This window comes from Phacochoerus africanus, chromosome 2 (genome assembly GCF_016906955.1).
Source record: "Phacochoerus africanus isolate WHEZ1 chromosome 2, ROS_Pafr_v1, whole genome shotgun sequence".
Classification (NCBI taxonomy): Eukaryota; Metazoa; Chordata; class Mammalia; order Artiodactyla; family Suidae; genus Phacochoerus; species Phacochoerus africanus.
This window is the reverse complement of record NC_062545.1, coordinates 274707973-274852151: the sequence shown is the minus strand read 5'-3', so window position 1 is coordinate 274852151 and position 144179 is coordinate 274707973. Positions and strand designations below refer to the sequence as shown.

General features: G+C 48.2%; 2 protein-coding genes across 5 annotated transcripts in view; both read right to left on the bottom strand.

The window, feature by feature from the left end:
* Window positions 1-29684: 29684 nt before the first annotated feature.
* On the bottom strand, window positions 29685-136404 carry NUP214 (nucleoporin 214). 3 transcript variants are annotated; one of them, XM_047768718.1, is made up of 36 exons: window positions 136242-136402; window positions 133172-133367; window positions 132147-132298; window positions 131169-131367; window positions 129620-129690; window positions 128258-128321; window positions 127702-127805; window positions 126108-126214; window positions 125135-125201; window positions 120677-120803; window positions 119435-119596; window positions 110432-110909; window positions 107952-108127; window positions 105599-105693; window positions 101245-101331; window positions 100891-101040; window positions 99397-99555; window positions 96009-96112; window positions 93074-93256; window positions 92495-92580; window positions 92310-92393; window positions 82585-82845; window positions 81685-81846; window positions 78676-78775; window positions 68097-68172; window positions 66452-66530; window positions 64689-64779; window positions 62352-62413; window positions 58068-59834; window positions 57156-57226; window positions 45480-45636; window positions 38039-38191; window positions 33880-34051; window positions 31864-32003; window positions 30456-30480; window positions 29685-29955 (listed from the first exon to the last, which is right to left on the bottom strand). In XM_047768718.1, exons 1-36 carry the CDS (start codon window positions 136284-136286, stop codon window positions 29922-29924), a joined length of 6246 nt encoding a protein of 2081 aa, XP_047624674.1. In that variant the 5' UTR covers window positions 136287-136402; the 3' UTR covers window positions 29685-29921. The 3 variants fall into 3 exon arrangements, with proteins under 3 accessions (XP_047624674.1, XP_047624676.1, XP_047624675.1); XM_047768719.1 differs by lacking the exons at window positions 29685-29955; window positions 30456-30480; window positions 31864-32003; window positions 33880-34051; window positions 38039-38191 and adding an exon at window positions 43768-45192 and having other exon boundaries at window positions 136242-136404; XM_047768720.1 differs by lacking the exons at window positions 81685-81846; window positions 82585-82845; window positions 92310-92393; ... (18 more) ...; window positions 133172-133367; window positions 136242-136402 and adding an exon at window positions 80148-80166.
* Window positions 136405-139500: 3096 nt separating this feature from the next.
* The window catches only part of AIF1L (allograft inflammatory factor 1 like), a 24434-nt gene continuing 19755 nt past the window's right edge, over window positions 139501-144179 (bottom strand). For both annotated transcript variants that reach the window (XM_047768715.1, XM_047768716.1), the window contains one exon: window positions 139501-140588. In XM_047768715.1, the coding sequence (XP_047624671.1) occupies window positions 140501-140588 (88 nt within the window). In that variant the 3' untranslated portion in view covers window positions 139501-140500. The remainder of the gene's footprint in view (window positions 140589-144179) is intronic.

Sequence of the window (144179 nt, the reverse complement as noted above, 5' to 3'; positions counted from 1 at the left end):
CCCGGGGGTCGTACTTGATGGTCCCTTTAAAAATCCTGTGTGTGGGGTCCCCCCCCCCGCCCCCCGCCATGGTCTCAGATGGGGGGTGGGGGCCGGGGCGCGGCTGGCTGTTTACGGCAAAGGAGGCGCCGTCAGGAGCCCTGCGCTATTCTTGGCTGCCACTTGTCTTGCTGAGCGAGGGTGGCGGTCGCCTGACCTCGCGCCTGCCTGCGTTTCCTAGTCTGCAAGCGGGGACGCACCACACCCGAGCGAGCGAGTCCTCTCCTGCGGGGACCCAGCCAAGGGGGAGGGGGCTGGGCTCAGTGTTAAACGTGCATGGGGGGCTGCCTGAGACCGACCCCTCTGGGTTGGGTTTATGCTAGAGATCAGAGACTTCTCTTTCCATGTGGCTAAAAGTCGCTGCAACACCCAGACCGTGGGTCTTGTTACGTAGGGTTCTGCGCATCCTCGGCAAACACACGTCGCGTTTCGGCCCGTCAGCCAGACAAGCCTGCTAGAAATTTTTTTCACAGCTTTATTGAGACGTGCTTAACAGACCGCCGTCCACCCGTTTAGTGTTCAGTTCCCTGGTTTTGGTGGGGCGACGGACTGCGCTGCCATCGCCAGTCATTTCAGGGATCGTCTCATCTCAAAAAGAAACCCTCCACCTGTTAGCTATCACCCCCACCCAACACGCCAGCCCTCTGCAGCCACGAAGCTAATTTCTGTCTCTACAGCTGTCCCTGCTCTGGTCCTTTGGTGCGAATGGATGCAGGGGTCGCAGGGCCTGGCGGGTCTGGGTCCTCAGGGAGCGCGTTTCTGGACGCGCCAGCCTTCCTTCCGCACAGACCTACCCTGCCTGCCTGCCGTGTCCCAGCCACCAGGTGCCTCAGAAGCAGCAGCAGGGGCACAGAGCCCTGAGGAGAAGACGTGGGGTGGAACCTGGGCGACGGTGACGGTCCGCGGGGCTGGGGTGGGGGTGGGGGGGCTTCCCGGAGGAGGCGGCCTTTTCCTGGTGATGAGACCAGGGAGTCTGAGCCCGTGAGGGAGGGGGTCTGGGGCGGATCCGAGCGGCTGGAGGAGCTGAGGGTCTTTGAGGAGAAGGATGGAGGGGGTGTGGGGGCCGCGCGGTGGCGCGTCACGTGTGAATGACCGAGGGACGATTCCGGGATGGCCGCACGCAGGGGCCCCTGCCTGGCAGTAGGAGCTCTCGGGCCTCCAAGACGGCAGTGCCCGTTACTTCTGACACAACTGGCCGCAGAGGCAGGAGAGGGTCGGGGTGAGCTCACCCAGGGCTGCAGGCCCGCGCCCCCCCACCCCTTGCTGGCTGTGCCACCTTGCGTTGCGCAGGGTGCGGGGACACGGGTCTGGAGAATGGGGCTAGGAACGGTTGCTTACGGAGATTCTGGCCCAGGGGGATGACGATGGACAGCTCTGAGCTCACCTCCTCCCACGGGCACCCCAATGTTCCAACTAGTAGCAGATCAACCATGGATGAGAAAGACTGGAATCCAGCAGAGGAGGTCGGCACTAAAGATAAGAGGGACTCTGAGAAGGAGAGGCAGGGCCACGGAACAGGCAAGACCCATCCCCACCCCGGAGGGGGCGACTCACAAATGGGAGAATGATTACAATTGCAGAGGTTCCCCCCAAGGAGCGAGGTGTCTGGGCCCCACACCAGGCTCTGCAGCCCGGGGTCCCGCAATGGGAACATGAGCCCCCAGAAGATCTATCTTTGAAGGCCAGAGGTGCTTATGTTCGGGAGACCCAGAGGGCTGTGGGGAATAGGAACGCCGCCCTTAAAAGATGCACACACTCTGAGACCCAGGGTAGAAGCCACAGTTTGAAAGGAGCCTGGGTCAGATCCACCTGCTGATCTTGGAGAGTCTCCCAGGAAGGCAGGAGGCAACTGGAGCTCACCCTGGGGACACGCACAACGGCAGCAGCTGTTTTGGCTGCTCCTTCTACCACGTGGACCCTGGTGCTGGCAAGCGCCATTTAGGCATCCTCCCTTGAGCTCATGAGGCCAGGACCTGCCCCCACCCGCCAGCCTGCCGGCGCCAGTCCTGGGACACCTCAGGCCAAGCAACCAGCTGGGCGGGGACGCGGCTCCACCCACCAGTGGACAGGCTGCCTTACGGCCCCCTGAGCCTACAGCTATCCCTGGACATGGCCCTCTCCATCAGAAGGCCCAGGACGTGGCCCCACACACCAGTGGACAGGCACTAGACTTAGGACTTCTAGGGCCCTGCAGCCAGAGATTCCTGGGACCCAGGTCCACCCACCAGAATCCCTTGGGCCCTGGGCCTTCCCATAAGTGTGTCGGATCTAGTCTCGGGACCAGCTTCATAGGTAAGTGGGCAAGCACTAGCTCAGGAAACCCTGAGTCCTGGTGTGCCTACCGGGAGGAGGACCCCAGCCTGAAGACAAACAACCCACAACCCGCCATAGAAGGATGCAGCCTACCTACTGGCAGGCCAGCACCCCCACCAGCAGGTCAATACCAGCTCCGAGACACCTTGGCCGCTCAGCCAGCTGCCCTGGGATTCAGACCCACTCAGCAGTAGACTGATACAAGCTCTGGGACCCCTGGGTCCTGCAGCCAGAGATCCCGGGACCTGGCTTTGCCTACCAGGAGCTTGGCACTATCCCTTGGATCTCCTGGACACCAACCCCACCTGCTAACAGGTGGTCACCAGCTCCGGGACCACTGCAGCCCTGAAGCCTGCCTTGTCAGGACCCAGTCAACACACCAGCAGCCTTGGACCCTCCAGGCCTGGGCCCCACCCACCCGCATGCCAACACCACTTCTGAGACACCATGGACTCCTCAGCAAGCCACCCTGGGAACCAGCCCCACTCACCAGTGGGCCTGTACCAGCTTTGAGACTCCCCAGAACTTGCAGCCAGTCATGTCTGGAACTGGCCCTACCCATCAGGAGAGTGACAATAGATCCAGGAACCCTGGCCCTACAACTACCCACCTCAGAACCTGGCTCTGCCCACCAGTGAGCAGCACTAGCTCCAGGAGCCCTAGGGTTCTGCAGCCAGCTGCTTTGTGACCAACCAGTGGCTGGCAGCCTCCACACAAGGCAGAGGTTGGATACCAACTGGATCTGGGGCCAGCCAGACCTACAAGACCACTCCAAGTAGTCAGCCCACCATAACAGAAGAACCCATGCAGCCCACGTGGGGGACATCCCTGGAACATGCAGCCCTGGTGACCAGAGGGGAATGCAGTGCTGGGACGTCAGAGGACATTTTCTGCAAGAGGCTATTTCTCCAAGGTTGGGACATGTAACCAAGCTATCAGATATACAGAAATAGGAGTTCCTGTCGTGGCGCAGTGGTTAACGAATCCGACTAGGAACGATGAGATTGCGGGTTGGATCCCCGGCCTTGCTCAGTGGGTTAAGGATCCGGCATTGCTGTGGCTCTGGCGTAGGCCAGTGGCTACAGCTCCAATTGGACCCCTAGCCTGGGAACCTCCATATGCCGTGGGTGCAGCCCTAGAAAAGGAAACAAAGAAAGAAAGAAAATTAGGAAAAATTAGGCAATAGAGGAACATGTTCCAAACGAACAAGATAAAACCCCAGAAGAAAAACTAAGTGAAGGGGAGACAGGCAAAACAGACCCTACGGAGAGCCAGCAAAGATGATCAAAGAACTCGGGAAAAGAACATCCGCACTGCAGGGGTCCCAGAAAGAGGAGAGAGAAAGGGCAGAGAATATTTGAAGACCTGACAGCTGAAAACTTACCTAACCCTAGGAAAGGAAACAGACCTCTAGGTCCAAGAGCCAGAGAGAATCCCAAAAAGGACCAGTCCAAAGAGGACTACGCCAAGACACTGCAGTTCAAATGGCAAAAAATAAAGAGAGGCTACTGAAAGCAGCAGGGGAAAAGCTTCCAGTCATGTACCAAAGAACTCCCATAAGGCCAACAGCTAACTTTTCAGCTGAAAATCTGCAGGTCAGAATGGAGTGGCGTGCTATATTTAAAGTGATGAAAGTGATGAAAATCTAAAACCTAAAACCCCCAAATACTCTATATAGCAAGGTTTTCATTCAGGTATCTTAGAGAAATCAAAAGCTTTACAGACAAAGCAAAAGCTAAAAGAGTTTAGCATCACCAAACCAGCTTTACAAGAAATGTTGAAGGGACTTTTCTAAGCAAAAAAGAAAAGGCCACAACTAGAAATACAAACATTATGAAATGGAAAAGCTCACTGGTAAAGGCAAGTAAACAGTAAAGGTAGTAAACCAGCCAGGTACAAAACTAGTAGGAAGGTTAAAAGTCAAGAAAAGTGATAAAGTCATCTATGGCTGCAATAAGTAGTAAAAGGATACACACAAAACATTTGTAAAATAGGATGCCAAAATTAGTAATCATGGGGAGAGGACTGCAAACGCAAGGTTGTTAAGAGACATTTGTAATTAAGAGAGCAGCAACTTGGAGTTCCCGTTGTGGCTCAGTGGTTAATGAATCCGACTAGGAACCATGAGGTTGCGGGTTCGATCCCTGGCCTTGCTCAGTGGGTTAAAGATCCGGCATTGCTGTGAGCTGTGGTGTAGGTCGCAGACGTGGTTCGGATCCCACACGGCTGTGGCTGTGGTGTAGGCCAGCGGCTACAGCTCTGATTAGACCCCTAGCCTTGGAACCTCCACATGCCACTGGAGCAGCCCTAGAAAAGGCAAAAAGACAAAAAAAAAAAAAAAAGAGAGAGAGATCAGCAACTTAAGGTAATCATATTATATATTATTAAGAAAAATCACATACACACACACACACACACACACACACACACGTCCTGGTAACCACAAAGCAAAAACCTAAAATAGGTACACACACAAAAAGAGAAGGAATAAAAACATAACACTAAAGATAGTCATCAAATCACAAAGGAAGAAAACAAAAGAAGAAGAAAGGAATTAAAAAGAAGTGTGAAAATAACCCCCAAACAATGAACAAAACAGCAATAAGTACATACCTATCAATAATTACTTTAAATGCAGATGGACTAAATGTTCCAATCAGAAGACGGAGTGGCTGAATGGATACAAAAACAACACACACACACATATATATATATGTATATATATATGTATATATATATGCTGCCTACAGAGACTTACTTCAGATCTAAAGACACATACAGACGGAAAGTGAAGGGATAGAAAAAAGTATTCCATGCAAATGGGAATCAAAAGAAAGCTGGGGGTTAGCAATACTTATATTAGACAAAATAGACTTTAAAACAAAGATTGTAACAAGAGACACGGACATTGCATAATGACCAAGGGATCAACCCAAGAAGAAATAACAATGATAAACACATGTGCCCCCAACAAAGGAGCACCTAAAGACAAAGCAAATATTTACAGACATAAAGGGAGAAACCGATGGTAACACACTAGCCGTAGGGAACCTTAACTCCCCACTTACACCAACGGACAGGTCATTCGGACAGAAAATCAATAAGGAAACACTGGCCTTAAACGACACGTTAGCCCAGATGGACTTAATAGATACATGTATATAGAACATTCCATCCCAAAGCAGCAGAATACACATTCTTTTCAAGTGCACGTGAAATATTTTCCAGGATAGGTCACGTGCTGGGCCACAAAACAAGAAGAAATTCCACAAATTTAAGAAGACTGAAATCCTACCAAACATCTTTTCTGACCATAACACTCTGAGACTATAAGAAAAAAAAAAAAACTGCAAAAAACACAAACACATGGAGGTTAAACAATATGCTACTGAACAACCAATGGATTACTGAAGAAATCGAAGAAGAAATAAAAAAGATATCTGGAGACAAATGAAAATGAAAACACAGTGATCCAAAATCTGTGGGAGGAGTTCCCGTCGTGGCGCAGTGGAAACGAATCTGACCAGGAACCATGAGGTTGCGGGTTCAATCCCTGGCCTTGCTCAGTGGGTTAAGGATCTGGTGTTGCCGTGAGCTGTGGTGTAGGTCGCAGAGGCAGCTTGAATCTGGCATTGCTGTCGCTGTGGTGCAGGCCAGCTGCTATAGCTCTGATTTGACCCCTAGCCTGGGAACTTCCATATGCCACAGGAGTAGCCTAAAAAGAAAAAAAAAAGAAAAAAAAAAAACACACCAAAATCTATAGGACACGGCAAAAGCAATTTTACAAGGGAAGTTTATTGCAATAAAGGCCTACATCAGGAAACAAGAAAAATCTCAAATAAATCTAACTTTAACCTAACCTGAAGGAACTAGGAATAAAAGGAGCAAAGAAAACCCAGGGTTATTAGAGGGAATGATAGTATAAGATCAGAGCAGAAATAAATGAAATACCCTTGCTGTACAGTGGGAAAAAAATTAATTAGTATTAAAAAAATTTATTAATAAAAAAAAGTTCCTTGCAAAAAAAAAATTCAAAGGATATAGATGAAAGTATGATTCTATGAAACCAGTAACTGTTTCAACTTTCAAACACAATTTGATGCATGGATAACTACCATTACTTGCAAATAAAATATGTAGGAATTTTTTTTTTTAAAAAAGAAGCTATTAATAGGTTGTAAGTTTAGGAGTGGAAGAGTGTGATTTATATTTCTTTTTTAATTTTTTTTTTGTCTTGTTGCTATTTCTTTGGGCCGCTCCCGAGGCATATGGAGGTTCCCAAGCTAGGGGTCGAATCGGAGCTGTAGCCACCAGCCTACACCAGAGCCACAGCAACTCGGGATCCGAGCCGCATCTGCAACCTACACCACAGCTCACGGCAATACCGGGTCCTTAACCCACTGAGCAAGGGCAGGGACCGAACCCACAACCTCATGGTTCCTAGTCGGATTCATTAACCACTGCGCCACGAAGGGAACTCCTCTTTTTTAATTTTTTTAATGATTTTTTTTCCATTATAGCTGGTTTACAGTGTCCTGCCAAATTTCTACTGTACAGTAAGATGACCCAGTCAGAATTTTGTTGTTGTTGTTGCTGTTGTTGTTGTTGTTGTTGCTATTTCTTGGGCCGCTCCCTCGGCATATGGAGGTTCCCAGGCTAGGGGTTGAATCGGAGCTGTAACCTACGCCAGAGCCACAGCAATGCGGGATCTGAGCCGCGTCTGCAACCTACACCACAGCTCACGGCAACACCAGATCGTTAACCCACTGAGCAAGGGCAGGGACCGAACCCGCAACCTCATGGTTCCTAGTCGGATTCGTTAACCACTGCGCCACGATGGGAACTCCCCCAGTCAGAATTTTTAATTAGGCTTTGAAGTTCTTCAAATCACAGAATGTTTTCTCATAGTTGGTGATTATATTATCGTATGTCCTGTTGTGGCAATTTGAAAATACCTGGTTTTAAAATAAACAGTGGGTAACATAACACCATTAAAAAAATTATGGTATTTAAATAATGTTTTGAAATAGGCCACATGTAATTCAGGTTTGGTATCCATATTTTATACTTTGTAGGATTTTCATACTACACAAAAATAAATTTAATGTATTCTAAAAAAAAAAAGAAAACATGAAATAGAGATTTTTGAAAAGCAATAAAAAAATCAATGGGAGTTCCCATTGTGGTGCAGCAGCAACAAATCTGACCAGGAACCATAAGGTTGCAGGTTCAATCCCTACCCTTGCTGAGTAGGTCAAGGATCTGGCATTGCTGTGAGCTGTGGTGTAGGTCGCAGGTGCAGCTCGGATCCTGTGTTGCTGTGGCTGTGGTGTAGGCCAGCAGCTGTAGCCCTGATTCGATTCCTAGCCCGGGAACCTCCATATGCCTCGAGTGCAGACCTAAAAAGCAAAAGTAAAATAAAATAAATACACACACACATACATATATCAATGACACACAGAGCTGGATCTTTGAAAAGATAAACAAAAGTTGATAAACTTTCAGCCAGATACATCAAGAATAAGAGAGGGCCCAAATCAATTAATATCAGAAATGAAAAAGAAGTTACAACTGACACCATGGAAATACAAAGGATCATAAAAGACTATTACAAATGACGATCTGCCAATGAAATGGCCAATCTAAAAGAAATGGACAAATTCTTAGAAATGTACCATCTCTCAGACTGAACCAAGAAGAAATGGAAAATACGAACAGAACAATTATCAGTAAAGAAATTAAATCAGTTCATTTTTGGGGGGCCACGCCCATGGCCTGTGGAAGTTCCTGGGCCAGGAACCAAACCCATGCCATAGCAGTGACCCAAGCTGCTGCAGTGACAATGCTGAATCTTTAACCCCCTGCACCACAGAAGAACTTCACATCAGTTAATTTTTAAGTGCAACTAAAAAAATTCCAGCAAACACAAGTCCAGGACCGGATGGCTTCCCAGGTGAATTCTATCAAACATTTAGAGAAGAGTTGACACCTATTCTTCTCACAGTATTCCAAAAAAAACTGCAGAGGAAGGAAATTCCAAAATCACTGACAAAATGAAAACAGAACCCACTGAGTAAGAGAAAACATCTGCAAATGATGTGACTGATAAGGGATTAATATCCAACATACATAAACCGTTCATACAACTCATTATAAAAAAACAAACAACTTGATTAAAACATGGGCAGAAGAAGTGAATAGGAAATTTCAAAAGCGGAAATACGGATGGACAACTGGCACATGAAAAGATGCTCCACATCACTAGTCATCAGAGAAAGGCAAATCAAAACCACAAAGAGGTATCCCCTCACACCTGTCAGAATGGCATCATCGAAAAGACCACGAATAATAAATGCTGGCGAGGATGGGGAGAACAGGGAACCCTATACACTGCTGGTAGGAATGTAGATTGGTACAGCCACCAGGGAAAGCGGTATGGAGGTTCCTCAAAAAACTGAAAATGGAACTACCATATGACCCAGCAAGTCCACTCCTGAATATATATATATTCCAAGAAAACAAAAACAGAAATTCTCAAAGATAATGTGTAAGCAAGCAGGACCTATGGCCTTTCCTGGGACAGACACCAGCACCCCTCGCCATGTCCTCCACCTGCCTCTTTGTTTTCCTTTTGGCCGCCTTGCAGAATATGGAGCTCCTGGGCCAGGGATCAGATCCAAGCTGCAGTTGCAACTTATGCCTCAGCTGTGGCAGTGCTGGATTCCTAACCCACTGTGCTGGGCCAGGGATGGAACCTGCATCCCAGGGCTTCAGAGAGGCCACTGATCCCATTGTGCCACAGCAGGAACACCCACCTGCCTCTTGTCTATAGAGAAACTCTAGCCTCCTGAGCCCTTCTCAAGTTCCAAAAGACAAATGCAATCAGACAAGTGAGAAAATGCAGAAACAAAGGAAACATTCAAACAAGATAATAAAAGTTTCGCCATTAAACAAAGTCAAGGATCTTTAGTTCCTCCTCAAAGGCTATCGATAATATTCTGACCCACGTCCTTTGAGCTGTTTTGCAGATACTGAAACCCCCACAGGGCGCTGCCGACAAGCACACAGACCCTAGACTGATTGGAACCAGAAGGTTGAAGATGCCGACTTCTGATTATCTCCACACCAACCAATCAGAAGCATGTCCGTGAGCTGATTATGTACCTGCAACCTCCTGCCTCACCGCTTAAAAAAATCTTTTCCTGAAAGCCACTGGTGAGTTGCGGTCTTCTGAGCATCAGCTGCCCAGACTCTTTGTTTGGTGCATGCAATCAACAGCGTGCTTTCCTTCCCCACAATCTGGTCTCAATAGGTTGGCTTTGTTGTGCATGGGCACACAGACCCAAGTTTGGTTTGAACATTGCACCTCAATGTTCACAGCAGCATTATTTATAACTGTCAAGATATGGAAGCAACTTACGTGTCCATCAACAGACGAATGGATAAAGAGGATGTGGGGTGTGTGTGTATGTGTGTGTATATATATGTATAATGGAATACTAGTCAGCCATAAAAATAATCACATTTTGCCATTTGCAACAACATGGATGGATCTGGAAGGTACTATTCTTAGCGGAATGAGTCAGAGAAAGAAATACTATATGTTCTCACTTATATGTAGGATCGAAAAAATAAAATGAATGAATATGACAAAACAGAAACAGACTCACTGATACAGAGAACTAGTGGTTACCAGTAGAGGAGAGGGAAGAAGGAAGGGTCAGGACAGAGGTAGAGGATTAAGAGGTACAAATTACTACGTGTAAAATAAATAAGCTACAAGGATGTGTTACACAGCACAAGGAATATAGCTAATATTTTATAATAACTTGAAATGGAGTATAAGGTATAAAATACTTGAATCACTGTTTCGCACATCTGAAATCAACATGTTACAAATCAACTATACCTCAATAAAAATATCATTAAAAAATACACAAACCTGTAATTTCCATTGTGGCTCAGCGGGTTAAGAACCTGACATAGCATCTGTGAGGATGTGGGTTCCATCCCTGGCCTCACTCAGTGGGTTAAGGATCTAGCATTGCTGTGTGATGTGGCGTGGGTCACAGACTCAGCTCGGATCTTGTGTTGCTGTGGCTGTGGCACAGGCCGGCTGCTGCAGCTCTGATTCAGCCTCTGGGGCCTGGCAACTTCCATATGCTGCAGATGCAGTCCTAAAAAGGAAAAAAAATATGCACAAACCTAAGTAAGTATAGAAGAAATGTAAATACTTAAACATTCAAATGAATTTTTTATAAGTTGGTAAAAGTTATGGTTCTGAAATTATTAAAACTTAAAATTTCATAGAGGGGGGAAAAAAAGGCCGCTTACCTCAGGACTGTGTTGGGTGTTCACAGGTCAATTGACACAGTACCTGGTACATAGCAAGTGCTCGGGGCATTTGAACTATTAATACCGGCAAGCCCCGGGCCTCAATTTCCTCATCTGCAAGATGGGGCCACCGTGCTCTCCTCTTAGGGAAGGACTCCGTGGGATCAGCAGGCACAGCCTTTTAACACAGGGGCTCACACATAGCCACATGCCCGAGTGGCATTAGCAGACTCTGACCTTGGGACCCAGATGTTAAAATGGTTTTCTTTCCTACCCAAGTTTAGCTGAGACGTGGAAAACAACACAGGCAGTGTCGCTCCCTATTGCCAGCTGCCTCCCAGGTCTCTGCGCTGGACGTGCTGAGGTCGCAAGGGGCACTCTGGCCAGCCTGTGTCCGATCCCACTCGGGTGTAAACCGGGCAGAAGAAAGGCTGCTCTAGAGAGAGCTGTTGGTGGACCGCGGGTTCCTCGGGGTGGGGGGGGGGGCTCACCCCAGCACCCCTCCTCGTGGTGGCCGCCCTGCAGCCATGCCAGCCCCTGTCTGAGGGCATTGCCTTGCGCCTACCGGGTGCTTGAGGCTCAGGGAATGTTCACCGCTGTTCTGCGCTCAGATGTGCGTGGTCCTCAGGTCAGCACCCTGGCTGTGCTGCCAGCCTCCTCGGCGTGTGGACAACGTCCTTAGCGGAGAAATGTGCAGAAATGTGCGTGGTATCTTGTTTATGTAAAAAAACCTTTTTATTACGGCTGATTTCCATTGTTCTGTCAATTTCTGCTGTGCAGCACAGTGACCCAGCCAAACATCTGCACGCACGCTCTTCCTCACAGTCTGGCATCACGTCCCATGACGAGTGACTGGACATAGTCCCCGTGCTGTACAGCGGGACCTCGTTCTCTAACCATCCTTATAGATACAGTTTGCATCTATAAACCCCGACGCCCAGTCCCTCCCCCGCCCTCTTGTCTTGTTTATTATTAATTGTGGCAACACACATGTACAATTTACCCCCTTGACCATTTTTTAGGTGTACAGTTCCGTGCCGTTCACACCGCACGGCATCCACGTCGTTGGGCAACCGTCACTGCCACCTATCTCTGGAACTTTCTCATCTTGCACAACAGAAACTCCATATGCGTGAAGAAACCACAATTCCCCATTCCCCTCTCCGCAGACCCCTGCCCACCCCCAGCAACAACCACTCTTACTTTTGGTCTCTATGCCTCTGACTAGTCCAGGGAACCTCATACAAGTGGCATCATACAGTGTTTGTCTTTTTTTGGGTCTGGCTTATTATACTTTGCATCCTGAACTCAAGGCGCATCCATGTGGCACAGGCGGCAGCATTTCCTTCCTTTTGAAGGCATTTCTCCCCATTCTTTCCTGGTCCTTCCACCCAGAGGTGTCCCAGAATTACAGCCCAGTCAGGGCTGCCCACAGCGTCATCCACACACAGGGAAATCCTGCAAGGAGGTCGTGTGTGGTCCATTTTGGAGGATTTCTCTTCAACTGCCTAAAATAGTATGATTCCAAGTGCTTAAAGAGAGAAAGGTTTTTCATCTGGACCAAGGCCGTTTTCCAGGAAATGAAGTATTTCCACGCACGAAGAAGGTAAGAGTATGAGGAGCTTTCTCAAGTGTCAGAGTGAACCTGGACTTCAAAGTGACCTTCGAGAAGGTCCTTTACTATGTCTTCAGGGGCAAGTGTTTACAGGTATAACCTTGGGCTTTTCTGATTCCTTTAATCTGGGTATGGCCCATCACAAGATGCGGTGGGGACAAGAGGGGGACTCAGAGGCTGTGGCCAGGGTGCTTCCACTTGACCACTAGCTGATGTCCTCATCATGGGTTAGTGGCAGGGGCACATGCCCTGATTTTCAGTGATCGCTTGGTTTTGACTGCGGATCTGGCTGTGAGCAATGGAAAATGAGCTCCCACTGGAACCTCTTCTGGTGCCTCTGATCACTGAGGACCTCTCACTGCGGGGCCTCAGAGAATAAGACTGGCAAGCCGGCCAGGTGGATTGAGTGATCAACACAGCCCTTAGGATGTTGTTATGTGCAAAGTGAAGGGATTTTCCTGTAAACAGCCTGACATTTCCTGTAAAAGCTAAGGAAGGGGAGGCTAGCTTGGCTTCCGAAGCTGTCCTGACTCACGGCTCTGCGCCACAGGAAGTCTGCCACATGGGCACGTTCCCTCACCCCCTGATGGTGATGGAGGAGGAGAGTCCAACTCCCCCAACCCCCTGACATGAAGCCGATGATCCTACAGGAACTACGGGTGTGAGAAACGGTCGTAGGGTTGGCGGAATTGATGGTCTTGGTGGCCGAGGAACCCAGAGAGGCCTGAGTCCTGGCCACAATCCATCTTCCTTCCCTGGGGGACCTGAGGGAGACGGACATCCTAGGAAGAAGCGCCTTCCTTGTTCACGGGACAGGGGTCCTGAAAATCCAGCCTGAGGATCCAGAAAGCTGGGTCCTACAGAGAGTCCCTTTGGGCACCAGTTTCACCCCACCTCACCCTCTCCACCGCCAAGGTCCAGCCACACGGCACATCACTGTGGCTGCTTGGAGGGCAGGGAGAAGAAGGAAGACAAAGATGCCCGCTCTTACCACTTCTATTCAACCTTGTGCACAGAGCAAAAAAAAAAATAAAAATGTGTAAAAACTTGTTAATGAAAAAACTGTTTGCAGTGAAATGATAAACATTTGCTGGGTTAAAAAAATACACATACACCAACAGAATAAGCAAATTTAGCACCATTACAGATCACATGGTCAATTACTATAAATCACTTATATTTCTATATACCATCAGTTGTTCCAGCACCACTTGCTGAAGACACTGAATTGCCTCTTCGCCTTTGTCAAAAATCAATTAATCATATGTGTGTGCTTCTATTTCTGGACTTTCCAGTCTATACAGTTGATCTATTTGCTTGACACCAGTATCACGTGGTTTTAAATACTATCGTTTACAATAAGTTCTGAGATCAAACAGCTTCGGTTCTCCTTTTTGTCTTTTTTGCCTTGTCTAGGGCTGCGCCTGCGGCAGATGGAGGTTCCCAGGCTAGGGGTCGAATCGCAGCTATAGCCACCAGCCAGCCTATGCCAGAGCCACAGCAACACGGGATACAAGCTGCACCTGTGACCCTCACCACTGCTCACGGCAAAGCCGGATCCTTAACCCACTGAGCGAGGCCACGGATTGAACCTGCGTCCTCATGAATACTGGTTGGGTTAGTAACCTGCTGAGCCACAACAGGAACACCTAACTTTTTCCTTTTTAATGCTATTTTGGCTATTATAGGTTCTTTGCATTTCCTTATGAACTTTAGAATCAGCTACAAAAAAATAGCCTACTGCGATTTTCATGTGATTGTACTGAATTTATAGATGAATTTGGAGAAGAGTGACAGCCTAACAGTATATGTTTCTGATTCATGAATGTATTTCTCCTTTTATTTAGAAGTTCATTAAATTCAGTCAATGATATTTTGTAGTTTTCAGTGTACAGGTCTAACATATATCTGATGCTATTGTAAATGGTATTTGCTTTTTTTTTTTTTGTCTTTTTGCCATTTCTAGGGCCACGACAGTGGCATATGGAGGTTCCCAGGCTAGGGGTCTTAGTGGAGCTGTAGCCACCAGCCTACACCAGAGCCACAGCAACGCGGGATCCAAGCTGCGTCTGCGACCTACACCACAGCTCACGGCAACACTGGATCCCTAACCCACTGAGCAAGGCCAGGGACCGAACCTGCAACCTCATGGTTCCTAGTCGGATTAGTTAACCACTGCGCCACAACGGGAACTCCGGTATTTGCTTTTTATATTTCAATTTTTTTTTCTTTTTGCTTTTTAGGGCCACACCTGTGGCACATGGAAATTCCTAGGCTAGAAGTCAAATTGGAGCTGCAGCTGCCAACCTACGCTACAGCCATAGCAATGTGGGATCCAAGATGTGAGCCATGTCTGCGACCTACACCGCCGCTCACGGCAAAGCCGGATCCTTAACCCACTGAGCGGGTCAGGGATGGAAGCCGCATCCTCATGAATACTAGGCAGGTTCATAACCTGCTGAGCCACCACGTGAAATCCCTATACTTCAACTTTTGATTATACATTGCTACTATGTGGAAAAAATGGATATTTGTATATTGATCTTATATCCTGCAACCTTGCTAAAGTCACTTACTAGTTTTACAGATTTTACAGATTTCATAGAATTCTCTATGTAGATGACGTTATCGGCAAAATCAAAGCTTAACTTCTTCCTTTCTAATCTAGGTTCCTTAATTTTTGCCTCAGTGCACTGGCTACATCTTCAAAAAGAAAAAAAAATTGAAATATAAAAATACAGAACAGAAGTGGTCAGAGTGGACTTTCTTCCCTTGTTCCTGACCTAGCGTAAACTCATTCTTTCACTGTTAAGTAGGATGTTAACAGTAGGTTTTCCCAGATGCCCTTTAACAGGTTAAGGAAGTTCCTTTTATTTCTATTTCACTGAGAGTTTTTGTCAGGAATGGACATTGGATTTTATCAAATTTTTTCCCCTGTATCTATTGATATTTTTTTTCTTTTTATTCTGTTAATATATTGATTTTCAAATGTTAAACCCACCATTAATTGCTAGAATAAATCCCACTTGGTCATTATGCATTTAAAATATATATTATTGGATCTGATGCCTAAATCTTTGATAAAAATTCTTACACCTTGATGATATTTGTAGTTTTCATTTACATTACATATTTTTGTTGACTTTTGGTATCTGAATAATGTCAGCCTCATAGAAAAAATTGGGACATATTCCCTTCAGTTTTTCAGAAGTCTTTGTATACATAATTGTCATTTTTTCTTTCTTAACTCACCAGGAAAGCCATTTGGACTTGGAATTTTCTTTGTGAGAAAATTCTGGATGATAAATCCATTTTCTTTAATAGCTGTAAGGCTATTCAGATAATCTACTTCTTCTTGAGTAAGCTTTGATAGTTTGTGTTTCTCTTTTTCTCCTTTTTCTTTTTTAAATCTTTTTAGGGCTGCACACTCGGCACACGGAGGTTCCCAGGCTAGGGGAATCAGAGCTGTAGCCACTAGCCTATACCACAGCCACAGCAATGCGGGATCTGAGCCACGTCTGTGACCTACACCACAGCTCATGGCAATGCTGGATCCTTTAACCCACTGAGTGAGGCCAGGGTTCAAATCTGCGTCCTCATGGATGCTAGTCAGATTTGTTTCCACTAAGCCATGACACGAACTCCAGTTTGTTTTTTTAAGGAATGTCTATTTCATCTATGTTGAATTTATTATCAAATAAAAATATTTGTAACATTCCCTGTTCTTTAAATAGCTTTAGAATCTGTAGTGATGTCACCTTTTTCATTCCTGACATTGGTAATTTTTTTTTTCTTGATCAATCTTCCTAGAGGTTTATCAATTTAAGATCAAGAATGAATTTTTGGCTTCACTGATTTTTCTTTTTGCCTTGTTTTCTATTTCATTCATTTTTGCTCTGATCTTCACTTCTCTCTTCAGCCTATCTTGGGTCTCATTTACTTTTCTTTTTCTAGTTTCTTAGTTATCTTCTTTTTAAGATATAGTCACTTAGTGCTACAAATGTCCCTCTAAGTACTGCTTTAGCACCACAAATTGTGATCGGTTGCTTTCATTTTTCATTCAAAAATATTTTCTAGTTTAAAATTTCTCTTGAATCATGTGTTATTTAGCTTCCAAATATTTAGGGATTTTTCCAGATGGCTGTTATTTCTTTTTTTGTTTGTTTTGTTTTTGTTTTTTTGCTATTTCTTGGGCCGCTCCCACGGCATATGGAGGTTCCCAGGCTAGGGGTCCAATCGGAGCTGTAGCCACTGGCCTACTCCCACTGAGACTTGTTTCATAACTTGGATGTGGTCTGTCTTGATACACTGGAGAAGAACACTCTCTACTGCTGTGGAGTCGAGTGTCCTCTGAGTGTCCATTAGCTTGAGAGCATTGTCCAAGTTTTCTGAAGACTTTACTGATTCTCTGTTCACTTCCGTCAAGGCTGTTAAATCCTTTGACGAGAACTGTGGATTTATCTGTATCTCCTTGCAGGTCTAATGGCTTTGCTTCAATGCGGGATCTGAGCCGCATCTGCAACCTACACCACAGCTCGCGGCAATACCGGGTCCTTAACCCACTGAGCAAGGGCAGGGACCGAACCCGCAACCTCATGGTTCCTAGTCGGATTCGTTAACCACTGCGCCACGAAGGGAACTCCAGATGGCTGTTATTTCTAATTTAACTTCATATATAAGAGAACATATATGACTTGACTCCTTTTTAATCACTGAGACTCATTTTATTATTTACTTTTACAGCTGCACCTCCACGCATAGGGAAGTTCCCAAGACTAGGGCTTGAACTGGAGCTACAGCTGCTGGCCGACGCTACAGCCACAGCCACGCCAGATCTGAGCCATGTCTGTGACCTACGTTGCAGCTCGCCACAACGCTGGATCCTTAACCCACTGAGTGCTGCCAGGGATTGAACCTGCATCCTCGTGGATACTAGTCAGGTTCATGTCTGCTGAGCCACAAGGGGAACTCCCACTGAGACTTGTTTCATAACTTGGATGTGGTCTGTCTTGATACACTGGAGAAGAACACTCTCTACTGCTGTGGAGTCGAGTGTCCTCTGAGTGTCCATTAGGCTGAGAGCATTGTCCAAGTTTTCTGAAGGCTTTACTGATTCTCTGTTCACTTCTGTCAATTACTGGGGAGGCTGTTAAATCCTTTGACGAGAACTGTGGATTTATCTGTATCTCCTTGCAGGTCTAATGGCTTTGCCTCATGAATCATAAGGCACAGAAACATTTAGAATTCATGAACTGATGCTTTACAGAATGACCATGTTTATTCCTGATACTATTCTTTGCTCTGAAATCTACTTTGAGCAAAGACTGCTGGCAAAGACTGCTGGCATTTCCTGCCTGTCCTCCGCCACACACGGTGGGGTGTTGCTCTAGGACCTTCCCTCAGACTTACAAGATCTACCCCTCCTCCACCCGTTAGACTTTTGATGTCTCTGTTGGTGGGAAAAAAAACAACAACCCTACTTTATCTGATACAGATGCAGCTATTCCAGCTTCTTAAAAAACTTTGTTGGCATGATAGCTTCTTTCTTTTTAACTTACTTGTGTCTTAATATTTAAAGTTGGTTTTGGAGTTCCCGCTGTGCCTCAGAGGTTAGTGAACCTGACTAGCATCCACGGGGACACAGATTTGATCCCTGGCCACGCTCGGCAGGTTAAGGATCCAGCATTGCTGCGAGCTGTGGTGTAGGTCGCAGACGTGACTTGGATCCTGCATTGTTGTGGCTCTGGTGTAGGCTGGCGGCTGGAGCTTCAATTGGACCCCTAGCCTGGCAACCTCCACATGCTATGGGTGTGGCCCTAAAAGACAAAAAGATCAAAAAAAAAAAAAAGTTGGTCTCATATAATTGGATTTTATTTTTATCTGATAATCTTAAGATTTTAATTGGGGAATTAGACCATTTACACTTAATGTGATTGCTGATAGGGTTGGGTTTACCTCAACCATCTTGCTCTTTGTGTTGTTACTTTTCCCTCTCTTTTTTTGGCTACTTTTAGATTAGTTTCAATGATTCCATAATATCCCTTTTGTTGGTTTATGAATACATCTTTTTTTTTTTTTTTCGTCTTTTCTAGGGCTGCTCCCACGGCAGATGGAGATTCCCAGGCTAGGGGCTAATCGGAGCCGTATCCACCAGCCTACACCAGAGCCACAGCAACTCAGGATCCGAGCCGCGTCTGCAACCTACACCACAGCTCATGGCAATGCCGGGTCCTTAACCCACTTAGCAAGGCCAGGGATGGAACCTGCAACCTCATGGTTCCTAGTCGGATTCGTTAACCACTGCGCCACGACGGAACTCCATGAATGCATCTTTAACCTACCATATCTGTCTTCAATAGACGTTAGAGCACTCCAGGGGTAGTTGATGAACCTGCAACAGTACACTTTCACTTCTTCTCTCTCAGCCTTGTTGTTGTTGTCATACAGTTTTTTCCTACATGTTCTAAAGCCCATACACATTGTTATTATTTTTGCTTTAAATAGTTCTTTTAAGGATACTTGAAAAATACCATTTAAATATTTACTCGTGTAGTTACCATTTCTGATGTCTTTCATCTCTCCTCATTTCAGGGACTCCCATTACACATACGTTAGGCTGCAGGAAGTTGTTTTTCAGTTCACTGATGCTCTATTCCAGTGTTTTCTCAGGCTTCTCTATTTGCGCCGTTCATCTTGGGTCATTTCTATTGCTTTGTCTTCAAGTTTACAAATCTTCCTCTGAAGGATATGATATTGGGTTAATTCCATCCTGGAAATTCTCATTTTAGACATTACAGGTTTCATCTCCAGTTTGATCTGGGGCTTTTCCATGCCTTTACTTAACATGTCCAGTCTTTTTTCTAGCTTCTGAAACATATACAGTTTTAATAATGATTTTAAAACTATCTTTTTTTACGGCTGCAACTGTGGCATATGGAAGTTCCTGTGCTGGGGTCAAATCGGAGCTGAAGCTGCCGACAGAGCCATGGCAACACTGGATCTGAGCCACATCCATGACCTATGCTTCAGCTTTTGCAGCAACACTGGATCCTTAACCCACTGAGCGAGGCCAGGGATCAGGCCTGCACCCCCACAGATACCACGTCAGGTTCTTAACCTGCTGAGCCGCAAAGGACGCTTCCAAAAATTCTTGACTGCTAATTTTATCATCTGGCTCATTCCTCGATTAGTTTTTATTTTTCTCCTTCCTGTTTCTTTTATTTCTCTTTTTGCATCTTTGGTAATTTTTGAATGGATGCTGGAAAGTGTGAAATTTACCTTGCTGAGCACTGGGTTATTTCGTGTTCTGGTAAGTTTCTTGATCTTGCTGCTGGGATCTTACTTGGAAACCATCTTGTTCATTTGTCTTGCTTCTAAGCTTTGTTAGATGAGACCAGAGTGGCATTTTGTTAGGAGTGATTTCCCCTACGACTCAAGCAAAACCCTTCTGAGCACTCTATCTGATATTAAGCGAATAATGAGATCTTCCACTTTGGTTGATACAAACCAGCAGTAGTTTCTGCCCGAGAGTTCTCAAGATTTTGCTTCTAATCCTTTCATGCTGCTTTTCCTCCAGGCATGGGTCTTTCTCACCTGCATGTGCAGATCAGCACTGAGTACTTGAGAGCATCCCTGTCCCTCGCAGAGTCCAGAGCTCTCTGTGCAGCCCTGTCCTCTCGGATACTTTGCCTTATGAAGTCAGGAAGACCACTCAACTCTCCCTGGGTGCTCCTTTCCCAGGTTGTGACCTGGCAATGCTCTCTGGGCAGGAAACGGGGGAAACTGGGGGCTCACCTCATTTGTTTCTTGCATCTCGGGGGTCCCTGTCGTTTGCTGCTTGATGTCGATTGTCTTGAAAACTGACTGGATTTTCAATCATTTCAGAAGAGGGAAATCTGACACCTACTAATTCATCTTGCTGGAAACGGAAAAACTCAGCTTATGTGGAAGTAAAAGAACCTGCAGGTCAGTGTCACCCATTTCCACAATTTCTAGAGGAAAAGAACTCTGAAAGAACCAAGAATAAAAGGAATCAATAGATTTTCTTTAAGCTATTACTGTAGCAATCTCACAAGAACACAATGATCTACTAATGAGAAAAAACAAAAAACAAAAACAAAAACCCAGTAATTCTAAAATTTATGAATTTGTCCATAAACAGGAACTGAAAACCAAAACCAACTCAGGGCAAAGCTGATGCTGAGAAAATGTGGCCCTCCCCCAACGTGCAAGAATCTCCACCCTCTTGACAGGTACTCATGCAGCAGAAAGTTGCATAAAAGCTAAGTATTTTAACTGGGACTTAGTGCGTTCTCCGTAGACCTTCCCCGTGCTTTTAACTTTTGAATACCTCACACGGTTAACTTTTTAAAAATCGCTGTCCTTGCATGTGAAGGAAATCTAAGAACTCTGTGTTGAAGAAAAGACTTTCCTTTTTCGATCCACAGACGCTTCTCGAAAATGTTGCCTAGAGGCGGGGGCACGTGGTCCTCACTCTGACATCCGCAGGTGAGATGCAGATTGAAAGCGTTCTGCCCTCCTCTCTAGCCCTCTGCCCTCTCCTACTTCTCCAAGCTGGTCTTCGTGCCAGGAAATAAACAGCAGTGCCTATTCAGCAGTATTAACACACTTACAGATGGCAACAGATACCACAACACAGGTCCCTGGGGTCCCGCTTCCTGCCACTAGGCACCGAGCCAAGTTTACTTTGACTATTCCACTTGTTCCTGCCAGTTTAGCTGGAAGACAAAATAGACATCTTGGATTAAGGATCCAACTGGAAATTAAATTGACTTTTGGACAGAACACATCTACTCAAGCAAGGTGCTTTCGTGTCCTGAGCAGCATTAAATGATGAGTAGAGCTGGGACACTTTTCCATTCCTGATTCTCCAATCCAGTCACCTCGGGACAAAATTCCCACTATAGGCAAGACAAGCCACTGGAAAGAAAAATGGGTTTGAGAGAAGCCCAAGACACATTCTGATTTTACAGCCAAGGGGCAATGCATAGACATCATCACGACCAGCCTCATCTCTACAGAAAAAACCCGACTATAAGCGGGTTCCAACTTCAGCCCTTTTACATTTTGAGAGACCTCACTCGAACATGGATCACTGGAAAGTGAAATGTCACCTCCGTGGGTGCCATTCCCTTGGGGAAGCTCATTAGGGACAGATCTGGGTGCAGAGCCAAAAGGGGGAGGCAGGGCCCATTTGAGCTACAGGCACCTGTGGACAAGCACAAGTCTCAAAGGGACCATGTGTCACTGCCACCCCTTAGTCCTTCAGAGCCCACAGGGACCCATTTATAGGTAGACTCCCCCCCCCCCAATGAGGCAACTTTCAGTAACTGATTTTTACGGCATGGCTGATTACGTGAATGTAAAACATTCACGAGTTCGTGGATGGATATTTTTTCTTATCCAGTCAACATTTATTGCACAAGCTGACCCATCACGCGTACCCTTTTAAGCTGCAGTGCTCTGAGAAGGATTTTCACCTCTGGGCAGCCAAGCTCATCTGTTTTGCAGAATAAACAGCTAACAGAGCAAGCAGCTCAGATCTTGCAACAGACTCATTTTAACTCTTCCATTATTGCCATATACTGAGTGCAAGGGTCATTATGTGCAACAAAGGAGAAGCGGGCCAGGAACAGAGAACTTGGCATCCCCCTGTCCCTCTAGGATGGCGATGATGGTAACACCTTACTCTCGGCTTTACAGCCAATGTCTCATTTGATCCTGCACAAATCTAGACAACTGCTCGATCACGCCCCTCCTCACGGAGAATGAAACTAGGGCTCAGGGAGGTGGTGACGCCTGAACTCACACACCTAAGATGGGACTGGAGCCCAGACATTCACAGGAGCTTAACCAGTAAACTCTACCTGCTGGATCGAGTCGCTTTCTTCTCTCCTTTGGATCTGGATTCCCTTCGGCACTGAGGGTGGAAGTGGACAGGATCTTCTTCAGCTCTCTAATGCTGGGCTGCTGCTGCTGCTTTTTTTTTTGTCTTTTTTTTTGCCATTTCTAGGGCCGCTTCCTGCGGCCTATGGAGGTTCCCAGGCTAGGGGTCGAATCGGAGCTGTAGCCGCCAGCCTACGCCAGAGTCACAGCAACGCCGGATCCGAGCTGCGTTTGCAACCTACACCACAGCTCACGGCAACGCCGGATCCTTAACCCACTGAGCAAGGCCAGGGATTGAACCCGCAACCTCATGGTTCTTAGTCGGATTCGTTAACCACTGAGTCACGACGGGAACTCCACTAATGCTGGGCTTCTTTGATTTCCACCTGGGCCAGCCTTGCTGTGTGCCAGGCATCCCCCCCGCCCAGCCCCCAAACACACATCCCACAGCCAGTAACATACAGGGCCTGGGTGATAAATTCATGGCTGGAATAGCCAGACCCACTGCCCACTGGGAGAAAGCAGGACGCATGTGCCGTGCTGGCGGTGGATTGGCAGGGGAGCTGCACACGGGAAATCTGACACGTCAACCAATGCTTTGGGATGTTGAACCCCGGTCCCACTGCCTGTGACACAATCACACAGCAGGGTCTAGTCTGGGCACCACTTGGCTGGAATGTCTCAGAGATGGTGCTTATTCCTGTTTCCGGAGTGTCTCACAGTGAAAAGAGATGCAGCTACAGACAAGTCAGGAGTCAGCCTGATCAGAAGCCTGAAGCCCCCATGTGGGGAAGAGGATCCAGGCCTGGACTCGGCTCAGAGCAACTGCTGCGACTTGATTAAACAGAGGAGCACGGCTCTCTTGGGCCCCGGGCAGGAGGGCTGCTGGGAGGGATTCAGGCTGCACTGTCAAGTCACCTGCATGTAGAAACTTGTAATTGTAACTTTCATTTCCCTATACTGGGGTAAATCTTTGCCCTCTAAAACGGAGAAAATGAAAGCGATTTAAAAGCTAACATCTCAAGACTTGAGAATTCTAGATGCTTCTGAAAACGTTGGCTGTTGACAACCCAACTGTTTTATCAGCTCATACAGCTCCTTCTGTCAGCTGCGGCCAGGGATTCAGCATTTGGCATGCTAGCCCTTCCTGCTCCTGCAGTCCCCTGGACAGCCAGAGGGCCCTGGGATGGGAAGATTAGCAAGGAGTGGGGCCACAGAGGCCCTCTGGTGGGGCGTGAGCCATGTATCTGACGGTTCATGTATCTGACGGTTCTCATGGCAGGGGTGGGAGGCAGAAACCTATAGACTAGAGGAGGATGGAGCCTCCCAGGCCAGGGCGGAGCTGAGGCGGGTAGGCAAGGCAGCTTTCAGCCTGAGCCCTGACCCTCCCTAGGGAACCATTAGATGAAAGCGCTGCAGGCACATGTCCAGGTCAGGGGCAGGGGCACTGGGGCTCATCTGCTCAGTTCAGGCTGCTGCAGCTCCTGGGTCTTCCCCTCAAAGCCAGGGAAGCCGCCTGTGAGATGCCCGCTGACTGTGCCAGGCACGGCCTTGTGCATACCTGCTGTGTGAGGTGTGTGGCATCTGCCCCACTTTCGCCTGGGCCAGAGGACACGACTAGTTCCAGATGGGAAATCAGAGGAGAGCCTTGTACCCAGGCCTCTCCACGTCCAGCCTGTGCTCCCATCACCAGCTGTGTCCCCAGACAGCTGCTCCGGCCCCAGGCTAGCACCCTCCTGGGATGCTGAGAATAGAGGGCTACTGGGCAGGGTGCTCTGGTGATGCCGGTCGGGGTCAGGCCTCAGGCTGGATCTGACAGTGGCCTTGCTGTGTGGCCCGTGTGATCAGCTGGCCCTGTGCTCCTGAACAGCAGCCTGGCCCACACCCCCTGGTCCTCTCCTGCTGGGGTCTGGCTTTGGAGCAAGTTCTAGCTTCTTCCTGGGAAGTTGCTCTGGGTAGCTTTTATCCCAGTTCCCGCTGTCTTGGCGCTGTCAGGACTGAGGACAGACAAGGCTGACACAGCCCCCGCCCCAGGCCCCCCCCCCCCCACCCTGTTGAGCTGACAGTTTGCGGCGGGGGGGCCGGGAACGGGGACGTGACTAAACAAACAAGTCGGCCAATTACACAAACGACCCTAACTTTGATGTGAGCCTCAAAAACGTCTGCGTGCTATGACGCGGAAGGCGGGGGAGCGGCTGAATCTGAGCAGGGCAGGCGGCCGGGAGGTGCTGGGGGGAAAGGAAGCGATGTGAGACCTCAGGGTGAGTGGGGAGGAGGACGGCGGGCCAGCTGGGGGACAGAGAAGGCGCAGAGGGGCCTTGAGAGGAAGGAGGAGGCACGGCGGCGGGGAGGGGGGCAGCTGCGGCCAGGGGGACTAGACCGCGACCTGACCTGCAGGCCCCAGCAGGGATCCTCTCCTGGGCTTCCCGGCCGGAGGCCAGGCCTGGGCGGGCTGTGAAAACCAAGGAGGGCTGGAAAGCAGTGCCTTTTCTGCATCCTCACGGCCAAGGCCAGCCGGGCGGCAAAGGACAGGCAGCCGGGTGGGAGCAGAGCTGGAGGGTCGCTGAGAGGAGGGACCAGCCTGACTCCCCGCGAGGACATGCTGGTGCGGGCCCCTGGCTCCTGCCTGCTGCCCTCCCACCCCCGCCTCCCGCCCGCACAGGCTCTCCCTGCAGCTGCCAATCTAGGGCCACAAACAATGCGGAGAATCTCCGGCCAGGGCTGTGGAATGGACGGGCTTCTATTTATAAGCAGAGAGAGGCTGAACAATGGAGCGACTGCCGCCTTGGTGGGTCTGCGGCTGACCTCCTGTGGGACTCTGGAGAGCCTCAAAGCCAGACCCCGGCAGAGGGCAGAGGGAGAGATCAGAGCCAAAGGGCGCGGAGCCAGCTGCTTCCTCTAGGGGCTGATCACCTTCATCAGAAAGCGGCTAGCAAGCTTCCGTCTGTGTACCGTGTGTGCCAACACGGGCTTGACAGACTCGGGCTCTGCCCCACCTCCCAGCCCCCGCCCCGGGCTGTGGTTTAGGCAATCGCGTACACGGTTGGAGCCAGCAGAACGGGGCGAGCGACCACACAACAGGCAGAACGGTGACCGCAGGGTCCATCTCCAACGCCACTCACGTCCATGGGGTAGACAGGACAGGTGTGTGAGGGGCTCGGCGCTGTTCTGGGGCGACCCGGGCCTAGCAGGGGGCAGGGCTCCACCACTACCTGGCTGAAGACTCAAACTGCTTACTCTTGGCCTCATTCTCATCTGGAATATGTGAGTTCAACGTGGAAATGTGGAGAGACAGTACCTGGCCCAAAGCACTCATTCAACAAACTCTCACGACCACCGCTGAACACGAGAGGGGCGTGTGTGGGAGGCACGACCTGCAGGAAGGAAGCTGTGCCTCTGCGCAGCGGCACCGAAGATGGAGCAGTTCCTGGGAGAGGTTCAAGGAGGCGCTCCAGCAGAAATGGTCCTTGGTAAAGATTTGGGAAATGGCTCTCTCATCACACTGATTTACGAAGCCAAGCAAGTTTGCACATTAAAGGCTCCAAAGAATCCCTGAATAAAAAAGATCTGAAGTTTGGTTCTGTTTATTTTCTTTATTCTTTCCCCCCACTCATCTGACCATGGAACCCTCTTTGTCTTGGCTGAACATAAAACCTCCCATTGGAGGAGTTCCCCCTGTGGCTCAGTAGTTAACAAATCTGACCAGTGTCCATGAGGATGCAGGTTCAATTCCTGGCCTCGCTCAGTGGGCTAAGCATCCAGCGTTGCCGTTGAGCTGTGGTGTAGGTCACAGATGCAGCTCGGATACTGTGTTGCTGTGGCTGTGGTGTAGGCCGGCAGCTACTACAGCTCTGTTTTGACTCCTAGCCTGGGAATCTCCATATGCCTCGGGTGCAGCCCTAAAAAGCAAAAATTTCCTGTAGGAAACATTCTGAGGACAGCGGAGGTTTGGGCGCTAAAATGACCTTAGTCCAATTGTTTCTCCTCGTTTGAAGAAGAGACAAGTCAGGGAGAATTGGAGGAGGAAGAGAAGAGACTGACCCTGGGCAGCCTGGGGCTGGCAGGGACACCCACCCTGAGCGGGCCAGCCAAGGTCTGGAAGCGCCGGTCAGGTGCCCTCTCCGTGAGAAAGCGAGGTGATGAAACTGGAAAGAAAAGGAAAGGAAGCAGAGCCAAGCAAGCACACTGCTTTGGCTACAGGACGGTCTAGCGACCAGAGTCTGGAGGAGTGAGCCCTGTCAGGAGACAGGATGCGGCCGGGGAGGCGGGGGCTCATGGAGGCGGCTTCAGAAGCTGTCCGAGCAGGAAGGAGGTGACAGCCCACCTGTGCTTTCCCGTTTCCCTTCTGAGCAGGTGCCCCAAATGCAGCTGAAACTTAAACTCGCGCTCACCAACAGTTTCAGAAAGATCCCTTTCCCTGGACTAACGGCAAAACAAACAGGTGCACGGGAGCGAGGGCCTCTTTCGGAGGCTCCCCTGGGAGAAAACATTTGTGAGTGTTGCCGTTCAAGAATTCTCTATACGCAGACCACGGAGCATCTGCGTGGAAGCCACCTGTGAAGCCCGTTGAAAACTCAGATTCCAGGAACCAACTCAGCTCTGCTGACAGAATTTGACTTGAATCTCGAATGAGGATGCGGCACTCGTGCGTTGGAGCTTCGTTAAGGGAGGGGAGGCCTCTTCACCCAACGTGGCCCCGCGTTTGCTACACTTAGGGCCCGAGAGCCGGGGGGAAGACGCCCCCCCACCGCAAGCCAGGAGGCTGAAGTGGGCATCCATTTAGGATGGTTTGCCCTGCACGTAGGGCAGGGTCTGCAGGGCGAACACCACCCTGAGTGAGAGCCTACTTGTGCCAGGTGCTCTGTGGGGAGCATGTCATAAACACCTCCCGACCGCTCTGCACTTTACCACCCAGGGAGAAGCCCTTGTGACACTCGGAGGCGGGTCCCCGAGCTGGTGAGGTTTAGGGCCAGGGTCAGCCTGCAAGGTCCACACCCCCTCTGTCCTGCCGCAGACCTGAGCCGGAAACGTCTCTGGAAGTTGCCAGAAACAGAAAGCAAAACTGAAGGCTGCCCCAGGACGCATGTGGGGATGAGGGGCCACCAGCTCGGGTACTGACGGCTTCACAACACCCGAGGGGACTTGTTCGCCAGCCCACTTTGTTCGCTGGGCTTTTCCTGCCCCCGAGAAACCTGATTCGTGGCCTCTGTCACTGCACAGCCCTCTGAAGCGCCATGATGAGCACCGACACGTGGGAAAGCCCAGCGACATGACCCAGCTCACTCAAAGGCCTGCCCTGTTTCCTTCCTGCCCGTCCACAGTTACATAGGTGGAAACACACACTGAGCCAGTGGTGACTGCCCCACTGCACCTGGGGTCCCCTTTACCGGGACCGATCCCCACACCCCAGCTCTCGGTGCTTCTCCGTCTGCCCCTATTTGGGCAAGGCTGGTGCCCGCCGTCTTCCCCAGACAGGCGGGAAGCCTGATATCCTGGGAGCTTGGGTTTCAGGGGGTGTGCGCTGGCTGTGCTCAGAGATGACCCCTGCCACCTACCAGTGAACCGACCCCAAAAAAGGAGCTCAGAGGGGCTCCTGGGCCAGCAGCACATTCCCTGTGCCGCTGCCTGACAGCGACGTGGGGGTTATCTGGCCAAGCACAGCTGATATGGCCTTATAGAGAGATGCCACGTGCCACCTCAATGCAGGATTAAGGCAGAGAATTTGAGGTCAAGGGTTTAGGCCAAACCAGCTTCTATTTATAAAAAAGAGCCTCTGGGGGGAACACAGGACAGGAGTTGGCCCTTGTCTGGGCGCTGGTCAGCAGGACATGCCGAGGCAGGTCAGCTCTTACTGGCAGTCAGAGCTCCCCTAAAGCAAGGCCTCTGCCGGGAGCCTTCCCATCAAAACCTGAGTGTCTCTGTCTCAAGCTGGCCCCGGTGCAAACCAGGGAGAGCGCACGCGGGCGGAACGAGCCCTGCGCCTGGCCGGGTGACGTCTGGGGGCTGGCTCCAGGGCCAAGGGGGCCTCAGGAAGTGGACACAGGCTCTCAATTCTGCAAGGACGGAAAAGGGGACCTGTTAAGTTATCAGAGTCCAAGCTCCTTGAAGGCCACGGATGCCTTAATGGAAGATCTGGACAGAATCTGACCAACAGCACAGAAAACAGGCTCAGTCACCCAGGGACCTCATTCCGGTTTGGGGTTCCTGAAACCCGGTGAGCTGCACTCTGAGACGCCCTCTTCTGCTGAGCCAGAGAAACCACTGAATTCTGTGCCCTAGGGTGCCCAGGCCCAGCCTCAGTCCTACTGAATCAGGACGTGCAGGTGTGGGCCTTGGGGGTCTCAGGACCCCCAGGGAGTGGGAGGCACCAGCAGAGCAGGCCCAGCAGAGCCGGTAGTGGCCCGGGGTCCCGGCCGAGGTGTACCCTCTCGAAGGCCAGCAGAACCAGCAAGGCCGCACTGGCTGCTGTGAGGTGACAAACTAAACCACGGGGAACACCTTTATCACAGCCCCTAAAACATGACTTGCCAGCATGAAAAATCTGAACAGCTGCCCCTTTCCAAGCCTCTCCTGCGGATGACTCAGACCACGGCGTCGTCGTATTCTGGACCCAGAAGATAACAAGGTTTTATGCCTACGCTTGGTGTGAGGCAGTCCTGGTTGGTCAGCAACTGTCTAGGACATCGCAGGCCTAAGAACTAAAACACGCCCAGACGTGGGCATCGCCGCACCACAAGCAGGCGACACTAAGATGGAAGTCGCCACCTCCGGGCCGTCCTCGGGGACACTCCTGCAGTGACGCTGGGCGGCGGCAGCGTCTCCTCAACTCCCGGCTCCACCCAAGGGTTACGTGCCCTGTGGTTCATGGACAAGGAGCCGGGAGTGGCCCCCACCGTCACTGTCACCTACTGGACATGAAAGCTGTCTTCGCAATCAACTGCCCAGCGCTCCTCAGAGCACAAAACCTCAGCGGCGGACACATGGCATCGAGGGCCAAATGGAGCAGACAGACGGACGTGCTCCAAGGACAGCACACCTGTCACCAGATCACACCCCGTCTTCCACACCTGCCTCACAGCCACCTGGCCCGCGAGGCGCGAACACCCCTTCCGAAACTCAGCCGATGCCGGCCGAAGTGAGTCTCTTTGCCTCCACCCAGTCGTGAAGCTGGCACATTAAGGGGCCCGATACCCAAGAGCAAAGACCCCGGAGAAAGAGACGAAGCTCTGGCCTCGAGAAGGCGGCTGGCCAGCACGCGGCCTCTTCCCGGGGGGGAGGCCTCGGCCCGGGGAGACCAGGGGAGGGCGTCTGGGACAAGCCCCTGCCTGTCCACGTCCTGCGCTGGACTGGATCCTGCTGGCCCTCTGGGAGGACACACACGGCTGGTGGGCGGAAGGCCGTGCAGGTTCCTCAGAGCCACAGGAACGAGGAGAGGCCTCTCCTCGGCTGCGGCCTGATAGCGGGCCCACGCGTTCTGTGCAGAAACAGATGAAACGGTTTAATAGCAGGGGCGGGGCAGCGGACAACCAACACAAAACACAACCAAACGGGCACGCCGGCAGCTCCGGAGTTCGGCGTCTGCTGCTTCTTTCTGGCTGTGTGTTTCAACGAGGATGCCCACTTCAAAGGACTGCTCCGGGGCTTCTCAGCGATGAGGTGCTGAGACGCGGCTGGCTGGTCGCAGGAACGGAAGGGAGGGCGCGCCGACAGGCGCTCAGCTTCTCCAGCCACCGAAGCCCTGGACGGACCTGCAAGGAAGTGCCGGGGAGGCTGATCAGCGCCTGCTCAGAGGAGCGGCTTCCAGACTCACTCGGCTGCCCGCGGGCTCTGAGTTCTTAATGTCCTGCAGCTCCACACAGAAGCACAGGGTGAGAGCCGGAGAGCAAATCCGGTAATGGGCTTGGAGCCCAGGAGGCAGCGTGAGGCTTCGGAGACCCGCACAGGGACATCAGGAAAAGCATCTCGAGTCCCGCCTCCCAGGCTCTGCCCCTCAGAAGGCACGCTCTCTCCCTCCGGGGCGCGGCCCTGAGAGCAGCACCCTGTCGTCAGCACCTCCTGCCCTCTGCCCGCCGAGTTCTGCACGTCCGCAGAACCCAAGAGCTGCTGCGACCCGCCAAGCTTCCAGGACAAGATTTTGCAGCAGGAAAAATGGCCGCAAGCTACACACGCAGAGCAAAACCCAGCATTTTCACATATCACACACTCTTGCATCCTTATTTAATGACGCAAAACTGGGAAAGATACTTACGAGCTAGACGATCCAAAGCTGAAACCTGAAAAAGAGGGAGAGGGTGCCGTTAAGCCACACATACGTTTGAAAGACAAAGGTGGTCTCCAGGCCACGTTCTTCCCCGTGCGTTTCCCCACGGAAAGCCCTGCTCCGCCCGGCCGCGCGGGAAGGGCCGTGGCCTTCTGGGTATTGCAGGGTCCTCCCCTGCTCCCCGACGGGCGTGGGCAGAGGGCCTTCGGCACGGCCCCCCTCCCTGCTGCACCCACCACACAGGTCCCCCGCATTAAGAAAACGTGGTTGCTCCTCCCCTACTTTCCCATCCACCCGCCTCCTCTTCGTCTGAGGCCAGAGCAGCAAGACACTCGGGTTCTATTTTTCGTCTTTTGTCTTTTTAGGGCCGCACCTGAGGCACGTAGAAGTTCCCAGGCTGGGGGTCGAATCAGAGCTACAGCTGCTGGCCTAACCACAGCCACAGCAACATGGGATGCGAGCCACGTCTGTGACCCACAGCACAGCTCACGGCAACGCCGGATCCTCAACCCACTGAGCGAGGCCAGGGGTGGAACCCAAGTGCTCACGGGCACCAGTCGGATTCGTTTCCGCTGTGCCATGGCGGGAAGTCCCAAGACACTTGGGTTTTAGACCTCGCTCTGCTGCTCACTGTCTGTCGCCCTGGAGTTTCTGGATCTTTGTTTGTAAAGCAGTAACGATGCCTATGACTTCTGTGCCTCGCATGTATTGTAAGGAAAAAAGCAGACCGTATATATCCTACTGTGTGCAGTGGAGTGTCAAACAGATGAATGACGTTTGGTAAAGTATGTGTTGTTTTTATTTTTCTGTATCTTATTTCTTGAGTCTGCTGCTTAGATTTTTGTTGTTGCTGTTGTTGTTGTTGCTATTTCTTGGGCCGCTCCCACAGCACATGGAGGTTCCCAGGCTAGGGGTCCAATCGGAGCTGCAGCCACTGACCTACGCCAGAGCCACAGCAACGCGGGATCCGAGCCGCGTCTTCGACCTACACCACAGCTCACGGCAACGCCGGATCGTTAACCCACTGAGCAAGGCCAGGGATCGAACCCGCAACCTCATGGTTCCTAGTCGGATTCGTTAACCACTGCGCCACGTCGGGAACTCCCTGGCTTAGATTTTTACATCAAGATCTAGTAGGATGGTTACTTTTTGGGAATCCTCAAATCCTGAAAGAAACATCAAGTGAGCCATTTCATTATTCGATAAGAAACAGCATGTTCCAAGTCTAATCAAAACCTTAAAAGAACACGCTGTCTTCCAAGCACCTTCAGCCTTTCACATACTGGACTGAATGGCCAGGGAAGGCCCCTCTTCTTTGGGAAGAATTGGGGGCCAGGCGGGCATTTACCGAGGAAACCAGGAGGGCCCTTGTGCGGGAAGCTGTCTGGCCGCCTACCTCCTCCGCCTGATCCAAAGCCGGAGAATCCCCCGCTCTGGGTCCCAAACCCAGAAGACTGTTGGGACAGGGAGCCAAAAGTTGGAGCGTTCTGACTCGCCAGGGTGCCGAAGGACGTGGTGTTGCCGCCGCTCCCAAACCTGGGTTGGGGTGAGAAAGCAGACCGTGTCAGCGAGGCCACGGGGCCCCCCGCTGCCCAATGGCCTCAGTCCGTCCTCCTGAGTCCTGAGAGGCACGACACACACGATCCGAGGTGACGGGCTCGGCTTAATCTGGCAGCCTCTCAGGGAAAACAGGCTAGAGCCCGGCGCAAACCTTCCCCTCCGCTTTGGGGGAAAATGACAGGAATACAGTCTGAGGACCCCTGGTCCAGTGTTTCAGTCTCCATCTGACTGTCTGGAAATTCCAGGTCACTGGTCCTGCTCCAATCCCACTCCTGCCTCGGGCCTCTCACATCCAACCGTGGGGACTCCTCAGATGCCAGCTGGGGTCAGTGACGGCGTCACAGCCCGGGACCTGAAGAAAGGTGATGGCTCTTTTGGGGATTCCGACCAAAGCTGGCGCCCAGCTCTGCTGGACTAGAGGGAACCAGCCAGTCAGGATGTACACGGGAGAGGAGCCTCCCTGGTCAAGGCACAACATGATCCTTTCTTACCAGCGAAGAAAACAGCTGGTTTCAAATAAACAAGCAAAAGCCTCGAGATTCCCAGCCAGCTGCAGCATCACGGGCTGGGCGGTCACTGGCGAGACGAGTGTCCGTCACAACTGCCAAGAATACTGGCTTAAAGGGATCCCAACCCTCCCTTGAAAGCGTTCCTTAAGTCTTGGGGTTTCCTGACTTCCTGGGAGCAACTCAAAAGACCCGTCAGTCTCCATGCAAAATCCAAAAAGCAGGACTTGCTCGCGTTCCTCGAACCTCTCCAGCGCTTCTGAGCCAGCATCTTCCACAGGGGGAATGGCCATGAATAAGGACCACCTAAGGTTTTTTTTGGCTGTGCCCGTGGCACGGAGAAATTCCACAGCAGTGACTACACAGGATCCTTAACCCGGCGAGCCACTGGGGAGCTCCGGGACCACTTAAGTTTATTTTCAAGACAAAGATGCTATCGCCTCACCAACACGCAACCCAAGCACCCTGCCAGGTCTCCCAAACGCTTCCCCGTTCCCGCTCCCCAACGCTTCAGCTTTACACGTCCTGGGCCAGTGCGGAGGCCGCCGGAGGCCCCTCTGACGTGGATTTCAGACGTTACTTCCTCCTCTGAACAGGCCTCTTTGAGGCCATCAGCACATATGTTTTAGTGGGGCTCTGCGCTGTGGGGAGGGCTATGTTCTTCTTGGGGTTTTGGTAAGCAGACAATTGCTAGGGCCCTTAACAGCAAATCTCTAGAATGGCATTTTCAAGTGAGGCCGTGCACAGGCAGTCTGAGCAGCTTCAAAGGCTGAGCAGTCCTGAGACTGTGAAACGCGTGCGGGGTCTCGGTGCCGCCTGCTGTGGAAGCTGGCCCAGGGGCTGAGCCCCCAATCCCCGCCCTGCGCGTCTGCAGTGGCGCAGGGGACACAAGGCCTGGTTGGCTCAAGGACAGAGGGCCTTCTGCACAACAACCCCGAGAGGAAAGAATCTGGTCAAAACGATTCATTCGGAATTTCCTAACAGAAGTCATCACACAAGGGGCAGTCCGGGCTGGAGCCAGCCACGGTGAGACGGATTTTCTTCCTGCAACCAATCCTCCGGCTCCACGCGGAGACCAGGCATCCACCAACCAGCACCCTCTGTGCCGAGGGACGGCCACACAGCTGATGGTATCATGTACTCGACAGAGCCTGGCTTGGCAGAAACGGGCCTGCCGCTAGGAAGAACAGGAATCCCAGAGCGCCTGGTTGGCTGATTTGGACGGAGGGGCTTTCAGCTCAGTCAAAAGTAGGGAAAGCAGAACTTTCCAAAACAGGAGCACTGGGCCCTGGTGCTTTGCTGACCTGAGCTTGTGGGCTTCCCCAGGCCTCTCCCGGGGGGCTTACCCGAATCCTCCCGCGCTGGCGGCCGCTGTACCCTCTCCGAACACTTTGCCTCCCGTCGAGCCCAGAGGGCTTGTAAAGGCTGGGGCTGAACCGAATGCTGGCACCCCTCCAAACCCAGGGGATCCCCCAAAAGTAGGAGGGCTGCCAAACACTGGAGCAGCACCGAAGCCACCTGAGCAAAACAGAGGCAAACAGAAATAGGGAGAAAGAAAGAAGACAGGAAGAGAAGACAGTGAGCAGTGAGAAACCAAAAGAGGAAGGGAAAAAAGGGAAAAAAACGTTAGAAAGTCAAATACAAAAAAGTATAGCAAAGGACAATACCCCTTCTCCAGCAAAATAATAAAACCACACCGGATGCCAAACCATGAGCACCCCTCCACAGCCCCCAGAGGGGTCTGGGGTCCACTTAGGAGAGCTCCTTGGAATTCTGAGAATCTAGCAGACCCTAGACGTCTGTGAGACCTCCGGTCCCTCCCAGAGGCAAGCTGGACACGTCAGCGCCACGGTCTCCCTGGAGAATCTGAATGCCACCAAGAATCACCTTGGTGCATGTCAGACCCCTGCCTGGCCCCTCTGCATATTCTAGGCTCCTCAGTGAAAACCCTCAAAACTCCAATCCCCACCCAGCTGTCAGAGGCCGCACCTCATTACTTAGCACCGTGCAGGCTGGGCGCCTGCTCCAGGGAGACACAGACTATGAAACTGGAGGCTGAGACCCCACTTCAGGGAGAATCTGGGAGCTGCGTTAGTGGAGAGGCACGGCCCTGGCGCCCGGCCAGGTGCTTTTGACTAATTTAGAGCCGGCTGGCTCTCGCATCTCTCCCTGGAGTCTCTCTCCCATACAGAAGAATTTTTTTAAACGCTCTCTCTGCGCAGTCAGGGACGACTCCTCAATCAAGAGGCACATGGTGCTTCTCGTCTGGAGGAGAGCTGCTGCAGGAACGCGAGGAAGCGATCCATCACCCGCGAGGGGAGCCCCACATCCAAGACCCCCCCCCCTCCACCGGGCGGGCTCTGGGGCCCCCGGGCGCAGGAAGGGTCAGGCCTGCGCGGGGTGGCCTCCCTGACTGGTGGAGGCCCACGAGGCAGGAAGAGCAGCTCCGTCTTCTGCTCCGGAAAGCGGGTCCCCAGGCCCCGAGCTGCTGCTCACATCATTCCCGGCCATTAGTACAGACAATCTATCACATTCTAGAATCTCCCTACATATTACACAGAGCAAGTGTCAACTGAAGCACGGGGCAGAATGGACCAAGAAATGTGCTCTCAAGGACTATGCTGCTGACAATGACGACTGGCCTAGGAGCTCTGGGGGCGATGGTGGCCTGGGCACAGGCATGAGGGGACTCGCCCAGGGACAGGGGACCTCATTCAGGCCCCTTTCAGAAAGCGAATCCTACTGTTAGAGGGCCACTCAGGCCTTCTTACTCTAGGTATAACCACACCCTGAGCTTCTGCCTCTGAATCGGAAAGATCAAATACTGGATATGAAAGGCTGTCCGTGGGATCCCTTCGCTCGCTGCTACTTGAGGTTCAGTCGTTTGCCCATTTGCCTTTAGCAGCAGCAGCACAGACGAGATGGTACCTCCTGTGAGGCTCCTGTCTGGGTTTACACTCTGCGCTTTAAACCCTGAGTGAAATTCCAAGCCGTGGCGACGGAGGCCGCTGGGTTACGACTGTAACAGACTGGAAAAAAGAAAGTGCTAAAAACCCTTGCCGTTGAATTATTTAAGACGGACGATAGATCTGGTTGCACTTTCTTCCTGGACCCACAGGCTTTACCTAGTGCCCGGTACTCAATATTGCTCCGAGTTCTCGGCAGAAGGTGAGTGAAAAGTGAGAAGTCGCAATGATACAGACCGTAAACCGGACAGGGGAGGGGAGGGGACACACGCGCGCACACAACACACACCACAGCTGCCTTATTCTCATGATTTCCTTCTCCAGAAGAAACAGGAATTTAGGAGTCATCAATGATGGTAACACTTCTGAGGTCTGGCTTACTGAGGGCCCTCCAGGGGCCAGCGGCCAGGGGCTGGACAGCAGTTTGCCTAAGGAACCCTGCATCCCTGTGTCTCAGGTGAGGAAAAGGAGGCTCACAGAACATGCCCCTTGTCGCAGCTGGGCCAGCTCGTAGGTGGCAGAGCAGGGACTGGGACAGGGTCTCTGTGACTCAAAAGGCCGCCCATCATCTACCCACTACGTGCCAGGCTGCCTCCCTGCACTGCCAGCAATGCCCGAGACAGAGCGATGCGGTGACCCGGGGGCGGCAGTAGGGTTGTCTGGAGGCTGTCCCGCCTGCGGGCCTCTCCTCCAATAATGCCAGGAGGATCATCTAATGCAACTGTGCTCAAGGGACCAAGGAAGCTATTGGAGTTTTTTCAGAGACCAATGCAAACCATCAACCTAAAATCCCTTGAGTCTTCAATCGAGGTGATTTCATGGGGCAAGTATCAAACAGGACAAGAAAATTCTCAAAGGTGAAAGGCCTGAAAAAATAAGAGGGGCAAGTTCTCCATTCAATCGGAACATGAGCCCAGGATAAGGAACAATGTAAAAGAAGAACACAAGAATCAGAGAAAACATTACCAGTTTCCTCAAAAAATAAATTCAGGAGTTCCCGTCAGGCTCAGCGGTTCACAAACCTGACCAGTATCCATGAGGATGTGGGTTTGACCCCTGGCCTCACTTAGTGGGTTAAGGACCCGGAGCGGCCGTGAGCTGTGGGGTGTAGGTCGCAGACACGGCCTGGATCTGGCGTGGCTGTGACGGAGGCTGGCAGCTGTAGCTCTGATTCAACCCCTGGCCTGAGAACCTCCACATGCCTCGGGTACGGCCCTAAAAAAGACAAAAAATTAATTAAATTAAAAATTATTAAATAAATAAAAAAGTCTCGATGATTAATACGCTGCAACTTCTTAGTCAAATAATATTGCCTTGTTAACTAGAACCAAAAGGTTCGTGGCCCTTTCATTCGAAAATCATTCACTGCAGAAAGGGTGGGGTCGAAGTAAAGGTGTACTGTTCATGTCTAGTTCATTTCCAATTCTAGGAGAGCGTATCAAAAACCAGCACCCAAAGACGAAGCCACCCCGGGTTAGGGTCCGAGTGAAGGTCACAGTGCATTTGGAAACCACAGCGATTCAGGTTCTAAAAGGTGGGATTCCAGGTACGAATTTAGGGCAGCCCTGCTCCTCAGTCACAGCCACCTGGACACCTGCTCCTAGGGTGGGAGCCTTGCTCTGGAATCGTCAGACTCAGAGTCGCCCCCACACACAGGGGAGAAGCATCCTGCCCACTTACCTGTGGGCGTGTGCTTTAGAGAACTACTTTCTCAGCAAACCTCCTCCCCCTCTGCCTTAACAAAACCTTGTCATGCAATTTTCCACACAACCAAGGCAGGCATGCAGACCCTGTGTAGGTCCCAGAGACAGAGATAGGATGGACGGGCAGTGGACAGAAATGAAGGATGTTTTTGCTGCGTAAACATGTTTGTTCTTTAACATTTTTAACTATAAGTGTAATAACACATGCTTATAAAAGGCCACACAGTTTATAAATGTATGCTTTCGAAGAAGCACTGGGATAAAAAGGGCTTCTGTAACATCCTTTATTCTGGACCATATGGGTATGTGTCAAGTGTGAAAATTCACTGAGCTGTGAGTTACTCTGTGTGGCTACTATCTACGTACAGGAACATGTAATGTATTTATGTATCTTACACTCAATGAAAAGGTTAGTAAAAAGGGGGATTGGGGAAAGAGGACAAAATGACAGAGACACGAGAAATTAAACAGCCAGCCTGTCCTGCCCATCACAGGTCATGGGTGCCTGTGCACCCATGGGTGCACATCAGACTCGGGATGCCCTCTCGTTTCTATCGTAGTTATCACTCTCTTACAGGTGCCCTCACTTTGCTTATTACGTAATGTTTTCTTCCCTAAAAACACACCAAGTTCTCTTAAGGGTTGCATGACTTCATGGTGCCAGAAACACGACAGAAGCTCAGGAAACAGCAGCTGAACTGTGGGCAAAGTCTCGTCCTCCATTCTCCAGTCCTGCTCCCTTGAGAACCACCCCAGAGAGCCCTCCACGTGTCCACGTGTCCCTGTGTATTAAAGGGACATACAAAAATGACTGCGGCGAGGAGGAACAGCAGTACCTGTTTTATTTGGAGTGGAAAACCCAAAGCCTTGGGAGGCCACGCTTCCTCCTCCAGAGCTGAAAGTGCCAGTAGGTTTCTGGTCTCCGAACGAGGAGCTGGCAAATCCACCAAACGTCTTGGCTCCACTGTTTCCAAACAGGTTGGAGGTATCTGAAGAGAAGAAGAACGCAGGTGAGCAGATCAGAGGGAGAAAGATGTCCTTACCGACCTCTCAGAACACAGAAGGAAGAGACCTCACGAGGCGTTTGGGGAGAAGGGGGTGCCGCCCAGTCCAGGATCCAGGGAGCAGAGTGGCAGCGAGGGAGAAGCCGTCTCTGATGGGCACGTATCCTGACGAAAAGGTTTTTTTTTTTCTTTTTAGGGCCGCCTCTGTGGCACATGGAAGGACCCAGGAGGCTAGGGATCAAATCGAAGCTGCAGTCACTGGCCTACACCACAGCCACAGCCACGCGGGATCCAAGCTGCATTTGCGACCTATGCTGCAGCTTGTGGCAACACTGGAGTCTTAATCCACCGAGCGAGGCCAGGGTTTGAACCTGCATCCTCACGGATCCTAGTCAGGTTCTTAACCTGCTGAGCCACAATGGGAACTCCCTGATGTCACGTTTTTTATCATTCCGGGGCCCAGGCTCAGGGTTTCCTGGCACGAGTCTACGGGCAGAAAACAAAGGGGCGGCAGTGGGTCTTGGTAAAGAGGCTCTTGTGCAGAACGGCATCTGCGCCCACGGGCATCAGGTCTGTCCAACTGCGGACCGACCCTGCGGCCGCACGAGACCGTTGCTGCTGAAGACCCGAACTTGTTTTCCTGGAGCTCCTCAGGTGAGGACCAGCCTCACCGTCTGGCAAACCAGGGGAAACGGTCAGAGCAAATCCAACCCAGGCGTAACGGCTTCCGGAGTGCTGCTTTTATCGTCTAGCTGGGCCTGCTTGCCGTTGCCTGCTCTGCTCAGAGAAGGGCAGACGAGGTAAGACACACCCTGCTGCTGCTCCCGATGCACGGGAGCTGGGGATGTCCTGAAGAACCCACGGGGCCAGCAAGCCTTCCCATCGGACTTCCGCTTCCTAAGAGGTTCAACCAAGCCCCTGACCTTTTAGATGCTTATCTGGTGGGTCACTCCCCTCAGCTCCAAGAACTAAAGGAAAAAAGGAGACTAGCTACTAAAAACCAAGATGGATGAGAAGTTTTTGTTACAAGAAATGCAAATCTGACAAGGAACCTGTTAAAGTCACATACACAGAAACATCTGGATGATACAAACGGCACACTACAGAACAGGCGTTTTTAGCACTTTTCGGGGGGGGGGGGGACAACTCACATGTCCCCAGCACGTTCAGACGGGGCTTTATTATTACAATGCGTTTGAGCTCACGGTAAGGCAGCAAGACGCTATGTGGAATGGGACCAACGCCCAAAGACACAGGCATAAATAGGAAAAACGACACGCTCCGGGTGGGCGATAGAGTGCCGACTCTGTCCCCAAGCGAGGTATAAACATCCGCACCGGCCAGCCTCCCCCAAAGCCAGCCAGGGGCTCCCAGCGGGGTGACGGGAAGAAGAGCGGAACTCTCGCAGCCAGCTGTCTGAAGAGGTGGCCCGCCGCACCCATCAACCCTGGGGTCTCCCCCCTCGCTCCCCCGCCAATCTCCCCTCCCCGGTCCCAAGGGGAGATGGGACACTGCTAATATCTGCAGCTGGGATGCTCTTGATCCAGGAAGCGGGAGCCTTATCTCAGGGACACAACCTCTCAAATTTCCAGGCACCACCGCACGGTCACCTGCTCTGTAAAACGACTGCTGACAGTCTGAGAGCTTGGCCGTGAGTGCATTCAGGCACTGACGGCAGGAGTGGTTACCAAAGCCCTTTTCATCGCCTTCATGTATGGTGCCACGGGATGGTACGTCCCCTGGTGGAGTCTCAAAATGCCATCATGAGCCAGCTGAAGGTTACCTCTGATTCCTTCAATGGCAGGACATGGGACACTGAAGACAAAAGCCAGACTTCTCAGCCGTTCCTTTTATTTGGCATTTCAAGAACAGAGGACTGCAATTTTCTGATTTGTTTGTGCTAACAAGGCAAAAATTCCAAATAGAAACAAATTCAAATGCGAGATGAGAGGCTGGATCTCCTTCTGGAGAAATCAGAAGCACAGAGATGAAATGATTTTATTGGGACAATGCTGGAAAGCTTCAATTCCAGAGGAGTCAGGAATATGTACAAGTCTTTGGGCTTTTCTTTTTCTTTTTTGGCTGCACCTGTGGCACAAGGAAGTTCCTGGGCCAGGGGGCTGAATCCGAGCCGCAGCTGCAGCAATGCCAGACACTCAACCCACTGCTCTGGGCCTGGGATCGACCCGGCACCACCAGAGACAAGCTGGATCATTAACCACTGTGCCACAGGGGGAACTCCACAAGTCTTTGGGCTTCTTCACCCTTTTCTCTCTTTAAGGCTCCTTTGTCTCTAAGACGTTGACAGATATGACAGTGGAATAATGAGCCGTGCAGCCGGCCCTGGCTCAAAACACCTAATAACTACAGGGCAAGGACTTCACCTTCCCGAGTCCCTGTCTCCTCGTGCATGAAGTGGGGACGGCGACTGCCCCGCGAGGCTGCTGCGAGGACTGAAGGAGCCACTGCGTGGAAAGCACCTAAGTAGGCGGCGGGCAGCTCCTCAGCACACAGACCTTCCCCTCTCGATTCTCTAACTCTCCTCCCGCCATATCCCAGTCGTGTTCACTGCAAGAAAACAGAGCAGGTTGGCAGTGGAAGGTGAAACCCCTCTTCATTTTGCGAGGATCGATCACAAGAATCAGGTCGTTCCAGTTGTAACAGTTGTCATCTGCAGTCTCAAAAGGAGCTCTGTATGTTGAAATGTTTTAGGATTTATTTAAGACGCCCTGAAACGAAGTGGCATTAAATGGTGGGGTGTCTGCTTCTCCCCGTTTCTATGGTCAACAATGTCTCTCAGTTTTCTCCGAGCGGCCCCAAAGTAACAGTCTCCAGCTCTTGAAAGAAAAACACGGTAAGTAAGGGTGTATCTTGGTAGTTCCTGTTGCGGCACAGTGGAGACGCATCTGAGGACGCGGGTTCGATCCCTGGCCTCTCTCAGTGGGTTAATGATCCGGCGTTGCCATGAGCTGTGGTGTAGGTCGCAGGTGCGGCCTGGATCTAGCGTGGCTGTGGCTGTGGCCGGCAGGTACAGCTGATTTGACCCCTAGCCTGGGAACCTCCATATGCCACAGGAGCGGCTCTAAAAAGCAAAAAAAAAGTATCTTGTTGCTGGCACAGTGTTTCATTGAGGAGGAGTCTTCCTCACTTGTGCACAAACTAGCCAGGAGCAAGCTTGTCCCTGCAGAGCCGTCGGGTGACCTCCCCGGGGGTTCCAAGGACAGGTCACACTGCATCTGCACAGATCCTCTCCTTTGGCAGAAACACTAGCGTAATCCAGCAGCGGGGTCTGACCCAACTTAAATTACACTCCATACAAATTTGATATAAACAGTATCACAGAGACAAGGTTCCTGTCACTCTGCAGGTCTAAAGTCACAAGACAAGAATTCAACACACACTGAGAAGGGGGTTTTCAGGAAGCGCTTGTCCAGGATACTTCCCAGGACATTCTCGTAAAAGAGAGCGGTAGGAGGAGGCTTGTGGGATCCCAAGACTCACACACCTCTCTCTCTCATGCCTCCGAGCAGGAAAGCTGTGCCTGTAGGACAAGACGCTGGAGGAAGTGCGGCCTTACAGGTAACGACCCCAGGTGTTAACAGTGGGGTTTGGTAGAGTCCTGGGCCAGAAAGAGAGAAGAAGCGTTTGCCCTGGGAGCGTTTGCCCATGCCAGCTCCAAGAAACAGGGGTCCAAGCTTGTCTTTGTCGACCCCTGCGGAGTCCCAGTGACGTCTCCGGGCTAAAGAGGGCAGCTTCAGGACCAGGCAGCCCGGGGCCTAAATGTCACAAAGGGAACTGCTGGCCGCCCGATTTATGCTCAGATATCGCTCTGCAAGGAAGCGTGTTCAATGCCTGTGCAAAGAGCACAGGGCTGTCAAACAAGGCACCCGGGGCTGGGGGAGTCGCAGACCATCGCAAAGCTCGGTGATCTCAGAAGGCAACTCACTGCTTCGAAGGTGTGTACGCCTGCCTGCATCAAACCCTGGTTATGCCACTTAGGGGCTGTTACCTCCTACGTCCACACTCCCGCTCGGAACCTACCCCCTTCTTGGTCAAACGGGGGTGGCCACGCCTAAGGATGCTGCTGTAGAGGTGATCAGACCATGTACACCCCGTGACTGGCACACAGCAGGTGATCAGGAAAGATCCGCTGCCCTCTGCTGATGTCCCTGACCGTGAAGGAGGGGACCCAGGGCTGCAGAGGAGAAGAGGTCACTGTGCCCCCCGCCTTGTGACCCGGAGACCCAGCTGCAGAGAGGAAGACGTACGCTGGCCCTGAGAGGAAGAGTAGGTTCGGATGAGCGGAGCGGGGGGTGGGCAGTGTGACCGCTGGCACTCAGGCCGGGAGAAGGGACGGGTGCGTGTGAAAGACGAAGCAGAGGGACTGTGTTGAGCAAATGGAGTCACAGTCAGAAAAGCGTACTGGGGCCCTCAGAGGGCCCTGCCTTTCAGTCTAACGAGTGGACCTGGACTTTATATTCTATCGTTGGCGGGACGCTGCCCAAGGGTCCTGAGTAGGCCTCGTGGGAGAACCCAAGAGTTTTAAGACATTCAGTTTGGTACAGATTCCCAGACCGTGGTGCAGGAGACAGCAGGTGGGGACCACGAGGGTGGCCTGATGACCCTGGGGAACACACCCACAACAACAGAGAGGAGAAGAAAGCAGCGGGAGGAGCTGCTGGGGAGGCAGAAGAGGACCAGGAGTCAAGCCACACAGTCTGGGGAGCGGGGGTGGCGGAGAGGGACCAAGCGCTGCGTCACCAGGGAGAAAGGAGCCACCCCTGGTCAGCTGCAGAAAACATTCTCTGCTCTGGGGCGAGGACGCTGCCCTCCCTGAGGGCTGCCAGCTCCTACTCCGTCGTGCCTTTCTCTTATCCTGCACTTGGGCCTCAGGGCTACAGGGGCTCTTGTCCCTGTCACTAGCAAAATCACACAGTTTTAATTTATTTATTTTTGGCCGCCCTGTAGCACATGGAGCTCCTGGGCCAGAGATCAGATCCGAGCCACAGCCTCAAAGTAAGCCGCAGCTGTGGCAATGCTGGATCCTTAACCCCCTGTGCCGGGCCGGGGACGGAACCCACGTCCCAGGGCTCAGGATGCTGCCGATCCCGTTGCACCACAGCGGGGAGCTCCTCAAACACTTAAGGTTTTTTTTTTTTTTTTTTGGTCTGTTTTTTCCTATTTCTTGGGCTGCTCCCACAGCATATGGAGGTTCCCAGGTTAGGGGTCAAATCAGAGCTATAGCCGCCAGCCTACACCAGAGCCACAGCAATGCGGGATCCGAGCGGCGTCTGCAACCTACACCACAGCTCACGGCAACACCGGATCCTTAACCCATTGAGCAAGGCCAGGGCTCGAAGCCGCAACCTCATGGTTCCTAGTTGGATTCGTTAACCACTGCGCCATGACGGGAACTTCACACTTAAGTTTTTAAAAACAGAATAATGTTATGTCTCTCCTGTATCCTTTCAAAGGCACTTAAACTTCCCTTAAGCATGAAACTGCTGGTTTACAACAGTCAGTGTTTGGGAAATGAAGTATCAAAGTCTGGTATCAAAAATAGATACATGTATTTATTTTAAAAAAGAATTAAAGAATTAAAAACAATGGTGTGCCTAGGAACAGGCGGGGGCAGGGCTCCCCGATTTGCAGCCTTGACCCATTTCCATGGTGTAAATAAATACCCCTGATGTCACTGGGCAGAGAGCTGGGAAGCAGTGTGCACAGCTGGCTCCCGTGAGCAGGTGTGAGCCAGCTCCAGCCGCTGCCGAGAGAAGGCAGCTTCTGATGGGTAAGAGCCGTGGCAGTAAAGATGAATCTGACAGGAGGAAAGGAAATTTCACAAGGATCTGACAGAGCTATGTTTGAACAAAACAGGCCAGTAACACCATCGTGCAGACAATAAACTACCTATGGGATCAAGCCACGTTTCTCACTAGCATGTTTTATCAAATGTCTAATCGGTGCCAGAGGCCGTAGTGGGCACATTATGTAGGAAGGAGCGGGTGGATTTCAGGTCTGCCACGTTCTGGCCACGTTCGTGACTGAAACTCACCTACCCACTCTGGGCTGGTTTCCTTACTGGAGCATGGAGGGTGCCGCACAAGGACCGCACGTTCGGAGCGTGTGTGTGCGGAGCCCTGCAGCTCCGCGCGGAGCTGGGGAGAGGATGGGGAAACCACCAGGTGTGTGTCTGGCGCTTGGCCTCTGCCTCTGAAGAACCCATTTTTATCTGCTTTCTGTATCAGGATTCTGCTTAAGAACGTGTCTGCAAATTACTAGATTGGATTTCTGAGATCCCTTCATTCTAGGGTTCTAAGTTCCTCCTAGCAGAACCAAAATTTCTGATTCTATACTTTCACAAGTTAAGAGGTATGTGTCTTGACTATACTTTTCCTTGTGTATCACCAGATGAACGGTGATATTAAAATAACTGATCTGTGACTCCAGGAGACCCAGGATCACGTTTTGCTTTTGGCTACATGAGCCTTGACATCAAGGACGTGTCTGTCCTGTGTCCACAGGACCCTCGCTCTCCACCATTAGACCTGGTCCAGCACAGCAGAGAGACGCTTCCTGTCCGGCATATTCAGCAAGAGAGGCTAAGGTGAAGATGACAGGCTCCCGACGTCACAGCTCAGTCTCCGCCGGCGGCAGGGTATCTATTTTTCCCAAGATTTAAACAAACGCATTTCTTTCATTTCCAACCATGAAGAGACAGATCAACAAGGAATTAGCTGGAGAAGAAAGTGCCAGCAGAAAGACACAGCTTCATTTGAAAATAAGACAAAAATGTAAGAGATGAGAAATAATGAAGGCTTCAACTTTTGTGCGACATTTCTCTACAGTAGCGGAATTTTCAAGCAAATTCAAAGAGAGTCCAACACAAATGAAAATCCAGCTGCTCCTTTTCCACGCACAGCCAGCTTGTTCTGATGCTCTCTTTTATGCTTGTCTGCTTGCATTCATTCCAAGTCATTTCAATCCTAAGCAACAGAGCAATTTGGGCCTTGAGAGAGAAGACGGGAGTAGCTCAAAACCCAGATCCTCTCCCTGCAGCTCTGATGTCTTTTTATGATTATATAGGACATCTCATTAAAAAGCCAAAAATAAAAAACAAATATCCGAACAGATCACACTGCTTTGGGGTAGATATCTTAAAAGGGCCTTCTAGCCCTTTCCTTTCTACACTTGTTACTGAAGCTTGGATGACACCCTGAGGATGCTAAGGACATGAGGGGACCAAGAAATGGGGAAAGCCTTCTCCACTTACTTGGGGTGGCTGTAGATCCAAAGCCCCCGCTGGCCGAGCTGAATGGGTTTTTGTTGGCTGCGTCCTGGCTGGGTTTCCCTCCGAGGCCGCTGAAGAAACCGCCCCCTCTTCCAGTGTTTCCAGACCCGAACATACCTCCGCCAGAAGAGGACGATGGCTGAAAGACAAGAGGGGCAGGAAGCGAGACGGGATGAGAGGTCGTGGAAAAGTGGCAGGCCACACCTGCAGAGAGGCGGCCCGCACAGGTGGCCCAGACAGAAAGAGCAAATGCACGCTGGTCAGTTCTGGTCCAGAGGCCCTCACCAGCACCAAGGAGCTGAGCTCTGGACAGGAGCACGGCCTACAAATAACACGCTCTCAAGTTCTTCGACCTTCACGGTTCTCTGGAAACATGACTGATGGGAGACGGAGGCCTCAACCGTTGATCTGCCCCGCTGCCTGTGGTCTCTGCCGGACATGATGCCGGGGCAGGAAAACCATGGCCCCAAGAGCTCCCCCAAATGAAAGAGTTTAAAAACACTTCTAGGGAGCTCCCGTCGTGGCGCAGTGGTTAACGAATCCGACTAGGAACCATAAGGTTGCGGGTTCGGTCCCTGGCCTTGCTCAGTGGGTTAACGATCCGGCGTTGCCACGAGCTGTGGTGCAGGTTGCAGACGCGGCTCGGATCCCGCGTTGCTTTGGCTCTGGTGTAGGCCGGTGGCTACAGCTCTGATTGGACCCCTAGCCTGGGAACCTCCATATGCCGCGGGAGCGGCCCAAGAAATAGCAAAAAAAAAAAAAAAAAAGAAAAACAAAAACAAAAACAAACACTTCTAGGTTCTAATGAGCATCACTTATGTCAACTCATCTAGTGTTTGGCTGAACTCATCGGCAACTGACGGTAAGTGATTTCCACTGTCTTTTCTCCCAACCTGCACACGTTTATTTCATAATGACTCTCCCAGTACTGCAGAAATAAGCTCAAATTAGCGCCACTGTTGAAATGATGACCATGGCTGAATTCGGTCCAAGTCTGCAAATCTTATGCTCGGAGGATGCTGCTGGTTCAGTGCACGTGCCGACAAAGAGCTGCATCAGGCACCACACGCTCAATTTCTGTTTAGAACCTGGTCCTTTAAGGAAGACCAGCGCTAGGTTTGAGGGAGTGTTCGTATGAAGCGTGCTGTCTCCCGGCTGATGATGCAGAATGAGATGGGCCATCAGAACTGGGTTGCTTTGCCCAGGAATTTTACAGCAGCCCCCTTCGAAAGGGGATGGAGAGTGTAGAAGGCCCTCTCCTGTACAATGTGGAACATGCTGCTTTATGAATTAAAGCATAATGAATTAAATGTGCTAAGAAATGTAGTGCCTTTTAGAAACAGGCCTGAAACGTAATCACAAACTCAAAACATGATTGCTCTTCAGTATTCTAAGACAACAAACCAGGAACTGAGCACTTTTTCATGCCAGGCAACTTATTTTTTTCTTTTTTCGTGATAATTGAGGCACATGGAAGTTTCCAGCTAGAGCTGTGACCTACACCACAGCTGCGGCAACACCAGATCCCTAGCCCACTGTGCCGGGCCAGGGAGCAAACTGGCGCCTCCACAGAGACAAGCCAGATCATTTACCCACTGCGCCCAGCCAGGCACTTTTTAAGGCACTTTACGAGCAATTTTTGTTTGTTTTTGCAGGGCTGCACCCACGGCATATGGAAGTGCCCACAAAAATCACTCTAGCGGCCACCCCAGCACATCCCTCCCCTGCAGGTGCTCAGCCGCCACCCCTGCCCTGGGCCTCCTAAGGGTAACCCTCTGGTCTATGTGACAGCCTGACTTCTGCTTCCCCACAATCCAAGCTCACACAGCAGCTAGAACACTTAAAAAGGACAGTCAGATCGTTTCACTTTTGTTGAGAAGTCCTAAACGACAGGACACGATCTGGCCCCTGCCCGGCCCTCGGCATCATCTTTTGTCGCCTCCCCTTCACTTGGTGCAGGAGCAGGGTCTTTCGCATCTTGAACCCAAGCTAATTTTTACCTGAGGGCAACATACGTGATGCCCTTGTCTCTCTTTCTCCCCGCCCCTCCCCCCGCCCCCCGCATATGTCTCTAAAGACGACAATGACTGTTTGCGACAGCCACTTAAGGATGAGGAACAGCTTTTTCAAACTTGCTCTGAGATCCAATCATTAGAGCACAGGCTTTGATAACCAGGAGAATGACCATCAAAGGAGGAAGATGTGGCAACTACGCGGGCACACGAAGAACGGAAAACGGCAGGTTTCTCAGCTGCCTTCCATGCATCAGGCTGAAACATGGGAAACGGCCAATATACGGACACTTTGTCCTACAAAATCAAACAAAAATTGGCAATTTCAGATGGTTCGGCCTATTTTAAAAATATGATGTGAAAAGTAACGGATATGTGTAGAAATGAATTGAAGTGGCTGAGACTTCACTGCGGTGAATGTGAACTGACAGTTACTGCATCCTCATCAGCGGGTCGGAGTAGCCCATACATTTTAATGACAATGAATAATAATAGTTTTAAAAACTTTAGGTTATGGAAAATCTCCCAAGTAGAGACAGAGGAGTCCAATGAACCCGTGTACCATCATTCGGCGTCGACGATTACCTCGCGGCCGGCTGGGCATTACCTGTATCCTCGTCCACTTCCCCCGCTCCTTTATCACAGGAAGCGAATCCCAGACATCTCATCATTTCATCCACTGCCTTTCCAGTAAAAGGCTCTAAAACATAAACCTTAATCATAATGACACTTCTGTGCCTCAGTCATGACCAATTCCTTTAAATAGGGAGGTTAGCGTTCAAGATCCAGCCTTATAAAATGACCCAAACCCCTCTGAGTCTCGTCCAGCCTCCAGACCCAAGTACCACTTCATAGGAAGTAACAGAGGACGGAGGAACAAGTTACTTGGAAGCCACAGCCCGAGGACACAGCCAGTGACCAGACCACGGGGCTCTCTACAGGACTAACAACCTGCTTCGTTCCACAGCGGAATCAGGAGGAAAAATTAAAGAGGGAGAGATATGGAAGGGTAATCTCTAGATAAAGAGCCCAAAGGGAGCCATCAACCAAGCTCAGTGAGTGAACCCGACTTGACCATAATTCAAAGAAACAGATGGAGAGAGACATTTACGTATGGGACTTCTTTTAAAAAGGCATCTCCTGACTATCTAACCTGAATCAGCTTCCCTTCCTGCTTTATTCTCCATCGTACTTCAAACTACCTGAAATCAAACTGTTTCAATAAAGACGGACCCCCTCTCCCCGTTTCAAGTGTCCGCTCTATAGACATAACCGCTGCTGTCTGCCTGCCTCACTGCTGAACTCCTGCAGGCATGAAGCTTCCTTTTCACAGTCCTGGTTCTCTGCTGCCATCTTAACAACATTAAACCTTCCAATTGGTGAACACAGGATGTCTCTCCATTTATTCAGGGCCATACCTGAGGTGCATGGAGGTTCCCAGGCTAGGGGTCCAATCAGAGCTGCAGCTGCCATTCTGCACCACAGCCACAGCAATGCTGGATCCAACCGCCCCTCTGCAACCTATACCACAGCTCAAGGCAAGGCTGGATCCTTAGCCCACAGAGTGAGGCCATGGATCGAACTCATGGATACCTGTCAGGTTCACAACCCACTGGGCCACAACAGGAACTTCCCTTAGGTCATCTTTGATTTCTTTAAACAATTCTTTAGTGTATTTTTAAGTGTATATTTGGCACTTCTGTTAAGTTTATTTCTAAGCATTTTACTCCTTTTCATGATACTGAAAACAGTATTGTTTTCTTAGTTTCATTTTCAGGTGCTTTGTTGCAAATGTATAGACATAAATTAATTTTCATATATTGATCTTGCATCCTGCAAACTTGCTGGACCTATGTGTCTGTTCTAAGACTTCACCGACAGATTTCTTTGGGATTTCTAAATACATGATCATGTTATCTGCAGATATATAGTTTTCCTTTCCAACGCGGATGCCTTTATTTCATTTGCTTGCTCAACTGACCTGGCCAGAATCAACAGACACTCCATTCACGTGGCTGCACGCCTTAGTCACCCTCTTCTGTTTACCGCTGAGTAGAATTCTGCCGTATGAACGCGCCAGGGTCTGGCATCTCCTGTTGATGAGCATCTGGATTTTTCCAGGTTTGGTTTATCATTAACAGAACTGCCGTGAACATTCTCATAGAAGCCTTTCTGTGAACACGTATTTTCAATTCTTTTGGGTAAATACCTAGGACTGCCGTGAACATTCTCATAGAAGCCTTTCTGTGAACACGTATTTTCAATTCTTTTGGGTAAATACCTAGGACTAGAACTGCTAAGCCATAAAGTTAGTGTATTTATTTAATGTATTGAGACATTGCCAAAGGGTTTTCCAAAATGTCTGCACCACTTTTCAACTCCCACCAGCAACTTTTTCTTTTTTTTTTGGTCTTTTTGCCTTTTCTAGGGTTGCACCCGCAGCATATGGAGGTTCCCAGGCTAGGAGTCGAATCGGAGCTGTAGCCACCGGCCTACGCCAGGGCCACAGCAACGCGTCTGCAACCTACACCACAGCTCCCGGCAACACCGGACCCTTAACCCATTGAGCAAGGCCAGGGATGGAACCCGCAACCTCATGGTTCCTAGTCGGATTCGTTAACCACTGCGCCATGACGGGAACTCCACCACCAGCAATGTATTAAGAGATCTGGCTGCTCTGTATCTTTTCCACATTTGGCCTTGTTAGTTCTTGGATTTCAGTAATTCTGTGGGTATGAAACAGAATCTCATGGTTTTAATCTGCACGTCTCTGATGATTAACGGCGCTCAGCAAGTTTTCATGTGTCTTACGTTTAGTGCTTTCTGTGTTCTAGGAAATCTTTGTCTTCCTGGTGGTTTCTTTGCTGTGACATTCCTGACACTTGGAGCCACATATTCCCTTGTTTTGGAAGGCTGCGGGATGTTCAGCAGCCTCCCTGCCCCTCCCACCCCATGAGGATCAAACATGTCTCCAGATGCAACTGTGAAATTCCCCTGGGGGCAAAATCAGGATCATCAGTTGAGAAGCAGGGACCAACCCCAAGGAAGCTACTCTTTCTGCCTTTTGCTACAGTTGCCATCTATTTAAAACCTTGGTATTTAACTGCACAGCACACTGTTTCTCTTTATGTCATCAGCCTCTCTTCTTCAGCTGCTTTACAATTTTTCTTTTGGTATTTGGTTTTCGGAAGCTTAGCTATGACATAGCTATGGATGGTTTTCTGGTATTTACAGTTTGAGTTCACAGAGCTTCTTGGATTCATGGATTCCCGCTTTATTTAGTTATTTATTTTTTTGTTTTTCCTCCCAACAAATCTGGACAAGCTTGGCCACTGTCTCTTCAAAAATTTTTTCCATCCCATTCTGTCTCCTCTCCCCCAGGACTCCGATCGCACATATGGTGAACGGCCTGGTCCTGCTGCACAGGTCGCTAATGTTCTGTCCAATCTCTTCTCAGTCTCTCTGAGCTTCATTTTAGGTAATTTCTATTGACATGTTTTCAAGTTCACTGTTCTTGTTCTTCTATAGTATTCACTCTGCTGTTAAACCAAATCATTTTTACTCTGGATACTAGTTTTAAACTTCACACGCAGATTGGCTTTCTGTCTGTATTTATAGTTCCCATTTCTCTGCTGAGATTCTTTCTTCAAACATTCTTTTACTTTCCTGTAAATCTTTAAGCAAAATGGTTATTATAAAGTCTCCGCATGCTACTTCCAACGCCGGGATCATCTGTACATTATTTTTTGATTTCTGAAGTGCGACTGTGGGTCCTCCTTTTGGGAGTGTCACATAGTTTTGCTAGGTACACCGACATATATATAGAACAACAGTGGCGTGGTGACTGAAGCATGCTAAGCTTCCCCAGCGAGAGAGACCCGTCTCCCATCTGCACCTCAAGCGAGGAGGGAAGTATGCAGCCTTCGCCAAGTACTCAGTTGACTGGGGACGGGTTCACAGATTTAGAATGGACTCGGCGCTGGTTAGCCTGACACTGCCTTTGCTTAGGGTTTAGGTTACCGGCTGTATACATGTCGGAGCTGGAGCCTGGAGCCAAGAGGCAGCTGGGCTGCAGTGTTACCTTTGGGATCAACAGTTCCAGGGGATCAGGAGATGGCGAGACTGCAAGTTCTTTCTGCTTTTACTCCTGCCCTTATTTCCTTCCTCTTAGCAAAAGGGGAAGAGGGGGAGGGGTGAATAGGAGATTTTTATACTGAACTTGCAAGGCTGTCAGATTCCATTAAAAAAAAAAAAAAAGCTTTATTGGGATATGATTCATACACCACACTAGTCACTGATTTAAAGTATAAAATTTGATGGGTTTTGTATATATCTTTAAGTTCCCAAAACTTTGGTAAAATATATGCCATCGAACTCATTTTAACTGTTTTTAAGTATATAATTCAATGGCATTAATTATATTCATGATGTTGTATAATTACCACCATCTATTTCCAAAAATTTTACACAACAAAAATTCTATAACCTAACAATGAACTCTCCAGTCCTGCTCCTGGTAGTCTCGCATTTCCAGCTCATATAATTGGAATCATACAATATTTGTCCTTTTATATCTGGCTTATTTTACTTAGTATAACGTATTCCCAGTCTATCCACATATAATACGACTCACAAGTCCACTCCTTTTGAAGGGTGAATAATATTCCACGGCATGGACACACCCCGTTCTGTTTATCCAGTTAGCTGTCGAGGAATACTTGGGTGGTTTCCATCTTCTGGCCACTGTGAATAACGCTGCAATGACCACTGGTTTCAAGGGCCGGAGTCCCTGCTTTCAGAGCTTTTTGGTATATACCTCCACGTGGAACTGCTGGGTCACAGGACAGTTCTACATTTGGCTTTTTAAGGATCCACTTTTCGTAATGGCCACACCATTGTACACTGCAACAGCAGTACAGGAAGGCTCCAATCTCTCTGCATCCTTGTCAATACCTGTCATTCTTTGTTTTGGGAAATTACAGTTCTCCTAGAAGACGTGGAGTGCTAGCTCACTATGGTTTTGAATTTTATTTTCCTAATATTTCTAATGCTACTGATTATCTTTTCACGTGCTTATTGGCCATCTGCTTTGTTTGTTCTCACTGGTGCCAATAACTTCTTTCCTCTGGCTCCTTCTCCAGCCAGTGAACTTCCTGCAGCCAGGCCTCTCGCCGACTTTCCCAAACGCAGACCTGACATTTGCCCCCGAAAGCTGCTGTACCATTCTGCTCACCTAGGATTAACTCCCTTCTCTGGAAATCAATCCAAAAAGGCTTGCTGCCATGTTTGACAGTCCTCGGGGGACAGAGCATAGTTTCCAAAGATGGCCGTGGTGGTATTTCTAGGCCTAAATGCTCTTCTAGAGCAGGAGGTGACGTCTCTTCCCCTTCCCTTGAAGCTGGGTGGGATTCTGGGACTGTCTTGAACAAGAAGATGCTGAATAAACGATGCTCCATGACTTCCGGGGACAGGGAAGAAAAGGTGACACAGCTTCCGCCTGGCTCCCTCTCTTTTTTGGAATGTTGCTCCTTGGAACCAAGCCACCACGCTGTAAGGAAGCCCAGCCACACAGAGACGCCACACGTAGACGTCGCAGCCAAGAGCTCCAGCTAAGGTCTGAGCTACCAGCCGAGCCAGCCACCAGAGAATGCTGCTAGGTTTGGGGGTAATACCCACAGAATCGGTGTGATTTTCACACTACCTGGATTCTTCCTGGCATTAGGATGAAAGTGGAGGTCTTCCGTATTGTGGCCGGAATCGACCTTTCTTAGATTTTTCTGAGAGTACCCCCACTACCTGAAAATTCCATCATTTTTACCCTGCCTATCCTGTGCTAGTCACAGTCCTAAGCACTGGGGATAGAGCAATAAACATAACAGGTAAGGCCCTGGCCATGACGGAAAAAATATTATGTGACCTCCTAGCCCTTGCAACGGCCAACGTAATTTCTGCGAAGGAAGACTATGAGCTGGGGGCGGGGAGGGTAACCAATGTGGAGTTTATCAGAGTAAGTTTTAAACCTCTTGGCTCAAATTATGCTTATGAGAGACAGAAAATAAATTATACCTGTGAGTCACCTATGACTCTTTCACAATGTACTATCCTACTACAGGATAATGCAAGTTCATCCACCCGATGGAATGTCCATAACCCCCTGGGCTGCTTCTGGTCTTCGGCTCTTACAACACCGTACCCTGGTACACAGGTGCACGAGTTTCTCGAAAGGGGTGCAACTGCAGGGCTTTGCTAGATCAGGCTAAACTATTTCCCAAGGGGACCGTGCCAACCTACCCCCCGCCCCAGCTAAGCGCGACTGTGGGTTCCTGTGGCTCTGCTTATGCGTGGCCCTTTGGTATTGCTGGGTTTTACCATTTCTGCTGTCTGACCGGTGTGTATCTCTCTGTGGTTTTCACTTGTGTTCCTAATTAAGTTGAGTGTGTTCATTGGTCCCCTGGCCACCCTTTTTGAAAAAATGTTTTATTTGCCTAAATTGTGGTAAAACATACCTAAGACTTGCCCATTTCAGCATCTGAGGCGTGTAGTTCAACGGCGTCAAGCACCGTCCACGCCGCCGGTGTAACCCGCATTAACCTCTCCTGTGCGGTCGCGCGGGCAGGGCCTTCACACCGCGTTTTCTGTTGAGTTCACAAACTTTCTGTGCAGCGAGCTCGATGACTTCTGACGTACGACTGTTTGTAACGCTGCACATTCAAGACATCCAAACACCGTCAGTGCTTCCGAAGGCTCCTCGCACCCCCTCTACAATGTCCTAACGGCACCACTACCGGGATTTCTATCGTGACAGCTACGTGTTGCCTCGACGCGACTCCCGAGGTAAATGCAAACCCAGAGTGTGGGCTCTCGCGCCTGCTTCCCCCACTGGCCACCGCACGTGCGGGGCGCGTGCGCTTCGTCTGCCGCGGGAGGAGCAGCTCTGTCGCACTCGGCTGCGTAAATGCCGCACCATTTCTCTGTCCGTCCTTCCGCTGGGGAGCATCCAGGTTGTCTCCTGTTTGGGGCTGTTCTGAATACACTGCTCTTCTCATCCCGGCCTTCTGGTGAACAAGAGCACTCGTTTCTGTTGGCTACACAGCGAAGGGCAGACGGGCTGGGTCAACAGGGCCTCCATCTCGTTTAGATGCCAGAGAGATTGGGCGAACTTACAGGGCCCGCCCCGTGCGAGTGCCAGCTGCTCCGCTGCCTCGCCAGTACTGAGCAGCGTCAGCGCTTCCGTTTTAGCCCTTTTGGTGGGGGTGCAGCTGTCTTTCTTCTTTTTGATTTGTATTGTTTATATACTCTGAATACACTTACTCTGCTGGCTATATATGCTACAATTTTCCTATTTCATGGCTTGCTTTACTCTAAAATTAAGAAAGCTGTCATTTTAGTGAGGTTAAATTTTCCTTCTGCCTGAACACTATCCTTTAGGATTTTCCTCAGGGCTGCCAGGCATAAACCCTCTCAGTGTCTGCCTGAAAAATGTCTTGATTTCACTTGGTCCTGTACAGATATTTTTTGCTGGGTTCAAAAATTCTAAGTAGAGAGACTATCTCTGGCTTTCATGTTCACTGCCAAGAAGTCAGCTGTCAGTCCAACTATTGCTCCTTTGAAGGTCACCTGGCTTTTCTCCTGAGTGCTTCCAGTATTTTATATTAGTAGCAGTTTCACCAGGGGAGGTCTTGGATTTAACTTCCTTTTACACATCCTGCTTGGCATTTGCTAGACTTCTGAATCTGTGGGTTACTATCTTTTGCTGGTTTTGGAAATCTGTCTCTTTCTCTTCTAGTATTACCATACTTTCTCTTCTCCCTCCGATTAAATATATGTTAGATTTCCTCTGTAAAGACTGGTTCTTTCTCTTTCGTACTTTCCACGTTCTCCACGATGAATCCCAGGTAACTTAATCTGATCCTCTAGTTCAAGGGTCAGCAAACTACAGAATCCCTGGGCCAAATCCAGCCCACCATCTGTTTTTGTAAAGAAAGCTTTATGGGAACAAAACCATGCTCATTCATTTATGTATCATCTATGGCTGCTTTTATGCTCCAATCACAGAGCTGAGTGGTTGTGACAGAAGCAGCACGCAGCTCTCAAAGTCTAAAATATTCACTATCTGACCTTTACAGAGAAAGTTCTCTGCACTCTGATCTAGTATATGACTGCTCTCTTCAGCTGGGTCTGATCTGCTGATGTAACCTGTCAGTTATCATATTTTTCTAGAAATCCTATTTGGTTCTTTTTCAAAGCTGCTGTTATTTTCAAGTTTGTCTTCTTTTAAACATGTAAAACACAACTGCTTTACAGCCTAGGAAGTCTTTGCAAATGTGTGTCTCATGTTGATTCTGGCGCTTATTCACAGTTCCTTGTTGCCTTTTGTGATGAATTTACCTGTGGGAATGTCCTCTAAGATTATCTGAGGCGGAAAGTTACTTTTCTCCAGAGGGGTCTGTGCTGTTCTGCCAGACATCTGGAGACACCAGCATGCTCGAGTTGGCTCAGGCCACATCCTCAGGCTGAGAAAGGTGGACACGGAGCTGCAGCTCATGGCGCGAGGGCCTCTCAGCCCTGCGACTCTGTGCAGACCTTGGGGAGAGGCGTCTGCCCCTTTGCCCTTTAAGGTTATTAACACAGGACAGTCAGGTGTTCTCAGAGGAAAGGATGCTCTCAGGGCAGAGCTGGCTCCTGGGCTCCTCTACAGGCTCCCGTTTCCCCTTTAATCTGGTTTGGGAAAATAGCTTGCTGGTTTATAAGTGCTTCAAAAACGACGGTCTTTACGTTTAACCTGGCCGTTTTTAGCTGTTTTTCAGGGAGGAACTTGGTTTGAATGACGTTACACATGATGATCGGAACTTGAAAAAACCCCAACTCTCGGTTTCTGTCCAGGATCAGACAAGGGCAGAGCCCACCTTCAACGAGAAAAGATGATAAAGAAAGTCCCCCGCTGAAGACCCACAAGAAACACGTGGTTTTGGCCGCCACTTTCTCCGTGACGGGCAAACACCAACTCCACCTTAGAAAGCCACCATCGCTCCAACGGGCCAGGACGCCTCGCGAGCGCACTGTGGTCTGAGAGCAGCTGGCTTTTCTAACCGTGAACTGAACCCCTCGGAGTCCTCAGCGTCTTCATCTGTCAGGTGGGGATAACAACAGCGCCTGCCTTACACAAGCACTGGTGCGTCAATTCACGTGCAGCCCCCAAAACCACACCCAACACCAAGAACCACGATCTGGACACACTGGCGTGGCTCAGGTCACCAAATAGCTTAGCACAAAGAACACATACAGTTTCTGCTGCATACTTTTTCTTCTCGCTTAAACAACCACTTAAAAAAAATAAACAAACTCAGTTCAAGAGACTTAAAAAAAAAAAAAAAGAAGGGCCAAGGAACCTAACAACAGGCAGAAGATTAATGGAAATCAAGCAGTGTGCTTTAAAGGGCCTTCCGAGAGGACTGCCGAGGATCAAAACGGCCGTGATTTTCTCAAATCAGAGGCTGAGGCTTCTGCCTCCCCGAGAGAACCCCCGAAGGCAGAGCCCGAGGACCACAGGGCTGTCTGCTGGGCTGGGCGCGCCTGCTTGTGACACACGAACAGCGCGCGTGGGTCTGAGGGGCGCGGACATGAAGAGGCAAACACACGTATTTACCTGGCCGAAGACTGTGCCCCCGGTATTGGCTGCTTGACCAAACAAAGAACCAGTATTACTAGACCCAAAACCTGTAAAGTAAAAAGAAAAGTTTATTATTATTTTTCTTTTTTAAGTGAGGAAAACAAGCGTTTATGGAGAGGAGAGAGGGAGAGTAGGTGTGGAAAGAGCACAGGCAGGCCCTGGCGGGGTGAGGGGCTGGGAGAGGGACACAGAGAGTAAGAGAGAAAAGCTGAATTTGGATGAATCTTCTACAACACTGAAGTTTTTTTTTTTTTTTAAATGGCACTCAGGTGTGCTCAAGTACCTCGTAATAAGTCAATTGATCTGTTTTCCAATCTAGGCAATGGAGAAAATAACGAGTAAATCACTTAAGAGACCTTTGATTTTGTTTCCCCTTCCTTTTTTTAGTTTTTAAAAATTTTGTCTTTTTGTCGTTTCTAGGGCTGCTCCCTCGGCATATGGAGGGTCCCAGACTAGGGTCTAATCAGAGCTATAGCCACTGGCCTACGCCAGAGCCACAACAACACGGGATCCACACCACGTCTGTGACCGACACCACAACTCACGGCAACGCTGGCTCCTCGACCCACGGAGCGAGGCCAGGGATCGAACCTACAACCTCATGGTTCCCAGGCAGATTTGTCAGCCACTGAGCCACGACGGGAACTCCTCCCCTTCCTTTCCATTTGAACAGTTTTTTCTTTTTTGGCTGCACCTGGGGCATCTGCATGTTCCTGGGCCAGGGATGGAACCTGCCCCACAGCAGTGACAAGGCCAGGTTCTTAACCCACTGAGCCACCAGAGAAATCCTTCCCTTCCTTTTTTTAAATTACAAAGTAATGCAGGTTTGTTGCAAAAGTTTCAAATAACACAGAGGACAACAAGGTAAAACCCTCCACAAGTCCTTACCTGAAGCTTGACAAAAGCTAAACCCCGAGGATGAGGCTGTCGTGGTGGCGGCCGAGGTGCCACCAAACATAGAGCCTCCCTGCCCGAAGCCAGGACTCTGACCAAAGGCAGGAAGGTTGCTCTGGCCAAAGAGCCCCCCTCCGGTGTTGGCAGAAGACTGTCCGAACGAGAAGGAGCTGGAGCTGCTGGTGCTTGAAGAGGCACCGAAGACATTCCCACTGCTGGAGGCGGGGGTGGAGGACGCAGCCTGACCAAAAGCGGGCACGGAGCTGAAGCCGGGCTGACTGAAGGAAAAGACGCTCCCGGGGCTGCTTGTCGACTGCCCGAAGGCCGGGGCCTGCCCGAAGCTCGTCTGTCCAAAGACCCCTGTGCTGGAGGCGCCAAAAGCCGGACTGCCGAACCCCGCGCTGCTGACCTGCGGCGTGGCAGCCGCCGTGCTGGCGAGGCTGCCTGTCTGCTGCCCGAACAGGCTTGGCGCCGTGCTGGCGGCCACCTGCCCGAACATGGGGGTGGCAGAGGGGGCAGTGGCTGGGTTGCCGGTGAGCTGGCTGAAAGCTGAGCTAGAACTGCTGGCAGGTGGCTGAGTAAAGACAGACGAGCCCGAAGTGACAGTCCCGAACACCGGCGTCTCCGCGGCGGGGCTCGGGCCAGCACTGGACACAACGCTGGCGGTTGCGGGGGGTCGGGATGTTTCTGGGGCCGCAGGGACCGGGCTTGCGACTGCAGGTGCGGCGATGGCGGCCTGCCCGGGCGCGGAAAGGCTGGGCGCTGGCGGCTCTGGCTGGACGTCGGGGCTCCCGGGGGCCGCTGGCGTGGGCTCCACGGGAGGCGCTGCGACAACGGACCCGGACGCCGCAGCGCTGGGGTTGCTGACGGCGGGCTGGGGCGGAGCGGGTTCTTTCTTGACAGAGTCCGAAGCCGGAAGAGGAGCCTGGGGCAGCGGGGCTGCTGGGTGCTGCCCCAGAAGGGAGGCGGCTGGTGCCGAGGCCTCGCTGCCGCCCGGCTTCTCAGGCAAAGCTGACGGCGCGGCTTCTTCGGCGCTTTTACCAGAGGCCACGGGCGGGGTGGGAGCAGACGCCGAGCTCAGGAGGCCCCCAAACGACAAGGTGAACGACGCAGGCAGCGAAGGGGCAGTGGTAGCCGACGGGGCAGAGGAGGGCGCGGCACCACTCGTCGGTGGGCCTCCAAATGAAAAGCCGGTCTTAGCGCCACTCAGCGACATCCCCCCAAAGCTGATGACCCCCGAGGAGCCGGCCGTGGTGGGCGGCAGGCTGCTGAAGACGCCGGCCGCAGAGCTGGGGGCGCTGGTGCTGGCGGCGGCCGGGGCGGCCGGGCCCGCGAAACTGAAGGGCGACGGCTTGGGGGGCTGAGCGCCGGCACCAGCGAGGCCGCCGGAGGAAGCCTTGTTGGCCGGCTTCGCAGAATCCTCCGCTTGGCCAACCCGCAGGCCCGAGAAACTTCCCAGGGTCTCTCCAGCCAGAGAGCTTGGAAAGAGGAGCTCTCCCGCCTTGGACGGCGGAGCTTCCGGCTTGCCCGCAGGGGTGGAAGGCACCGGAGCAGAGGGTCCAGAGGGTCCAGAGGGCGCCGTGGCTCTGCTGCCGGGTGCAGCGGGCTCTCCGGGGGAGGCGGCGGCAGGTCCGGGGGCAGTTGACGTCGTCCCTCCTGAGGGAGCGGGGCTCTCGGGCCCGGTCTCATAAAACGGTTTGCCTCCCCCGCCAAAGGAGAACGGGGCGAGCTGGCTTGACTCTTTACTGGGGGGCGGTGGCCCTGGCAAGAACAAGAAATGAGGAAATGGGTTGGATGTCCCAAAGCATGACCCCTCACGTGCTGGGCGCCTTGCCTAAGCCAGCCTCCCCGGGGACAGTCAGGGCTGGCTTTGCTGGGGCGGCTGCCCTGGGGCAGGCGAACCAACGCTCTCCCGCGGGAACGTGAGCCGGGTCCCCTCACTGGAGGGAAGGGAACGCTCCTCCTTCCTGGGACCACTACATACGCGCACACCCAGATCTAGAGCACGGGAAACGACGCCGGACTCCTCAGAGAAACAACAAGGCATCTTCCCGCCCCGCCCCGTGGGGTCTCCCCCGTAACACTCTTGGCGGAGTACAAGCCTCCGGACCTCCTGACAGCCCAGCACCCGAGCCCAAATGCAAGGCTTTTCTTTGGGTTTACGGGCAAAGTGTCCGCCGCAGGCCACTGTCTTTACCGACAATTCAGGGCGACTTGGAGGGCTCTCCCCCATGAGTGCTTTTACAGGGGCAGTGCAGCCTGCTGGCCAAGGACCTGGGGTGGCTCTGAGGCTCTGCCGCTTGTCAGCTGCGGGACTCTGGAGAAGTCACCTGACCTCCCTGGGCTTCGCTTTCTCCACGTGCAGGACAGAGAGGTTAACAGCATGTACCTCACAGAGTCGTCGAGAAGATTAAATGAAATATAACCGAAAGTGCTCACAAGGCCTCTCCAAAGAGTGGCCAGTAAGTAAGAGTACCTGAAATCTGATATTTATAAACTCAAATGAGTCTGTCACAAGAGCATGTTGGTATCTCTAACTCCACAGTGTTTTTAAAAAGTTTGGCTTAAAAAAGAAAGAAAAGAAAAGAAAAAAGGGGAACTCCCTGGTGGTCTAGTAATTAGGACTCGGCGCTTTCACTGGTGCGGCCCAGGTTCAATCCCCGGTTTGGGAGCTACAGTCCCACATCAGGCTGCTGTATGTCGTGACCAAAAGACCAAAAAGAACTCCGGCTGTCGCCAACTCCCGGGACCCCCACCAGAGTCCCTCCTAACAGCGATCATTTCGAGAAGCCCCTCTTTGCATCACGGTGTTACACTGAGCTGTTCAGGGTCTGGCCTGTTGTCTCTTCTATTAATGACAATGTTTATGGAACTATTACTGTGTTTTATCAAAAATTTATTCCATTGATGATTTTTGACAATTACTGTGTTCCTCTCCAATGTTTTCTATCATTGAGATGTTTTTCTTCTAGCAGTTGGGACTGAGAAGAGGGTGGGCTCCCAGGGTAGTCTGCCACAGCTAAGTGGGAAGAACAGTTTAAGAGTTGCTGTCCCAGAGACAGGAATGAAATCACGAACGCCCTAAGTGCCACACATGTTCAGGACGTCTGCTATGCTTTCAGCCCCTGACCTTCCTCTAGGAGATTGCAGGAGATCTCTTTTGCACCAAAAAACTTTTACCACTTGCACTGGCACATAGAAAGCGCTCGAAAGTATCTGTAAAATGAACATATCAAAGACGGTCACTGTCTCATTTATGACAGGGGAACCTGGAGAGAACCGAAATGTCCAACAGGTGAATGGTTAATTACGGCACATCCTTAAGAGGGAAATTAGGTGGCCATTAAAAGCGACGTTTATACAAGCTTAGCAATAATACCGGAAAACTCACAAGAAATTGTGTTAAATGCAACTGGAAGCAAAAGCCTTAGAAGGAAATACAACTACAACTCCAGGGGTCCCAGGCATAATGTTGGATTCTAGAAGAGATCACTTCTGTAAACTGAGACAATCACTCTTAGAAGTAAAAGAAATATAAGCTCAACTACTAAAACTGAGAACTAGAAGGCACATAAAAATGCATCTGGTTTCCTTACAGGCCCTCACATGCTTCTACAACATTAAAAACTTGCTGGTTGGCAGATCGCTAACAACACTCATGGGACCAGTGTGTTTTCTGAAGGGTTGTCAAGGAAAAACGATGAGCTCAACCTCCTGTTTCTATAGTAATATGTCCATCTCATCCTATAAATTGACAAAAGTTTAAATGACATATGAAAAAGGTAGAGAAAGAAATTCTAATTTATGTGTAAATATTAACATTTAAAGCACAGCCCCTCTTTTCTAGAAGCAAATCTTTTCCCTGTTCATTTAAGCTTTTTTTAAGTTAATTTTTTAAAATTGAAGTACAGTTGGATTTAGGCGTACAGTTAGTTTTAGGTACACAGCACAGTGATTCAGTTACATATAAATATATGTATATACTTTTTCAGGTGCTTTTCCCTCATAAGTCGTTACCAATACTGAGTATAGTTCCCTGTGCTATACAGGGTCTCTGCTGCTTCCTTTCCTTGTTCTTAATTATGAAGACAGAAGTCCTTCCCAACAATTTCTTAATTTCAGCCCATTTCGAATGCGCAAGACCAACATCAAATTCCCTGCAGATACTGTAAGCAAGACTCAGCACAGCAAGTAAAATGTCAACACATCAGCACCCCACCCCCCGCCCTTGTTTAGGGGGAGACGCAAAAGTAATGCTGTGCCGCGCAGACACTGTACCTTGTGCGGCAGTGAAACTAGACGATGGTGCTGGTGGGATCATCCCAAAATTGAATCCAGTCCTAGGGAGTGGAAGACGACAAGTTAAAAGGGAACAAACCTAAGGTGCACCATTGCCCTTTTAATAGTACACTTCAGAATTCGTTCACACAAGCTGCCCTCGAGGGACTTAGAGTCTGGAAGATAAACGTCAACAAAGTAAAAACACATTAGCTTCGATGCAGTAGAGCCGGCCCAAGCTCTCTAAGCAGGGAGAGGTAAGAAGGGAGTAGCAGGCGAGAAGGCCTCGAAAAAATGGCTGAGCTTTCCATGGCAGAGGCTGGGGTGGGGACCTAGTCCAAGGAAAGCAAAGGAGAGGAGAACTGCACTAGGGAGAGTTCCCTTGTGGCATAGCAGGTTAGAGATCAGGGGTGGCTGCTGGCACAGTGCAAATAAACAAAGAAATCAACAACCAGAAATGCACTAGGGGAGTTCTTGTCATGGCTCAGTGGTTAACGAATCCAACTAGGAATCATGAGGTTGTGGGTTTGATCCTTGGCCTTGCTCAATGGGTTAAGGATCCGGCGTTGCTGTGGCTCTGGTGCAGGCCGGTGGCTACAGCTCCCATTAGACCCCCTAGCCTGGGAACCTCCAAGTGCCGAAGACACGGCCCTAGAAATGGCAAAACAACAACAAAAAAAGAAATGCACTAGGAATGTGCCTGCGGGAATGAGCGGATGGTCCCAAGACCTAGGAGCACGTCAGGAGAACACAGAGCACTGGGGAAATGATGGATGGCATCAAAGAGGAGCAGCCACTGTCTCTGCTGTTTGGACAGGATGCTTAGTTTGGGACTGGGAAACTTGGTTCAGAAACTTTTCTGACTCCTTTCTCCCCTCTCCTCTCCTTCTGCACATTTTCTTTACACCACAGCCAAAGAAGAAAATTCAGCACAAATTGAACCAGAATAGACTCTTCACTGTGAGAAAAGCTCAAATAGCACACTTAAAACCATCCAGCTTTAAAATATAAGGAATCAGAGTTCCCATTGTGGCTCAGTGGTTAACAAATCCAACTAGGAACCATGAGGGTTCGATCCCTGGCCTTGCTCAGTGGGTCAAGGTTCCGGCGTTGCCATGAGCTGCGGTGTAGGTGGCAGACACGGCTCGGATCCCGCATTGCTGTGGCTCTGGCGTAGGCTGGCGGCTACAGCTCCGATTGGACCCCTAGCCTGCGAACCTCCATGTGTCGCAGGAGCAGCCCTAGAAACGGTAAAAAGACAATAAATAAATAAATAAAATATTAGGAACCAAGCATATTACCTATAGTTATATATAGATAAGTAATGTAAGGATTTAGATTTTTCCTTTACCCATCACTGGCTTCATCTAATGGACAAAGAAGATGTGTAAACATTTCATCATATTAGAAAAAAACAAGTCTCTTTGTCTCAATCTTGGTGAAGAGATTTTACCTACCAGAGGTAAACACTGACCTGAGCACCCAAACCGCTTCAAGTTATTTAAGAAGGGTTCTTAAATAATGGTTCTTCTTGGTTCACAGAAATAAAGGTTAATCTTTAGCATTTGTAAGAGATGCAATAACTCCTGGCACTGACCTACTCTTTAAAATTTGCTCCCCCCCTACCTTTGATAAGTATAAAACATAATGATTTACAGTAAAATACATGCAATTTTCCCTGTCAAATTCTATTCTATCTTCCTTTTTTCTCTTAAGGTTGAAGAAGTTCAAGGATATTTTGCTGGTTACAAACGCATAAACTGAAACAGCTTAAGAGGCTTTTCTGACGGAACTGAATGCACAACCCTTCGATGGTAAAAATTCTTCGGACACGGAGTTCCCATCGTGGCGCAATGGAAACAAATCCAACTAGGAACCATGAGATTGCGGATTCAATCCCTGGCCTCGCTCAGTGGGTTAAGGATCTGGCGTTGCTGTAAGCTGTGGTGTAGGCCGGCGATTAGACCCTTAGCCTGGGAACCTCCACATGCCGCAGGGGCGGCCCTAGAAAAGACAAAAAAAAAAAAAAAAAGAAAGTATCTGTGTGATAAACCAGATCAACCAGACCCCCACTACCAAAAGAAAATGAGGCTTATTCTAAAAAACAAACCAAATAAATATGCAATAATACACATATAAACCTGAATCAGAGGGGAAACAGACTGACATGAGACATTAAGCTACTGCCAGTATCATCAGATGCATGGCTATAGTGATGAGAACGCCACGATCCTGTGCCGTTAATACACATATGAGTCAACCTCTTACTGCAAGGTTAGCGGAAGCTGTCTGTAAGGTTGCTAGTGATCTGCCACCAAATTTAAGTTCACTACTGACCCTGACGGAGAAAAGGAGAAAGTCTTGCTGAACTGCCCAACAGCAGATGGAGTGGAAGTCACAGCTGCTTCTATCTTGGCTGCCCCTGGTCCTGAAATTAGGGGGGGAAAAAAAATTAGGAAAAGCCAGCTAGAAACACCATTCCAGTTTCGTTCTCTGTGGCACCGAACGCGTGGTGCCCCGGAGCGCACCCATGATGCGCCGGCGGCCAGAAGGAGAGCGTCGCCTGAGTCGTGCTCGAGGCCTCTGAACCTTCTTTCTGGCTCTGGCACCGTCAGTTCCAGTCCTAGACACATCCCCCTTTCCCCTTTCCAGGAAAGAGGAAAACAACAGGAGTGTCGTTCAAATTGAAGGCTTTAAAAATAGCTCTTTAATTACTGAAAAGTCATATATACCAAAGGGAGAAAATCCAAAGAGAAATAGGTAATGCTCACTAGGTACCTCTGAGTAGTGAGTGATTTCATGGCTATTTGCTTTCTCTCCACATTTCTGTATTTAAGTAATGTATCTGTATTTTTATATTAGAGAGGTGACACGCACTGGCTGTAATACAGAGAAGGGCAGTCCCTCGCCCTCTCTGCTTCTTCCTGCTGTAGCCACCTACTAATGGTGTGGGCATGAGCTACAGTCTTTTCCCTCTTGCTCTCCTTTTAAAAAGGAGGGGGGAGTGGGGGAATTACATTTAAAAAGACCAAACCAAACCGAAGAATAAGAAAAAACACCTTTTCTTTAAGTAACTAGGGGTAAATATCTGTAAAATTATTGAAAACACCACTAGGACACAAGAGGATGTGCACAAGGATGCCCAATGCCGCCCTACGTACAATCTTGAAAAATTAAAAACAATCTTGGAGGTCCTGTCGTGGCTCAGTGGTTAACGAACCTGACTAGGAACCATGAGGATGTGGGTTCGATCCCCAACCTCGCTCAGTGGGTTAAGGATCTGGCGTTGCCATGAGCTGTGGTGTAGGTTGCAGACGCGGCTTGGATCTGGCATTGCTGTGGCTCTGGCGTAGGCCAGCGGCCTCAGCTCCGATTCGACCCCTAGCCCGGGAACCTCCATATGCTACGGATGCGGCCCTAGAAAAAGACAAAAACAACAACAAAGACAACCTGAACTATTGCCTGACTACTGGTAAAACTTAACAGGGTACAACTGTCCAGTGAGGTCCCAGGCCCCCATTAAAATGAGTGAGGCCTGTCCTTCCAGGTTTGACAGGAACTCCTGATTCTTAACTTCAGGAGAGACAAATGATCTCCAAAGAATCCTTGATGGAGTTCCCATAGTGGCTCAGCGGTAATGAACCCAACTAGTACCCATGAGCACGAGGGTTTAATTCCTGGCCTCGCTCAGGAATATTGAATTAGATCTACTCTGAGATCATATCTTGTCAGATCCATTTTCCTTTCTGTATTTCCCCATCTCTGGACTTGTCGCTGGAACTCCAGAGAGAGTCTCTTTCCTGTTAGTAGAAGAAACAGAGTTATTAGCTCAATGTTCCAATTCACTCTGCTCTCAACTTCCACATCCAGCAAAGGCATCTGTGCTCCTGTTCAGGAAAAACATTCAAAGCCAGGTTTTCGCCTACTGCTCTCACAGGGCTTGTTAATTTCCCAGAGATTCTACAGCAACTGTACCTGAGGCCTTTCAAATGCATCTTTACCTGATTTCACATCAGCTGCCTTTGTGATCCAGAACAGTTACTTCCATTGTGGAGCTTAGAAAATACCTTATTTTCACTAAGACAAAAGTACAAACTGACCTGAAGCTTTATCACCAGAAGACAACTGACTGGATGCTGGGGTGGGCCCGGGTGGCTTTAGGGAATTTATCAGCGACCCCTAGAACAGAAGCAAAGCATTTATGTGAAACCACAAACCAGCTTCTGAAATAAGGAACATGTTAAATGATAATTTAAAGAAGCAAGCACAAACATTTTTACTTAGTTTTGTTTTTTAAGTTTCAACCTAGGCCCATGTTTTTAAATGCTTACCACACGTAGGATGCTATCAGAGACAGGAATATCCTGCAAGCACCAAAAAAGAAGCCACGCCTGTCTAGCTCGTGGTAATTGCCTCAGTGCCTGACACAACACTTGGCACATGAAAGGCGCTGGAACATGTGATACACAAGTGAAGGTAGAAATAAATGATAGAGGAGTTCCCGTCGTGGCTCAGTGGTTAACGAATCCGACTAGGAACCGTGAGGTTGCGGGTTCGATCCCTGGCCTCGCTCAGTGGGTTAAGGATCCAGCGTTGCCATGAGCTGTGTGGTGTAGGTCGCAGACTCAATTCGGATCTGATGTTACTATGGCTGTGGTGCAGGCTGGCGGCTACAGCTCTAATCAGACCCCTAGCCTGGGAAGCTCCATATGCCGCAGGAGCAGCCCTAGAAAAAACAAAAAAAAGAAAAATGAATAGAATAAGTTCTGGTCATCAATAGACTTATGATAAGGTTAAAAAGCAAAACTCTTCAACTTATCCATCTCCAGTCGATGTTCTTTTACTCTCGTTTGTCATGATTTACGCTTTACCATGGGTCCCCGTATCTGAACGTGAAACCTCCAGAAGAAACACTAAATGCTAATAGTTTAAATGCCATGATAAGTCATGGCAAACTAAGGAGCAGGATGCCAAGTCTGAGAACTCACTATGGCAGGTTCTGAGGTTCAATCTCAAACATGATCTAAAATCACTTTTCTAGAGACAGATATTAGAGCAGCAGAGGAACCAAGTTCTCTCGGGAAAGTTTCAGAGAAACACTGGTCTACCTTTCAGCCATCTCCTATCATTTTCTTCCGGATTTGCTCAACTGCTTATAACATAACCTAGTTTTGTAAGAGACAATGTTTACCAGGCAAAAGCCAGAAAGTAGACATAACAAAATCACTGAATATGCGAGGTCTGAAAAACCGAGGTTGCAGAAGAAAGCATGAGACCCTATTCCCCAGAGGCTGATACCGAAAGGGACAATGAACAAAGCAGAAGACAGGAAGAAGGCGGATGACTTGGGTTCCAGCTCTGGTCAGCCTGCGTCAGTCCCCTGAGCCTTCATTAATGGAACATACCCGAACACCTGTCTGGTCTACTGCATGGGGCGGCAGTCTGGGTTAACTAAGGCAGGTTAAATGAAAGTAAATTCCAACCCAGACTGTCCATACGAATACAAGGTATCAGAGCCACGACTGGAGATGACTAGATGCAGAATGTCAAACGGCCCCCAAAGACAGTGTCAGGTCCTGACCGACCTACTACATAAAGCCTGGTATAAACTACGGGGAAAGGATCACAAGCCTTTGTCAGACTTACGGGTCATTTCATCAACATCAGGACTTCAAAGAGTACTGTCTCCAGGGACAAAGGCAGTCACTGCATGTCACGTGAGCAAAGCAAAACTTGGCAAGTTACCTGCTTAGTCTGGTTAGCAGTCACGGGGCTCAGCACGGGGTGAGGAGTCTTGGCTGCAGAGTACGGCACTGAAGCGCTGAAACACACAAAGCATACACTCAAGAGAAAGGCGTGACGAGGCAAAAACCACATTCGGCCCCCAGCCAGCCTTCTGTCCAAAAAAAAATAATACCAATTTTGGGTAGAATATAGATGTCTGGGACCCTGGCCCAAGTCACCTCACATTCTTCTGACTGAAGAGTAAAATCCTTTACACGAAACTTCAGTCTTTGCATAAAAGTCAAAGCAGTGGCCCTAAAATCTATTTTCTTCCTGCCATTCTAAGGCAAAAAGTTATAAATATTCCGTAGTAGATCTTTCTCTTCCCTGGAGAGTTAGCTTTCCCCACCTCGTCCCTAACACGGCACCACTATCCCAGATCACGTGGGACATTCCCGAGTCTCTTTCCCAAACCTGAGAAAACGTTCGGCGGGATCTCTGGGCTGTACGTGATCTGCAGCCTGCGTGGCTCAAAGGAGAAACCTCGGCTGCGCACAGCAACCAGCCCCGAGAGCCCAGGGCTCATCCCATCAGCAGCCAGAGACTCCGAGGTACCACGTTCTGTTTCCAGCCTGCACGTCTGCTGTCGTATGCAAAGTGCATCTAGCATTTGTAGAAAGTTCCCACCACCTTTTGTTAACCCTGAACACAGGATGCAGGCAACTGTTATTTATCTGTCCTCAGCCCAGAGCTCCACTGACTGGTATGGAGAGCACTAGCAATTATAGGACCTGGTTTTATTTTTCAGACTCCCATTTAGGGAGGAGTAATAATTTTCCACCAAAAAAATTAACTTGGAAGAAGAAAGACAAAAATAAGCTCATGCCTCATAGAAAAAAATTATCAAAACAACTTAACAATCTTCCAAATCACCTTAGGATACTCTGCTGGAATAACATGGGAACCTTTCCCAGCAAAAACTTTATTACATTGAGAGAGTAGGAAAAATGGAGTTATTTTCAATGAAATAAAACCCTCTTTATTTTTCTACTGAAGACAGAAGAACCTATACACAACCAGCTCTCTGAAGAAACACATCCCTGTCCCCTGAGATAGTCCACCAAGCAGGTGCACAGGTCCACTGCTCCCCCTCTGCTGCAGAATCACCAAGAAAAAGAACATGCGAGTGAGGCTCCTGGGACTGAGAAATCCCTGGGCAGACAGCACGCTTGGGGGAAAAACGATGTGAGCGCATGCAAATCACAAGGGAAATGAAAATCTTTCCTGTTTTCTCAAAGATAAGCAAAAAAGAAACTGCAAATAAAAATGAAAGCAGCAATTCATCCAATTTTAAAACACTTCTGACACTCCCAATTTAGTTACGACTTGATGGTAAACTAAGCTATGCATGAAGCAGATGAGGTATAATTATTTATTGTTCTATTTACTCGTGATAATGCTATGACTCTTTTGGGTGTTCTAAATCTCCAAACACACCAAGTTAGGATTCACGATACTGACACACCGGGCCACCTGACAACCCCGCAGAGAAATGCTGTTTAGTGCCCTCAGCTGAAGAATCAACTGACCTCATCGGACCCACTATGATCCAAGAGGACGAACAGAAAAGCATAGTATGCCACCGAATAAAGGGCTTCGAAGATTCGGGGACGATCATGAACCAAAACAATGGAAATCAACAACTAGAAATGTTCGAGATGAAAACACCACACCTGGATGACTGTTTTCTACTTCCTGGCAGCGTGGCCCTGAAAAGAGATCATCAGAAATTCATTTGAGTGCTCTGTTCCATAACTGAAAACAGAAACCCAAGGACCACGGGCAGAAAACGGCGCTATAACCTGTACTTACTACCTGAGTCTACAAACCACGTCTGCATTTCCAGCCAGCTAGGGCACTGCTTCAGGAAGGAGTAATGGTGTCACAAAGGTCCCCCAGAGTAGTAAAATGAGGTTCTTGGAGAAAAACAATTCCAAGAGAGCTTAAGTTCTCTGACTCTCCATAACCCAGGCCACTCTGATAAAAAGCACTACACAAGTGGAGGTGAAAATATTAAATATGATAAACACGGGAAAATGTCACGACAAACCGCTTTCAAACCCTGCCTTGAACAGAGAGGAGTCTCTTTTTAAGAAGCTTAAAGCAGGAGTTTCCGTCGTGGCTCAGTGGTTAACAAATCCGACTAGGAACCATGAAGTTGCGGGTTCGATCCCTGGCCTTGCTCAGTGGGTTAAGGATCCGGCGTTGCCGTGAGCTGTGGTGTAGGTCGCAGACTCGGCTCAAATCCTGCGTTGCTGTGGCTCTGGTGTAGGCCGGTGGCTGCAGCTCCGATTGGACCCCTAGCCTGGGAACCTCCATGTGCCGCCGGAGCGGCCCTGGAAAAGACCAAAAAAAAAAAAAAAAAAGCAGCAGCAGCTTAAAGCAACATCACCCACTTGTCGTCTCCCAGGTCCTATGGGTCAGCACGGCTGAACTGCCTCATGGGGGAGCGAGCAGGGCTGCATTCTAGATGGAGGCTCTGCACATGAGCTCTCTCCAGGCAGACTGTTGGTGGAATCCAGCTTTTCATGCTGGAGGACTCCATATCCTTTCTGGCTCTCAACTGGGGGCTGCCCTCATCTCTCCATGGCTGACAAAGCCCTTCTCACATGCCTCCACCATATTTACAGGAGGCAGGGTTTTGTTTTGGCTACACCCCATCCACACTGCCTGCTGTCACAGGCAGGCTAATACACGCACATTCTAGGGATGTGTGTGCTATACACAATGATAAAACTGAGTTGTTAAGACTGTCAAACATTAAGATGTCGGCTAGGCCCTTTCTTAGTGGTCTCTTAAATGTTAATGAATTTTAACAAGGTAAATATTCATACTATTGTTGTGAAAGAGGCCAACCATTCTTTTACCTATTTCAACTTTTTTTTTTTTTTTTTTGCTTTTTATATCTGCAGCATATGGACGTTCCCAGGCTAGGGATCGAATCAGAGCTACAGCTGCCGGCCTACACCACAGCCACAGCAACGCAGGATCTGAGCTGCATCTGTGACCTACACCACAACTCACAGCAACGCCGGATCCCCAACCCACTAAGCGAGGCCAGGGATTGAACCTGCATCCTCATAGATACTAGTCAGTTTCGTTTCCACTGCACAACGGGAACTCCTCTATTTCAACATTTTCAAAGGGCCCCAAAGAGCCCCTTACTTTAATTTTGGTAAGTCTTAAAGTTAACTACTTAAACAACTGTAACTTTTCTGGTAGTAATTTAAAGGTAAGACAAAAAAGGAGACAGGACCACTTATCAAGAGCAACTGAAGAAACAAAAAAATCAGGAGAGAAAAAGGAAATAATAGAAGAGAGTGAAAACAAAAGCTATTGGGGTTTTTTTACCTATTAGACAGGCAGTAATCTTAAAGTCTGATAATCCTGGCAAAGATATGGGGAACCCGACTGCCATACACTGCCTGCAGGAAGGAGAAACTGGTACAAGCTCTACTGAGGAATTTGACAACAATTACAAACCTTACACCACGTACACACACTCACATATACGGCTATCTGCCTTGCCTCGGAGATCTTGCACTTGAGAGTTTATCCAACAGATAGGGCTGCAAGTGTGCAAAATGATCTAAGTGTCGAATTACTCTAGTGTTGCTGGTAACAACACGAGAAGGATGTCCCCAAATGTCAGTCAGTAGGAAAAAAGAAACAAAAAAAAAGGCTACTGGTTCCTACTCTTAGGGGTCTTTTGCGTCCGTCAGTGGAGACCGGAACTACCAGCTGCCGTCTCCTGTTGGCAAATTTTATGGCTTTAACGACTCAAGCACTTTCCAACATACCACTGAAAAGTCAGCTAAATCAAACTGGTTTTGGCATGATGTCTAAATGCCAAGAAACTTAAATAATGCAAGTTGGAATCACATTAGAGCTTTTAAAAAGATCTACATTAAATACGAAAACAGGATTCTGTTAAGAGAATTTATAATGGCACAGAAAAATGTTATTAAGTTTCATGATTACGTTGAAAAACGGGTTACAAAGCAGCACGTATTCAAACGTTATTTTAACAAACTAAATTTTCAAGGGATAAAGATGAACATGTAAACAGTGACGAAACACTTGCAGTGGGAATAAAAGTCATGTTAATTTTGTTCTTTTTAACTACCTGAGCTTTTTTATATTGTCTACAATGAACATTTTTTTTTTTCGTCTTTTTGTCATTTTCTAGGGCCACACTCGCGGCATGTGGAGGTTCCCAGGCTAGGGGTCTAATCGGAGCTGTAGCCGCTGGCCTGCACTACAGCCACGGCAATGCCAGGTGAGAGCAGCATCTGTGACCTACACCACAGCTCACCGCAACGCCGGATCCTTAACCCACTGAGCGAGGCAAGAGATCGAACCCGCAACCTCGTGGTTCCTACGATGAACATTTGTAAGAAGTAAAAGGATGAAGGTTTTTTTTTTTAAGGTTATGGTAATCACTGCAGTTATTATTCTTAAAGTGGGGCAATATCTTTACACCAGTGAAAGAAAAAACGGTCAACCTAGAATCCCTTACCCAGGGCCAAGTATCTTTCAAAAACAAAGGTGAAATAAAGATTTTGGCAGGCACACACAAGCTGAAAGAACTCAGATACCTCAAGGAATGTTAAAGGAAGTCCTTCAAGCTCAAGGAAAATCATACCAGATGGAAACCTGGGACTAAACAAGGGAAGGAAGGACACCAGAAACAACTGCATGGGAAAATAAAAGGTGTTTTTCTTCTTACTTTAGTCTGTTTAAAAGGTAATCAACTATTTATAAAAACATCCCATGGAGTTTATAATACAGGCAGAAGTAAAATATACAACAACAGCACAAAAGTGAAGAGGGGAGAATTAGAAGATTATTATAAGATTCTTACATTGGATTTTAGGAGTATAATAACAGTTAAAGATGTATCCTATAAACCCTAGTACAACTACTTAAATAATACACAACTACAGCTAAGAAGCCAACAGAAAAGATGAATTAAAATCATCAAAAAATTACTCAATCCAAAAGAAGGCAGAAAAAAAGAGGAACAAAAGAACAAAGAACAGATGGGTCAGAGAGAAGACCAACAGCAACGAGTCGGATTAAGACCCAGACATGCTAATGATCACGTTAGACATAAATGAGCCATGTACGCCAATGCAGTCAGCGATTATCGGCTGGAGGGAAAAGCAAAGACCCGACTACATGCTGCTACGAGAAACTCATTGTAGGAGTTCCCGTCATGGCACAGCAGAAATGAATCCAACTAGGAACCGTGAGGTTGCGGCTTCAATCCCTGGCCTCGCTCAGTGGGTTAGGGATCCGGCATGGCCGTGAGCTGTGGTGTGGGATGCAGACGCAGCTTGGATCTGGCATTGCTGTGGCTGTGGTGTAGGCCGGCGGCTACAGCTCCGACTGGCCCCCTAGCCTGGGAACCTCCATGTGTCGCAGGTGCGGCCCTAAAAAGCAAAAACAAAACAAAACAAAACCCAAACGTGTTTTCAATATAAAGACACAAAATAGGTCCAAAACAGAAGGAGGGAAAAAGATACACCACGCAAGCACTAAACAAAGAAAGTTGGACTGGCTACATTAACACCAGATAAAGTAGATTTCAGAGCAATTAATCTGAACAAGGGAGAAAGAAGGGCATCTTGTTTGACAAACCGGGTCATTTCATTAACAGAATGTAACAATCCTAAACATAAAATGGTGCAGCTGCTTTGGAAAACAGCCTGGACTATGTTTAGCTCAAAAAGCTAAACAGAGAATTATCATATTACCGAGCAATTCCCCTCCTCAAACATTACCTAAAATAACTGAAAGCAGGGACTCACAGAGATGCCTGTGCAACAACAGTTCACTGCACCATTACTATCATCCCAGCAGCCAAAGACAGACGAATGGGTAAGTACAACAGGATACATGCATACATGCCAAGAAAGGAATGAAATTCGGATGCATGTTACAACAAGGACAAATCTGAAAACTCAAGTGAAGCAAGCCAGACGCAAAAGGACAAATACCACATCATCCTACTTACATGAGGTACCCAGAATAGGCAATTTTTTTTTTTTTTGGTTTTTCACGGCCGCACCCATGGCATATGGAGGTTCCCAGGCAAGGGGTCCAATCGGAGCTGCAGTTGCCAGCCTACACCATAGCCACAGCAAAGCCAGATCCTTAACCCACTGAGCAAAGCCAGGGATCGAACATGCATCCTCATGGAACTGCATCCTCATGGATTCGCTTCGCTGAGCCAAGTTCTTAGAGACAGAAAGTGGAATAGAGATTCCAAGGGACCAGAGGCAAGGGGGAGTAAGAGCTACTTTTTAACGGGGTTTAATGGGATAATTAAAAAGTTCTGGAAACAGTGCTGAAGGTGACACAACATTGTAAACGTACTTAATGTTACTGAATTATACATTTTAACATGATTAAAATAATAAAATGTGCTATATATATATATATATATATACACACACACATACTTTATTGCAATAAAAAGTTTCCTACCTGTTCTCCCTATTTCTATCACTCCCCATTCCAGCCCTTTTCCTCTGTTCTCAATATAAGAACCAGAAGCTTCCCACTAAAACTATAGGTCAACCAAACCAGCTGGATTTACCAAAGCTCATGGAATTTTATACTTAAAAAAGGTGAATTTTACTGTGTGTAAATTATGCCTTGAGATATATATATATATATATATATATATATATATATATATATATATTTTTTTTTTTTTTTTCGGTTGTGCCTCTGGCATACGGAAGTTCCCCAGCCAGGAATTGAACCCACGCCACAATAGCAACCTCAGCTGCTACCGTTGGATCCTTAGCCTTCTTCTTCAGAAGGGGACTCCCCAGTATTTTAAAAAATTGCTTTAAAAAAGCAAACATAAGTTAGATCAGGTTAGTCAACATCCACTGGTCAGCCAGATCCAGACGCAGGCTTACCAGATGGTCCCTGACCTGAACCACCAGCCCCGTCCCCACTCTCCCTCTCGCCCCCGCCGCCCCGCCCGTGGCTGCCTGGCTCCTTCCTGAACCTGCCAGACACACTCTCATGGCAGGTCTAGTGCTTGGGGCTGCTTTCCTGAGGATATTCATGAGAACTGCTCTCTGGTCTTTCGGTCTTTACTCAAATGGTAAGTGCCAAAAGCCACTGCAAGGCAGAATATTACTTAAGACAGGAGAATCTGAGCTTAATGGTAAAAAAAAAATGTGGTCTAGGAGTTTCCACTGTGGCTCAGCGGGTTAAAAACCTGACAGTGTCTATGAGGATGTGGGTTCAATCCCTGGCCTCCATCAGTGGGTTAAGGATGCAGCATTGCTGCAAACTGTGGTGTAGGCTACAGATGCAGCTTGGATCCGGTGTTGCCATGACTGTGGCGCAGGCCTGCAGTGGCAGCTCCAATTCAACCCCTAGCCCAGGAACTTCCATGTGCTACAGATGTGGCCCTAAAAGGAAAAAAGAAAAAGAAAGAAATACGGCCTGGTCACTAGCCATGTATGACAAGGACCATCCTTGGCCACCCCAAATTGCCACCCAGGGAGTTCCCATCATGGTGCAGCGGAAACGAATCCGACTAGGACTCCTGGCCTGGGAACCTCCATATGCTGTGGGTGTGGCCCTGAAAAGCCAAAAAGCCAAAAATAAAAATTAAAAAAATAAAAATAAAACTGCCACCCAGACAACAGTCACTGAACCCTTTCCCTGTTTTAATTTTCTCCATCATACCTATTCCCATCTAAAATACTATATATTTTACTTATCATTTGTGTCTCCGTGACTAGGGCAGGGTCTGGGGGTTTGGAGGATCTGTTAACTGCTTTATCCCCAGTACCTGGAACAGTGCATGTTGTATAGAAAATGCACATTAGATACTTGTAAAAAGAATGAATAAATGACTGCTGAAATTCCTGAAAGGAATGATATTATCTAGTGTGGTTTTGGAAAAAAAACAACCAAAAATCCCAATGTATTCCTAACCTCATCTGGCCCTGCTTTCCTCCTACCCCACCTCCAGCCAGCTCTCTAGACATACTGGCCTTTTTTTTAATTATTTCCCCAATACCATTTTTTTCTCCTGTACAGCAGGGTGACCCAATTACACATACATGTACACATTCTATTTTCTCACATTGTCATGCTCCATCATAAGTGACCCCACAGAGTTCCCAGTGCTACACAGCAGCATCTCACTGCTCATCCATTCCAAGGGCAAGAGTTTGCCTCTGTGAACCCCAAGCTCCCCATCCACCCCACTCCCTCCCCATACTGGCCTTCTTCTACCTCCGCCCCAGCGCAGGTCTGGGCTTTCACGCATCCTTCACCCTCTGTTCGGAACACACCTCTCTCCACCCTGCCTGGCAGCTTCTGTCACTGCTCCACTTTCGGCTGAAATATTTTTTCCTCCCCAACCTCCCCTTCGGCCCGGACTCAGTCGGCCTGCCTCACTGCTGCTTCTCCTTCGTGGGACTTACTATACCGCAGTTAAAGCTTTGTTGGAGTAATGGGCAAGTCGAGGTTTAGGGCTGTCTTCTTGCTGAGCTCTAAGTGTCGTCAAAGCAGGGCCATGGCACGGCTTATTCACGGCTGTGCCCCAAATACTACCTAGGGCGTTACTATGCTCACAGACACCCCCTAGGGATCTGCTGAATCAAGTGACGGAGCACTGGAGAGGAGTCTAGACAGTTGGGGGTTTGCTCTAGATAAAAACCCTCTTCCTGAAAACAGGATGGCTAGTCCATGAATAAAAAGGATGAGGCCCATGAACAGAAGATATGCCAATGGCAGAAATATGCAAGCTCATCTTGTAATAAATCTTCAAGATGCTACTTGGAAAAAACTAAAGTTAAATACTTAAAATGCCCTTAGGAAACTACTGCTTAACAGAATCTGAAAGTAAGTTATGTTATAATGAATGTATTTCCCTCCCAAGCTTTCCTATTGGAGGAAGCGGTAGATACCAATTTCCAATTTCCACTTATCAATTATACTTGTGTTCACTTATTACTCAATGAATGGTTATTAAAAAGTCACTACCACACTGGGCATGGAAGGTAAATAACCGTCACAGAGTCCAATTCTGTGGAGAAAGGAGGAGAATTCTTTCAAGATTCCTTCTTAGCTTTTGCGTCTGTTGAGGCAGAAAAAAGGACAAACTCAGAATTGCTCCTTTAACGAAGCCCTTACCAACGATCAGCCCAGAGGAACCGTGTGAAGGAAACGAAGCCTGAGAGGAGATAAAATGAAATCACCAAGAAGTGTTTCTCATACACAGTGAAGAGCTAAGCCAGGATGTCTCAGGATGCCAGACCGAGTGTCTTTCGCCATTAGGCTGGCTTTTCCCATCTTACATAACGTCCTGCCTCGCAGTGGCTTTTCTCTGCCTACCCCACACCACGAACCTGCCTATGATTCCCATACTCGAATGCATAGTTTTTTCCCTTGAGAAGTTCACAACAACCACAAATGCCATCTTGGTCTAAACAGCATACCAAAGCTTCAAGGTCACCACAGATAGGAAAGTGAGTAGGCTTGTTTTTGGCTGTTAGTATGGCCCTGAGATAACTAAGAAATTCCTGGCAGTGCTGATAAATGGACCGATGTGGCAAGAAGAGGCCAATGGACGAGCGAAGCAGGGCTGCTCAGAGCCAAACAGAACAGTGGGCAGACCTGGGGGACGGGGGCAGGAGAGAGCTAATGTGAACTGGCAAAGACACAGGGTCTGCGGTTGCCCTGCTGCTGGACTAGTCACGGGCACCAGACGCGGACGCCCCGCGTCAGGGACGCTGGTCCCCGCGATCCTTTTGTTCAAACTGAGGAAGTGTCCCCCAGCCTTTCCCTGTGACACGGAAGAGCCTACGATCCTGGCTACAAAATACACACAGCTACAGGGCACGGGCATACTTGATGAGCCATGCTGCCCGGAGCAGGGGGAGGGAGTCGATGCCATGAATTCTAAACACAGATTCAAAATGAGAAGAGTCGGCTCTGGCAGCAAGAATTCAGCCCTCAAATAAGCACGAAGAGAGGCTGGAAGTCTCCAAACAGAGCCGCTGCCTTTTAAAAGATTGTTTTTTCCATACAAAAAGCTAAGAAACTTGAAAAAATAGGCACGCCTGGCACAGGAAGGAAGGGAGGACACTGTCAATCTCAAGACCACCGCCGGGATTTGAGACTCAATCGTCTGCATGAGAGTTCAAGTGTCAACTCTGGAGCCTCAAGGATATTTAAAAAAAAAAAATCAAAAATCAAACTCTACACCAACCCAATAACCATAATGTGTAGCACATGCAGACTTCCACAAGGCAAACAGCACACTGAGTGACTCGACAGGTTTATGAGGCAACTGTTACTGCAAGTTGAAGAGGACAATTTCCTGAAAACCCAACTGTGTACCCGAGATGAGCTGTCCACTCCCTCCCTCTTAGAACCCAACATCCTGCAGGAACATAGGCAGCCCGAGACAACAGCAGCGCTGCTCCCTGCAGGCTGCTCATCGGCGTCACAGAGTAATTCACTGTCCTAACCATGCTGCCAAGTAGCCACTTACCCCATGGCTGCAGAGGGGGTGGTAGGATTGTTCTTCAATTCCTGCACATTCACCACCTGAGGGACATTCTTCAAAGTTGACTCAGTCAAAGTACTTACAGCTATTTAAACAGAGAAGAGAGGTGACAATTGTAGTAAAGGATCAAAAGACCCAGCTATGCATGAGAAATTGGGACACAGACTCAAGCAGAATGCAAACTTATTCTATAAGGGACACTTAGATGCCTCTGCAGCACTGTGTGCAACGGAACACCTGGCCTACTACATTCGTAAAGATTATTCAGGAGTTCCCTAGTAGTGCGGAGGTTTAAGGATCTGGTGCTGTCACGGCTGTGGCATGGGTTTGATCCCTGGCCCAGGAACTTTTGCATGCCACAGGCACGGCCAAAGGGAAAAAAAAAAGATATTATTTGATGAAACTTTGTGCAATTTCATCAAACGTACTAGTTCAGAAAAAAGGAATTTTCTAGCCAGCTTTTACAGGGTGGAGCTGAGATACCTGCCTCATTGCTGGCTCGTCCTGGAACAGAGCAGGTGGAAAGAGCTAGCGGATTAGCCATGTTCAGACGAAGGGTTTCTGCCACCCAGCATGCATTCGCCCATTCGACCACTTCTTCACACGAGATCATCATTGCCAACAAGGCTGTTATGTGCCAGGAATACGAAAAATGTGTGTAATAAAGTTCCTTTTCTGAAGGAGCTCATGCCTCAGTGAGACAGACACAATGAGCAAAACGTGAAAAGCGGAGCTTGGGCAGCAATGGAGGACGAGACCAAGAGGCCCGAACTAAGGAGCGCCAACAGGGCTTGGGTTGACACCCAGCTACCTATCTCAGGCTTATGGTCTTTCATGTCTTTTTTGTGTCTTATAATTTAAAACTGTATCTTAATGACATTTCTTTTTTTTTTTTTTCCATTTTTTGGCTGCCTCGAAGCACACGGAGCTCGCGGACCAGGGATCAGATCCGAGCCACAGTCAGGACCTGAGCCAGCTGCAGCTGCGGCAACGCCGGATCGTTCACCCACCCCACTGGGCTGGAGACTGAACCCGTGTCCCAGGGCTCCCAAGACGCTGCTGATCTCACTGTACCACAGCGGAGCTCTTTAATGGCATTTTATAGTTCACTAGAAGGCCTAAGCAAGACTCTTGTTTCTCTTCCGACAAAATTTTGGGCAAAGTTGGAAGCTGTGGCCCAGGTACAATGGTGGGCCCGTGGCAGCTCCCCTGACTCCCTCCTCCGGAGAAGCAACCAGGGGCACTGGCACGTATTTCATCCTTCATGTTCAAAGGTGCCCACACCTTATAAATGTTTGCTTCCCAAATGATAATAGAGGTGACACCACCTCCTGTTTATAAACAAACAACTCAATCAGCTTGAGTTTGGGCCTGTTCAGTACAACACCAAGATTCTGATTGGTCCAAGTGATATTTAAAACATCAGGAGTTCTCTTCATGGTTCCGTGGTAACAAACCTGAATAGTATCCGTGAGGATGCGGGTTCGATCCCTGGCCTCGCTTGGTGGGTTAAGGATCCAGCGTTGCCGTGAGCTGTGTGTGGTGTAGGCTGCAGAAGTGGCCCGGATTCCTAGTTGCTGTGGTGCAGACTGGCGGCAGCAGCTTTGATTCGACCCCTAGCCTGGGAACTTCCATATGCTGCAGGTGCGGCCCTAAAGAGTAAAACATCAAAGCCTTCTTATTTTTTCGGAAGGCTCAACGGAACCTTAAAAAGCTACCTTGTTTTTGCTCTTTCATATCTATTTGAGATGCCTTGATAAGGGTTTTAATATTTGAACTTTTCTGAGAAATCCTTTATTACTAGAGAAATGTAATTCTTTTTTAATCAAAATCAAACCACCGTGACTTTTCAGACTTTAAACTGATACGTGCTCTAAGCAGTGAGAAAACTAAAAAACAATCTTATTCGGCTAAAACAAAACGAGCTGATTTACAGCAGTTTCCCAACCTTGGCACTGCTGACATCTCGGGGCTGGATAATCCTCTGTTGTGGGGTTGTCTTGCACATTTAGGATTTTTCTGCAGCATTCTTGGCCTCTACCCACTAAATGCCAGTAACACTGCCAACAGTTGGAGTGGGGTGGGGCCAGGGTGGCGCTAGTTGAGAACCACTGGCTGGCAAAGATGGCTAGGTGGTGATAACTGAAGTCCCAAGGCTAACCGCCTAGAAATTTTAATGCAGAAACTTACGCACAGCCCCAAGCCCTGACAGACTACAGAGGCTGACCAGCGCATCCGTTTCCATCCTACATCTGCAGTCTTAAGAAAGAGCTGTACTGCAACACGAACACCACAGGGTGGGAGGCCGGGCTTTGCTGCTCACCGGCCAGGTGGCCTTCACCTCTCCGAACCTCACAGCACTCAAAAGCAAAACGGGAGTTCCCGTCGTGGCGCAGCAGAAACAATCCAATGAGGAACCATGAGGTTGCAGGTTCGATCCCTGGCCTCACTCAGGGTTAAGGATCCGGCGTTGCCGTGAGCTACAGTGTAGGTCGCAGATGCAGCTCGGATCTGGCGTTGCTGTGGTTGTGGTGCAGGCCAGTGGCTGCAGCTCCGATTTGACCCCTAGCCTGGGAACCTCCATATGCCGGGGGGGGGGGGTGGCCCTAAAAAGACAAAAACAAAACAAAACAAAACAAAGCAAAAGAGGCACACACGCACCCACTGCAAAGGATGGCCGGGATCCTTAAAATACTAAGGGACAATCCTAAGGTTATTAGGTGATCTAATTACGAAGATTAATTTGGAGCTTTGAAGCAGGGACTAAAATCTCCATCAAAAAAACCCCACTGATTCCCCTTAACTGAATTGGCGTCTGATACCCCCCTTAAAAACTTCGGTCGGGAAGTTTCCGACCGAATCTCTGCCTTCTCGGAACTCTCTCCCTCAGAGGAGGGGAGAGCTGTCACATGGGTCTTCTCTTCCGACAGGCAGCCAGGGAGCCGGCCCGGGCCCCGCACAGCTCACCATCGGCCTCTGCACAGGGGATCTCACCTGGTGCCTGGCTGGCCATCTGCCGTCTCAGGGCGGCAGCGGCGGCCGCCTGGGGAGCGGAGATGGGGTGGGAAGGCCCAGGGGCACCATGCTTCACGGTCTTGGTTGCGAGCATCGTGCTATCAGCCCCTTGAGGAATCACCTTGCTCGGAGATGTAGACACTGAAGGAAAAAGAAAGGCTGAGTGAGAGCGTGAGTCATAGAAGAATACACGAAAGGTGAAACGGCAAACTCTCCAGGTTAGGTTGCGGGCAGAACGCTGCGGTTAACACCCGAAGCCCTGACACGGAAAACACTGGCACCCGGACAGGCGGGCACCTTGATCTTTCAAAGACGCCGTGTGGGACCTGCCTGCCCACTTCTGTTGGCTAAAATACCTCACATGAGCATCGCCTCTGACCCTGAACAAGACAGAATTTTTAAGCCAAGTGAAAACGACGTCTTGCTCTCCTCTCACAAAACCTCTCCATTCTAGCACCTGGCATCCAGGATGCCACTGGCAGAAGTCACCCTAATACCAAGTCTTGGCGCTCTGAGCTGAAGGCGTGGCAGCTCTACACAGGTCACATCAGGTGAGCCACTGCAGACAACAAGCACTGCGGCCGGTGAGCTCCGAGGCCGAGTACGGCTCCGAGGAAGGAGCTGAAGCGACTGAGGACCTGAAAGGCACCAGCTGTTCTCAGTGTGAACCCTGTCATCTCCTCCTCCTCCTCCTCCTCCTCACAGTGGCCTATGGACCACACCTCTCCAACCTGTCTTGCCGTTTCTACACTTGCTAGCAGAAACGGGTGGGAGCCCACGACTTACAAGTGTGATAGTAAAAAGCCCAGTTAAAGCTCCCTCCTGAGTCAGAAACCTCTGAGGGAAAAGAGATGGTTTCCTGTCTCGCTGTGTACTTACCTGAAGTTCCCACCCCAGCAGGCGAACCATGACTCAGGGGAGACTTAGCAAAAGGCGTCGCCTGGGGCAAGAGACTGGGCTGGATGGAGGGCGTTCGAGCCACAGGAGCGTGCCGGGGGACCTGGACCGCTGCCTCCTCCTCTTTCCCGGAGGCCCGCGCATCCTCACTCTCCAAAGACTGGGAGATGGACGACGTTGAACTCACTTCATCCAAGTCTTCGTAGTATCTCTGAGACAGGAAGGCCGACCGAGACAGGCTGGCTGCAAAGCCCAAAGCAAAACACAAAGTCAACAACCCAAGGCAAGTCAAAGCCATGTGATTTTCACATATTTCATAGAGAAACATCCAATTTGTAAAACGACGTAAGTATTACTTATTGTAAGTGGAAGCAGCTGCTGCTGAGTGTGAACAAAGACGGTTTTTGCTCATATGGGCTGCACAGGACAAGGACGTTTTGACTGTTCAACAACAAAAAAAAACGTGAGGTGAGAGACGGGTTGAATGCTGATTTAAAAGCAGATCTGGAGTCCTCCCCAGGGGTCCACAGGCAGAATAACACCATCTTAGAAAAGCGACGGATGGCGTTCCCATGGTGACTCGGAGTTAACAAACCCAACTGGCATCCAGGAGGACGCAGGTTTGATCCCTGGCCTTGCTCAGTGGGTTAAGGATTCAGCATTGCCATGAGCTGTGGTGTAGGTCGCAGATGTGGTTTGGATCCTGCATTGCTGTGGCTGTGGTGTAGGCCGGTAGCTACAGCTCTGATTGTACCCTTAGCCTGAGAACCTCCATATGCCATGGGTACAGCCCCAAAAGACAAACCCGAAAAGCAACAAACAAGCTTCCACAGGGGAGTGAACAGTCACTTTCTGCTTTCTGACGATACGCTTCTGAGAACAGGCCTAATGCAAACGAGAAAAACATATGGCGTCCTCAGTCAGAGGGTCCCAAACACTGCCAGGTAAATCTAGCCATTCTTCTCAATCAGACAGCTAGGTTAAAAAAAAAAAAAAAAAAAAATCACCGAACTTAATCTTGACCTTCCCCGTTTTCTTCGTTAGAGTGTAATTTTTTTCTTTTTTTTTTTTTTTGGTCTTTTTGCCATTTCTTGGGCCGATCCCGTGGCATATGGAGGTTCCCAGGCTAGGGGTTGAATCGGAGCTGCAGCCACTGGCCTACGCCAGAGCCACAGCAACGCAGGATCCGAGCCGCGTCTGCAACCCACACCACAGCTCACGGCAGCGCCCGATCGTTAACCCACTGAGCAACGGCAGGGACCGAACCCGCAACCTCATGGTTCCTAGTCGGATTCGTTAGCCACTGCGCCACGAGGGGAACTCCTAGAGTGTAACTCTTTACACCGTGTTATTTCCTACCATGAATTTCACACGTCAGGGTACTGTCTGTATCCTGGAAAAAACCAGAACCCAACAAAAAACACACAGCCCTTTCCCTCAATTGTTTAAAAGTACCGCTAATATTTACTGACTTTTTTCCCCTACAGGCACATTAATCTGTAAGACTTTATTTGTCAGAGTGTAAATGCAGCATAAATAAGTGCAAGTGAAAATCAACGTGCGGTGCTAGGCTACACCATCTATTTGGTAGCCACCGTTCACGTGTCACTATTTAGAGTAAAAATAAAAAGTAAATACGTGATGATGAAAACTCTCGCCAAAGTGGGTAGAGAGGGAACATTCCTGAACATAATCAAAGCCATTTATGACAAACCCACAGCAAATATAGTACTCAATGGAGAAAAACTGAAAGCCTTCTCACTCAATCTGGTACAAGACAGGGATGCCCACTCTCACCAGTGCTATTCAACATAGTTTTGGAAATCCTAGCCACAGCAATTAGACAAACAAAAGAAATAAAAGGCATTCAAATAGGAAGAGAAAAGATAAAACTGTCCCTGTATGCAGATGACATGATACTATACACAGAAAACCCTAAGGACTCAACCCAAAAACTACCTGAACTGATTAATAAATTCAGCAAAGTAGCAGGATATAAGATTAAACATTCAGAAGTCAGTTGCATTTCTGTATACCAACAATGAAATATTAGAAAAGGAATACAAAAATACAATACCTTTTAAAATTGCACCTCAAAAAAATCAAATACCTTGGAATACACCTGACCAAGGAGGTAAAGGACTTACATGCTGAGAACTATAAAACAATAATCAAAGAAATTAAAGAAGTTGTAAAGAAATGGAACGATATTCCATGTTCATGGATTGAAAAAAATCAATATTGTAAAAATGGCCATACTACCCAGAGCAATCTACAGATGCAATGCAAACCCTATCGAATTACCCATGACATTTTTTTTACAGGACTAGAACAAACAATTCAAAATTTTATATGGAACCACAAAACACCCAGAATCGCCAAAGCAATCCTGAGAAACAAAAACCAAGCAGGAGGCGTAACTCTTCCGGACTTCAAACAATATTACAAAGCCACAGTCATCAAAACAGTGTGGTACTGGTATCAAAACAGACAGACAGACCAATGGAACAGAATAGAGAACCCAGAAATAAACCCTGACACCTATGGTCAATTAATCTTTGACAAAGGAGGCAAGAGCATAATATGGGAAAAAGAAAGCCTACTCAGCAAGTATTGCTGGAAAACCTGGACGGCTGCATGCAAAGCAATGAAATTAGAACACACCCTCACATCATGCACCAAAATAAACTCAAAATGGCTGAAATACTTAAATATAAGACAAGACACCATCAAACTCCTAGAAGAGAACATAGGCAAACCACTCTCTGACATCAACCTCATGAGTATTTTCTCAGGTCAGTCTTCCAAGGAAATAGAAATAAGAGCAAAAATAAACCAATGAGACCTAATCAAACTGACAAGCTTTTGCAGAGCAAAGGAAACCAAAAAGAAAACAAAAGGACAACTTACAGAATGGGAGAAAACAGTTTCAAATGATGCAATGGACAAGGGCTTAAATCTCTAGAATATACCAGCAATTTATACAACTCAACAGCAAAAAAGCCAATCAACCAATGGAAAAATGGGCAAAAGACTTGAATAGACCATTCTCCAAGGAAGCAAACACATGAAAAAATGCTCAACATCCCTGATTATAAGAGAAATGCAAATCAAAACTACTATGAGATACCACCTCACACCAGTCAGAATGGCCATCATTAATGAGTCCACAAATAACAAGTGCTGGAGGGGCTGTGGAGAAAAGGGAACCCTCCTCCACTGTTGACGGGAATGGAAGCTGGTACAGCCACTATGGAGAACAGTTTGGAGATACCTTAGAAATCTATACTTAGAACTACCATACAACCCCGCAATCCTACTCTTGGGCATCTATCCGCACAAAAGCTTCCTTGAAAAAGACACATGCACCCTCATGTTCACTGCAGCACTATTCACAATAGCCAAGACATGGAAACAACCCAGATGTCCATCGACAGAGGATTGGATTCGGAAGATGTGGTATATATACACAATGGAACACTACTCAGCCATAAGAATGAATGACATAATGCCATTTGCAGCAACATGGATGGAACTAGAGACTCTCATTCTGAGTGAAATGAGTCAGAAAGACAAAGACAAATACTGTATGATATCACTTATAACTGGAATCTAATATACAGCACAAATGAACATTTCCACAGAAAAGAAAATCATGGACTTGGTTATAAAAATAAAAAAAATAATAAAAAAGTAAATACGTGAAAAATTCAAATCCTAAGCTATACCAGCCTCCTGTGAAGTGCTCAACGGCCACATGTGAACTACTGTACTGGACAGTATAATACCATGTATAAGAGTATGTCATTCCCTTTGGGATCAAGGCAAGGATGCCTACTCACCACTCTTACTGGACTCGGCACTGCAGGTCTTAGCCAGTGAAAGAAGGTAAGAAAATTAATTCAAAGGCAGAAATAAAAGTGTTCATATCCATGGAAGATATCACCGTTTCCACAGAAAGTCCAAGACATTTTATCTGAATAAATGAGGTTAGCCAGGATGCTGGATACGGTCAACAAATAAAAAAAAATTCGGTTTATCTCTATATACTACAGCTAACATAAAGTGAAATATAAGGGGAAAAAAACCCCATCACTAGAAGAGCATCACAAATATCAAACTCTTAGGAATAAATCTAACAAAAGACCTGCACATCCTCCATGCAGAAAACAGAAAGAAAAATCAAAGACCCAAACAAACATATATACCACGTCTAAGAGAGAAATATCAAAACTGTACAAATGGCAATTCTTTTAAGTCAATTTAGAGACTCAATACAATCCCAATCAAAATCTCAACTTTTGAGGGCTGAGGGTGGTAGAATTTAATAAGAAAATCCTAATATTAACACGTTAATGGAAAGAACCGAGACGAGGCAAAACCTTCTAGACCATGGGTCAGCAAACCACAACCCTGAGCCAGCCGCCTGCTTTACTAAGACAGTTTTACTGAAGCGCAGGCATGCCCCTTGGCTTACAGATGGTCTGCGGCTGCTTTCTCAGTACAAAGGCAGAAGAGAACAGGTACCATGGAAACCACAGGGTTCATGCCTGAAATACTTACCATTCAGCCCTTGAAGCAAAAGTTTGCCAACCCCTACTCTAGACTGTAAAACTTTCTGCAATGATGAAATGTGCCCTATCTGTGTTTCCCACCACAGCAGCCCTAGTCAAATGCGCCTACTGGGCACTTGAAATGTGGCTGCTGGTACGGAGTAACTGAATTTTTAACTTTAATTTTTACTAATTTAAATTTCAATAGGGTACCATAGTGAACAGCATGGCTTTAGGATCTAGGAAAGACCAGTACTGGGACTTATTTTAGCACTAGTTCATTGGGGCAGTGTGGTGGTGGTGGTTTCCAATCAGCGTACAGATCAAAAGACCTACACCTATAAGGCAAACTAATTTACCACAAAGGTGGTCACTAAGCAGGAAGGAAGAGCCTCCATGAAACAGTGCTGGGACAATCAAATACCTAAACACAAGGAGTGACACGTGAGCCATGCCTTACATTATACACAAAAATCAGTTCCGGGTGGTATGAGCCAAGTCTGATCCACCCACACAGTGGAACACCACTCAGCATCCTCAAAGAAGACTGAGCTGCTGGGCTACGATGCGCATCATGGGTGAACCTCGAAAAAGTGCTAAGCGAAACGAGCCAAACCCAAAAACGCTACGTGACTCTGACTACATGCAATTTCTTAAAAAGGCAGTTCCACAGAGAAAGAACACAGATCATTGGTTCCTGGGGCAGAACAGGAACTGATTACAAATAGTCTGAAGAAACTTCTTAAATGACGGAAATGTCCTAAAATTGGAATGTGGTGATGGTCATACAACTCTGTAGATAAAGTTCTTAAAAAAAAAAAAAAAAATCGATTCCAGGTAAATAGCAGACCTAACTTGAAAAGCCTAACATCAAAATTTCTAGGTAATAGTTAAAGGTACACACATACTTTTGTTATCTAGAGATAGCATCCTTTAACAGAACAAGAACTGTGAAAGAAAAGGCTGAAAAAAAACTTTTAAAATTAAGAACTTCTGGAGTTCCCACTGTGGTGCAGCAGAAATGAGGCTGGCCAGTATCCGTGAGGATTCGGGTATGATCCCTGGCCTCGCTCAGTGGGTCGGGGATCTGGCACTGCCGTGAGCTGTGTGTAGGTCACAGATGCAGCTCAGATCCCGAGTGGCTGTGGTGCAGGCCGGCAGCTGTAGCTCCGATTCAACCCCTAGCCTGGGAATTTCCATATGCTGAAGGTACGGCCCTAAAAAGCAAAAAAAAAAAACCTTAAAAAAATAAATAAATAAAATTAAGAACTTCTATTTGCCAAAAGATATCGAGGTTAAAGACAACAAAGTGAGTATCTACGACTCATACAGCCAACAAAAGGCTGCGATCAAAAACTTCTAGGAACTTCTTACCAAGAGGTAAGACGGATTCTCCAACAGACAGATGTGCGTAGGATCTCATCAGGCACATCACCAAAGAAGATGTTCAAATGGTTATTAAACACACGAGAAGGCTAACGTCAGCACAGTCAAAGGAAAAAGACATGCCGTCAAGCCTGGCAAGGCTCTGCAGCAGCTGGGACACTCATACTCTGATGGTGAAAGTGCGACTCGGTATAACCACTTCGGAGAGCTATATTCAGAGCCTACTGAGGCTGGAACCACAGGACCACACAAAAGAGGTGCGTATGTGCCCCAAGGACAAGCACAAGGATGTTCAGAGAACATTCCACTACGTCACGCTAAAAAGGAGAAACGGCAAGTGTCCAGCAAGAGAACAATGGGTAAACCAACGAAGTGCACGCATTCACTACGGCAGCAAAAACCAATACACACCTACATGCAGCAACACGGACGACTCTTAGAAACCTGATGTGGAACAAGAGAAACCCGCCCAAAGAACAAATAAAAAGGACTCATACAGTCGGCAAAGCCCCAAAACAGGCAAAACCAAATTACACTGTGGGAGACAAGCTTAAGTAGTAAAACTGTCAAAAGAGGAAACATAAAGGTGATAATAGCTTAATGCAATGTATAATCCTGGATTGGACCTTAGATTTTCTAAAAGGCATGACTACGCAGAACACAAGAGGGACAACTGGCAAATCCCAAGTATGAACTACATTCAGATAGCAGTATTCTATCAAATTTCCTAAATCTGATCACTGTATTAGGTTGTTTAAGAGAATGTCCCCATTCTTAAAGAACGCAAGCCAAAAAATTTAGCAGTAACGGACTCCTCTGACAACTTATTTTCAAACAGCTCATCAAAACTAACAATGACAGGGGTTCCCTTCTGGTGCAGCAAGTTAAGGATCTGGCATTGTCACTGCAGAGGCCTAGATCACTGTGTGGAGTGAGTTCGATCCCTGGCCGGGGAACTACCACATGCGTGGCCAAAAAACCAAACCAAACCAAACCAAACTCAAAGTTTCGTGTGGTTGGAGACCATGTGTCTCTAATTTCCACCATATGGGACAAATCATATTTGTTGAATGAATGATCATGTAAATTACATAAATCTCACTGTAAGGAATCTATCATAAAGATATAATCAGAGATGTGGTTAAAGATTTGTGAACAAGGATGTTTTCAATGAAACCTTGGCCCTAAGATGAACCCTTAACAAGGACTGTGTATGTACATTATGGCCTTCTAATACAAGGAAGCACCATGGCCATTGTAAGGTGTATATTCAAGGAATATTTAAAAACAGAAGGTAAAGGAAAGACTCATGAAGGTTACTTTTCACTTAAAAATTTTCCCGCCGATTATTTTACTGTGGTAAAATAATACAGTGTAAAATTTACCATCTTAACCATTTTTAAGGGTACATTTCACTGGTGTAAGCACACTGTCATGTAATCATCACTACCAGGCATCTCGCAATGCATCTTGTAAAACCAAAACTTTGTTCCCATTTAACCAGTCTCCATTTGCTTCCCCTTGGCCCCTGGCAACCACTGTCCACTTCCGTCTATGACTGTGACTTCTCTAGGTCCCTCGTGTAGGAAACAATCAGTATGTGTCTTTTCTGACTGACTGAAGCTCCCTCACGAGGCATAACATTCCCGAGGTTCACCCACTGAGCAGCAGGTTTCAGACCGTCCTTGCTCTCAAGGGACGCACACACCCGCTGCTCTCCGTGCATCTCTGCCAGTGGGCGGGCGCGGCCTCCTTCTACCTCTTGGCTGCTGTGAATGCGGATGTACACGTAGCTATTTGAGTCCATTTGCAAATTCTTTTGGGTGTACACCCAGAGGCGAACTGCTGGGTCGTATGGGAATTCCCTCTAATTGTGTGAGGAACCACCAAACTGGTGTCCACAGAGGCTGCACCATTCTACCTTCCTACCAATAGTGCACAAGGGTTCCTATTAGCCCACATCCTCATCAACACTTGCTATTTTGTTTCATGGTAATGGCTCATGAATTCTCAATTTTAAAAAAATGAGGGGAGTTCCCGTCTCAATGCAGCGGAAACGAAATCTGACTAGGAACCATGAGGTTGCGGGTTCGGTCCCTGGCCTTGCTCAGTGGGTTAAGGATCCAGTGTTGCCATGAGCTGTGGTGTAGCTTGCAGACACAGCTCGGATCCTGCGTTGCTGTGGCTGTGGTGTAGGTCAGCAGCTGTAGCTCTGATTCCACCCCTAGTCTGTGAACCTCCACATGCCGAGGGTGCAGCCCTAAAAAGCAAAAAAAGAGAACACAGGAGTTCCCACTGTGGTGCAAGTGGGTTAAGAACCCAGCGTTACTGTAGCTGTGGCATAGGTCACAGCTGTGGCTTGGATTCAATTCCTGGCCAGGGAAATTCCATACGCCTTGGGTGCACCCAAAAAAGAAAAAAAATGACACAAAACTATAACCGTTACAGTTCCAATCTTATTTTTTTTTAAATCAAATCTATATATGAAAAGAAAAAAGTCTGAGAGTAAACTGAAATGACATAACTGATGATATACATGGGTTGGGGGATAAAACTAGTTTTTCTTTATATTTTTCTATATTTTTCCAATTCTCTACCCAAGAAAACATATTCTTTTGGTAAGGAAGAAGGGAATTAAAAAAATTCACTTGTCTGTGACTACTGCTTACTTAATTCAGCCTTAAATGATTACAGAAAAATTAATAAATCATGGTACAATGAGATGAAATTTCCTAGAGTTCCTGCTGTGGCGGTGTCTCTGCAGCTCAGGGATGCAGGTTCAATCCCTGACCCAACACAGTAGGTTTAAGGATCCAGCTATGGTATAAGCTGCGACTGCAGCCTAGATCTGATCCGTAGCTGGGGAACACCACATGCCACAGGGAGGTCAAAAAAAAAAGGTAAAATTTCCTTCCAAAACACTTGCGTAGCTGGTATAAAAATTTTCAGCTTAAAACATAATTTCAAAGAAAAAAGCAGTTACAGGGACTAAGGCAAAGCATGGTTAGGCCTGAAGTTGTATCTGACAAATATTTTTTTAAAAAGAAAATTTGGAGTTCCCGTCCTGGCTCAGTGGTTAACAAATCCAACTAGGAACCATGAGGTTGCAGGTTCGATCCCTGGCCTTGCTCAGTGGGTTAAGGATCTGGCACTGCCGTGAGCTGTGGTGTAGGCTGCAGATGCAGCTCGGATCTGGCATTGCTGTGGCTCTGGCGTAGGCTAGCGGCTACAGCTCCAATTAGACCCCTAGCTTGGGAACCTCCATATGCCACAGGTGCGGCTCTAGAAAAGACAAAAAAAAAATTCAGATAATTACATAGATAACTTAATGATAAAAATTTTTCATCAGTTATATGACTTTTCAACAAGTGATTTCAGCCATCATTTCCTAATCCACAGATTTTTTTTCTTCTTTCTTAGAAAGTCTTTTTTCAAATGCTGACATTTTCAAAACCCCATGCACATCAGAAAAGTAAAGTTTCTCTAGCTAAAGCAGAGGCTAGGATCCCCAGAGCCAGCTCAGCTTCCCCTAAACTCTTGGGACTCATTGACACCTAACCTGAGGACACCGACAGCACAGTGTGAAAGCCAAAATAACTACCTGGAGCTGCCTCGCTGACTACGCATAACTGCCTGTTAACAGATTCTGGGGACATTTTCCGTATCTCCTACTAAAAACCAAAGCAACACACACACACACACCCCACCCTACTCCCACACCAGGTAGTATACGGTATATCCCAAAAATTCAGGGCCAGTTTCCTCTACCTGGAGCAGTGGATCTCACTGGTGGGGTCTTCCGCTTGGCTAAGAAGTTTCTCAGCTGTGCCTGTTTCACCGGGGATAGTTTAGCTGCAAGAAATTCATGAACCCGTAAGTGCTCCAGACTCGGTTTTGTAGCTGTCAGTCGATGGGAGGGACAGAGAGAGTGACAGACAGGGAAGAATACTTACCTGGTACCTTGGGCAAGGGTTTGGAGTGAGACTCTAGGGTCGTCTTCAACAGAGCGTTGCGCAGGCTCTCAAGGTCACTGTCAAAACTGAAGTAGGACATGTTACATATGAACCGACTATTACTGAGAAATCCGGCGGGATGGGCAAGGCACGACCCTCCTAAATCTAAAGATTTCCACACTCTTGCAAAATGACAAATCTGAGCTTCAAGATACGTTAGCCCACCTCATCCTGACAGCTAGCTTGCGATTACACAATAATACCACGACGAGCATCTGCCAGCATCTACTGGGCATCTGTTTCATCAGGCACACGACGAGGTGCTTTAAAGACTTCGCTGAACTCTCCGATAACCCCTTGAGACGAATATTGTTAGCCTCACTTTTTGAGCAAAGAAACAAAAGATCAGAGAGGGTGAGGAGCCTGACCAGGATCACACAGGGGGAAGACAGCAGAGTGACTTCAAACCCACATCTGACCCACTCCAGAACTCCCCCGCTGTCCTCTCAACACCTAATGGCTCGTTCAAGCACGTTTACTGAGTGCCAGTGGCATTAAGAGGCCGGTTCTCCTGCACACCTCTGAGTGCTGCACTGGGAGGGGGCATCCAAGCCTCGGCTCCACGGGGAGGTCTGCTTATAAAGACGGAGCTGCTGGAGACTATCCACCAGGTGATTCAGCCGCTTCCTCTGCTGGTTGATGATTTCCCGGTTGTTGGCAAGCGTGTTAAACAGTGTCTCTCGCTCTGGTACAAGCAGGCGCCTGGTGGCAGCAAGGAGAAAAGAATAAAATGTGAATGGTTCAAGAAAAGGAACTTTATACTGAAGAAAAAAAAAAAAAGACTACAACTGTAACAGTGAAAAGAGTAAAAATGGAGACCCACTAATGGAAAGAAGCATCAAGAAATCACTAGAGCATAAAAAGGGGATGAAAGCCTACTGAGAATAACACGGAAGACAGCAGCTTAGGATGCGGAGCAGCGGGCCTGCCACAGAGGAAAGCATGGCAGGCAGGGCCTTGGACAGTCCGGGAAAGAAATGGGGAAGCCGGCCAGCCGTGCACTTAGGATATGTGTACTTTTCCGCATGTAAACTACATGAAAGAAAAAGCCCAAGCGCTCAGGAAAATCTAGGGAGTCAGTCAGCCATTTCTCCAGAGTGCTTCCAAGAAGCAGAGGGACAGCACACAACTGAACAGCAGGGAGGTCACCCACTCGAAAGAACTGGTGAAAATGTAGTCAGGTCAACATAAATTTTTTAAAGGCATTTCAGGAGTTGCCTTGTAGCACAGTGGGTTAAGGATCTGGCATTGTCACTGCAGTGGCCTGGGTTGCTGCTACAGGTCAGGTTTGATGCCTGGCCCGGGAACTTCCACATGCTGCGGGTGCAGACAAAAAAAAGAGGGGGTGGGGTAGTTCCTGCTGTGGCATAGTGGATGAAGGATCCAGCTGCAGTGGCTCGAGTCACTGTGGAAGTGCAAGTTTGATTTTCTGGCCTAGCCCAGGGCCTGTAGCAGCAGCTTGGATTCAATCCCTGGCCTAGGAACTTCCGCATGCATGCTTACAGCACAAGGTAACAGAGAAAGGCCTAAAACAGAAATGCTAGAAAACTCTACGGATTTAAGAACTGGAACTCTGCACAAAGTTCAGAGGTTTTTTTGTTTTTGTTTTGGTTTTTTTTTTGTCTTTTCTAGGGCCACACCGGCGGCACATGGAAGTTCAGAGGCTAGGGTCCAGCTGGAGCTGGAGCTGCTGGCCTACACCAGAGCCACAGCTACATGGAATCTGAGCAGAGCCTGTGACCTACACCACAGCTCGTGGCAATGCCAGATCCTTAACCCACTGAGCTCGGCCAGGGATCGAACCCACAACCCCATGGTTCCTAATCCAATTCGTTAACCACTGAGCCATGACAGGAACTCCAGGAAACTTTTTTTTAAAAAGCACGTCAAGTAGGAAATCCCTGGGGTTGTTATTAAGAAGACAGCCTGGCTTCTCTGTTAGCATCATGCACTTTTTGAAAAGCCAACTTATTAATGAGCAAAGAGAAATCCACCAGTCAAGCAGAGCAGAAAGTTCCTGCTGTCAGGTCAAGCCACTCTCTCACATCAGGAAGAACATGAACTCAGAACCAGGCGAGCGAGGCATGAAACTGCAAAAGGGGCCCAACTGTCCATGGGGACAAGTGTTCCAGGTCACAGGATGCCCCCCAACCCCAACAGTGTCTGGAGGACCAACGCTCGAGACGATCCCGTCCCAGATCTCCGCTCCAAACTCCAGTTCCTCGGGTTGGGCACCAAGCCTTTCTCCATGTCATTCACCACAACGTATGCAATTCTGTTTGCTGAATTTAAACACATTCCTGCAGCCCTGACAACACCCAGGTGGCCCCACTTAAAAGTCTGCTCCCACAGCCTCGTAAGCAAGCAAACAGATCGTTTCCTGGCTTGTTTCCTCACCAGGCCGATCGCATTAGCCAAGTGTAGGGATTTCAGAGATCTAGCATTTTGAGGGCTGACCTGCTTTTCGAGTTATGCGCTTTACCGCTTTCACAATGTACTAATGCATTCTAGTCCTTCTAGAAAACACACGGCATAAAACTGAGTACCCAGGGAGGGCAGACCAGGCCGGAAGGTTTTCCTGTAACCTTTCTCACCACTCCCCTCATCCTTTCAGCTGTCCACACCAACCAGCAAAGTTTCCTCCAAAGGAAAATTTGGAATGTACAGAAAAGGATAGGAAAACTCCTCTTAAGCCCATCTTGCAGCTATCAGTGTAAATACTCTGAGAGATTTATTTCTAGCCTCTTTTCTACATTAGACCTCCAGTGAGCTCATCCACTATGATTGTCTTGCCTTTCTCATATTTTATATATTATACCTAATAATTATACATTTTTTTGTATTTCACATTACACAGGAAACTTAATGTGATTTTTCTGAGGAAATGCGATTCAATACACTGTATTCTATATTATGAAAAAAAATGTGACTGCATTTATTTAGCCACTCACCTAACTTCTGGACAACTAGTTGACTCCGATTTTTCACTATCATAAACTGCCCTGCAGGAGTTCCCGTCATGGCGCAATGGAAACAAATCCAACCAGGAACCATGAGGTTGCGGATTCAATCCCTGGCCTCGCTCAGTGGGTTAAGGATCTGGTGTTTCCATGAGCTGTGGTGTAGGTCGCAGACGTGGCTCGGATCTGGCGTGGCTGTGACTGTGGTGTAGGCTGGCAGTTGTAGCTCTGATTCAACCCCTAGCCTGGGAACCTCCATATGCCGTGGGTGGGGCCCTAAAAAGCAAAAATAAATAAATAAAATAAAATAAATTGCCCTGTAATTAAATTCTTCGGTATAAATTATTGTGAACAATGCTATTGTGTCTACAGAACAAACTTCTAGACTGGGCCAAAGAGAATGGTCTTTCGTAGGATTTTTTCACAAATCCTCCTAAGTGGTCTTTTACAAAGGCTACAGCAACGTCTACGTGGTGGAGGGAGACCTCGCTCACTTTTGTTTTCTCTTCTGCTCCAGATGCCGATCCCACTCCAAGTCTAGAACGTCATTCACGTCCTGGACAGCAAACTTCACGTACTGATGAAGCCGCCGAATTTCCTACAAGGAGAAAAACACAACGGCAAAAAGGACTCCGTCTCCCAGGAGCTTGGAAGAAGGCTTTTCCAAACAGTTCCAATGATGCTGAGAAGCATTTTTACCCCGAGAAGCATGATGAACAAGAAGAACCTAACAGGCTTTTCTTTAATACAATCATTGAAAAGTTACAATTTAAATGAAAAGGGAAACGCAGCCTCCAAGAGGGCGCGGCAGAGAAGCAGTGGGGAGAAAGGGGAACAGGGAAGGGGTGCTGGCCGTGGGCCTCCAGGGAGCCAGTGGGCTGCTCCGTTCTCACTGTGCGGCTCCTGGAGCATCGCCACATGGTCTAGGGGCTTTCCACTGCACCCGGGTCCCCCGACTTGGGGCCCGTCGGGCTTCTGCCCTCCCACCCATAACATGAGCTGTAATACAGACGAAATCATCTTACAAAACAGAGCTGAAAACAACTCTGCACTATCTCTTCAGAGCAGAGAACACCTAAGTCAGCTCATCAGTGGAGAGCAACTCACTTCTCAAAAACAAAGAGCAGTATCAGCCCTAGAAATTGAATTTACCATTATTCAAATTCTTACCTATTCATTTATTTTAGGCCGGCAATAATTTCCTTTACCTTTTGGTCCTGTGTTAGCTTTCATGGCTATACAACTTGACTCTCAAAAATTAAACGTACAGGAAGGAGTTCCCATCATGGCTCAGTGGTTAACAATCTGACTAGGAACCAAGAGGTTGCGGGTTCGATCCTTGGCCTTGCTCAGTGGGTTAAGGATCCAGCGTTGCTGTGGCTGTGGGGTAGGCCAGCTCTGATTAGCTCTGATTAGACTCCTAGCCTGGGAACCTCCATATGCTGCGGGTATGGCTCTAAAGAGCACGTACACACACAAAAAGAGAGTCAGGCTGGCAGTTCCCATCATGGCTCAGCAGCTAACAAACCCAACTAATATCCATGAGGACTCAAATTCGACCCCTGGCCTCTTTCAGTGAGTTAAGGATCTAGTGTTGCTGTGAGTGTAGGTCAAAGACGCCGCTCAGATCCTGCATGGCTGTGGTGTAGACTAGTGGCTAAAGCTCCAATTCGAGCCCTAGCCTGGGAACCTCCATATGCCATGGGTTCAGTCCTAAAAAGACAAAAAAAAGAGTCAGGCTGATTTTGGGAAGAAGCAGTAACCTTTGCATCATATAAATTTCAGCTCAGTACTCAATGACCATGGGGAGGCTCTCTGCTTTGGACACTTCAAATGCAATCATACATCTGTGCATTACCTGATACTCTTTCTTCTGATGCTCTCCCAACTTTGTCTACCAGAAAAAAACAACTTTTTTTTTCTGCCTTTTGTCTTTTTAGGGCTGCACCTACGGCATATGGAGGTTCCCAGGCTAGGGGTCGAATTGGAGCTGTAGCTGCTGGCCTACGCCACAGCCACAGCAACACCAGATCCAAGCCACATCTGTGACCTACACCACAGCTCACAGCAATACTGGATCCTTAACCCACTGAGAGAGGCCAGGAATCGAACCTTCAACCTCATGGTTTCTAGTCAGATTTGTTTCCGCTGTGCCATGACAGGAACTCCAGAAAAAAACATTTAAAGCCTAGCACAAATGTTTCTTTTCTGTGGCTTAGCTGCTCCCCCATCTGCAATCCCACAGCAACGCAATCCCCCCACCACTGCATTTCCACGTTCGTCTTTCCACTGCTGCTTAACCAGCTGTAGGACCACATGCTGGGGCGTGTTTAAGAGCAGAGGCTCTGAGCCGTATTGCCCAGGCTCCAGTACCTAGTAGTGGTGAGACCTGAGCAGTTTCAGTGTCTCTGCTTCCTCTTCTTTCTTTTGTATGTGGTATACAGTCAATAAATGCTACCTCTTATTATCTACTGAGCACTGCGGAAAAAGAAAATTATTTCCCTTGCATGGGGCAAGGGTTCCCCTTAATGCTGAAATCTTTTAACTTGGACACAAAACAAGAAGTGAAAGGCACAGAGGAAGGAAGGGGACGCAGATGCCACGTGGAGGCCTGCCATTTGATGAGTGGCAGGCAGGTGGCAGGCTCCTGGGAGGGGAGTTAACAGGCCCGTCAGGAGGACACACCTCGGGACACCTCGAGGCCTTTGGGACACAGCAGGGGCTCTTCAACCTTTCTGGCAGGAGGAACCACAGCTGTCATTTTCCTACCGTCAGCAGGTATGGGAGGGAAGAGGCGGAAACAGTCGCGCCTGCAGCCTCAAAATCTCCGAGGCAGGAGGGGAGTCGTCACTCATGCACCTGCAAGTTCCAGGTGAGGAAGGCCCGCACTGCCCCGTGTGTCCTGTCCCAGGCTGCGAGGCAAATGCGAGGTGGTGGGAGTTGACCCCCCACTACAGTTGCGGTGCAACAATTTTGAATAAATTGAAAGAAGAAAACGAACACCAGATTTAGCTAAAAGAATCTGACCACAGTGGCTCAAGTCACTCTGGAGGTGGGTTCCATCCCCGGCCCAGAGCAGTAGGTTAAAAGGGTCCAGCGCTGCCGCAGCTGAGGCATAGGTTGCGGCTGCGGCAGGATTTAATCTCTGGACTAGGAACTCCCATATGCCATGGGTGTGGCCATTAAGATTAAAAAAAAAAAAAAAAAGAATAAGAATGACCGAGAAAAGTGACTTTGCTGACAGGGTGCAGGAAAGAGTCCGGGCAGGTGGCGACTCACTCTGGTCCCACTCGTACGAGCACCATGACCTGGGGCGAGCGCCTGGCCTATGACACTCCATTCCCTTTCTTGTGTAACAGAAGTAACAGCATCTGTAACTCTCACCTTGCAGAGCTGCCAGTTCTGAAGACTGGAAATAATGTATAAAAAAAGCACCTCACAGAGTTCTTAGTGCTCAATGAACAGTTGCTACTGTAACAATTATTACTCACAACTTGATTGCTAAATGTATCTTTTCAACAGCCACTCTCTGCCAAGCTTAAGGCTTCCTTAAGAATTATAGTTTTGGAGTTCCCAGGTAGCACGGCAGGCTAAGGATCCAGCACTGTCTCTGCCGTGGCTCTGGTTACCACAGCGGTGCAGGTTCAATCCCTGGCCTGAGAACTTCTACATGCTGAGAGCACAGCCCCCCACTCCCCCCAAAATTATATTTTTGTTTAATCCAAAAAACCTTGAGTGGGAAAGGGCCATTTTCATTGCCCCGGTCACGGCAGTCTACTGGAAGCAGGTCTATTCGGGAAATGAGCAGCTCTGGGAGGGCAGCTGTCCGCCTGACCCTGCAAAAGGCTGGCTATAAGCAGCGCGCGCGGGCGGCTCTCCTACCTGGAGCTGAGCCTCGCTCTTGGGATCCAGAGGCCTCTTGTAGAGCAGGTGCACGTACCCGGAGTCCCGATTCCTCTCGTTTTGTTCTCTGGCTTCTTCAACACCAGCAAAGCCCTCCAGTAAAGTTGTTTTCAGGGTACTTATATCTCCATGAAGAGACTGGAAAAGGTATAAAGACAGACTAACACAAAAGTGGTATTTCCAGGAAAGAGACCTTTCTGCCTAGACCAAGGACGGTGGGGCTTCTCAAATATTTAACACGATAAACATCTGAATATAGTGCCTAGCCAAGCAAAAAGCGAATTTCACTGCTTGGAAAGAGACACTAGGTCAGTTTTTTTTTTTTCCCCTTCCTCATAAAAAAATACATATTCTAATGATTAGAAACCCAGGAAATATGAAAAGTTCTACTACTACTACCACCTGGAGATGAGCACTGCTGAAACCTTGGAGAATTTTCCTTTCTTTCTTCTTTTTGTTTTTAAATTCTCTTTTCAGTTTTTACTGAAGTATAGTTGATTTACAATGTTTCTGGTATGCAGCAAAGTAATGCAGCTATACAGACGCACATAGCTTTTTTTTTCAGATTGTTTCACATTAGAGCTTACTGTTAAGATACGGAATACAGTTCCCTGTGCCACAGAATAGGTCCTTGTTGTTCATCTATTTTGTACACAATAGTGTGTATCTGTTAACCCCAAACTCCCAACTTACCCCCCCTCCACTCCCGCCCTTGAGAGCTTTCCTCTTTCCAAGTGTGTTATTTAAGAGCAGGGCTCTGGAGTCACGCAGTCTGAACTAGGATCCTAGTTCCATCACTCAGTAACTGGGTGGCTTTGGGCAAATTACTTCACCTCTCTCAGCCTTGATTTCCTAACTTGCAAAACAGAAAGAATAATAGTGCCTGCCACACAGACAAGTTGTGAGGATTTAACAGGATGCCAGATATGTCTGGCACATGGGAAGGAGCAGTAACGGCAACACAGGATACAACACTGTTCCCAACAAATATTTTTTTTACACTGTATATGCTCAAGTATTCTGCTTTTTCCTGAGATCTAATACTTCATAACCTAATGATTTACTATAAAAAGACTATAAATTTTCCCCTGTAAATGAGCCACAATGTCTTCATCAAAATCTGCTTTTATATCAAGAAAAGCTACTAGATTTTCCAATACACCTAAACTAACAACTGTAATGAACTTTTATGGAGTGACTTATGTCAACGGAGTAGAAAGTACTTATTATTCCATCTCCCATGTCAGAAAACTAAAACACAGAGGAGCCAAGATAACTCGCCCAAAGTCACGGAATTTATTATCAAGTGCTCAAGTTGGGATGTGAACTCAGGATTCCCAAGTAGTCATTCATCCTCATAAAAAAAAGAAACTGGTGGTCCTTGAAGAGAGAAAACATATATACCCATGGAGCATCAAGACAAGAATTTTTAAGCGTGCGATTAATCTTAGTAAGAATATCCCATCCACAAACCTCCGTGGTCTCTTTAATCTCCAAAAGAAAGGTGTGCAGCTCATCTGACTCTGTCCGCAGCATCTTCATCTCCTCAGGAGTGCCCACTTGGAAACAGGCTTTGGAAGTTCGGGCTTTCAACTCCTCCAGCTCCTTCTGAAAGTGAGCGATCTGTAGAAAAGCCACAGATGAGAGGACAGTCTGAGCACCATGGCAGTTAAGGGCACTGCTCCTGGGCTCCCTCACAGCACAGGCTCCCGGGACTCGCCAAGGTCAATGCCAGAACGAAACAGTCAGGCAGGGGCCTGCACTCAGAGCCATTCAAGTCTCACTGTCAGAGCTACTTCCAGAAAAAATCTGGCGGGACAAACTCACCTCCTCCCCAATTCCAGCCATCACAGGATCTGCTTCTTTCCACTGATGTCCCTGCTTTTCTGTAACAGGCGGCTGAAGTGATTTTGCCTGAAAGAAAGAAAGAAAGAAAGTTTAAGAGTACACCCCGCACCCTAAGTGGCGGCTTCCTGGAGTGGGTGGCTCAGCGTCCACCACAGGGATTGGCGCTCTCGCGGTACAGCCACCGTCCCACCATCCTCTCTTTGAACCGGTGTTCACTGGAAACTGCTTGGTGTAAGGCACATGCTATCAGTGGGGACAGAGGCACACAGGCAGGTGAGGGCCTCGCTCTCATGCAACTTGACTTGCTACTTATTATCTCTCTTGTCCCAGTAGAAGTCAGCTAATTCCAGCTAGTGACAGTGATACAAGGAAAGCAAGCAGGACCATCCCAGGAGGGAGCACGGGGGCTGCTTGAGCTGAGACAGCCCCAAAGCCCTCTCTGGCCACTGCCGCTGAACTGAGACCTGAAGTAAGGGGGAAAGCACGGGAAGTTTTAGGCACCAAGATAAAGTGAGAGCAAGCAGTCTGCATTTTATTCTGCGGGTTGGGAAACTACCCGCGGAGTTTCAGCAGAGTGCAAACTATCCTTAGACTTATGATATTAAAAGCTCCCTCCTGCTGCTAAATAGAGCGTGGGTGACACTGGGAGGCAGGAAAAGAAAACAGGGAGGAGGGCAGGAGGCTGAAGAGGGAAGAGACGGTAACAGCAAGAGGCAGATGCGGATTTTTTTTTTTTGCCCCCCCCTCCTTTTTTTTTGAGCTGCACCCGTGGCATTTGGAGGTTCCCAGGCTAGAGTTCGAATCGGAGCTGTAGCTGCTGGTCTACGCCACAACCACAGCAATTCAGGATCCAAGCTGCATCTGCAATCTACACCACAGCTCATGGCAATGCCAGATCCTTAACCCACTGAGCAAGGCCGGGGATCAAACCTGCATCCTCATGAATGCTAGTCAGATTCATTAACCTCTGAGCCACGACAGGAACTCCCAGAGATGGATTTTTGACATATACCATGTCACAGAGTAGAGCTGGCAAGACCTCTGTCAGCCTGGATTGAAGGAGGTGCTATTTAAAAGAAGACTCTAGGGAGTTCCCGGTGTGGCACAGCGAAAACAAATCCAACTAAGAACCATGAGGCTGTGGGTTCAATTCCTGGCCTCGCTCAGTGTGTTAAGGATGTGGTGTTGCCACAAGCTGTGGTGTAGGCCGAAGACTTGGCTCGAATCTGATGTTGTGACTGTGGTGTAGGCTGGTAGCTGTAGCTCTGATTGGACCCCCTAGCCTGGGAACCTCCATATACCATGAGAGTGGGCCTAAAAAGCAAAAAAACATAAATAAACAAAAGAGGATTCTAGGATGACTTCTGCACTGGAGGTTTCAGCAAACTATCTGGTTAGTGCTGCTTACTAAATTGGGAATTCTAGAAAAGGAATGGGTTCTGGGGAAGACAGAAATTAAGAGTTCTGCTGTAGAGATGTGATCGTCTGAGATGGCTTTCAGATTACTGACAGAGTCTGTAGACTGCATAAGCATTCAGCAAAACAGCTTTATTTAATAAATACTATGTATCATGCATATGCCAAAAGCGATACCTATAAACCAGGCATTTACTATGCGGTCCACACGGTTGTGTGCTGGGGGCAGGAAGGGGTTTGACTGGGGGGGAGAGAGAGAGAGAGAAAAGACAGGACCACTGTGCTGAGGGCACTCATGTAATCAAGTGGGAAATGGACAGAAAATTCTCTAAAATGGGTAAAAGGAGTTCCCAACTAAAATTAAACCACAAAAATAAACTGAGGTGAAAGACTACAGATCTGAACATGGAAAGTAAGGAGTTCTCATTGTGATGCAGAGGAAATCAATCCAACTAGTATCCATGAGGATGTGGGTTTGATCCCTGGCCTTGCTCAGTGGGTTAAGGATCTGGCGTTGCCATGAGCTGTGGTGTAGGTCACAGATGCAGCTCAGATCCCACGTTGCTGTGGCTGTGGTGTAGGCCAGGAGCTACAGCTCCAATTTCACCCCTGGACTGGGAACTTCCATATGCCATGGGTGCAGCCCTAAAAAGCAAAAATAGATAAATAAGTAAAATAATAAAGATTTTTAGAAAAACGTGGGAAAGTATCATTTTGACCTTGGAATAGGAAATGATTTTTAAATAGACCACAAAAAGCAATCATCATAAAAGAAAAAGTGCTATATTGAATTATTTTAAAACTACGAACTTGTCGTCATCCAAAGAAACCAGAGAAAGTAAAGACAATCAGAGAGTGAGAAAGCATTTGCATCCTGTGTGTGTGTGTGTGTGTGTGTGTGTGTGTGTGTGTCTGTTTGCCTATGAGTGTGTGTATCGAACAAGGAAGGAACTTTTACAAATCAGTAAGAAAAAGACAACCCAACAGAAAAATGGGTAAAAGGAGGTCCCATCATGGCTCATCAGAAACAAATCTGACTGGCATCCATGAGGATACAGGTTCAATTCCTGGCCTCGCTCAGTGGGTTAAGGATCTGGCACTGCTGTGAGCAGTGGTGTAGGCCGCAGATGCGGCTTGGATCCTGAGGTGCTGTGGCTGTGGCGTAGGCCGGCAGCTGTAGCTCTGATTCAACCCCTAGCCTGGGAACCTCCACATGCCGCTGGTGAGGCCCTAAAAAGACAAAAAAAAAAAAAAAAGAGAGAGAAATGGGTAAAAGACTTGAATAGACACCCAGTAAAAGTAAAAGAAGACAATCAAATGGCTAAGAAGTATGAACCATACCCAAAAAAAAGCTCAATTTGGGAGTTCCCTGGTGGTCTCGTGGTTAGGACTCAGTGTTTTCACTGCTGCAGCCCAGGTTCAATCCCTGGACTGGGAACTGAGACCCCACATCAAGCCACTGCACGCCATGTGCCCCCACCCCAAAAAGGTCAATTTTACTACTCATCAGGGAATCAGGAAAATACTAATTAGAACCATAAAAATACAACAACAGTATCAAATGAAAAACAGAGAGATGGATAAGGCTGCAGAGCAGCTGAACTCTTGCACACTCCTGGTGGGACTTTACTGAAGAGGAAGATATGCATATTCCGCGCCCCTATAACTCCACTTCTAGGTATCTGCCCAACAAAACTGCACGCATATATTCCCCCAAAGATATCAACTAGCACGGTCATGACAGCACCATTCACAAGAACATAAACCTGGAAACCACTCGATGCCTGTCAAAGGCGGAATGAAACTTGTAGTGTAGTCACCAATGAATTCTACACAAGACATGCAAGAATCCCACAAACATAGCGCTGAGCACAACAGCCAGGTTCGAGAGCGTATGCTGTGTGATTCCACTTTACAGAAGATACAAACAGGCTACCCGAAGCTGTGTGTTGGAAATCCTAACAGTGAGACCCCTTTGGCAAGGGCAGGGACTGGAAGGGCACACATGAGGGGGAATTCTGGGATCCTCATAATGTTCTTTGGGGGGGGGGGCACGTCTGTGGCATGCCCTAGTTCCCAGGTCAGGGATTGAAACCACGCCACAGCAGCAACCTGAGCTACTGCAATGACAATGCCAGGTCCTTAATTCACTGTGCCACCAGGGAACTCCACAATGCGCTATTTTTTGATCTGGGTGTTGGTTACCAAGGTGTATTCAGCTGATGACAATTTGTCGAGATGTACGTGTATCATATGTATTCTTTTTTTTCCTCTTATGTGTATTATATGTCAGTAAAAAGGCAACCCTGAGCTGTTACAAAAAGGCAGAGGAAAGAGGCGTTACTTTGGGATTGAGACAAAAAAAACAGGCTCTACAATCTTTTCAGACAGAAAGAGAATACAACATAGGTAACATATAACACAGGTAAGTTCAGGAACCAGCAGGGAAAACAATTCTGAGATTCTAGAGTTGAGATAAACGGCTTTCATGAGCACACATCAGAAATACCAAATGCTCATACTTTAATATTTCCTATCACATAATCCTAAATACCATTTCAAAGGTGTGAATTTTAAAACACAAAAACCCACTTAATAGACATGTATGGGGAGTTTCTGTCATGGCTCAGTGGAAATGAATCCGACTAGTATCCATGAGGATGCAGGTTTGATCCCTGGCCTCGCTCAGTGGGTTACGGATCCGGTGTTGCCATGAGCTGTGGGGCAGGTTGCAGACACGGCTCGGATCTGGCATTGCTATGGCTGTGGCACAGGCTGGCGGCTGCAGCTCCAATTCAACCCCTAGCCTGGGAACCTCCATATGCCATGGGTGTGGCTCTAAAAAGATTTAGAAAAAAAAAAAGACTTGGGGTAGTACATGAATAAGCACAGCACTATAGGCTGAGATTAAACATACCTGAGCAGAGCCTGGCTTGGCCACCGGAGGGGTTATCCTAGGTGATTTCTGCACCAGCGAGGGCACTGGATTTGGGCTGCCCTGGGAGGATCGTGCTGCCAGAACAAGAAGAAACAGCATTTATTCCCATGATTTCTCCCATCACAAATGTTCTCTCCTAAATCTAAAGAAGTAAGTTTCTCATTGTCCCTGGACCCCCCTTAAAATCTTTGTTACCAAGAGTGAGATCCACAGTTACAAAGTAACTAAAAAACATCTGTTACATTTTTAGACAACAAACTCTTTTATGAAGCAGATAAAACCGCAGTGTCTCTGATCGTAGGTATGCGCATTTGTGTGCAGGCCCAGAAGGCTGTCTGCTTGGCCCGCCCTTACTCCCATCTGGCTCCTGATGCACCTCTGGGAACTGGGAACGAAGGCTAAAAACCCCATCACCTTGTAAGAATGCACAGGGTCCTCAGGACCCTCCTGGAAGCCTCAAGGACAAGTCCTGCCCTGGGGCACATCAGAACCACCTAGGAGCTTTTAAAAAAACAAATGCACCAGAACTCACACCCAAGCTGCCTCTCCAAAGAGCCTGACTAAATGGCCAGGGAGGGGATCCTCCAGTGTGTCTGCGGTGTGACAGGGACTGCAATCCAACAGCCAAGAACCCATCAAACTGGCAATGGGGGTAGGGAGACCTGAGTGGCAAGCAGTGCAAAGGGAGAGAATGCACTGCGTTACGGCTCAGGTTTTCACTCCCAAACTGTACAGAGAGGTGCAAAGACTAAAGTAAGGCTTGTTAACATTTTAGGTCACAGACAGGTGCTTTTCAGAATTTGATGAGAAGTCCCAGCACGAGATGACTTTGGCAAACTCCCGAAGGCAGCCCTTTCTCCTGAGCAATAGGTAAGAGTGAAGATTTCAGGAATTTCATAGCTCAGTGCCTGCTCAGTATCTCCCAAGGTAAAATTATTCCTGACGCTCAAACACCAAGTGGCCACCCCACCTGGCTGGGTATGATCACTGGCAAGCATGGAAACAAGCAACTTAAAAACTGATCCAACAAACACCATCCCGACCATGTGAGCAAACAGACACCACTCAAGTCAGGGTAAGAGGCAAGCATGAGACGTGCTGCGTGTCACCTACACGGTCTTACTGCCCAAATGGCTGCACGTCCATCCCACTACGTGAAAACTCTTAAATCCAAAATGAGGGAAGGTCCACGCAACTACTGCCTGACCGCTTCACAAATGGTAACGTTGAAAGACAAAAATCGTGAAAAACGCAGACTAACAAGACAAAACTGGAATATAATGCGTGGCCCTTGGAGTTCCCGACGTGGCTCAGTGGAAACGCATCTGACTGGCATCCATGAGAATGCAGGTTCCATCCCTGGCCTTGCTCCGTGGGTTAAGGATCTGGCATTGCTGTGAGCTCTGGTGTAGGTTGCAGATGTGGCTGCACTGCTGTGGCTGTGGTGTAGGCCAGCAGCTGCAGCTCCTATTCAACCCCAAGCCTGGGAAACTCCATATGCTGTGGGTGCGGCCCTAAAAAGACACTAATACTAATAGTAGTAATAATACTAATAAGTGGTCTTTGAGTGGTTCCTGGATTGGAGAGAGGAAAAAAAGCTATAAAGAGCATCACTGGGACAACTGTGGAAATGCGAATATGGGTTGCAGACTGGATTATTATTAAATTTCCTCCATGTGATCAGGTACTGAGTGCCCTTGTGTTTAGGAGAGATACGCTGAAGTTCTTAGGGGTGAAGTGTTTCCTGTCTGCAATTAACTTTCAAATGTTTTAGAAAAAAATTACATTAAAAAAGAAACCCAAAAAGCAAATGGTGCAAAATGTTCACAAGTGTGCTGAATCTCAGGAAAGGGCATAGTCTACAGTAAAGGCAGTTTATAATCTACGCCCCTTTTCCGCAGGTTTGAGAGGAGAAAAAGATAGGCTAGCTACATTTGCTCATGGCGTTTTATAATGTACTTCAACTTGGCTGTAATCATTATTTCCACTGATGCTCTGTACTTAGCAAATGGGCTTGCAGTAGGGCCGAGGGGGAAACCCAAAGGCCACCGGCGGAAACGAGCACAGAGCCACCGCGGGCCCTCCTCCTCTGCGAGGCTCAAAGCACCGCTCTGTGACGGGCCCTCACGTGCGGCGGGCTCTGCCTGAAGACAAATGCCCCACAGACAGGGACACGCATCGAGGCAGCGCCCCGAGCCACGGCAGTGACAAGGCCGGATCCTTAACCACTAGGCCCCCAGGGAACTCGCAGCCAGGAGTCTTAAACAACTTGGAGAAACCGGACTCTGAGAGCCCAGGACTGAGCTCGAAAGCAGTCTGCTCAACACCCTACCTGCCGACGGGGAGCCCGAGGACTTGGACGACACGCACGTGGCTGAGGCCGAGAGGGGCGCGGGGTGGTTGAGGGCTCCAGAGGAGGCCGGCTTCGAGGCAGAGAAGGGCAGCATGGAGGGCGCGCTCTGTGAGCTGTGCACCGGAGCTGGAGCCGCGGGGGCCGAGGCAGTAAACCTGGAAAGGGCAGCCCGAACGGATGAGAAGAGCCCGCTGCTACGAGATCCTTTCACGCGGGTCACGAGCGATCAAAGGATAACTCACCATCCACACTTTTTGGCCTTCATGAAATGCTAACATTTAGGTATTTATTATAAGACGTGAAAGCTGCAGGAAAACATTTACCATCTGTTTATTTGGAATGAAAAATCCAGTGAAAATATCAAATAAGGACTTAAGATGATGCAGCTAAGTTCATCATGAAATAAAATACTCGTTTTCTACTCTTGAATCAAGCTGAGGGAAAAAAGGGGCAGGACTCAACTGTGCATAAGAGAGAGACTCAACTGCCAAGAAGATTCCCGAGACCTCGCTGTGGGGTGACCATCTCTAGGGAGTGAGAAAGGGAGAGGAGAGCAGGTCACACCTGGGGATGCTGACGGTCTACTGGGAAGGGCGAGTTAGGGAAGGGAAGCTTCATTTAAAGAGCAAAATCTAGGGAGTTCCCCTCCTGGCTCGGCAGAAATGAGTCTGACTAGTATCCATGAGGATGTGGGTTCGATCCCTGGTCTCGCTCAGTGGGTTAAGGATCTGGCGTTGCCATGAACTATAGTGTAGGTCGCAGATGTGGCTCAGATCCCGCATTGCTGTGTGTGGTGTAGGCCAGCGGCTACAGCACCAATTCAACCCCTAGCCTGGGAACTGCCAAACTACTCCACGGGCACAGCCCTAAAAAGCGAAAAAACAAAACAAAAAAATAAATAAATAAAATAAAACAGCAGCAAATGTTTGTAAACAATCTCAGTATCTACATGACTGGTCAGCTAAGTTACAGTGTGGCCCACAAAACAGAATACTAGACAACCAACAGAATGAAGTGGCTAGGTGACAGTTCAATATAATGAACAATGACAGTGGCCAGTACCCCCCCGCCCCCACTGCAGTAACAGGAGATAACACAAAAGAGTGGGGGGGAAGCTGGTAGTGTTTATACTCAATGGCTACCTTGGGAAGGGTTGTAGGTTTAAGGGGTTACTTCTCTCAACAAGCTTACATTCTAGTGGTGAGAACAGAACAAGAAGTAAAACGTAAGCCTAGTGTGTCAGTAGGACCCAGACCTGGAGGAAACTAGAGTAACAGGCTAATGCGTCTGGACTGCACTCAAAGAGAGGCAAGAAGCCACTGGGGACTGTCACGCTTGAGACTCACCGATGCAGTTACAATTTCACAAGGTCACCTGGTGGCTATGTGGAAAAGAGTTCAGACAGAGTCAAGACTGAACACAGAGGGAGAGGACCAAAGAGAATCAAGCTCCTTAGGCGATTACAGTCTGGATTTACTTCTTTTTTTTTTTTTTTTTTTTAGTAAGGAATATCTCCTATGTTTAAAATCTGAAAGACAGGCAAAAAAAAAAAAAAAAAAAAAGGAGTTCCCATCTTGGTGCAGCGTTAACGAATCTGACTAGGAATCATGAGGTTTCAGGTTCAATCTCTGGCCTCACTCACTAGGTTAAGGATCTGGCGTTACCATGAGCTGTGGTGTAGGTTGGCAGCAACAGCTTCAATTAGACCCCTAGCCTGGGAACTTCCATAGGCCATGGGTGCAGCCCTAAAGAGACAAAAGACTAATTAATTAAATAAAATCTGAAAAGCTGTAATGCCATTAACAGCAACATGGATGGAACTAGAGATTCTCATACTAAGTAAAGTAAGTCAGAAAGAGAAAGACAAATACCATATGGTATCACTTATATGTGGAATCTAAAACTTGACACAGATGAACCCAACTACAAAACAGAAACAGACTCACAGACATGGAGCAGAGACTTGTGGTTGCCGAGGGAGGGAGTGGGATGGACAGGGAGTTTGGGGTTAGTAGAGGAAAACTACTACATTTAGAATGGATAAGCAATAAGGTCCTGCTGTACAGCACGGGGAACTCTATCCAATCATTTATGATGGAACATGATAGAAGATAATATGAGAAACAGAACGTGTGTATATATGTATAACTGGGTCACTGTGCATACAGCAGAAATTGACAGAACACTGTAAATCAACTGTAGTAAAAAATTTTTAAAAACCTGAAAAAGTAAAACAAGCACTTATATATAAACTTCTAAGAGTCATGTATAAAATTCTAAGAGACTCTTCTGGACTCTGTCCACTGATGCAATGCCAACATTTCACGTTGTCTGAATGTTTACAAGTTGCAAAAAAAGGTAAAAAGAAAAGAAAATCTACTCACTAACTCCACTCAGTGACTCTACTTCAGTGAATAACCAGCACGGTTGCTACCCGTCAGACTTTCGGTGTCACTTACTTTTCGCTAAGGTTGACCTTGACCGCAGACGCTGATGGCGGGAAGGTGGGCTTCATTCCTATGTTTGGAGTGGACACACTTGGCATCGGTGTGCTTTCCAGGGTAGGCTTAAAACCCGATGATCCGAAGGAGAACGAGGCCGATGGTGGTGCCATGGGAGAGGCCGCAGGGGTGAGCGTGAGGGAAGCTGGAGGAGGAGGAGGCGCGAAAGAGAAGCTGGCTGCGCCAGAGCCCGGGGCCGCTTTGGAGCTGTCAGAGCCACTGGAGAACGGAGGGGCCTCCCCAGCGACAGGACCAGATGCTTTCGAGGATGAAGAACCAAAGGAGAACACGGCAGGGGCTCCCACGGCGGGAGGCAAGGAGAAGGTGGAGGCGGGAGCCGCCGGTGGTGAGGGCAGAACAGAGGCAGGAGCTACGGCTGCTGGAGCATCGAGCTTCTGTGGGGCCTGAGAGGAGGTTGGGGTGGAAGGGGTGCTTCCTGCAACGAGAAGCAGGGAGAAAAAGGAAGGGAGGAGTTAACCCTGTAACAACGGAGGGCGACGAACACAACATGGCGGAAAAGGGCTTGTGGTGGCGGAACGGAGCCAGAGACAACGGTCCCTACTTAGGAAGAAAAACAAAAGGAAATGGAGTTGATGGGGGAGTTTCCAGAGCAAAGAGTCCATATGGTAAGACGCACAAACCTTAGAAGGAAAAAGGAAATGGGAAAAGATTATTAGACCACTAGGATTTCATGAATACCCATAAGGAGGAACACAGAAAAAATACACTTTTCAGAATTCCTGTCATGACTCAGGGGTTAACAAATCCGACTAGGAACCATGAGGTTGCAGGTTCGATCCCTGCCCTTGCTCAGTGGGTTAAGGAACTGGCGTTGCTGTGAGCTGTGGTGTAGGTTGCAGACGTGGCTCAGATCGCGTGTTGCTGTGGCTCTAGTGTAGGCCAGTGGCTACAGCTCCGATTCGACCCCTAGCCTGGGAACCTCCATATACCTCGGGAGCGGCCCTAGAAAAGGCAGAAAGACAAAAAAAAGAAAGAAAAGAAAAAATATACTTTTCAATGTAACAATGAAAAACAAGCCATTCTACAATATTTTGCTAACTAGGAAAAAACTTTAATTCAGACCTACACCTCAGAACAGTCACTAAAACAACTCCAGGTTAATGAAGAAATACACATATGTAAAAGCACACATATATATACATACGTATCTCAAAACAAAGGTGGAGTTCCCTTCGTGGCTCAGTGGTTAACAAACCTGACTAGGATCCATGAAGCCGCAGGTTCGATCCCTGTCCGTCCTCGTTAGGGACCCAGCTTTGCCGTGAGCTGTGGTATAGGTCTCAGATGCAGCTCGGATCCCGTGTTGCTGTGGCTGTGGTGTAGGCCGGCAGCTGCAGCTCCAATTCAACCCCTGGCCTGGGAACCTCCATATGTCACAGGTGTGGCCCTAAAAAGCAAAAAGAAAAAAAAAAAACAACCCAAAAACCAAAGGAGACAAAAAGTGGGTTAAGTCTCTGAGAGTCTAACAACATGATAAACTTAAATGTGACCCCCCTCAAAAAAAAAAAAAATCACAAAAGATAAAGATGTGACTATGTACAAAAAGTTACATAACTTAAAGGCAAATAAAAAAAAAAAAAACCTCTGCAGCAAATGACAATGTATTTTTTTAAAGCTGATGCAAAGTGAAATTTTAAAAATTTCAAGATTTTAGGAGGAAAGGATTAAGATGGCAGAATAGAAGGACTGGAGCTCAACTTCTCTCCTAAAAACAACAAAATTCACAACTAAAGGCTGAGCAATCTCCACACAAATGGACTGGGAACCTTAAGATACCCTACTCCAGAAGAAAAAGAGGAGGCCACCTCAAGAGGTAGGAGGGGTGACTTCACGATATAAACAACCCCATACCTCCCGGGTGGGAAGCTCCACAGACTGAAAACTAACTGGTTCACGGAGACTCACCTACAGGAGTGAGAGTTCTGAGCCCCACATCGAACCCTCACGTGCAGGGATCTAGCACTGGGAGCAAGAGCCCCTGGAGCATCTGGCATTGAAGGCCAGTGGGGAGTGTGCGCAGGACTCCACAGGAAAAGGAGACCCCATTCTTAAAAGGCGCACACAGACTGTCACATGCACTGGGTCCCAGGGCAGAGCGAGGTCTCCATAGGAATCTGGGTCAAACCTACTGCAGTTCTTGGAGGACATCCTGGGAAAAACAGGGGTGAACGTGGCTTGTTGTGAGGGAGGGACACTGAAGGCAAAACTCTCGGAAATATTCAGCAGCTGCCTTTCTCTGGAGGGGGCCATTCTGGGAAAACCTGGCCCCACCCTTCAGTCAGCCTGAGAAGCCCCAGGGCAAACAACAACCCAGGTGGCATCACAGCCCCGCCCCTCAGTAAACATCTGCCTAAAGACCCCCCAGGCACACAGCTGCCTCTGATCCCATCCACAGACTAAGCCCCACCCACCAGAGGGATGAGAATCAGCTCCACCTACCAGCGGGCAGGCATCAGACCCTCCCATCAGGAAGCCTACAGCAAGCCCCCATACCGACTTCAGCCACAAGGGGGGCAGACACCAGAAGGAAGAGAGGCTACAACTCTATTATCTGTAAAAAGGTCACCACGCCAAAAACCTATAAAAATGAAAAGACAGAGAACTAGAACTCAGATGAGGGAGAAAGGAAAAACCCCAGAAAATCAGCTAAGTGATCAGGAGATTCTCAGCCTCCAGGAAAAAGACTTTAGACTGTCGATGCTGAAGATGATGCAAGACATTGGAAATAAACTGGAGGCAAAGATGGATAACTTACAGGAGACACTGACCAAAGAGATACAAGATATAAAACTTAAACAAGAAGAGATGCAAAATACAATAACTGAAATAAAAAATTCACTAGAAGCAGCAAACAGCAGAATACAGGAGGCAGAAGAACGAATAAGCGAGGTGGAGGACAGATTAGTGGAAATTATGGATGCAGAACAGAAAGGAGAGAAAAGATTGAAAACAAATGAAGAGAGTCTCAGAGAACTCTGGGACAACGTTAATTGCACCAACATCCGTATTACAGGGGCGCCAGAAGGAGAAGAGAGACAGAAGGGGACAGAAAAACTATTCCAAGAGATAATAGCCGAAAACTTGCCTCACATGGGAAAGGAACCACTCACTCAAATCCAGGAAGCACGAGTACCATATAAAATAAACCCAAGGAGGAATACACGGAGACACATACTAATCAAACTGACCAAAATTAAAGACAAAGAGAAAATCTTGAAAGCAGCTAGGGAAAAGAAACAAGTAATATACAAGGGAACCCCAATAAGGTTACTGGCAGATTTTTCAGCAGAAACTCTGCAGGCCAGAAGGGACTGGCATGTTATACTTAATATGTTGAAAGGAAAAAACCTCCAACCAAGATTACTCTACCCAGCAAGGCTCTCTTTCAGATTTGAAGGAGAAAGCAAAAGCTTTGCAGATAAGCAAAAGCTGAGACAATGCAGCAACACTAAACCAGCCTTACAACAAATACTAAAGGAACTTCTCTAGGCAGGAAAGAAAAGACAGCAGCAGGAAACAAAAATTCCACACATGACAAGGCTCACCAATAAAGGTATATATACAGTAAAGATACGAAATCATCCATGCACAATTACACCACCAAAATCAGAAACCATGAGAAGAGGTGGGTACAAATGCAGGACACTGGAGATGAACTTGCAATTGAGAGAACAACAACTTAAAACAATCTCGTATACATAGAGACTCTTGTATCAAAATTTCAGAATAACTGCAAACCAAAAATCTACAATTGATACACAAACAAGGAATCTCTGGAGAAGAAATAGATCTCATAGTAAATAAGTGCATAATCCACCATGAAAGGGGTCATTTGACATCATTCTTGGAATGCTGAAGTCTTCTTAGAACGGATTCTGATTTCCACTCCATCAAAGAATTTATGATAATTATAATTAATGCAACTGTACAATTAAATAATACAGTTCTACAATCACATTATTAATAACCATTTCTCTCCAAGGTACAATGTAAGGTCTATAATGTCTTGTTTATCACATCACCTAGAATGGTGTAATGCCTATATTGAAGAATCAATAAGATGTAACAAATTGTGAGGACATATTTATATAGTTACACTGTTTTTTAACCAATTTATGCATTTTATATTTTACTTATTTTCAGAGGGTATATTATTTTTGTTATTCTTACCAGTTGAGTTATTCTTTTTATTATGCTATATAAAATATTTAATGGTATATAAGGCTTTCTTCTTTATAGATTTTAGTTGCATAATATACATAATTTTAATATAATGCTAATTTTTAAAGAAAAATTGAAATGTAATAGATAATACTAAATAGTAAAAATGTAAGCCGTACAAAATGGGATAAAGTATAGAATAAATTTCCTATTTGTCTCAGCATATTTTCCATTTCACTTCTCCAGAGGGAGTCACTTAATCTGTTTAAGATCCATGATATAATAATCTGTGTGAATGTAATTGCGTTTAAATATATGTATTTTATTCTGTAAAAAAATAAAAATTAAATTAAAAAAAGATTTTAACAGATATAAGCTGAGAATCCAATTTACAAAAAGAAAGTATATCCAACCACTCTAATCAAAGAAATATAAATTTAAATGAGGCACATTTTTGGTTGTCCTCTAAATTACCAAAATCTCAATATATATAACCCTCAAGTTTGAAAAGGTAAAACAAACCCAAAACATTTTATCGCTCCAGTAGGTACTAAATTAGGTACCTAATTCAGGCACAGTCTTAAAATATTTTAGCATTACGTCTCAAAAAATATAAAAAAAATGGAGTTCCCAAAGTGGCCGAGTGGTTAACAAACCCGACTAGTATCCATGAGGATGCAGGTTCAATCCCCGGCCTTGTTCAGTGGGTTAAGAATATGGCATTGCCATGAGCTGTGGTGTAGGTTGCAGATGTGGCTCAGATCCCGTGTTACTGTGGCTGTGGTGTAGGCCAGCGGCTACAGCTCCAATTCGACCTCTAGCCTGGGAACTTCCATATGCCGTGGGGGCGGCCATGAAAAAACAAACAAAAATATGTATATTTTTATGTATTTTAAGTGGGACCCTGGGAATTCCCACAGTAGCGCAGCAGAAACGAATCCGAGTAGTATCCATGAGGATGTGGGTTCAATCCCTGGCCTTGTTTAGTGGGTCAGGGGTCCAGTGTTCCATGACCTGTGGTGTAGGTCGTAGACACAGCTCAGATCCCAAGTTGCTATTGCTGGCGCAGGTCAGCAGCTACAGTTCCGATTCGACCCCTAGCCTGGTAACTTCCACATATCTCGGGTATAGCCCTAAAAAGCAAAAACCACCAAAAAACCAAAAAACAAATGGACTCAATAATCCCAATTCTAAGAATAAAGCCTATGAAAAATACCTAAAAAATAAAAAAATATTTAATACAACCCAAAAGATAAGATATATTCAACAGAATATTAAACACTCTTAGGATGAAGGTTCAATCTCTGGCCTCGCTCAGTGGGTTAAGGATCTGGCATTGCCGAGAACTGTGGTATAGGTTGCAGATGTGGCTCGGATCTGGCATTTCTGTGGCTGTAGTGTAGGCCGGCAGCTGTAGCTCTCACTCAACCCCTAGCCTGGGAACCTCCATATATCACAAGTGTGGCCCGAAAAAGACAAAAAATAAAAATAAAAAAATAAACTCTTAAATAAATCGTAAAAGCTACAGAAAAAGTTTATGTGGAAAACACTTAAAATATAAATTTAAAAAACTCTGGAGTTCATCAAGGCTCAGTGGAAACAAATCTGACTAGTATCCACAAGGATGCAAAAGAAATCAGAGGAATTCTCCCCCCTGAAAATGGAACTAACTACATGAAAACCATTACGCTGCTATCTGATCATGCAGCCCAGCATCCTTGGAGCTACGGTGTGGAGGTGGCCAGAAACACTGATGTCCTCTAAACCCACGACCCAGCCTCAGCCAGAGCTGGTGAACTGGGGGGGGCCTCTCCTCTCCCTGCCCCTCCTCCTGATATGTCTAGTGCCTCTGGACTAATAAGCACGAGGGAACATGGCGTTTCTCCAGGATGGGCAAGCAGAAAAAGTGGCCTTTGCTTGTTCCTGGGGGATAGGGGCTAGAAGCAAAGTCCCTCACACAGAAATCAATGTCCCCACCGTCACAGGGTACACTGCTTGTTACAGGCAGACCCGGCAACTGAGTGCAGGTGGAGTTCATGGGGCTCAGGAAAGACATGGAGTTCCCGCTGTGGTACAACATAAGGATCCGGCATTATTGCAGCGGAGGCATCGGTTGCAGCTGGAGCTCGGGGTCCATCCCTGGCCTGGGAACTTTATACGCTGTGGGTGCGGCCATAAGAAAAAAAGAGAGAGGAGTTCCCGTCGTGGCACAGTGGTTAACAAATCGACTAGGAACCATGAGGTTTCGGGTTCAGTCCCTGCGCTTGCTCAGTGGGTTAACGATCCGGCGTTGCCATGAGCTCTGGTGTAGGTCGCAGACATGGCTCGGATCCTGTGTTGCTGTGGCTCTGGTGTAGGCTGGCGGCTACAGCTCGATTAGACCCCTAGCCTGGGACCTCCATATGCCACGGGAGCGCCCAAGAAATGGCAAAAAAAAAAAAAAAAAAAAGAGAGAGAGAAAAACGTAACTCAGAGTACACACACTGCAGAAAATGAGATATCCCAACACGACATGGATGCGGTCCATGCAAGGCCCCTGGTATGCTTCTTGGGGTCACACTGCCAGCTGGTAGGAGCCCAAATACCCGAGTGGCTCTGTTTACAATGCACAACTTACTCTGTGTCGGAAGCAGTGAGAAAAGATTTCCTAAGGGTCTCAACCATATCCAACCCACTGCTCAACAGATGGTCTTTAATAGAGAACTGGTTACACTATGACCCTTTGTAGCCATATTAGAAGAGAAAAAAACTACTAGTTGTATACTCATAGAATTCAAAAAGAGGAATATTAGTGAAATTCCAAAATATGAAACTAGGCCCTTTTGAGCCCTCCTACAGTACTGCTGGGAATGGGAATTAGCACAGCCACTAGGAAAACAGTAGGCAAGTTCCTCAAAAAACTAAAGATAGAGTTACCATATGATCCGGCAACCCCACTCCTGGGCATATAGCCAAACAAAACTAGAGTTCGAAAAGCTCCATGCACCCCTATGTTCACAGCAGCACTATTTACAACAGCCAAGACATGGAAACAACCTGAACGTCCATCAACAGGTGACTGGATGAAGACGGTGTGGTACCTACACACCATGGACGACTACTCAGCCATCAGGAAGAATGAAATGACAGCATCTGCAGTAACACGGATGGACATAGAGACGATCGTACTAAGTCAGACAAATACCACAAGACCATCACTTACACGTGGGATCTAACCTATCTGTGAAACACAGACAGGCTCACAGACAGAGAGCACGGACTTGTGGTTGTCAACGGCGAGGACGACGCAAGAGGGAAGGATGGGGAGTTCGGGAGTAGCAGATGCGAGCTATTACATAGAGACCAAGTAAACAACAAGGTCCTACTGTATAGCACAGGGAGCTAGAGTCAGCTACATCCTGCCATAAATCGTGGTAACGCAAAAGAACACGAAAAATAGCACATAACTATACTTCAGCAATATTTTTTAAAAAGAAAAATGAAACAATACCCTTTTAGGAGTTCCCATGGTGGCTCAGCAGTAATGCACCGGACTAGTATCCAAGAGGATGCAGGTTCGATCCTGGCTTCACTCAGTGGGTTTAGGATCCAGTGTTGCTGCGGCTGTGGTGTAGGCCGGCAGCTGCAGTTTCGATTCCACCCATAGAACCTCCATATGCTACAGGTATTGCCCTAAAAGGCAAAAAAAAAAAAGGGGGAAAACCCCAATACCCCTTTAACACGTTTATTTCATTTTCACACGGGGTCATCACTGTAAAAAGCTAATGAAGAATATGCACATGAAGAACATGTACCAAAATGCTGACTGGCTACTGCCTGATGACCAACAGGCTCTAAAGTTGTTTTTGTTTCTTTTTTTTTTGTTTTTCTTTCTTTCTTTTTTTTTTTTTTTGCTTTGTAGGGCTGCACCCTTGGCATACAAAGGTTCCCAGGCTAGGGGTCGAATCAGAGCTACAGCTGCCAGCCTACGCCAGAGCCACTGCAATGCCAGAACCAGCCACGTCTGTGACCTACACCACAGCTCACAGCAACGCCGGATCCTTAACCCACTGAGCGAGACCGGGGATCGAACCCACAACCTCGTGGTTACTGGTTGGATCTGTTTCTGCTGCACCACAATAGGAACTCCCTATTTTTTGTATTTTCTAATTTTTCTCCAATAAAGTTCAAGTGCTATTTTCAAAGAGGAAGAAAGAAAAAAAAAAATCAAAGAAAATTAAATGTAAACAAAGAGAAAAGTTTCCACCATCCAGCAGTAGCCACTTTTTAGATTTTAGTATCTTTTTTGTTGGCCACACAGACAGCATATGTAAGTTCCTGGGCCAGGGATTGAACCTGCACGACGACAGTGACACAGGCCACTGCAGTGACAACACCAGATCCTTAACCCACTGTGTCCCAAGAGAGTGCCACAGATTTTATTCTTATTTTAAGTATTTTCTCTATGTCTATTTTTCTCAGAAAAAAGGACTCACACAACATACAGTGCTTTTTCATGGTATCGTTGGCTCTTTCCTTGTCAGTAAACATAAGGTTTTTCACAGTCCCTGGCATTTCACTCTACGGATGCACAATCTTTGATTTAATCACCCTCTCATGATTAAACAAAGCAAAGGCTGGAGAGAAAAGCCTGGGAGCGAGAGCAGGCAAGCGCGCGCCTGTGTTGGAGGAAGAGACGGGTCCTGCCGCGACAGCCGGACGGAGTGATGACAACCACCACTGTGTGTCCCTCCTGGACCAGCCGGGGGCGTCCCACAGGGAATGGGGGGCGGCACCCACCTGATGACTTGGGTTGTCGCTCTCCTTCTAACGAGAGCCGCTCTGGTGTCCTGAGGAGGGACCTGACGCCAGGATTTTGATTGATCATGTAAAATGGACAAAGCACACCGTCTGTCGAAAGCAGCATAAGAACTGGAGCAGGAGGAAGAGTCTTCTCATCATCTGTCAGAAAAGAAAACCAAGTGATAAAAGAGCCAAGTCAACGGAAGCCCAGGAGGAGAAGGCTGCCCTCGGCACGAGGGGCTTGACTGGACTCCTGGTCGACGACAGCTCCGGCTGCTTTGCTGAGAGTCAGATCTCAACAGCCATCACGCAACAGCTCTTTAAAGAAGAGCTACTGCCACGCAGATCGCCACGTCCTGCCAGCCCTACACAGAAGCCCTCGGCGCCCAGTGGCGGCTCTGACTCTCCCTCAAAGCCCTGACGTTTATGTGCGATCCAGGGTTGGGAGGTAGGTTTGACATTCCCCTGACCAAGACAGGCGTCTCCAGGAATCGAGTCGGCTAGTGAAAAATGACAGACTGGACTCTTGGGAAAACACACAGAAGTACACAGCAAAGCAAGGCAAACTACTTCACATGCATTCACAGCTGAACCATAAGCATGTCATTCTGCCAGTCAGGCCTTCAAGAGAACCAGGGGAAACAGGTGCATCAGACCAGAGAGGCTGACCGGGGCAAGGGGGCGGAACTTCGTGGTGCCCGACAAGGACGTCTCTCCACCAAGAGCAGAGACTATGTCCTCTCTTATGCTCGGATTTTGCGGGACTACAGCCCTGCCCGGGCTCCGCAGGGGAAAAGACAGACCCCGAGTATAGACGCAGGCCCCAGGGGAAGCCCGTGCTCGTGGCCTCCAATTTCTAATCGAAGCCTTCAAACTAGACAGTGGTGTGCAGCTCCCGCCGAGGGTGCTCTTCCCTTGGGAGGCACTGGGGAACCGGAAGGGACAAAGAAACAAAACTGGGAAAGCTGGCGTTCCGTGTTTCAGCCAGATTCTAAAGCGCCTGTGTGCGCGCGCACACTCAGGCAGCATCTGGCCTCGGAGGCATCACTGAATACCCATTCGAATTAGCTGAGTGCTGTCCCAATGCATTCCAGCTCCCTCTTCAAGTAGAAACGTGCCACAAGGTAAAAGCGAACGGCAGAAGAGACTCCGTCGTTAAAATGTAGACTCCCGACGGGAACGTCCACCACGACGGGAAGAGGACGACCGCTGCGCCAAGAGGCACTGCGCCGCACTTACTGACGGTGATTTCCACTTGGTTGGTAAAATCTATGGCGACTCCCACGGGCAGGGAATCATCACTCTTGTCTGTCACAGGCAGCTCAGCTCGACTCGAATCCTCTAGCAGCCAAGATTCCCAATTACTCTGGAAAAAAGAACAAGTAGAAGAAAATGCTATGTCGGTGAGAGCTCTCCCCACCGTCATTCAAATAGGAGAGAAGAAAAAAGACAACCCACTTGGTTTAGAGTCCCATGTTGAGCGAGACTCGGAAATCTGGAAACACAGTCTAAAAGCTGCGAGTCCCCCAGCACGCAAGGGGTTGCTTCTCCGAGTCAACCTCCCTATCTGCTCCTGGCCAACGGAGCTCCTACCTTCTCAATAAACGACCACTATTAGCAACACTCTCTGGCGATCATCCACCACACCCAGGCAGAGGCCTAAGCACCCTGGGCAAATCTAAAAGCTGTACCTGCTCCTGGAAATCTGGGATGGGGACCAGGAGCCCCAGGTGATCTCTACCGAGGTCCTGAACAGAGCAGCTTAGGAAGCCGGCCAGATGCCCTGTGCTCACGCGTCCACAGAGGCAGAAGGGAACCTCAGTCCTTGTCTTCCCGGCCCCCAGCGTCAGCTCCTCACGCCAGTCAATCTTCCGGCAATTAGACTTCTTGGGAAAACACATCTTTTCAATAAACTCCCCTTTTGCTCAAGCCTGCTTGAGTGGGATCTGTTCCTTGCAACAAGTGAGTCCTGATTTTTAAAAATCATGGACACTTCCTCTAATTTTTAATACTGACCAAAACCAGGCAGCATGAATCAAAGAAGGAGACTGCTCAATGAGAAACAAAAACAAAAAACTGCTCAGGAAAGGGAACATAGCTATGCAGTGAATAAGAGTCACGTTCACAGTAACAAACAAAATTGATTCCAACTTTGAAAAACAATCTACAGACAAAATAAAGAAGGCTTGATGATCACTACAGAATGCAAACAGTATCAGCTTTGATCGTGCAAAAAGCAAGACAGAGATGACAGCGGCTTGAAGGTGGGGGGAGAAGGTGTGTGGAGGCAAGCTGGGTGCGAGAATGTTCGTCAAGACCCAGAGACTCAGCAAGCACACCGTGACGGCGCCAGAAACGCAGGCAAAAATGTGTTACCGGGAAACTGCTCCTGCAGTTAACCCAAGAGCAGCAAAACAGACTGCGGAACTCTGGCCCGTGACCCGGAGAGCTGTGCGCTCCAGGTGGGCGACCCTGCCGCCCAGAGAAGGAAGGACAAAGGCTGAATGACTGAAGAGGCCTATGTATCTGTGCATGAGATGCATGCACATTTTTCAACTCAAAACCCTTAAAAAGAAAAGTTTCTGGCTGAAGAGTTGTGAGACATGGCCAGAATTCCTATCAGATGCACTTTGCAAGGAGACCAGACATAACCACTTGACAGATGGGAGAGGCGAGAGAAACAGGGTCAGGGATGACACTGTAAATTGCTGGTCGAGTAACTGAGGGATGGAGGTTAACCTACAAAGAGGGGGAAAGCAGGTATTGGGAGAAAAATAAGAGTTTAGTTATGGACATTATTAGTTTAAGATGCCACTTAAAAATTCAAGAAGAGCTGCCACTTAAGACAATTACATTTAAGATAGAAAAATACCCCTAGAACAAACTCCACTCTCTCACCGCACATGGTTCTTTGGCTTAGCACCTTATTGAACGTAGTGGTATTTAATTTGAATATCCACGTTATTTTATTTATCTTTGTTTTGGCTTTTTAGGGCCGCACACGTGGCATACGGAGGTTCCCAGGCTAGGGGTCGAACTGGAGCTGCAGCTGCTGGCCTTACCACAGCCCAGCAACATGGGATCCAAGCTGTGTCTGCAACCTACACCACAGCTCATGGCAACACTGGATCCTTAGCCCACGGAGTGAGGCTAGGGACCGAACCTGCGCCCTCATGGGTACTGGTCAGATTCACTTGCGCTGAGCCACGACGGTAACGCCTAGTCTGTTTCTTTTTGCCTAGTTCACTGTTTAGGGTATACCAAGGCCCTGTAACGAATACAGATCCAAAGACGTACTAGCCCAACATTAGGTTCTGGAGTTTGGGTGTTCAAGTTGGTCGAGCGGCTGTCCTACAAGCTTTGCTTCGGTATCCAGGCGCCTCGTCTGCGACTCAATAGCCATTACTTTGGTCCTTAACAAACTCTGCATCCAGGTGACAAAGGGAAAGGCGCGGAGGATGCCACGGAGTTGTGGGCCAGGCCCAGAGTCAGCACAGAACCTGCTGCCCCCCTGCAAGAGGCAGAGCTCGATCATGCGGACCAACGCCAAGGCAGCAGCAGAAAAATGGTTTATCATTTTAACATGCAGAAGTGAACGACACTTCAGGCCATTCTCCTGGTTTCCACAGCAGCAAAGAAGTCTTAAAAATTAGGAGACGTCTGATCTACTTGCTTTTGATTAGTATAACATGTAACTAACCTACAAAGTGCTCCGCATTCCTTTCTTACAATCCTTTACAAATGCGGAAGAGGCACTGAAATTTGGCTATTTTATTTTTTTGTCTTTCTAGGGCAGCACCCATGGCATATGGAGGTTCCCAGGCAAGGGGGCAAATCGGAGCTGTGGCTGCTGGCCTACACCACAGCTCACAGCAATGTGGATCCTAGCTGCATATTCAACCTACACCACAGCTCACGGCAACGTCAGATCCTTAACCCACTGAGCGAGGCCAGGGATCAAACCTGCATCCTCATGGATACTAGTCAGGTTCGTTAACCACTGAGCCATGAAGGGAACTCCCATTCTCTTTTATTTTTAAATACAGCTTCATATTTTTTTTCAATTTCATCTTATTTATTTTTGGGCCACAGCATGTGGAAGATCCCAGACCATGGAGTAAACCCGAGCCACAGCAGTGACAACACCAAATCCTTAACCACTAGGCCACTAGGGAACTCCAGCTCCAAATGTTTTGATGTTTGTCTCTGCCATTATTTCTAAGTAGTCTGCAATCTACTTAGAGAGCTTCTCTTTGACCTGAGTTACTTCAGACAGTTATTGGGGGGGGGGCTGTTCTGTATGTTCCAGTATTCGCAGTTTTGATTGTTTGAAATTGTATCATTACCTAGCTTTATCGCAATGTCACAAACTATGCAATGTCATTCTACATTTGACTTGGTATGATGAATTTTTCAAAATGTTTTGTGGCTTCTGAAAAAAAGTGTTGATTTTTTTTTTTTTTTGGCCCTGGCATGCAGCAGCTTAATGTGGGATTTCAGTTCCTAAACCAGGGACTGAACCTGGGCTGCAGCAGTAAAAGCAAAGAGTCCTAACCAGTAGACCACCAGAGAACTCCCAAAAATGTTTATTCTTAATGTTTAGCCAAATTTAATACAACCACTAACTGGCCTTTACTGATTATGTAATTTAAAAAAGAGAGAGGAGTTCCCACTGTGGTACAATGGAATCAGCAGCGTCTCTACAGTGCCAGGAGGTAGGTTCGATCCCCAGCCCAGCACAGTGGGTTAAAGGATCCGGCACTGCCGCTGCAGCTGTGGCGTGGCGTAGGTCGCAACTGTGGCTCAGATCTGATCCCTGGCCTGGGAACTCCATATGCCACTGGGCGGCCAACAGAGAAAAAAAAAAAAAATAGTAAGAAAAAGAGAAACATGGGAGTTCCCGTCGTGGCGCAGTGGTTAACGAATCCAACTAGAAACCATGAGGTTGCGGGTTCGGTCCCTGCCCTTGCTCAGTGGGTTAACGATCCGGCGTTGCCGTGAGCTGTGGTGTAGGTTGCAGACGCGGCTCGGATCCCGAGTTGCTGTGGCTCTGGCATAGGCAGGTGGCTACAGCTCCGATTCGACCCCTAGCCTGCGAACCTCCATAAGCCTCAGGAGCGGCCCAAGAAATAGCAACAACAACAACAACAAAAGACAAAAAAAAAAATTAAAAAAATTAAGAAAAACAGAAACAAAAGTTTCCTTTCCTGTCATGGATCATCTGCCACAGTGCAGGACGGCTTCCCTCTGGCTGCCAGGAGGACAAGGTGGAAGAAGGGAAATGGGAGCTTATCCACAGGTACTTTCCGCTGTCTGGCTGTTCCTCAAAGACCAACAGAAAGTATCTCTAACAAGCTACAGTTTGGTTTGATTTGCATGTTTCTCCTTCCAGAGTCAAGGATGGATTACAGTCAACTGGAGAGAGGAGGCAGGGTCAAGCAAGAGGAAGACAACGGAGACGGTTCAACGGAACAGAGTAACCCTCCCCCACGTCAGGGACGTGCCTCCCGCAGGCCATTGCTGGCATGCGTGCTTCCACGTTTATCCAACGCAACATCTAAGCCTGCTGGGCCAAGGCTCTTGGCCACTTGAGCTTCACTCTCATCCAGAAACTTATCTTAATTTTAAGCTCATAGTTAATTCCCTCCAAGACCTTTCTCAGAAAAGCACCACATAAAAGCGACAAGAGACACTTACCTGGCCGCTCTGTCGAGCAAGGATACTAACTTCTATCGAAGACGCGGATGCTGCCAGCACTAAATCCCTTCAAAGAAGAAAACCGGAAGACCATTACACTGGGGAAGCAACAGCCGTAGCCTGACTTGAGTCAGTGGTAATGTCTACCGGGATCTCCCTGACATGTCAAGGAGAAAGGCTAGGTTTTCCACACTGTTTAAGAACGGTGAGAAGATTTTATTTATTTGTCTTTTTAGGACCACATCCGAGGCATAGGGAGGTTCCCAGGCTGGGGTCGAATTGGAGCTGCAGTTGCCAGCCTACACCACAGCCACAGCAACACCGGATCCAAGCCGTGTCTGTGACCTGCACCACAGCTCGCGGCAACACTGGATCCTAAACCCACGGAGTGAGGCCAGGGATTGCACCTGCGTCCTCATGGATGCTAGTCAGATGTGTTACCACTGAGCCACAATGGGAACTCTAAAAAGGTAAGAGGTTTTTAGATGTAAAGCTTTATTTCTTAGCTCAGAGGCTAAAGCCCTGGAGACTCAGCCAACTGCCTATGTATTTAAAACAAGGGAAGGAGAGACACAAGTCCAAATTCCCAATAAATATACCGCCGTGTAGAGAAAAAAATCTAGTTCGAGGAACAAAAGCTTTGCTTCAAGTGACCTATCTTTCAAAGGGGCACTTCTGCTCAGACAGAAACTTTCAGTATGTCCCTTAAAAATCAATATTTTCTCAAGTCATCACCAGAGTTACTAAAAGATGGGATTTTTAAGTTTAGCATGTATTCGAGTTAAATAATTCAAGACTGGGGAAACAGTGATAACAGTCAGAAAGGCATGATCTAGCATCAGCTGAAAATATGTTCCGGGCAGCCTCTATTTTCTTCTAAGAGGGGAAACAAAACAGAACAGGCAGGAGGACCCAGTGACTCGGGTGTAACTGGACGGCAAGGGCCACAGGGCCCTCCTTGGGCCCGGCTCACCATTCCTCCACGTAGCTCAGGTAGTAGTGATGCTGCCTCTCTGTGCAGCTGCCGTAGCAGGGCTCCATGAAGTTCACGAACACCTCTGGGTGCTTTTCTTCTTTTTTCTACAGTGAACAGAAGGAAAAAAAAAAAAAATCTCATGGGCGACTTTTCCTCAATTCTACACGGTTAAGGATCTCAAAAGATAAATTAAGTTTATGAGAAAATCCACTCAAAATCTACATCCAAATCTACAGACATAATGTAAAGGCAGAACTGAGCAGCAGCATGGGTAGAAACAGTGGCCAATGACCCAACCACCTTCAGACTTTTCTGTCACTCAAACACCGACAGATAACTCTCTGATGTTTCCCACATGTATGATGGACCAAAAAATACCTATCTAAGGCTGTTATATGTGTAACATAAAAGGATAACGATGAGGCTTCTAGCCTAGTACATGGAATATAAGCAGTAGGCAATAAATGCTAGTGCTAATATCACCGCTGGGATCAGAAAACCTTAAGTAATATATTGAAATGAGGCATTTTCAAAAACATTTTTAAAATTCAGCCCACTGTCAGGAGGAACCCAAAAGACTTAATTAAAAAAAGCTACTTTTTTCCTCATACCAAACTGGCAAAGATTAAAAAATGAAACCACTGCCTCTTTTTTTTTTCTTTGCTTTTTAGGGCGATACCCAAGGCACATGGAAGTTCCCAGGTTAGGGGTCAAACTGGAGCTACAGCTGCCAACCTACACCACAGCCACAGCAACGCCGGGTCACCAACCTACTGAGCGAGGCCAGGGATCAAACCCGCATCCTCATGGATACTCGTCAGATTCATTTCCACTGCACCACAATGGGAACTCTGAACCACTGCATACTGACACACATCTCTGGCTGCTAGTCCTATTGTCGGTAGGAATATAAACTGATCCAACTTTTCAAAAAGATACTTTGGCAATGTTTTCAAAAGCCTATCAAAAAAGCACATGCTGGAGTTCCCGTCGTGGCTCAGTGGTTCATGAACCCGACTAGCATCCATGAGGACACTTGCTCAGTGGGTTAAGGATCCAGCCTTGCCGTGAGCTGTGGTGTAGGTCGCAAACGTGGCTTGGATCCCACGTTGCTGTGGCTCTGGTGTAGGCTGGTGGCTATAGCTCCTATTAGACCCCTAGCCTGGGAACCTCCATATGCCTCGAGAGTGGCCCAAGAAATGGCAAAAAGACAAAAAAAAAAAAAAGCACACTGGGCAGGCGCTCAATATATAGCTGATAAAGAAATAAAGAAACGAATTTTAAAAATCAAGACATATTCCTGCTTTTCTAAAATGTCCTTATCAAGTTAACATTTACCATGACTCATGGTTTACCACTTAAGCCAAAGTAACATTTATGATTTTTTTCACCTTGTGACTCCACAGTAGAACAGGCTCTAAGCAGACACCAAAATTTTGGTCCCCAGGCCCATGCTGCAACATTAAAATCCTACACCTCAAGTTGTACCACCACTGACAGTGACAAAAGCCAACGGAAGCCTAAGCCTCCAGCTTTATTAGACGACTTCTGTGACCTTCAAACAACAAAAGCATCCCTTTCCTACACATACCGGGAGCAGAGCCATCACCACATCTGGAGACGTTTCCAAGGTCCCGTCCGCAGCGGCATAGACCACTGTGAATTCATAGGTGCCGATCCACAGCACATCCAGAACTGAAAGACACACGTCCTCATGAGGCATCTCGCGTTTGGAACAAGCCCTGTGTGTTATAAAACTAGCATCTCATGGATTAAAAAAAAAAAATCCAACCATGATAGTTTTAACAAAGGTCCAGATTTCATTGACCAAATATAACTCACAAAGATGCAGAAGCCCAAATTCATCCCCAAATGGAATTTTTTTTCCTTGTGGATTCTAATTAAGGCAAATTATGAAGAATTCTAATGAAAAAAAATCAAGATCCATTTAATACCGAGAGACGAAAGTGCTACCAGAGGATTATTGCCACAACGACTTAATTAGCTGACTGCAATCAGGAGTTTGCCTGCAGGAGGCACCGACACTGCTCTGAACAGGTAGCAGGTGCATCACCTGATCACAAATCTCTGCAACACAGACAGCCCCTCATCAGACATCAGGCCAGCAAGAAAAGCAGACGCCTTACCTCGGACAGGATGATCTGACACATAAAACGGTGGACAAGGGATGACTTTTTTTTCCTGCAAAGTCTGAAATAGATTTGGGATTAAAAAAAAAAGTGTCAAATGAAACAGTCCCCAAAACAAGGAAACTGTCAAATCCCACATGTTCCCCTAGCGGCCACCTAAGCCTCATCTCCCCAGCCAGGAGAGAATGAACACAGGGAGGAGTGGAGGCCTACTTTCAGGACCCTACCCCACAGAAATGCTCATGGGAACAAGGTTGCTCAACGCAATACCGTTTACAGCAGCAAAATCACTCATACGGATACGGACACCCATCAGTTATGCAGGAGAAAGGTACACCATGGTACAGTCACACAGCGGACTACTACACAGCCGCTCAAGAGAATGAAGCAGCTCTCGAGTGATGAGTTGGAAAAAGACCCAAGTATACTATTATGTTAAAAAGCGGGGGCGGGGGGGACAATAAAATTAAACCAACTGTATTATCTCTTTTTTTTTCTGGCCGCACTCAAAGCATGTAGAAGTTGCCAGGCTAGGGATCGAACCTACACCACAGCTGCCACCTGTGCCACAGCTGCGGCAACAACAGATCCTTAACCTGCTGTGCCGCAGGAGAACTTGCTACCTCTATCATCGTTCTATAGACTAATGCCCTAAAAAGATATGTGGATATTTACTAAAATAACTTTTTTTTTTTTTTGGTCTTTTGTCTTTTTAGGGCTGCACCGACGGCATATGGAGGTTCCCAGGCTAGGGGTCAAATTGGAGCTGTAGCTGCCAGCCTACACCACAGCCACAGCAACACGGGATCCGAGCCATGTCTGTGACCTACACCACAGCTCATGGCACCGCTAAATCCTTAACCCACTAAGCAAGGCCAGGGATCAAACCCGTATCCTCATGGATACTAGTCGGGTTCGTCAACCACTGAGCCACGATGGGAACTCCCACGTAATGTTTTTTTATGATAAGAAGAAACAAAACCTTAACCCCGAACCTATGCCACCACATCCACCACTCTGCAGCCCCGCAGAGAACAGGAGGAAGGCACAACAGCAAGGCCTTGGCATTGCCTGTGAACCTCTCCTTGCCATCCAGGCTTGCCTGGACACGTATGGATTCGATTCTAAGTCAATTTATACTGAAGTATATTCATGAGTATTATCTCTGGAAGGACACAGGGAGAGGACGACAGAGTGGACAAGCAACTCTTTCCTGCATTCACCTGAGAACTGATAAACTTGTTGCGATGAGCGTAAACTGTATTTTAACAGAAGAAAACAGCAAAGATACTCCCAAACCACCCTCAAAACAGTGAGTAACTTGAGTGGAAAAGTTCTGAAATCCAAGGCAAGACTTACAGGAAGATACTGGACCACAGTCCCATTCTGTTTGCCCACTGCCAGCTGCTTTCCTTTGGGGCTCCAGCACACTGAGGAAAGAAGAGAAGCCACCCACTAAAAACCAAAGAACACGGAGCAAAACCAATTCTTGTTCCTCTGTCACGTCAGGGAAAACCATGGGATCACCCTTACTTGGCAAAGTGAAAAAAGGAAAATCATTTTGACAACACAAGCGAATTGCGAGTTATGTCTGGGCCACTGAATCAGCTGCTAAAAACGCCTTTTCAGGGCAGCATGGCCCCGAAAGCTGTAAAGTGCAGAAAACTCTAGAAAAAACGAGAAGAGAAGATTTTCCGATATCAAGACATGATTCTCTTGCTCCTACGTGGTATTTTCTGATGCTTTTTCCCTGAAGGTACAAAATATGACTCTTTAAGAGCAAAACAGTTATTCTTTTTTGTCTTTTTTTTTGCTATTTCTTTCTTGGGCCACTCCCGCTGCACATGGAGGTTCCCAGGCTAGGGGTTGAACCGGAGCTGTAGCCACCGGCCTACGCCAGAGCCACAGCAACGCAGGATCCGAGCCGCGTCTGCAACCTACACCACAGCTCGCGGCAACGCAGGATCGTTAACCCACTGAGCGAGGGCAGGGACCGAACCCGCAACCTCATGGTTCCTAGTCGGATTCGTTAACCACTGCGCCACGACAGGAACTCCCAAAACAGTTATTCTTAACAGCATAGTTCTAAACCAGCTCTACCACAATATTTTTTTCTCCAGAAAACCCAAGTACATTCAAGCTAAATCACATATGCTGTCTCGCTTCAAGGACAGTAACTACAAAAATAAGAAACATTCTCTCCACTTCTACCAAAAACAACAAAACAAACCCACTTGAGGTTTTTTTTCCCAGAAATTAATTTTTTTTAAAGGACTATCACCTCTTTATTGTTTTGATGGAGTTCCTATTGCGGCTCACTGGAAACGAATCTGACTAGCATCCATGAGGACACAGGTTCAATCCCTGGCCTCGCTCAGTGGGTTAAGGATCTGTCATTGCCGTAAGCTGTGGTGTAGGTCGAAGACGAAGCTTGGATCTGATGTTGCTGTGGCTATGGTGCAGGCCAGGAGCTACAGTTCCGATTCGACCTCTCGCCTAGGAACCTCCATATGCCTGGGCAGGGGCAGCCCTAAAAAGCGCACACACACACACACAAAAAGATAAAATATTGTTTTTCTTATTATTTATTTTCGCTTTTTTTTTTTTTTTTGAGCCCTGCCCGCAGCATATGGAAGTTCCCAGATTAGTGGTCAAATCAGAGCTACAGGTGCCGGCCTACACCAGAGCCAAAGCCATGCCAAAGCCGGACTGTGTATGCGACCCACGCCAGCGTTTACGGCAACGCCGGATCCTTAACCCACGAAGCGGAGCCAGGGGTCGAACCTGCATCCTCACGGACACTAGCTGCCTTCGTTCCCACTGAGTCACAGTGGGAACTCCCCAGAAACTAGTTTTTAAATAGATGACCACTGCCACACGTTGCGGAGCAGAAGACTTCATTACCCACCAGATGTTACTCCTACTGTGGAGGGAAGAGTGGCACACACTTTCACGGTTTCTGTGACTTGCAGGACAGCAATGCTGCCATCGGCCAGACAAACTGCCACCATGGAGGCGACGGTAGGGTTCCACTTCATATCGATCACCATGCCTCCTGCATCTTTCGAGAGCTTATGATAGGCAAACGGACGTTTCTGCTGTTTAGCCTTTCAAAACAAATGCCCAGAAGCAAAAATAAACACAGACATTTAACAGTCAAAAAAAAAAAAAAAACATTGAATACACAAGTTTTCTCCAATTATAGTTCACTTTGCTCCATGACAAGAATATTTAGCCCCGCACAACGTGTTTGTTACAATTTTAATACAACTTTGAAAACGGCAATTATTCCAGCATACTTGGAGAGACTCAACAGGGGAATACACACATGTAAAACAATAAAGAGTACATACTAGACTAAAATCTGGGTTTTTCTTTTTTTTGGTTGTGCAAGTTCTTGGGTGAGGAATCGATCCTGAGCCACAGCACTGACCCAAGCTGCTACAGCAACAATGCCAGATCTTTAACCTGTTGTGCCACCAGGGAACTCTTGGGCTCTGCTTCTTAACAGTATTGGGTCCTTGAATTTAATTTTTTTTTTAAGGTCACCCCACGGCACATGAAAGTTCCCATGTTAGGGGTCCAATCGGAGCTACAGCTCCTGGCCTATGCTGCAGCAACACCAGATCCTGAACCCACTGAGCAAGGCTAGGGATCAAACCCACATCCTCATGGATACTCGTCGGGTTCATCACCCAGTGAGCCACACAACAGGAACTCCCCCGAAATAATTTCCTGAGGTCACTTTTATCTCTAAGATCTGTGATTCTATAATTAAGGACCTTTTAAAAACCCATATTTTAATCTAGAAAAAGATTCAAAGGTCAACCAAGAACTTGTAGGTTCTGATTCAATACCAGGTCCCTACAGTTTGCCAACAGCTTACCTCATTTGAAAAGGTGCGAACATCAAAAAAAGCAATAATGGAACCATATTCACTGGACATCATGCACACGGAAAGCGTGAGGTTATCGCAGCTTAGGGCCAGGTGATGTATCGGGAATTTCATAGGAACCAGCAGGCTCTGAACTTTATCAACTATGAAGACAAAAATAACCCACAAAGCAGAAAATGGAGTGTTCTAAGCATAAGCCACAAGCCCTCTATTCAAGTTTACGTAAAATAATTTTAGCATCTATACAAACATATGCACACACCCTGATACCTAGCTGCGCAGATAAATCATGGCTGTCCTGCAGATGTACAATGATGCTTTAAGTATTCTAGGATTCTTCCTCTTAAGACCTGGGGAAACTCACAGTGGCTGTGCTCCTTGTTGAAAATAGTGTCCTAGAGTTCCCATCATGGCTCAGCGGAAATGAACCTGACTAGCATCCATGAGGATGTGGGTTCGATCCCTGGCACTGTTCAGTGGGCCAGGGATCCGGTGTTGCCGTGAGCTATGGTGTAGGTCGCAGACTCAACTCAGATCTGGCCGTGCTATGGCCATGGTGTAGGCTGGCAGCTGCAGCTCTGATTCAACCCCTAGCCCGGGAACCTCCACATGCTGCGAGTGTGGCCCTAAAAAGCAAAAAAAGAAAAAGAAAATAGTGTCCCATGCTGAATTTGTGTAACAACACTCCAAATAGTACATATTCCCATTTGTTTGGATGGTGCTCCTATGACAACTAAAAAGCCATGCAACACAACTCTTCCGGGAGAAAGCCGGAGCAAGTTCAACTGAGCAAAAACTAAAAGCAAGGAACAACTCATCAAAAGAGATACACGAAGAATCAAACGGAACTCCCAGAAAAGCTTCCAGCAGCCTACCCAGAACTTACTCTTCCTGGGGGTCAATCTCAGGACTAACAGCAGTTTAATTGTACTGGGAGGATGACTTCTTGGGAAGCAAATGCCATTAGCACTGCACAACTCCTCTCTTTACAATGCACCATAAATTAAGTAACTTACCTATCTTATTGGGATCATCTCCAGGTTTATTCTGAATAAGAAGATTTTTGGTAGGAAAAATCTGCAACCCACTGGCTCCACCGGCAAAGACCAGGCCATACTTGTTGGACACGGCAAGTAGACTTGAGCGTTCCTTAGGCAGCTCCTCAGGGGAGTCAAAGATTCTCACCTTCTTCAGCGCTCTAAACTGAAAATCCTGTGGTGAGGGGTCAAAACAAGATCAATTCAAGTAAATAGGAAATTAAATCACCTGTCACTATATTCCAGTACAACAAAATACATGTTACCCTGAGGCTAAGAACTGTGTAGCTCAGTCTTCCTTTGGGCCATGCCTGCAGCATGTGGAAGTTCCTAGGCCAGGGATCAAACCCACACCACAGCAGGGACCTGAGCCACTGCAGGATCCTTAACCCACTGAGCCATGAGGGAACTCTGCTCGTTTTTAATCTTCCTATGACATTGTGGTACCTGGCATAGTGCTTATTAGTATTTATTGCATAAAATAAATTTTTTAAAATTCATGAAGCTTTTCTTGACTAACCCAGTGAACACTGATCTTTCCCTTTTCTGAATTCCTAGCTTAATTATTTGTCTTTTTGTCTTTTCTAGGGCTGTACCCACAAAATACGGAGGTTCCCAGGCTAGGGGTCTAATGAGAGCTGTAGCCGCCGGCCTACACTTGAGCCACAGCAACACAGGATCCGAGCCGCATCTGAGACCTTCACCACAGTTCACGGTAACGCCAGATCCTCAACCCACTGAACAAGGCCAGGGTTCGAACCTGCGTCCGCATGGATGCCAGTCAGGTTTGTTAACTGCTGAGCCACGACGGGACCTCCTACCCTGTAAGCTCAAATTACCAGTATAGTACTCAACAAATATACATGGAGATGACCACTGAAGGGTAACAAAATCCCAGGAACTGGTTTACCTGCATCAGATGCCTGCTAAACAAAACTCCCGTCACAGACGGGGATGTGTGCAGTCAAGCCCTTGGTGTTGAGGCCCAACACGCCCAGATGCCATGGGGACCCTCCAAAGTCAAGCCCGAACCCCGGCCACAGGCAGTAAGCAGCTTGGCTTGACCCGCCCAAGCTGAAGCGCCACCTGACAACACTGCTTCCTTTCCACAACTACACCATCACCCCTGCCACGTCCAGCGCCACCTCCACCCCCCACCTACTTACTTCCGGTTTTCCCTTCCTTCCATTTTCATGCTCCTTAGTGCCTCAGGGCCTGGCAGCCTTCCTCAACCTCCTGTCAATGCCTGACTCATCTAGTCTTCCATGATTTTATCAATCTGTTTTCAAAGAATTTTTAGTATGTACCATCTCTTGGTAAAAAGCGTTCCATACAAGCTTGCCAATAATTAAGTTGTACTATACTCAGTTTTTATTTTTTTCTTTCTTCAATTCTAATCCAGCTTTAAGTGAAGGTTTTGGTGAAAAGAGCGTGAATCTTCTTTTGCTTACACTCCAAAAAGTGTAAAAGTGAAAGACAGCCTTTCTCTCTTTTTAGGGTCTCACCTGAGGCATATGGAGGTTCCCAGGCTAGGGGTTGATTCAGAGCTACAGCTGCCGGCCTACACCACAGCCACAACAACGCCAGATCCAAGCCGTGTCTGCGACCTACACCACAGTCACCGGCAACGCCGAGATCCTGAACCCACTGAGCGAGGCCAGGGGTCAAACCCACAACCTCATGGTTCCTAGTCGGGTTTCCCCTGCACCACGATGGGAACTCTTGAAGTACTCTTCTTAATTTCAACCAAGTATGGGGATCAGAAATCCACATGGCTTTCCAAGTGAGACCACAAAATTGTCAATCTTTTTGTTAATTCTCATCCTGATAATCCCAAATATCCTACCTGGGTCTTGTTTTGGCTTTTTGGTTTGTTTTTGTCTTTTATCTTTTGTCTTCTAAGGGCTGCACTCGTGGCATATGGTGGTTCCCAAGCTATGGGTCCAATCGGGGCTACAGCTGCTGGCCTACACCACAGTCACAGCAACGCCGGATCCTTAACTCACTAAGTGAGTCCAGGGATCGAACCCGAAACCTCATGGTTCCTAATCGGATTTGTTTCCACTGGGCCCCGACAGGAACTCCCCTACTTGGGTCTTGTAACCAGTAATTCAGGAAGGTGGTTGTTCTTAAACCTCTTCATCCTTCTGCCCCAGCATATCTGAGGAATATGGCACACTTACTGGGTGGCTCACCCAGGGCAGTGATTCTCAAGGAGAAAGAGAGCATCGCAGCTCCAAACATACTATGGATTACTACGCTTTAAATGCACTTCAGTGATTAGTTGTTCAGATACCTAAAGTCTTCCTGTTTTCAGGTGAATTCCCTTTCATCATTTGGCTCACCTGGCCCGCTCAAGTGTTCTGACTTCAGGTTGCTTTCCAGGACCAAAAGAGTCCTCCAGTTCCAGTTAACTAAAGCTCTTACAAGGTTCAGTGATGAACGGGCAAGCCTGGACCACCTTACAGAAGTACTGGCACCTGAGAGAGGGTCTTGAAAGCACTAACGACAAACACCTAAATATCTGCACGCTTGTCAAATGAGGCTTTGGGCAAGTTACTTTCCGAGCCTCAACTTGCTACTCTATATTAACAAGCACTTCGTAAGTTGCTGTGATAATTATCAGTGCCTGGCATAAAGCAAACGCTCGATACACAGTGGTTATGACCACTACTCCGACCACCACATTAGTTAGGAGAAGAGTTCCCTTGTGGTCTAGCGGTTAAAGGATCCAGAGTTGTCACTGCTGCAGCTTGGGTTCGATCACCGGACCAAAAACTTCCGCAAGCCGCGAGCGCGGCCAAAAAAAAAAAAAAAGCGTAGTTAGGATAACTCAAGAAGCTCAGACAAGACCAACTAGGGCGGCAAAACCGCATTCAGTGGGGCTTTTACGCCGGCGGCACGGCAGAGCTCTCCAGGACGCGTTGGTGAGAACCGTGAGCCCGGCAAACAGTTCGAGCTGCAGGCGGGGGGCGGGGCAGCCGACACTCGCGTCTCGCAGGCAACACCTGAACTAAGAAAGGGGGGGAGGCCCCGGCCAGTGTCTGACCTTCATCTCCCGCTCGGGGATCACGGCGTCCATCTCGTCTCCCATCTCGCCGCTCTCAACTGGTCAAAGCAGCCACCGCGGCTGCCCGGGGCCTCGCCAACACTACCCAGGCGCTTCCAGGCCAACTTCCTTTCTTCAGGTTGAGCAGCGCTCCGCAGATTACGTACTTCCGGCGCGCATTGGTGACGTCACGCTCCTCGGTCCGCGGACCTGTGGAGGGAGGCTGAGGGCCCTTCTGAAGTCTTGAGCCCTCCTGGCCGCCGCCTCCCATTGGCCGGCTTGGACCGAGTAGGGGGCGTGGCCCGGGAGCCGGGGCGCCTGCGCGCGGGAGGTCCGGTTGCCGCAGCCGCGTTAGCAGGTGGCGCGGTTTCGCTTTCGTTCTTTGAGCTGTTCACCTGCAGGGCCTCCACGCTCGTTTAATGGAAACGACACTGTAATCTGTGGATGTAGGTGGTTATTAATAGCTCCAATTATAGAGAAGTTAGGAACTTGATAAATACTTCCAAGGGGCAGCTCCTGAGAAGGGCTTTGGAGGCCGGGAGAGTGGAGGGAAAAGTGCGGGAAGTTGGTGAGGTGGGTGTCGCCAGCGAGACTCTTCTGTGTCTGATGGCTGAAAGGGGAGATTAGAGGGCACCAGTGATTAGCTTTGTTTACGCCTTTCAAGGTAATCGTTTCCGGAGCAAGGGCCTAAAAACTGGGCAAAACACTATTTAATTTATGGTTTTTAGGGCCGCGCCTGTGTGGCATGTGGAAGTTCCCAGGCTAGGGGTCTCATTAGAGCTACAACGGGCAGCCTACACAGCAGGCCACAGCAACGCGAGATCCCCGACCCCACCGAGCCAGGCCAGGGATGGAACCCGCATAGTCCTGGATACTAGCCAGATTTATTTCCGCTGTGCCACAACGGGAACTCCCACAAAACACTTTAGATGTGTTGTTTACTCCAGTAGTCACCTAGGGGTTGTCACTGCCATTTAATTGATTGAGGTGACTGGAAGCACAGAGGAGTTAAGAAAATTCCCAGTGCCCCTCAAGTGGTGAAGGCAGGATTAGAGTTTGGCTTGTCTGAATATACTGATTGCTGACTATGACACAGTCCTACGTAGAGATTTTTGCAGTGGAATTGTAAATGCTCTAGGACAGAGATTCTTAGCTTGGAGGCTGGGATTAGAGATTTTTGCAGTGGAATTGTAAACGCTCTAGGACAGAGATTCTTAGCTTGGAGGCTGGGATCAGCTCCCGGGAAGATGGGGGGAGGGGTATGTATTCTGTCACTGTTTGGTTCTCAGCAGACTCCTCATCTGCTCCAAGCCTGCTTCTCATTTATCAAACAAAAATGACATAATGGAACCTTACTCATGTCCTGGCACACAGGACACATTCTTTTAGTCTGTCACTATATCAGCTAGTGCTTCTCAGTTTACTAAGGCCCAGAACCATCCCCAAAATACACCAATCAAGACGTTGATAAGTTTGTTTTATTTCCATTCTGTAGAGATATCTGGTACCACACACACTCACATGCACACATACACACATACTGCATCCACCTGAATTTGCCCCATACACTCCCTCCTTTCGAATGGCAGGGGTGAAGCCATATTGGCAGCCCCCAAGTTGCTGGTTATATTAGTTAGATTTGGTCTTTCAGAGGAGACAGCGGAACTTCTAAGAAGCTGAGCCCGTAGCCAGAAAAATAAGAGTCCTAGAGCTAATGGCCACAACCTGAAATACACACACACACACACATACACCCTTTCCAGGGACCACTCTTGAGACCCAGGAGCTGAATTCCAAGACACGTGAAGGAACCGAGGGGGTTTCCCAGGACACTCCCTATCCAATGAGGGCGCTTTCCCACCCTTTCTAGCAGCTGGGGACATGCCCACCTGCTCTCCTCTCCTTAGGAGGTTTCCTGCAGTCCTGTAAACCTGGGAACCCGCTGAGATAAGCCTAGTTGGTTCTGTGCTGAGTGACACAGGTACACTATGATGGGCAGTCAAAGAAGGCGTTAACCTTTCTCAAAGGTGTCAGCCAGTCCCAGAGAGGAGAGGCAGTGGGAAGGGGTGGAAACAGGCAGTTGCTCATCTAAGGTGGGAGGGAGAGGAAGACAGGGGATCGAGTTGGGTGAGATTTTACATTTACAGGGAGGAATGTTTTGCTGGGGTTTAAAATTCAACTAGGCTTATGCATCTGAAGTAGCTTACTTAGGCTGAAGATCAGCCCGTCACGGCCAAATAATCTTGTTTCTGAACTGGTTGAGACCAGCAAATTAATCCATCTGGTTCTCTTCCCACCCCCACCCACTCCACTCCCTCTCGCTGCTGTAAAGTCAGCTCCTCGGGCCCTTGATTATGGATTAAAGGAGCCACAGGGAGCTCACACGGGCTCCAACTCCCAACAGCCCCAGACCTTTCCACTTAAGGTTTTTCGCAGGCTTCCCCAAGACTCTTGCCCAGCCTTGAGCCCAGTTAGGTGGCCACGATTGCAAGGCAGTCACCCCATCTCCTCCTCTTTCCTACCACTCATCTCACTCATCACCGCCTGGGTCCAACGTCCCCACGAGGCTCTAAATTCCATGAGTCTGTCCATTTCACTCCTGGGTTCTTAGCTCTTGGCTTGTAATAGGTACTTAATAAATATGTTCAAAGCATGAGCGCATCTAAGTCCTGAGCGAGCAGGGGAAGGGACTCCAGAATACAAGCGGGATCAAGGCGGGGGTCCCCGCTTAGCCAAGATGGGGGCACTCTCCTGTTTGAGTTCTGAGAGGTGGGCGACCAAGAAGCTCTAAGGAAAGCAGAACAGCAGATGCAGTCCCTGGCCCTTACCCAAACCCTGATGCTGCCTCGGAGGCACTGGGCAGGGTGAGTCCTGGCCCAGGGCCTCCCTCAAGGGTTGACCTAGGAGACTGCCCCTCCCTTCCCCTGTTTTCTTCACTGACTGAGGAGGCCCAGGGCAGAGATGAGGCGCGACCAGGCCATCGGAACATGATATCTTCTATCTGCAGAGAAACCCCTGACGTTGGGCAAGGCACTGAATCCCTGTGGACCACCCCAGTTTTCTCACCTGTGACCTGAGAGGCCTGGCCCACCCACCCTGCAGGGTGGATCAGGGCTCTAAAACCCTAGTCCATAAAAAACAAAAACAAAACAAAATACAGGTGACCCCGGTGTACTCCCTAAGCTCAAGGTTTTGGGTGACTTGGAAACAAGAGTGATCAATCAGAGAGACGGTGGACACAGCACAGGTCAGGACAAAGTGGGGGGACTTAAAGCTTATAATAGGTTGTCAATAAATACCTGTTGAATGACTGAGTGAACAAAGACGGAATGAAGACGGAATGAATGAATGGTGTGAAGGCAAATGGAAGCACAGGCAGGTTTCAAGCAGATGGGGATCAGAAAGGCAACTTATTTCTCAGCTCCTGGCCTAACCGTGGTGCTGCCTCTTTGCCACGAGCATTTAAGCCCTCATTCTCCTACCCCCTTGCCCTCAACATCCTCCTTAAAAGGTGAGACTAGACTGAGCTGAACCCCCTACCCACGGCCCCTGGCTCCTCTTGCCCTCTGAAGCCGGTTGCTGCCCCAGTAAGATTCGGCGGGGAGAGGCCTGCACCCCTTCCCTCTGAGTTGCCTGTAAAGTTGTGGCCGGGGGCAAGGCTAGAGGATTCCTCTGGAACCTTCTTGAAGGGCTCGAATTACTAAGCCCCCCTCTTCCTCTCCTTCTGTCACCTCACTGAGGGGGGACCAGCCGTGGAGGGGGGGCACTGCATGGCCACATCCTGGTCTGCCCGAGAGCACTGGAAACCCTAACGAGGCCCTGCAGCCCTGTTCTGACTCAGGGTCTTCTGAAACCAGGGTCAGGCCAGGTGCCAGAACTTAACTCAGAGATCTCGTAGAAGGATGGACAGTGCCAGCTTCAAGTGCGGGGATCATGGGCTTCTGGGTGCCCCCCCCCCAACCCTGTCCTGGCCTCGCCCCCTCCAGTTTTTGGTTTAATGTCAGCCCTTCTGCACAGGGAGGGGAGACGGAGGGAAGAGAGGGCAGAGGTCTGGATTCCCCAACCCAGAGCCCCCTTAAGGCAGATGATTTGTGCTTTACAAAGAGATCACTGATTCTGTTGATGAAAAAACAAGCCAACAAAGGCACAACGACCAAACACAACACACAAGACACATCGGAATGAGCGGAGAAGGGCAGCGAGGTCAGAGGGGAGGAAGAGGAGAGGGGAGGGCGGGGCAGGTCCAGGCGGGGGCGTCCTCAGGGCAGGCTGGCAATGTCTCTCTCTGGAGGGGGGCCAACTGGCTTGGGGCTGCTCTCGTTGGCTTTTCCTTCAAACATCATGACTCTGGTTTGGAGATGGAAAAAAACAAAAAACAAAAAGCAGAATTAGGACTTCTTCCTTGTCCAGAAAAAGACCCTCCTGGCCCTAGCATCTCGCCCTCGCATCCACTCTCTAGCGAGATTTTCCCAGAAGCCCGGGGTGACAGCTCCGTGGGAGAGGCTGCTCGTCCCATTTTACGGAAGAGAACACTGAGGCGCTAAGGAGCAACATGACTCCTCAGAGTCGAGGCAGGACGAGACCCCAGACTTCTGACTTCTGCTCATGCTCCTTTTCCAGGCCACACTGCCTGGAGGAGGCAGACCTAGGCTAGGCCATGGTTCTGCTCAAAACTCCTTCGGATCTTCAAAAACCTCCCACTGCTCTGAGAGTAAAGTCTGGAAAGCGGAGGATGGGAGCTCAAAGGGTGGGCTCTGGGGGCAAACTGCCTGGATTTGAATCCCAGCCCTACTCCTTCCTTTGGGGACCCAAGCAAGACACTCAAGCCCACCGATGCTCAGCATTTCCAGCTGAAAGCGAGGATGATGAAAGCGCTGACATCCTGGAGCTGTGCCAGGCGACAGTGCAGCCACTCCTTGGGTGGGCTCTTAGCTGTGAATCCCATCCGAAGTGGGACAGCCCACCAGGGGCTCACCTGTGGGCTCCAGATCTGCACATCCGGCTCCCTCCTCAACCTCTCCCCCTGGATGTCTAGGGGGACTTCCCGTTCAACACAGCAAAACCTGGGCTCGACTCCCACCTTCCCCGCTGCTCTTTGCTCAAAGCCAACAGCAGCGTTCCTCGGTGAACTCAGAACCCAGACCAGCAGACTCCTTTTCCTTTAAACCTCACATCTGAGCGTTTGAGCAATCCTTCCAGCTCTACCTCCCAAATCACTCCCTGTTCCAACAGCTCCTGCCCACCTCCGCTGCAGCCTCATTTCGTTCTTCTTTTATTTTTATTTTTATTTTTTTGCGGCCCCTGCAGCACATGGAAGTTCCAAGGCCAGGGATAGAACCTGCACCACAGCAGAGACCCAAGCTGCTACAGTGATAACACCAGATCCTTAACCCACTATACCACAGGGGAACAGCCTGGTTGTTTTTTTTTTTTTTTTTTGGTTTCTTGGGGTTTTTAAAATTTTTTTTTTCTCCCTTTTCAGGGCTGTGCCTACAGCATATGGAAGGTCCTGGGCTAGGGATCAAATCACAACTGCAGCTGCCAGTCTACACCACAGCCACAGCAACATGGGATCCAAGCCATGTCTGTGATCTATACCACAGCTCATGGAAACGCCAGATCCCCAACCCACCGAAGGAGGCCAGGAATCGAACCCGCATCCTCATGCATACTATCGGATTTGTTTCTGCTTTGCCACAGGGGGAACTCTTCTCTGCCTCGTTTCTTATTTGCACAAGTGCCCAAGCCTCCTACTACTGGCCTACCTGCTATCACTCTTGCCCTCACCACAGTCGGAGGGGCCTTTTAAAAGTCAGCTCCTAGCTTAGAGTATTCCAATGCCACCCTTACACATTAGTACAAAATGCTATAGCAGGAGTTCCCGTCGTGGCTCAGTGGTTAACGAATTCGACTAGGAACTATGAGGTTGCGGGTTCAATCCCTGGCCTTGCTCAGTGGGTTAAGGATCCGGCATTGCCGTGAGCTGTGGTGTAGGTTGCAGATGCAGCTCGGATCCCAAGTTGCTGTGGCCCTGGTGTAGGCCGGCGGCTACAGCTCCGATTCGACCCCTAACCTGGGAACCTCCATAAGCTGCGGGAGTGGCCCTAGAAATGGCCAAAAAAAAAAAAAAAAAATGCCATAGCAACCTTGGACTGCAAGCCCCACATCACCTGGCCCCTGCCCATCTCTGCAGACTCATCCTTTGTACCCTGAACTCCAGGCACACTGGCCTCTGTGCTATTCTTTGAGCACAAAAGCACAATCCTGCCACAGGACCTTTGCACTTGCCACTTCCTCTGCCTGGAATGCTCTCCCCTGGACTTCACATGGCTCATCTCTTCACATCTCCCTTACTCAGGGCTCTGGTCAAATGTCACTGTCACAATGAGATCCCCCTGCCCGCGATCCCACCACTCTCTGCTCCTCTTGCCCACCTGATTTTTCTTTGTACCATACATACTATCGAAATCTTGTGTTTTGGAATTTTGTTTTGTTTCACTTTGTTTTTTGCTTTTTAGGGCCTCTCCCACGGCATATGGAGGTTCCAGGCTAGGGATCTAATTGGAGCTACAGCCACCAGATTACACCACAGCCACAGCCAAGCCAGATCCTTAACCCACTGAGCGAGGCCAGGGATCGAACCTACAACCTCATGGTTCCTAGTCAGATTCATTTCTGCTGTGCCACAATGGGAACTCCTGTTTTCTTTTGCTTTTGTCTGTCTCCTTCCATTAGAATGTAAACAGTTCAGAGTTCCCTGGTGGCCTGGCGGGTAAGGAGTCAGTGTTGTCACTGCTGGGGTTCTGTTTGTTTCTTTGGCCACACCTACAGCATATGGAACTTCCTAGACCAGGGATTGAATCCGAGCCACAGCTGTGACCTATGCCACAGCTGCAGCAACACTTGCTAAGGAGCTAACTCACTGCACCCGGCCAGGGATAAAACCTGAACCTCAGCAGTGACCCAAGCCTGCTGCAAAAGACAATGCCAGATCCTTAAACCACTGCACCACAGCAGGAACTCCTGTGGTGTGGGTTTGATCCTGGCCCAGGAACATCCATATCCCCAAGACACAGCCAAAAAGAAAAAGAATGTAAACAATACACGTGTCCCCAGCACCAAGCTTAAGTGGTGCTTATTCTCATAGGGGGTGCTCAATAAATAATTTGCTGAATTAATGAATGATAAATCTAAGGAGTCAACACACAGGCTAGTGCTCAATACCCAGGAAATGTCCACTAAATCTTAGGTGTCATGTGAATAGCATCGTCACTCTCATTGCTACCAACCCGGCCTCTCAGGTGCAGTGTGATCTGACCTGGATGGTTTTGCCACCGCCCCTCCTGCCCCCTCCCACCGCACACTAAATTCTCTGACCAGCCCGAACTGCAGGCTCCAAGCAGATTGCTCTGCTTCAGCCTTTGTAAAATGAGACAGGCGTATTTTACGTGTGTACCTTTGAAAAAGTTAGTCTTACACATCACTGCATATAAAATAGATAAACAACGAGGATTTACTGTAAGGCACCGGGAACTATATTCAATATCTTCTTATAACCTATAATGGAAAAGAATCTGAAAAAAATATATGTATAACTGAATTGCTTTGCTGTATACCTGAAACTAACATGATATTGTAAATCAACTATACTTCAATTTTAGAAAAAAGTTCAAAATTAAAAAAAAAAAAGAGGAGTTCTCATTGTGGCGCAGCAGAAGTGAACTCAGTTAGTATCCATGAGGATGCAGGTTCAATTCCTGGCCTCGTTCAGTGAGGCGTTGCCTAGCCTGGGACCTTCCATATGCCGCAGGTGCAGCTCTGAAAAAGGAAAAAAAAAAAAAAGTTGATCTTGTTTCATGAAAGCCAAGTGAGTGTCGGTGACAGCTTGAACAAATACTGTGAGATTCTCCAAGGAATGTCTCTGCTGCTCTCTAGCAC

What these genes read in the sequence shown, in the direction of transcription:
- NUP214 (XM_047768718.1), bottom strand. Translation starts at nt 136,286, where the DNA reads ATGGGAGACGAGATGGACGCCGTGATCCCCGAGCGGGAGATGAAG. An exon ending in GTCAGATCATCCTGTCCGAG is followed by an intron (nt 127,806 to 128,257) that starts GTAAGGCGTCTG and finishes TGTGTCTTTCAG; the next exon opens with TTCTGGATGTGCTGTGGATC. An exon ending in TGGTGATGGCTCTGCTCCCG is followed by an intron (nt 126,215 to 127,701) that starts GTATGTGTAGGA and finishes TGTTCACTGTAG; the next exon opens with AAAAAAGAAGAAAAGCACCC.